This window comes from Anser brachyrhynchus (assembly GCF_964034855.1).
Source record: "Anser brachyrhynchus genome assembly, chromosome: 2".
Classification (NCBI taxonomy): domain Eukaryota; kingdom Metazoa; phylum Chordata; class Aves; order Anseriformes; family Anatidae; genus Anser; species Anser brachyrhynchus.
Genome location: NC_137695.1, coordinates 147708665 through 147852843, shown reverse-complemented (window position 1 = coordinate 147852843; position 144179 = coordinate 147708665). Strand labels below are relative to the sequence as shown.

Genomic DNA, 144179 nt, shown 5'->3' with positions numbered 1-144179 from the left:
TTTGTGAAAAAGCTGCCTAAGTTCTACCTGCAGCCATTATGAGCAAAGATGACATTTTTAGTTTATTTTTGTTAAAACACACTTCATGTTATGAAGCTGGGGGTTCACTTCCTTTCTCAGCATAATTCGTAGTTTACCTCAAGTAAAGACGCATTCATGTCTGCAAATCACAATTTCTGATATGGACAAGCAAATAATTTTCTGAAATATTTTTATTTTGAAAGACTTTTTTTGAAGTCAGTCATCAAGGAATGAGTTTATTGGCCTTTAGTTAGAGTTCAATTGCAACTAATCAGGAAAGAAAGGCTTCTTTTGTATGTTGAAGTGCTTAATGAAAGTAATAACTTTTTATCATTTTAGGTTTTCAACAAGTTGTTGAGTCTGGCCAGCACTGCTTCATCTCAGAAGTTCCAGTCACACATGTGGAGTCAGATGTTGGTTTCCACATCTGGGTTTTTGAAATCTATCTCAAATGTCTCTGGCAAAGACATCCAACCTTTAATAAAGCAGTGGGTGTATCCTTTTTATTCTTGGTTTGGATTGTTAATATGGAGAATGAATTTGTTTTTTAATTGGCACTACTAAAGGAATGTGAAGAAAGATACTTCATGTCTTTGCTTTAAACATTTAAGTACATTATTCTTTGAATTAGAAATAGATGTGAGTCACAGGTTCATAGTCCTTTTATAGTCATTTAGAGTATGCTAGCTCTTTTGGGTGTTCTTTACCAGAAGGAATTGCTGCGATTTTAAGTTTTATTTTGCAGGAAGCACAAAAACTCTGGTGGAATTCAAGGCCAAATTACACTAAAGGAATTCCAGAGGACACTGCCCATAGAAATATGCTGAAGTCTGACATGGAAAATGCTATAGTCTGGTGCATTTTTAGATGTGATTTCCAGTAAATCACCATGGAATGTGTAACCTAAAGCACGGATTGATGGTTTAAAATAAACTAGTATTTAACAGCTTGGTAGCTTGTGTTAGTGTTAGACCTTCAGGTCTAGCTCAAATAAAAATTTGAGTGTTGATGCTTCAAATTTCAGTGATATTAATCAAGAAATAGGGTTTCTTGTTTTGGATTGATGTGAGGGTAAATTTAAATTTGCTTCATTTAACAGGTTTAATTGGTAGTTTTAATTAGTGACTGCAGGTTAAAACAGTACAGGACTAAGTTTTACCCGATGGCAATGTCACAGACCTTTATGAAGGCAACCACCATGAACAGAGCCAGTCTGTCTGAGGTATCTATTTAGCCAAATGCATGTATTTGGGGAGAGGAGTTTTGTGTGACAGGAAGCCTGCTTGAAACTGGCAGCTCTCTCCTTAAATGTCAGGACATTAAAGAACAGGTTTTCTTTTCTTGCTTTTGCCATATGTCATCAGACACTTATTGGGAGCATGCCCTAGCCTAAAATACGTTTTCCTAGTGTTGTAGTTTTATTATAAATAAACTGTAGTAATGGATGTCAAAATAATAATGAATGCTGAAGCTATTCACAGAACAGTTTACCTGAAGTTATTGCCTGTGATAAAATTTGGAGTGAGATAATTATTTTTTATTGGTCACATAGTGTCGTTTCATATATATGTGAACTATTCTGTATACATCTGAACAACACGTGCAATGACTCATTTTTGAAAATCCGCAATAAAATAATTAAGTGCAGCACAGGTAGAAAACAGAAGGTCGCTATGTTTTCCTCTTAATTTGGTTTACCTGAAGTGTGTATTAAAACAAGTCATATGGAATTTACTAAAGATCTACTCAGTAACTTTCTCTGAGAGCATGTCAGGGACATTAGAATGTGGTAGGGTCCAGTGTAGTTTTTCATGATGAATTCTTTCTACCTAGATAATTTTCACTGTACTTCCTTTTTTTTTTCCTTTGTACATGAATGTACATTAAAGTACTGTTTAAAGAAAAAAAATGGAAATTCTTACGAAGGAACATGTTTTCATTTCCTGATTTTCTTGGGATAGGAGATTTTAGAGTTAAAAAAAGCATAAAGCAAGTGTAAAAAGTGAGTGAAAACCTTGAGAGTTATGTTTGTTTATAGTTGCTGCATTGTGCCGCAGAATTCCTATACTGCTTTGTAGAGATCAGAGTGGAGTGGTCAAATTTTACGGCAGCTTTGCATTTAATAGAAAACGGAATGTCTTGGAATTGGAAATAAAACAAGACTACACATCTCCTGGGACTCAGAAATATGTGGTAAGGCCAATTTTCCATATTTTACCTACGCATATAAGTGTGATGTGAGCATTAACGAGCATTATTTTTAATGCTAATAACAATCTTTTGAACTTTAAGGGTCCTCTTAAAGTGACAGTGCAAGAACTTGATGGATCATTTAACCATACATTGCAGATTGAAGAAAATAGTCTTAAGCATGATATACCTTGCCATTCTAAAAGCAGAAGGTAAGACTTAAAAATATATAAACTGCAAGCATTTTTTACTGTGGATACCTGAAAATGCATAGGGCATTGATAATAAATACATGCTTTTAAAATTTTATAACTACATCTTGTTGATCTTATTGAATAAGATTTACCTGTGATGTAAGGGGAGAAAATAGAATTTACTACGGTTTGTGAACGGCAAGAAACCTTACATTTTATATGCAGCTCTGAATAAAGATCTTAAATTTTGTATAAAGTTTTATAGAGAAGTTTGTTTGAATAGGAGAACAAGTTGAATGAAGGCTCCAGCTTCATCAGATTTTTCATAAAGGCTTTGAATGAGTTTTCTCACCAAGGGGGAAGACTAAAGAAAGGCAAGAAAAGAATCTCAAGTGAGGGTATATGAATTGAAGCATGTACATAGTTTTTGTTTTCTGTTAGAGTCCCCAGTGGTTTCTTTTCTGAATAAAACTAAGCACAGCTCAACTTTGATTTTTTAAATTTTTTTTTTCCTGAGTGAGCATTGGTTTTTGGTTTGGTAAATTACTTTAGCAAACTTTATCTTCATTTTTAAGCATACCTTAGCTAGTAGGATGATTTTTGAAATACTTACCTTTATTTTCTTTTTTTCTCTTTTTTTTTTAACAGAAATAAGAAAAAAAAGATTCCACTGATGAATGGAGAAGAGGTGGACATGGACCTTTCTGCTATGGAGTAAGTTGGCTGCAGTTTCTCGGTGTGACACTGAGCCATATTACCTTTATTTGAAGCATGTTTCTTGTTTTAAGAATTTGACAGTAGATTTGGACTTCATTATATGACTGGCAGATTTCAAGACAAAAGTCAGCATTTTTTGTTGGACCTCGATGAAGACCATTTAACTTAGCACTAAGATAAAGAAGTTCTTGAAATTTAAAAGAAGTTCTTTAATTTAAAAATAATTCTTTTAGATTACAAATGAACGTTGAAATACTTCATACTGAAAAGAATATATTAGGGTGTTAAGCTCTATGGAAGCAACCTCTTGCTCAGAGTAAATACTCATTTTACCCTCCTTGAGCTGGAGCTGGTGTTGCTCTCAGAAAGGTGTTCATAGGTGTTGGTACTTTGCTTGCTGATGAAAGTAAGTGATCTTTTCTTGAAAACTAAGTGGTGTCTCATTGTAGAAGGATAGTTTGCTTTAAAGCGTTGGAGATAACTAGTAAATTAAACCTTATCTAAAAATGCCCAGAAATAATTTTATAGAGGGGATATAGTCATTGAGCAAATCACTGTTATAATTTCTGTATTAACAGACATGAATAAATGATTTTTAGATTGTTTTTAGGAGCATTGAGCATCTAGCTCCTATTTGTGCTTGCTGTTCCCACAAATGACTCGTGCCATAATGGTGCTGTCTGAATACTAAGTATAAAACACTTCCTTGTGTAGAATACAATTGAGTATTTTCATCTTCGGGACTAAAACTTTAATCCTGCATGATGATACTTTTGCTTTTATGATTGTTTGTCCTGACAGTTCTGTGCAATTGCATGGTTACCCATGTCAGCTTTCAACACAATAGCATGTTTGTGTTTGTAAAGTATTTTCATGTCTATTGATGAAAGCCAGTACATAAAGCTTTAGTGGTTACCATGGGATTCTCTTTGATTTTTTTTTTTCTGGTAGACTGCAAGTGTAGAAGGTCATAAAGTATGCTTCTCAGCCATGACAGTTATGGTACCTGAGGAAGAAGATTTTGAGTGTACTGAGATTATACAGTAGTTTACCATGAACTCACATCTGTTGTGTAAAAACAGTGAAACTACTGCTTTCACTGACATTTAAGTGTCTTGGGCAGATTGCCCTGAAAGGTTGTAGAGTTGCCATCCTAGGAGCAGGAGCCTGGATCAGATGACTTTCAAAAGTCCCTTCTAACTTAAATTCATGTATGGTTCTTGGACTCTAAATACTTCAAACATAACTCATAACAAGTCAGAACATCTTTTTGATTTCTAGAGTCTTGAAATGCTGTAAACTATTAATGTTTCTCATGTCTGTCTTAGTGCTGATTCCCCTTTGCTCTGGATAAGAATAGACCCTGATATGTCAGTACTGAGGAAGGTAGAATTTGAACAGTCTGATTTCATGTGGCAGTATCAGCTTCGATATGAGCGAGATGTGGTTGCACAAGAAGAAGCCATTCTGGCATTGGAAAAGTTCCCCACGCCAGCATCACGGCTTGCACTCACTGATATACTAGAACAGGAACAGTGCTTCTACCGAGTGAGAATGCTGGCCTGCTTCTGCCTTGCAAAGGTGAGGTTGTGTGGATGGGAATAAGGAAAGAAATGTGCTAGACATTGTGAACATTTGAAAATGTGTCAAAACTCACCACAGTTCTTAAATTGGCTTGATATTTAGCCTCTTAAAAGGGTTTGCCAAGTATTTTTAACTTGACTGATTTGAAAGGAAAGCTGTATTATTTTAGTCTGTAAATGGAGACTGCAGAAGGCTTTCATAATTGTCAAAATTGAGATGTCAGACATGAAAACCACAAGGGATTTTTCCAGATTTCATTAAGTGGCAGAAATAAAAGACTTTTGTTCATTTTTTTCAGAGCCAAAATTCATTTTTTTTATTTTACTGGGAAGTTCCTTGGCTTCTCTGAGAAATTTGAAGTTTCAAAATTCATCTATCTGTCTAATGTGAATTCAGATTACTGCTGTATATTGTTTCAAGTTGAATAGGGGCACAAAGTAAATAGTGTTGGTCTCTAATTAAATATTCAAAAGCCAGGTCATTGCCATTAAAAGAGAAGGTATTTTTTGTTTAGACACAAAGTTAACATTAAGAATTAAACATAGAGATCCTGATAAAACAACTGGATGGAAACACAAAAGAGTAAGAAATTTTGAGAAGGCATGTTACTGACATACTTTACATAAAGGCATGTTACTGGCAGTTTGTAGAAGTTGAATTATTGGTATATAGCTTCATCTCTGCTGGCTACCTGTTAAGAGTAATTCAGTGCCTGTACAGAAATACACCCTTTGGGCATATTTTGAAAATCAAAATACAAGAAATGCTTGTGATGGTGTATTGTAATATTACGAAACACTGATACAATGCTGCCAGAGTATGTGCTAGGAGCAATACTGCCGCTACCTGACTTAAAATATGTGTATTTCATAATGAATTTATTTGGAATAGTTAAAAGTAAAGGTGGCTTCCACAGGTGAATGTTAAAAGAGCAGTTGTTAACAATGTTGAAATGTATTTTTTTTGTTCTTTGAATTCACAGGTAGTTGGGTTGTAGATAACCATAACTAGTTTTTTTTTGGTTGTATTTGTATGAAATTGTATTTAAAAAAATCTGAGATCTAGAGATAAGATGGTTGACTCAGAAAATAATTACAAATCTATGTGAAAAGTGTGTTTGTGTTATTAAATCAAGGTGAAGGGGTATGGAAGGACGTGGTTGTAGATATGTTTACCCATGCTACCTAGGAGAAAAGTGTAATATATTCTATTAATGGTTCCAACATCAGGCTGTTAGTAAGAATCACTTCCTATTAACTTTGTTTAATTTTCACAGCTTGTAAATATTCAAGATTTGTAGACTTTATTGGAAAAAGTCAAGTCCTCCATGTTTTGTTAGTGGGAGGGTTATTTTGTGTTAATTTGCACCTTCTGGCTGGATAGTGGTTATTTAGGTGAAACGTTCTTGGTGTACTTACATGGATACAGAAAAAGTGATAGTGTAATAAATTCAGTTTTAAAATTGCATTTTCTAATGTATGACTTGTAAAACAGCACTTCAGTCAAGTATTCATGTAAAATATTAAATCCTCATTAATGAATAGATGCCCGTGTGCATGTGCAAATACACACACAGACCACTGAGAAGTTCATGGCAAATGACCCTACAGAGAAATGAGAAAATAATAATGTTATGATACTAAGTCCTGGGAGCAGCCAGGCTGATTTTCAGTCTATAGGTTTGGGTCTACTGCCGTGCCGGTGATGTTCTGTAAGGTTTAAAAAACAAACAAACAAAAAAAAAAACCTTCGCCATCAGAAAAAAAATCAAAACAATGAGGAGTTTTACAGCTGTGCGTTTTAGTTATATCTTAGGTCAAATAAGTTGCTAGTTTTTATGAGATACGAATCGATAGATGCAGAAATAGAGTATACCTTTTCAAGTAAAATTAATGCAAGAGAGGTTTCCTGCCTTATGGTAAGGAGAATTTGCAAATATATTTGAGACTGTGTAAATTGTCAATAGAATAAATAGAAAACTTGGATTCTGTCAGTATTTAAAGAGGAATTTACACGAGTCGGACCACATTGTAACACCAAAAAATACTGAAAAGATGATGATTTTACTACTTTTGATTTAACTTGAAAATAACATTCTTCATCTATAGAAGTTGCAAAATGAAATATTTAAAATGATTAAAAAAAAAAAACTTGTACCCCAATTGTAATGAATTGTGGATACCTTGTAAATGCAGTAGTCTCTTGTAATGTTTTGGAGTGCATTTTGTTACACTGCTACATAAATTTCACATTTTCAGTTCTAAGTTCTTCATGGTTTTTGAGTAGCCTTTAGGATTAAACTTCGTTTGTAGGAAAACTTGTTAAGTATGTTACACAAAAACCTATACCTGCATGTATAGTTAGAAGACTTCTTTTACTGCAAAAGTCTAGTCTGACTGCGCTATTTTCTCCCTTTAACTTTGCTTTGAAGGCTGACTTAAAAGGAAAATGTCTTTCAATAATAAAGCCCACATCTTACATAAAAGAGGTGGTGAAATGAATTGCTACCCATCTTTAAGTAGCTTTTATCTTTTCTTTCTCTTACTGCATATGTAATAGTCTTTGGAATAAGGTAAACTAATTTAGAAGGAGATAATCACAGTCAATTTCATTTGTGTGAAAATGGTATTTTCCTTAGTTTGTGGAAGGTCTGTAACACTGGAACATCCAAAATTTTAGGGTGTGTTGGCCCCAGTTGTTAATAAACACTCAGACTCAGATATTCTTCTCTGCACGCTTACATTGTTCCATGCAACAAATATATAGAATCCCTAGGGTGCTGGAAAGGCAGAAAGACAGTTTTGTCCTTGCAGAACCTTGCTTCCTTACACCAAAACAGATCATAGCAATAAATTTGTCACTCTGCAGTCTTGTTGTGAATTAAGGTTATTTGAGGAATATTCTATCCTTCGTTCTGTGAAGATTAAAGCTCAGAGATAGCTGACTTGCCTTTCGCTTTAGGGGTGGTCTTTTAGTCTTAGGGTGGTTGAGACCTAGTTAAAGTCTAGGCTGAGGTTACTGGCAGGGTAAATTGGGGAAGTTGGTATTGTAAAAGCCTCTTCCATCGCTGGCTTCTGTAGAGTCAGAAAACTTGGCTTAATAAACACAGAATATTTGCCTAAAATATAAAAGAGAAAATAATTAAGAACAGAAGCTTATCACGGAAAGGTAATGAGTTGCTGACATCTTCCAAGTGAAACAATTTTATGAAAACTTACCTTTAATGTAGACAGGATGTATTGGGGATGGCAGAGGAAACTTAGCTAACGTAATACGTTGTTGAAAATAGGTACGTATTTGAAGGGCAGTATATTTTTGGCAATTACTCTTTTTTTATTATGGGAAATTTGCATTTCTTTACAGCCAACCCGAACTTACAGTGGTGATGTTAATGTGACTTGCCTTTCCTCCTAATTATATAGATTGCAAATTCCATGGTAAGTACATGGACAGGACCACCAGCCATGAAGTCACTCTTTACCCGAATGTTTTGCTGTAAGACTTGTCCAAACATTGTGAAGACCAACAACTTCATGAACTTTCAAAGCTACTTCCTGCAGAAGGTAAAATTTATTTTTCCACTGAACTTTTTAAATTAAATGTCAAAATACATAAATGTTCCTACAGATGACAACTGTAAGAATGTGAATAGCACAGTCCCATTTTACCCAGTCATTAAAAACCCCAAATAACTAGTTCTTTCTTATTTGGTATCTGTTTGTTTCATCTTTGTCAAAAAACACTTAACAAAACTCTAGCAATTTTTTTTCTGGGTAGCTGAAGTTAAATTAGCAATTCCTTCAGGAGAATGGAGTACATATAATGATTAGTTGTAAATATTCGTGAGCTCGTTCTTACATACAATTTATTGCACAATAACAAGGCTAATCATTTTTAGGTGAATTCATCAACCGTCTTCATTACTGGCATTGATTTTGTACTACAAATAAAATCTCTTAAACCTTATCTTAAATTGGTTGGCCTTTTAGTTGAAGGCACTACATAATCCTTCTTGCCCTCTCCTTTCCATTAGTTGTCAACATCATGTGTTGCTGCAGCTTGCTTTGACTTTTTTTTTTTACTGGGACCTATAGTTGTTAGTTGTACAGTGAATAACAGTTAAAATAAATGCAAGTGGTTTTCTCTCAAGGTTTACTTTATAATTATTGGATGATTGAGTTACAGATCTCGTATTTCTGATTATGGAGAAAACCTAAATTTTATTTCTCTGTCCAAAATTGCATCATCCTTTTTACCGCCATGTTCGTTCTTGGACTGACTTTTCTGTTCTTCTGCTCTTTTTATCATTGTTCATCTTTTCCCACTAAATCTTTTGCATTTCTCCCTAAGACATTTAATCCCATGTCCCAGATTTATAGTGCAAGGGTAGGATTCCTGAATCTGTGTGAGTTGAGCCTAGAGAACTGCTTAGCTCATTCTAAAAGAAACATCTAGTGAGGTTAATAGCTATCTGGCTAATAATTCTTTAGGCTCCACTGACTCTTTTGGGTGTATACCTCTTGATGGTAATGGAAGCTTAGACATCAGGTTCACATGTAAGCGCCCAAATTAGGTGGCAGTTTCAGAATGAATTCCACCATCATTTTCTTTGCTTCACTATTTTCCAATTCTTACCTTTTAGATAGTGCCTTCAATTGAGTCGTTTCTTGCATATACAGCTTTTTCTGTCTGCTATAACTAATTATCGAGTAAAAATTGCATTGGTTTTGATCTGAAGATTGTGCAGCATATTGTATCTTTTTCAAAATGCATTTAAATAAAACTTCTTAGAGATTTGGTATTGCAAAAGTAATTGTTTATTTTAAGGGTGTAGCTCTTTTTAGGGCATAACTGTCCTTTCATTAACATAAGAATGATGTTAATTTTATTACACAGACTATGCCTGTTGCCATGGCCCTTCTGAGAGATGTTCACAACCTCTGTCCTAAGGAGGTTTTAATGTTTATTTTGGATTTGATCAAGTATAATGATAACAGAAAGAATAAGGTAAAGAATGTGTTTATTTTAATCTTTTTTTGTTTAAAAAAGTCTTAAAGTTAATAAACTATGTGATGTATTATGCCACTAATGTAAATACCTAGCAAGTAGAGTTGATAAAAGCTGATATACTAAACTAAACAGTAAATGTTACAGAAGATTCTCTAGCTGACATTTGTGGTGACATTTCTTGGATGTTTCTCTTGGAGGAAGCACTGTGCTTGTTGACTTACTAAGGACCTGCCTGTCTTCATTTGCGCACATGCTTTTCTTGATATTTTTTTTTCATTCAAAAGACCTGTTTTTTGAGAGAATGTGCGTGAAGGTTAACATTTTCTGAATAAATGTAGCATGCAAAGTTAAGCACTTGTTTCTACTTTGAGAAGATTGTCTGAAAGAGCAAGGAAATAATCTTGGTTTTTATGATGTATGGGATTCTGGGTTCTGAATAACAGCTCTGGCTTACAGAACTGAATGGTCTTCATGTAGTCAAATAACAGCTGAAACTGAATGTAATGTTTCATCACTAAACTGAAGTGCCTGAGTTGGAAGTGTCATCTGAAGTTACCTTCCCAAACAGAGCACCTCTGAAGCATGGTTAAAGGACCTTTAGGATCCTGAGATGATACAAGATTCCACTTCCCTAGCTTTAGAAGAAGACCACAGCAGCTAGGATCCTAACATAATCTTACAAATTAAATACTCAAAGCTTAGTGGAACAAATCTGAGGTCTCTTAAACCTCATTTTCTACTGTGTAGAAACACTAACAAGACACTTGTTGAAGAGTACTGAAATAAGAGCATGATAGAAGGTGAAGTGGTAAAGAGATAATGTACACGCACGCCAGTAGTCACAGGACATACTGATTTGTATTAACATCTCTCTACCACTGAAGGAGAGATCCCACTTTGTTTTTCCACATGCCATTTGCAAACATGTATTTGATACCTTCTGCAGGATTTAACACTCTTTGGGTTTGTTTAGATGAAATTAACTAATATGCAACCCAGAACTTTTTTTCTGCTTTTATAGTTGTATTTCTACACTTTATGCTGTGCAGTAATCTGGTAAGACCAATAAGTGCCACAGTTAACACAAGGGAAGGGGTGAAACTGTGTGCCCAGGAAAAAGGAGCAAACGCAGAAGCAAGATTTTCCTTACTAAACAGCAGTGAGACATTAATTCACCTGAGAAGCTCTTGAAGTGGCTATCTAGATAAAACCTCTGATTTTTTTCAGAGGTGCCAAGCACCCATTAACCTTGGTAACCTTGCAACTGAATATAGAGACAGGTAGTTTAAAGCTTACACTTGGAAATAATGGCTTTTATTTTCCAAATCTCGAACATTTTCAGTACCCGATTTTTCTTTTTAGAAACCAATGTATTAATATGCTCTTATTTTAAAGTGAAGATTAATGCTTGATAGAATATCTGCTTGCTCAAACACTCTCAAATCTGTATTCAGAACAAACATGTTCAACTGTTATGCTTTTTTACAGTTTGTCATACAGTTTCTAAGATCTTTTCCTGTAACAGTGCTTCAAATTACTCATCATTAAGAACATGTATTGTTATATGGCTTGTGTTTGAATGCTGTTTTTATCTAGTTTTCAGACAACTACTACCGTGCTGAACTGATTGATGCCCTGGCCAACTCTGTAACTCCTGCAGTCAGTGTGAACAATGAAGTCCGAACACTGGATAACTTAAATCCCGATGTTCGACTTATTCTTGAGGAAATTACACGTTTCCTAAATATGGAGAAGCTTCTTCCCAGCTACAGACATACCATTACAGTCAGGTGTGATTTAATAATTGTTGTATGTACAAAAAGAGTGGACACATTAACACTACTTTTTTGTTTATAGTTCTGTAGTTACTGAGATTTTAGCTTACCTCCTTTAGTCTTACATGGCAAATTCCTTTTAATTTCCAAAAGTTGGTAGTGTGAGTTTGTCTCAAATGTTCTGTTCATGAAAGGTTCACAAAAGGTAGAGTAACAATTTCTGTAGAGTACACAACACTAATCTGAACTGTGTTTTCTGTGTAAATTAGTGAAGTTCTGCTTCAATCAAACTGAATTTGGCATAGCAGAGAATTGTTTCAGTGTTCTGCCTAATTCAGAGTTAATGAGTGCTACGTGTTAATACGATGAAAATAATTGTAACATGTTAATTAGGTTAATTTAATTCTAGAAAAATGACAAGACTACTTGATTCTGAAGGAGATAACTGTGTACTTTGTGGCTGGCATTTTGGAAGCCTAATATAAATTTCTTTTTACCGCATCTAGCTGCTTAAAAGCTATTCGGGTGCTTCAGAAGAATGGTCATGTCCCAAGCGATCCTGCTCTTTTCAAGTCATATGCAGAATATGGGCATTTTGTGGATGTCCGAATAGCGGCGTTGGAGGCTGTTGTTGACTACACAAAAGGTACTTTTGCATGTGTTTTGTCCCTTTGTAACACTTTTGATATAGTAGAAAAGTGAAATAATTACCTCGCTAATATTATATTGAAGTAGTGTCCACCAGAAGAGCTTGTGTGGTGGCAGACGTGTCGATAAGCGAAGCTGTGATTGCTATTAAGGTTTTGTCCTAGAGAATGCAAGTTTTATGAAGATGTGGTGAGCATTGTTTCTCAGTGTTCTGTAAACTGAATCAGACATCTGGAGTTTTGACATGATGAGTAGTGATAAGGGGTGCTGATGATTTCTTTAAACACCTCATGTTCAGTGATTTCGATTCAGTGAGTTCAGCCATAATTGCCACTCAAAGCTCTTGGTTTTGATTTGCCTTCTTACTAATCACTTTGTTTTGCTTTTTTTCATGCATCTTATAGCTATAAATTTTGGAAACTTAAATTATTTTAATGATTATTGGTTGATTCTGCTTTGCCATTCCTTATACACAGCCTGTGTTTGTGAGATTTCTATTTTCTTAATATTTTCCATATCTTACTTGACTGTTGCAGGTCCTTGAAAACAAATACTGGGTAGCTTTTTTAATGACCAAGTAAGTTGAAATTCAATCCTGACAGATGTTCTGTAGAGAATTGGAAACTAATGATTTGCATTTATGAAATGAATTTATTCCTAGATTAGCCTGTTCATTTACTTGAATTAGGCTATGTTCAGCAGATTTGTGACTGTTCTTGTGTTTGAAGGGTTATTACTGACCGAGTAGCTTAATTCTTTCATTCTTTCTCTGTGAGAAGCTTGGTGATTCTAGATTTCTAATTATTCCTCCTCAGATTTCATGTTTTCATTTTGAGGGTAGTAGTGTTTCTCTTGCTTTGTGCATGAGTTGTTTTAGTTTTTTATAAGGAGCTTTGCTTGTATCTTTCTGCTGTCCTTGTGTCCAAAGACATTTCAAACTAGGTAGGGAATGGGAGGTTTCAAGGCAATTTGAGTGAATGTATCTGAGAGAATTCAGACCTATCCTTACGCACTGAAGTGGTAACTTCAAGGCATCGCCCTTGGGCTCAGCCCTCTTCCTTGTCATTCGCTAGGCATTCTGGATCCATAACCCACTGCAAATGTACCGTTTGGTAACCCTGGGAGCGATACCCAGCTAGAATTCATGACTCTGCTGATACTGGGCATATCTCTTTCTGTTCTGGTGCTTACTTTGTTTTCCTCCCTTCATAGAGTGTTAGTGGAAAGATTTGGAGAATGAAAAGCTTACTCATCAGCCTGCTTCCTTTAGGATAATCTCAATAATTCATCCCACCCTTTGGAAAGACAAACTGATGGAAATAATGTTTTCTTATTAAATTCTTGACCTTTTATGGGTGTTGTTTATATTTAATGATTGACTTGGGTAAGAAAGTGCTAGTATTGCAAAGTAGTATATCACATCTTTTAAAAAGAGCTGATCAGATGAGTTGCTGTGTAAGCAAGGTAGGGTATGTTGCTCAAAATACTCAATAGATACAGGAAGGGAAAACTTGAATGGTAAAAAGTAGAAGAAAGATTACCTGAAGAAATCAGTGATTGAGCTACATATATATTATGATTGAGCTCACTGTCAGGTCTGGAAATGATGGGTTAGACTATTACTGTACCCAACTGCCTTGGCAACAATTTTTTCTCTGCCAAGGGGGTATCAGAGACAAATAGATACAGAGTCTGCTGTAAAATCAATACAGTTCACAACGCAGCCTCCCGTGTTATTTAACCATCCGTGTCACTTCTCAAATACAACCTTCCAGCACTTAACATGCTAGCTTCAGTTCCAGCTGTAAGACTGGTGGCTTATGGTGTAGGGGTAAATCTGAAAGCTCAGTGTGTTAACTACCTTCAACTAACCATATAGAAGTTAGAAGTGCTTGTCTTGCAGGGCCCTAAGTCTCTGGCTTTGGGAGAAGAAACGATTGGTCATCTGTTGCCAAGAGGTCTGATTCTCGTTGTTCCCGGTTACCTGGTTTCCAGTTCATGTTGGATGTAAAACAGCAGCTATCAAATGCCAGTTACTTGTGCCAAAGCTGGCTTTTTAACAGTTCTTGTAAAGGAAGCTGACTGATTTTGTTATTTCCATAAAAAGGAAAGTCTGTGTTTTCTGGGGCAGTGTGGAACTCCCATGTTTTTCTATCAACTCTCAGGGCAGGAATAGTGCTGCCTTTTTTTAAGTTACTTTAAAAGAAATCATTTCACCATGGAACAGAATAAGTTGTTTTCTTTGCTGTTAATAGTAGGCTTTTTTTGAGACACGGTAACCCTGTAAAATGCTTGAGGCAGCGTATAAGGACTTGAACAGTTGATCTAAACTGGCTTGAAGTGAACAGGAATTACTAACTTTTTAAAGGAAGCATTTGGCAGTTATATGACTGCTAGATGTCGTGTATACAACAAAGCAGTTGCATATTTGAGGAGATAAAAACAAACTTGTAAATAAGTATCCCGGATTACCTAATTGCATGAATGAAAACTTAAAGTCTTAGAGATGCGCTGTTGTAACTGAGAGCTGACATACAATCTCTTGTAATTTGAAAAAATGTCAAGAGGATTTTTACTTTAGAAAACAATCACTTGCTTTTATGGCTAGCAGAAGTATGAAGATCTGCACATCATTCTTCAGGCTAGTAAGGTCTATTCTGCTAAAGGTCAGGGTTAATTTGTCATTGTTCTCCAAAATGTCATGTTGCTCTACAAATCTGAAGAGACGGTTAAAAGCATTAGTAGCAAAGCTTTGGAAGTCCAGCAGGCCTGCTTTACTCTAGCAGGTAAATGGCAGGGAAGAATTACTTTATTTCAAGCACAAATAAGATTAAGAAACAAAAAAAAAAAAATTCTTTAACCACAAAAATACGGTGTTTCTTGGTTCTGTTATCCAGTACTATCAGCATAAAGGATTCATCTCCTAATTTGCTCATTCTCTAATCACAAACCATTTTAAAATCCATTTTTTTAGCAGTTAAAATTTTCAGCTTGCTTACTAGTGTTATTTAATTTGTTCACACGTGTATAACTATGCAGCAAAAACCCAGAACAATCTTATTTTTCTTCCATGCACAACAACTTCTTTATTCACTGTTTTCTCTGCCTTCTATCTCAAGCAAGGTAGCTGCCAAGAAAGGCGCTGTGCACGGAGCACACGCAGTCACTGATCCCTTGAAAGCATGTCGTAGGCAGAGCTTTTTAAAGTTTTCTCAGATTTTTAAGGCAAATCTGCAATTGTACTGGTCTGTGCAGGTACAAATTTGCTTTGGCATCATTCCGAATTGACCCACACTGTGTAGCCGTGGTCTGAATGGGGCAGGACGTGAGCTAGTGAACCCCTTTCAGAGGCAGAGGATGTCAGCCTGGTGCAGTGCCTCACCACTGTAACCAGTTCTGATGTGGCTGGATTGCAGGAAGTGCAGAGCTAATTTGCAAGCTGCCTGCAAAAACCTATGTTCAACAAAATAGACTATTTCAATTTTCAACTAATTAGATGATTTTGTCTTTGTGTCAGGTGGCATTTTCTAGAAGCATGTGCTGATAAGATTCAGAATATATTTTAATTACAAAGTATACTGACTTTAAAAAAAAAACTAAGGAAGGCTACTGAGAAGAGTACACTTACAGTTTTGTGTAAGCCCCCTGGTCTTCCTCTTTCTGTTTTATAGTTAATAGTCTGTCACTCATTCTTGTGTATAAGAACTGTCTATTCTCAATTCCCTTTGGAAAATGTAATGTAGATTCTTGAAGGGATATTTGGATGTGTTGATACCGTGTGCTTCCTAAAGTAAAGAAGGTAATTTTCTCAGTGACTTTTGTAATCCGTGCTCATGAGCAAGTTATGTGCTAATAGTCATATTGGTAGTTACTGAACAACTCAGGCATGAAGGTATTATATGCATGTTTCTGTTTTGGTGTAAAGTAAAATAATGTGAACTTCCTTATGTTTTGAATTTGCACCATAATTAATGAAATTCCTCTTCAGTTGCAGTGACTCAAGCTCTTCATGTGCTAATTGAGGAAGCTGTGTTCGTCTTGATCAACCTTTCCAGTTTGTGTATAATTATACCAGTTTTGTGTTATTTTATTCTTTGCAGTTGATAGGAGCTATGAAGAACTACAATGGCTGCTCACAATGGTTCAGAATGATCCCGTACCCTACATAAGGTTAGTGAGTAAATAAAGAGCCAGTTAGTTTTTACTAACAACTATGTAAATTCTTGGCCTGGACTTGATAGAATCAACCAAATGCTTAGTTGATTAATACTTCTACACAACCGTTTTTCTCCTTGTTGCTCCTAAGTTGAAATGCGTTGTGATTTTTTCAGCAGTTCACATCTCAAAAGTTCAAATACAGGGTTCTTATTCTGTTATTTTTTTATGTTTTTATTTTTATGTTGTGCTCCCCTGAATGTCTGAAGTTAGAGATCATTTCCTAATCACAAATGATGTATACGTGATGCTTTGCCAGCAAGGAATGTAAAGCAATTGTTAGACTGTAGATGGGGTGAAAGGATAACATATGAAAGTACAGTGTAATTTCTAGTATTGCCTGCTTCAACTTTGTTTTCACCAGTGAGTGATCGGGTATTTTGGCACATTCATTACCCACTTTTGAACGCCCAGATTTGTAAGCATTCTTTTTCTGCGGCACTTTGTTTTTATGACCACAATTACAACAGTGAGTTTCAAAGATTAATAGTATTACTTTTACTCTCTTTTTAGCTGATTTCTTAAAAAGCTCATAGTTGCAAGATTGTCTTCTTTTTTTCTTTTTCTGCTATTCTTTTTAATGAAAGTAGGTACAGTTAGAAGTCACTAAGGGAGATGTAGCTTCAGACTAGGAGGAAGATACTTCATTTGAGTCTTTTTAAAGAGGAGTTTGTTTACATTTTGGATAAAGTGTTACATGTAAGCCTCTTCTGAAAAGAAGAAGAAAAAAGAAAAGAGTCAGTTTCTTGTCCCAGATGTGTAAGACTGCAAGGGGAAAGCTTTCTATACAGAGAAAATAGTTGTAATAAGCAATGGAACACACAATTATTCTCATTCATAAAATGTTTTCAAGTCCAGGTTTAAATAAAGAAAGTGGAAAAATGTATCTGCTTTCAGCTCAATGCATAAATACTGTAAGCAAACATGGTAAGTGTGGAATTTTTATGCACCAGTGTAACTTAAGAGGTGACAGTGTTCCTTTCCAGAAGGATGTGCGCGTCACTAGTTTTGTTCCTGTCATTTTGTATCAGTCATAAACATTTTAAATAATTTTAAAATTCTTTGATGTCAGTTTGTAAGCTTATATGCCAGGCTAGCTCCTTCTTTGTAATTACAAAGTCAGCATGCAAAAAAGATTGCTGTTAAACCAAAGAGCATAGTACAGCCTACAATTTTGTATCTAACTGTTCAGAAATGATGATAATCGTTTCTAGTAATACACACTACAAATACTCGTTGTTGTTGCGCTTTACTTTTTAATCTTCAAATTATATTACTGGTGGTGAATCTGCGTCTGTACATATTGTGTATTTGAAAAGTATAGTTCTGTAAAAACATTGCAGATTGAATAGACTTTTTATTCTTAGTCTATTCATTTGTATTTAATAACAAAATTTTAATTTATTTTTTAGGCATAAGATTCTGGATATGCTGACTAAGAATCCCCCTTTTACCAAGAACATGGAGTCCCCTTTATGTAATGAAGCTTTGGTAGATCAGCTTTGGAAACTGATGAATTCAGGTTGGTTTTTATTTTTTCTATATTGTAAGGTTTCTAGGACTTGAAAATTCAGTCTCTGAAGTTCCCTTTCACATATCTGCTGAACTTGCTTAGTGATGTACTAGTGGACTCCTTGTTTTTTGTTACTTCCTTTACTCTTGTAGTGTGCTTTGATACACTTTGGCATAAAATCATTCTTTGACCCAGATGTTCACATCAAACGTTTTCCCAAATGATACTGTATGTTACCTTTTTCTTTACAGTTTGCTCTAAATTAGGCAGTCTGTCTTTGTCCTCTTTTATGCAACTCTGAGAATATGAGAGGATAACATTTGTATAGATAAACTTCTAAAAATCTCCAGTAAATTATTTTAAACCTAAGGCTTAATTTGCCTTGTATGATTAGGAAAGATCCTAATGAGAAGAGGGTTTGCATCTTTTACCATTGACCTGTTTTTCATTACTGAAGCAGTTTTATCCAGTCCTAACAAACTGCCCTTTAACATCTGGCACATTTCTGCAGATTACATGTAAACGTTTATATAGGTTTTTTAGGTCATTGAAAGCTGTCTGTTTTCTGTGTATCATTATTTTTACTGTTTGAAAGTTTGCAGCAGCACTCCAGGGGCTGAAGCTGGGAGACTACTAGTAGTTCAGTTTTGCAGGATTTGCCAAGTGTCAGGCACAGAAAATAAACAATTTTGATGTTCCCATCAGAGAGTTTGTTTTTGCTTTTTCTTGAGAGAAGAGTGTGTGCAGTGTTACTTAAAACCATTACTTCTTCTTGCAAGTAACAAATAGGGTATACATTCTTATTATGATTCATGGGGCTTTAAGGACTTAAATTTCTATGTATCAAGATGACATAATGTTTCAATTTATTTTCTGTAAGGCATAACCTTAGCATTCCAGGGTGCCCAGAAAGACATTTGTTAATGTGAGACAAGTTAGTAGCCAGGTTTAAAGCTGCATGATTCTAGAATCACGAGTTGCTTTCATTTAAAATAAGCAAGTAATAGAAAATGGACTCTGATGTATGTTTGTTTTTCTTTTGTGTTAATCTGCATTAAATTGGTAATGCTTACAATTTGCAAGGATTGCAGAGAAATTCAGCAACCAGATGTATCTGAGCTTAGCTTTTTTGCTGGAAAAGGGGAGAGGTATTGAGTGAGAATTCATCATATTTTAAAAAGCTTTAGTTTAAAACATTGAGTAAATTATTTATTAATACACTAGAATAGATTTGAAATTAATATTTGTGAATGTGTCATTCTCTGGAGAGTATTTTAGTGTTAGAGATGTCCAGATTAATACTCATACCACTTTCTCCCAGCTGTTCATGAAATTTATCAGTTACTCGTAACTGGGTAAGTGTAAGTACAGCTGAACTTACACAAAATGCAGTTTAGTCCCATGAAATCTAGTATTTACAGGGACAGATCTTAAAATTTTATTTTATTGCTGTCTTGCACAGCCCCATTAACATGGCAGTTGGCACATCTGTGTCTTGTTTACCAGATACAGCCCTATTCCTGCTGTGGAACAATATGTTCAATAAACTTGCAATCAGTCAAGAGCTGGGCTGAGTTAACATCAGAATCGCTATATTTGCAGCATTGCACCAGATGTTAGATGTCTCTCTGTTGTGAATGGTGCCAAACACGCTTTGACTATTTGTGTATGAAGATGTAAAAGCAATACAGAGTTTGCAGTGAAAAATAAAATCAGCGAAGTGGTGCTTTTTGTGCTACGTATCTCCAACTTGAATGGAAATTAAAGCATTGAGTATCCAGTGAAGTACATGACACAGTAGTCAGTAGACATCAAAAAGCCCATTTATGCGTTGCTGTTTTGTGCTGTCCATCAGGGTGGTTTCCAGAGGTTATAGATCTTAGTCATACTTAAGGCTCCTACTGAATTTCATAAAGTAAATAAGCAATTGTGACCAAATCCACTGATGTGGGAGGCCAGTTTGGTAAGAAAATGTTCTATTTTACTTGACCAATACTAAAACCTAAAGAGAAACTTAAAAAAAACAAATAAAAGTATTTCATTTTTCCTTATGTTATTATAACTCGTAGTTTTCCAGTTAGGTATTGTACAGTTTATAATTTAAAACTTTAATTTAAAGCAGGATCTAACAGCTGAGTTTGAGTAAATGAAAAGGAGGCTGGAGTAATGAGGGAAGTTGTCTTAGGCACAGCAGATATGTGCATACTTTGATGGATGTAGATTGGCTAAAACTGTCTTATTTGTGGAGTAGGGAAGATTGTGCCTCTGTATTAATAGTAATCTCTTTGGGATTTTAGGAACTTCACATGACTGGAGGTTACGATGTGGAGCGGTAGACCTCTATTTCACACTTTTTGGCCTCAGCAGACCTTCGTGTTTACCGTTACCAGAGCTCGGACTCGTTCTTAATCTGAAGGAAAAGAAGGCTGTGCTTAATCCAACGATCATCCCTGAATCAGTGGCGAATAATCAGGAACCTGTGAATAGTACTAACAATCACGGACAGTCAGTAGGATTTCAGAACACCGTAAGCACAAACCATCTGCACACATCCCATTCAGCTGGCTCGGAGGCCTTGCATTGGTTACCTATTTCATCTTGTGTCGTGTTCAAGCTTCTCATGATTTACTTAAGCTGTGTTTACACCTTGTTACTGTTTATTCCTTCCACTTGAAAAGCTGACACATACATTGCACATACCTCTTATGACTTTTTAAAACTGTTTTGCATAGAATATGGAAGCTTTTGACTTTTTTTTTCTAGTCTCATCATTTGTATTCCTTATAAAACTTTATTTTTCCTGTATTTTTTATGAGACATGAAGTGGTTCACAGAAATGTTTGATGCTGTTATGAAATTTTCTTTAATTAGACTAAGAACATTGCTTATAGGCAAGATATGTGATTTTCCCAAACAAAACCTTTTATCAGTAATTTCATTACATCTTAAAATGCATAGATGCACTTCTTTAATCAACTTTAAGAGATACGAAAGTTGGAACTTCAATGTCTTTATTGAACACTTCGATCTGACTTCTTAGTACTGTGCTCTGAAGGATTTGTAACAACTTCTGAGAAGTTGCATATTCAGTTTGATATCTTCCAGGCTTCTGAGGCTTCAGCCCTAACACGCAATCCATTGTGTAGTTAGAAAATGGATCTGACAAGCTATTCAAGTTGTACATTTCTTCAGAATAGCTGCCACTGCTGCAAGACTAAGTCTTTTTGTTAGGCAAAGTTAATTAGGAGGCAAAAAGCTCAATGTATATGGAAATAATAAGTTATTTTCTTAACAGATTGAAAAACTATTTCACTGAAACTGCTTAGGAGTATATCCTGAAAGAGAATGCGAACATGCAATTAGCATGTTTGAAACTACTCTTTCCGCCCTTCTGAACAGGATTTTTTAGTGTTACTGTTTCAATCCCATAGATAATTTCTGAATCACTTTTATTTCAGAGATATACTGAGAGTGCAAATTATCGCAGTACCTTGCAGGCTGTTTCCAGTAGGGGGAGAAAATGATGGTGGAGTCATATCCGTAGAGCTACCCTACATATTCGCAGAGCATGTAGTAAATCCTGATCTGTTACACACAGAAATCAGAATTAAATAACAGGAGACATTTTGTTGCCAGATTTTTAGGCTGCAGTTCAGTGGACATCCAAAATTACTTTAGCAGTCGGTCTATCTTAATCAAAAATATCCTCTCAACTCTTCTTTTTCCTATACTGTCCTCTCCCTTGTGCTGGTACAGTTGTTGCTACATAATGAGTTGGATCAAGGGAGGATCTGGTTGAAAAATAGTTTTTTATGAACAGATATTTCCTGCTGAATCAGTTTCCTAGTTAGTTCATCGTGCAGTTATACAAATGCTTGTGGTGGCCCAGGACAGAAACTTGAGAAAGGGAAAGAGGCTGCTTCTGTTAGCAGCAGTGTTGTCTGCAGCATTAGTATAAGCCTCGATTCACACTTCATCCTTTGTGTCTTCTCCTCAGCCTCATCTCCATTCTCCTGCCACTTACTTTGCTTAGGTGATCTTTTTCACTGTAACACACCCAAAACTCAGGGAATCGAGTTTCGTCATAGAAAAACAAACCAGAAATACAAAACAAAGGAGCTCTCTTCCATCAGCCAAAGCTTAACCCAAAGCGTTTCACAACAGCAGTGTGTTGGGTTAAATAATAAGGATTAAAAGAGGGAAATGAATATTTGAGGATAAAAAAATAATAATAACAGGTGATAGAATGCATCAGACTAACTAGATTCTGTAAAGCAGTATATTCTGAGAGCACAAACGAGCTAAAATCAGTCTAATAGACTGCTTTGATGCTGAGCGTGCTAGGGATGGTGAGAGTCACCCATTTTATAAAATTCAATTTCAGTTGCTCAGGGCAAGAGTTTGTGGGGTTGGAACACCCTGTGTGTAATAGGGGAAGAGCAGTTGCAGTTGGGCAGCATATGCTCTTTTGAGTCTATCATAAGGTTTTTATCTAGGTTTTAGTGCTTTATAATGCTTGCTGCAACGGGCACTTAATTTTCCATCCATATTTTGCATACTAGACTTGTTGGAACACCTGCCTCCTGTTATAATGACTATTTGTGTAACTTATTAGACTCTCCTGCTATTTTTATATTCCTCTGATCCTGTTTCTGTTGTTAATCTAAGCAGTAATGTACAAAACAGTTTAACTCTTTTATAAATATTGTTGTGATATCAAAAATAATACCAGGTTATAATCGCTCATTCTGACTTGTATTCAACAAAGAAAGCATTGGCTTTTAAAGCTAATTAAAAGAAGATTGAGCTAAATCCCATGCGTAGATCAGAGGCTATCACAGTTTTTCAACAGAGATTTGGAATGAGGAGAGTCTTGAGAGGCACAGATTTATAGAAAGGTTATTCAGAGGCAGCAAATGTTGTTGCACACCAACAGTACCATGATTGTGAGAAGGGACAGAAAAGATGCCAATGCTAGATATGCAGAGGGAGCAGGAATAGAAGTAAAGAGAAACCATGTTTGTAGGAGAGGTTGGCACAAATCCATGCAGGGTTTTAGAAAATACTTCTTGCCAGAACTACAGGGAAAACTTTGTTCAAATCACCCACTTACTCAGAAGTGTTTTCAGCTATCAGGTCTCTTTTAGGCTGAAACATGGCTCTTGCTATCTTCTAATTTTGATCTTTTAATGCTGCTTCAGGAGGATGATCATCTTATTAAGGAAACAGCATCCAGCATTTCTGGTCATCAGCAGGGGGTGAAGAGGAAGGCTGATATGCCACTCGGGTCTCCATTGGAGCCAGGGCAAATACTAGAGAAGAATGAAGACAGTAAAGTCAAACTCAAAATCAGAGTAAGAAATGGAAATTCAACTTGCACAATATGCAGAGTATTCGGAATGACAGCAATGGCTTCTGCTGACTTTCCTTAAAGCTGTGTTCAAACAAAAGACATGTTGTGTATGTGTGTACAGTAGTTGTTACGCTTACTTTGGCAAAATCATTTCCCATCAGATTCTTTATTGGCTGGCAAGAACTGAAGTTGACAGTTAATGTTCTTGTTCACACAGCTTCACGGTAAATTAGAAGGATAGACATTGACGCCTTTTAATTTTATTGAATTTTTATTCCTTTGCAGTGGTAGATATCACTTCCTTTCCCTCTCACCCCCAGTTTACTTCAAAAAAAAGAAAATTTTATGAAGTGATGTTCCTAAGAATTAATTATTAGCATCTGCTTATTTTTTTTTCCTGGTATCTTAGTTCTCAAACTCTCAAGAAGAGGAGGAGATCGATATGGACACGGTTCATGACAGTCAAGCCTTTATTTACCATCATTTGAATATGTTGGAGAGACCGTCAACACCAGGTATGAATAAATTTATTGGCAAATGATAATAGGAATTTTTCAACTGTTTCAGTTGTTGGTAAGAGTTAAATGTTAGCTGAATTCAAGGAAATGTGTAAAGGGTGCACAAGAACATTTCTTTAGCTTTCAGTGTATTTATAGATAATTGTGTACGTGTGTGTTTTCATGCATATCTAAGTCAGGTAAGTATGTATCAGGCTTATAACAATGAAAGGCTAAGGAATTAATAAAATAAAAAGTGAAATAGAATCTCATAAATGCTTGAGTGGAATTTATTTTGCAGTAGTTATGATTTAAAAAATAATAATTTTGAGGATTGTCTTAAAGCAAGACCAAGTAAAAAAAAATCTTATGACTTGTAGCTTAACAACAGTAGTTCAAAAGAAACTTGCAAGCCTCAGAGATACTTAGAAAGGCTCTTTAAAGCTGAAAATATGGTTTCGTTTCTGTACCTTTTTGCTATTGCTACTTCTCTTTGTCATAAAATATTGGACAAAATTACTTGCCAAAAAATGGTGTTCCTTAGAAACCTTAAGGCAGGCCTTAATAAATTAAATTAATTTAATATTTATATATTGTGTGTATAAACAATTTCACTAAACCTTCATTAATGAACTTCCACCTTCTTTTCTTACCTGTCCCAGGAAAGAAATACAGTAGTCAGTCTTGGTTTCTGAAAATCTTCTGACTGTGTTTTTAACTTTAGTTCCCAAATGTAACGGTGGAGCTAAGCTGAGGTAGTGTGACTGTGGAACAAACCTTTTGCAACATCTTGGGTACACACCAAAAATGAGGTGTTAAGATTTTCAGATTGCAGTCCCTGCAGGGTGTAAAAGCCAAGTGTTTGGCCCCAGAAGTTGGATTCAGGGTACTCTACCCTCTCGCTTGTTTTTCTGTTTTTATCCAGTGGTTGCCTAATGTCCAACACAAAAAACCTTAACAGCAGGATCTGGAACATTGGTTTCCTGGGGTCTGAGCACTAGGTCCTTAGCTATGCTGACAAGTGACCTCATCTGCTTTCCCTGTGACCTGAGTGTTCCTGGCAGTTCGTGGCCCCGTTGAAGAGGAGGGCTGGTGGTTGTTCTGCTCCGAGCATCCTGCTGAGCCTGGTGCCTAGGGTGCTGGCCAGGGATGTGGAAGCTGTAGGTTCATACTCCCATAGGGCCTGGAACTTAGATTTTACTTCCTTGGCAGATGCTCTAGCCACTAAGGTTTGTTTTTTATGAATAAAAGGTAACTGCTGTCATTGCTCAGCTAACAAATTAAGTTCATATGGGGACACAAAACACAGGGAGGTCTGGTTTCTGGATTCCAGATGGCCTTTACTTGATAAGAGCCTGTACAGCCAGCTCCACCAGGAGGGATTTTCTGTTAGGTATGGAGAATAGCAGAACACACAACTTTTTCCCTAAATCATAGCCGTCCCAGCAGAATGAAGGAGAAGGGGGTAAATGGGTTGCTCTCAAGAACTTAGGAGCCTAATTTTACAGAACCTTTACTTTTAACCTCTCAGAGCTGCTTTGAATTTTGTCCTTGGTGTTACGGACAGCCGTCACATTTTCTGTTACGGCAAAGAATGACGCATCCAGGGCATGCAAGTGGGAAGCTGATCCACTGAGGATTAGTATTTATAACTCTTACATGATATTTTGCAACAAATTTCTTTACTAGACTTACACACTCTACGGGATATAAAGTCATAAGCAAAACTTGGCCAAATACGTCACAAATAGGACTTACGGGACCCTCTGTCAGCCAGCTCTATGCTCGGGAATGCTCTGTGCTGTAATTCAGAATGGGTAAAGTCCGATCAGGAGGGGAGTAATGGCCAGTTGACTGCTGCATGTATAGATCTACGGCAGGCAGAAAAGCCACAAGTGTCACTGAAGTGCCGAACCACCTTGTCACCTCTGCCGGTTAGGCCTTCAGGACACCAGAATATACATGCTCTTTCCTAGGTATCGAATGAGACAAATGCTGTTTTTTCCACAGAATTCATTTTAAGTAATAAGCCTTTGAAAAGCATTACTTTGAAACATTTCAGATTAATTTCATTTTCTTTGGTTTGCACACTTAGAAGCAGTTCCACTTCAGATACTCCTTGCTTCTAAAATTTCACCTGTTTCTTATTCATGGCATTTTTCGTAGAAGCAGAGATATATGAATTTCAGACTGAGTAAATAAAGGCAGTTCAGTGTTTAGGAAATAGCATACTTCTGAGGAAAAAATGTCAAACAGATGGAGGAAAATAAAAGCATACATAAATAAGATACAACACTTGTCTGCGAACAGTTTTACAGGGGGATCGCAGATAGTGTTTCCTGAGGACCCTTGAATTGTTTGCAGATGTGACAGAGGATGGACGCACTTCAGTGAGCGATTGTTGTGAAACAGATCGATACAGGTTCTGAAATGCTCTCAGGCTCTCATTACTAAATCTGTGAGATCCTGTATCTGCCTCGATTCTGTGACTTTTTACTTGGAAGGCAGCGAGCCCTTAGTCCATACTTAGTTTTCCTCTCACAGCTGTGGGTTATGTCCCCACATGTCACATGAAGTGTTAGGTCATCAGCCAAGCACAGCCTGTGAACAGCAGCTGCAAGGAGGAAGTTCGTGTTGGCTCTAAACGCTGCTCTATCTGCGTATTCTGTTTTTTTTACACGCCCCGTACCCCTCTCCTCCCCAAATGATAATTTGGATTGTTCAAGTTGATATAACCCCTGTAAAGCCAGAAAAATACTATTTTCCTTTAAAAGCATTTTCTCTGTGGGCTTCTGCTCATGGATATGAAAGGTTAGGGGTTAGACATGCTGCAAGGGTGGTTAAAAAGCCTTGCACTTAAAGTCTTTCAGGATTACAGGTTTCAGTACAGTTTACAGCACCTTTGTTCATATAGAAAATGGTTTTAATCCTACTAAAGCATCCTGCCTACGATAATAGAATTGTGGACTCTGATAGTTAGAAGGGATTCAAAGTATTTTGTAAGAAGTTACTAAAACAAAACAGCATTCTTCAGGCAATTCACGATTTAAGTTGTTTTGATTATTCTCTATGTACCAGAACCATGCTAGCCACTTTTGAACCTCTAAAGCTTTGCAAGGTCATGTTTCTAAAATGAAAACAGATTCTTATTTGCTACTAAATCATCAAAAATAGTAGCAATGCTCCCTACTCTGTCTTAAGATCAAAAGAATTTCAAGATCAGGTTTCATGTATGCAGTAGGTTTAACGTCTCGTTGCAGGCTGTAAGGTGACTCATGCATTGTTGACTTCTGTGAAATTAGATTAAGATGATACAGTTCTTTATCTACTGGGTATTTCACTCATCTCACAGCATTTCACTCATCTCAAAGTGCAGTGCTACTTCCAAATGCTGTGAGTACAGTAGTAAATAGGCGATGTTGTCTTCATGCACTGGCAGCCCTTTTTCTGATTGCATTCAGCAGCAGTGTGGTTTGACAACACATCCTCAGCATTCAGAGCTCAGATCAGAAAAACCCTTTGACCATTTTATTAATTCATTCGGTGTTTTCCAGAATAATCACACTTGAAGTTCCCACTCTGTCTACCATGTAGATATGCCTGAAACTTTGAAGATGTAGGCCACAGTCATACACATTGTTTGGATTGTGGTCTTGCTGTCCGAAGCTTCAGGAAATAATGGTTTAGCTGGATTTAATTTTTCCTGGAATAATTTGAATAGAGCAAATTCTGCTGTAAAGTGTAGAGGGAAACTACTTCAGTGACTACCTACTGTTGGAAGTGTATTGTTTAAATGTACGAGCCAAGGGTGCACATCACCATGTGTCAAATAGAGTAGTTAATAGGAATTCAGTCTGAACAGTAGAAATAGTCCAATCCTCTGCAGCTCAGCTAAGTTATCCAAGTTAGCTACATGAATACCTTTACCTTAAAATTCAACCACTAGTCAGTGGCTTCCTATCAAAAAGGGGTTACATAAACGTCAGAATTACAGACAAATAAGTAAATAAACTTCACTTCTTGGATAAAAGGACAACATTGACAAACAATGACTGATTTTTTGCTTTACTTTTTAGAGAGAAAAAAAGCAGTTATAACTGTCTTGTTAGAATACCCTTTAATAACATGAACATTATCAAACACGTATATTGACTTTATTACCTAAAATATAACTGCTTCCAATCTGGTAACTTACCAGTTTTTAGGTTCTCTAGCTAACTTTGCCTCACTGAAATATCTGTGATTAATTTTGTGCTTCATAAGGAAGGGTGTTTTCAAGGGCTTTATCCTAAAACCCATGAAAGCAGCTTTAATACAAACAAGCCCTGTAAGATAAAGTGACAACATAAATGAGAATTGCATCAGTGTGTGGCTGCAGTGCGTCAGCTACATTATTTCATAAAAACAAGGTAATGTTGGAGCTGTGACTGGTCAGTTGTTTTCTTAGAAACACTCTCAAAGCCAGAAGATGGGTAAGGCTGTCAGCTAAATATTCGAGTGAACTACCTAAGAGCTGTTAGAGGCACAAAGTATTCTGAATTTACTTAGTGATAGAAATGCAGTTTTTCTCTTGAAAGTTTTCTGGAATATTAGACTAAGTATGGTAAAAATATCACCAGAGTCAAGCTATTTTTTAATGTAAGGACAAATATAGTTTTATTTTTTTTAAAGTCAAATGACGAAATTAATAAAACAATTACCAGTTACAAAAATATTTTAGTTAAATCACGACCTTGTCTTTATAATACTTAAGTGGAGTCTATCCTTTTTGTTATAGGCATAAGGAATTATCTGTCTGGTTATAAATCCAACTAAAAATTTTATGAAGTCAAATGAATCTGTAAACTGGAACTAGTTAAAAATTTTTATATTGGAGCCTATTTAATGGATCGTGTTTAGCACAAACTCAGAAAACTTTTTTTAACTAAGCCTAACCTTCTCAATCTCAAACTGTAAGTTTTACAGTATGGTCATTAAAAGAACACTCTACTAGACAGAAAGTTGGTAACTTTTTTTCAGAGATGCACAATTTGAAAATTTTGCTTCTTAAGACAAAGTGACAAAACACTTGCAGCCTAGAAGCTTGGGATATTTACACTTGGTGATTTCTGTGTGCACTTCATTGATGATTCAAGGGATGCATAAACACAACATTAAATTAAAACGCTGTGTGTCAGATGTTTCCAGGGCAATACTAAACAAGGAAAGTAGAAATGAGGAAAAAACAAAATACTTGTCAAAACAGTTTTCAAGATCTTTTCAGCATTTTTAGTCTTAGCTCTTTAGAAAAAATGCTTGCCAGAGCTGCAGTCCAACTGCTAGTCTTAGAGAGTACATGATTTTTCTCATTAGCAAGCTTTCTTTGGGTTCTGGGAGAGACTTATTAAGTGCTAGCATGCTCATGTTGATGTCACCTTCTTCCCAAAGGTGGTCGGTGTCAGGTTGTGGAACACCAGCCTGTCCTCAGCCAAAACACTGGACCCAGGGGCCTTACCCTTTGCTGTGATTTGTGAAGTTCGTTTTTTCCTCTGTGACATTTGAATAAATCAGGGTGTCAAGGGGGGGTCATTTTTAACAAGTGTCGATTTGGAAAAGTCGTATTTAAGCCAGCGGTTTTAAATAGATTGTAAATGCAAAGAAACAGAGACTGTAAGTCTGTGGTGTCCCACCCTCTTCACACAAATTCAGAAGTACAGGAGAGACCGTTTGGAAGATCTAATGAAAACTTGTTAGCATGTTAAAGTCTCAAGTTACATTTTACCAAATTGTAAAGGTTCAATGCAAAATAATACAGCTAAAAAAACTTTACACAACAATATTGTTCACTGTTTGTGCACCGATGATCCTTAAAAATAAAAATTAAAAAAAAAAAACCTTGCCCTAACATAATTGATGAACAGGATGTTGTAATTATCTGACCGCAATTTATATTCATGTCAAAAAACATCGCTTAAAGCCTGTCAAGATCTAAAACCCTTTCATTCTAAAACTAAACCATGAGATCTGTGTTTTTATCTTCTATTCTCCCTCATGGTATCTCCAGCATTTGTGTAGTTCCATGTGACAAGGTGTATACAAAGTTTATGGTCGTTCCCCCCGGGGATAGTAATCCTGTCTGGTTTGAAGCGACTACCCAGCCCAGCTAGCTGGAACACTGAGAAGCCAATAATTACATTGGAATATGCACAGCCAAAACAGGAGGAGATCCAAATGGACAGACACATGGATGTGTGTTTTCTTCCAAGAAATGCTACTAACCACTTCAGAAGTGAGCTCGTGGGCTTGCCCTCTCCTTATTGTGCCTTTCTATTATTTGAGAAACCCGGGTTCCCATCCTGCTGCCTGTGCCAGGAGGAAGTGGGCTCCCTGCAGGAAGAGGGAACGCTTTGTGCCTCCTTGCAGCGGTCTCCCCCCCGTTGATACGAGAATGGTATTAATGCCCTTTAAAGCAGCTCCTCTTCAGCTTTGCTTTCCTACGTTGGCAGGTTCCTAGCATGGGCTTTGAATAGATATTTAATTTAAAAGAAATCAAAAAAAATGAAGAAAGTGTTCTGCAAGTTTAAAGGTAGTTTCATTACAGAGTGAATTTGACAGGTACATATCTGTAAAATCTTTGTATCGAGCTTTTTACAGGTCTGTCCGTTTTACAGACAGAGTTCAGCAGTCTGCATACATCCACTCTGAGCCATCATCTGGGGCTGATGTATTTCATTCCTGATTTCAAAGCAGTCTTTAAAAGTAGGAGGATGTTTTCTGGGTAGCTGATGTTTTTCAATTAAAAAAAAAAATCAAGCACAACAGATTTTGGTCCTCATTGATCTCTGAAGAAAATGTATGTATACTTACTACTGGCTCAGGGAAAGCAGATTTCTGTAACAGTACTTTTTGTTAGTGACATTTGTACCATATTACCAATGCTGATTGCTTCCTTAAGTGTCAGTAGCCCCCAAGCCACAGTTGGATCAGATTTCCCTCCTTTCCCAAGGATCTCCCTGCCTTTTTCGATTTCCAGGTGTTCATCACCACCCCTTCAGTCCCATTGGCTTAAAGGGCTGTTGTATATGTTCCCACACTTGCTCAAGTTAATATTTTACCTAAGGGCTTTAAATACATTTTTTTTTATAACCTAGCCGAAATAAGTTATGGAACGATAATGCAGGCTGTTTCTTAGCAGAGCTGGTAGTGCAGTAAACAGCAGAAAGTTTGCACAAGTACCAGCACAACATGTCAGGAGGGTCTCTTTGCATCCTTGGTGTCCACTGGCACTTGGCACTAGAACTACTGCTACATCAGAGAGATGGGTTTAGGTTCAGGTAGGAGCTCCTTAACAGAAATATAATTAGAAGTAGTTAATTTGTGAAGCAGACTTTTTGTATCAGTACAGTATGTTTGCATTTTGCATGCTGTCTGCATTGTTGAGAACTGCTCCAGGTAGCAGTGTAAAAAAGGTTTTAGTAACTGCATTAAAGTCAGCAAGCAGAAGTTTGAATTTGTGTGCATACCTCATATCTGCCATAATACCCTTCAAAAAGTAAAGTCAGTGCAAGTTCTAACAATAAATCTTTGCGTCAATAATATGCAATTACTGCATCATTCTTATGAATGCAAAATTAAAGCTGTCTGAAAAATGTTTCCACATTAATTCTAGGTCTATAGGAAACTTGTGCCCTAGTCTGACCTCCATAACATGAGCAGAATTCTATATTGTGCCATATTCAGGTGTTGTGGAAAGCCTAAACAGATTTCTAGAAAGACACAACCTGTTTTTTGTTTTGTTTTGTTTTTTTAAGACTTCAAACAGTAGAGATTCTGCCTTGTCACATAAAAAGTCACTGATTATCCTTATGGCATAAAATGTTTCATATTTCTATTTTGAATTTTCAGTGCTGCTCACAGATGTAGATTTTTTTCCACCTCTATTCAAAAAACAAACACACAGCTGTACTGTGTAAAAACTTTCCCGTGTGTGTACTTGATTGAATCCATCCTTAATCTTTGGATAAAGCTAGAAAGACTGCATGGAAATCTTTCTCAGTGCTTGCCATAATACAGTGAGTTGGCTCTTCAGACTTCCAGGATTAAAGTATTACCACAGAAGAATCATTCTTGCTCTTAAAGTAAGATTAAAAAAAAAAAAGAGAGAGAAGCACTGGAAAAAAAATGTGTTTGCAAATATACAGGAAAAAGGCAATTATAAAGTATATAATAATTACCTATTATTGACCTGGGATATTTTCTCTGAAAACTGGGGGGGACAAAGAAAGAAAAAAAAATACTCAAGGGAAGAAAATCTACTTATGTAAAAGTTTTAAAGGAGTAGTATCCTTCAAAAGTCTGATGGTGCTTTTACACATACCTAGTAGTTAAAGCACGTACATGCAATGTGAATGATTTGATTCAAATTCTGCCTAAAGGAATTCAAGCCTTCCCACCTTCCAAGTGTTTCCCCTAATTGACTATATTATTCTTATATTATTTCCCCTTAGTTCCTACTATTGAAGCTATTGCAGTTTGTGTGAAATAATGAAATACCAAATACTCTGAAAAGAGAATGAGGAGGGGGCTCAGGAAATGAGAAGCTATGAATCAAATTTTTTCTACTCCAATTCAGTTATTGAGTTTACTTCACATATAAGTAGTTCTAGTGTATTTGTGAAATACACACTAATAGAGTTGGTGTAATTGTCATTATTGGAATAATTGTTTAAGAACAAAACTTAACAAGATGCAATTCTGAAATATCAATTTAATTCTGCTGTTCAGCATCAAAACGGTTGATATGTTCTTGCAGGGAACTTTCTGTAGTTCCTGACTAAAAGGAGTTCACACCCCAGAACTGCTCTTTAATGTATGTCAGTGTGTACTTTATGTCGTGGTTTTCGTGAGCAGTTAAATTTTAATTACTCATGGTATTGTGACCTTCTTACAGTGTTTAAAATGTAATTTCTGGAAGCCAGTATAACTTGCAGTTGCTTAGCTCTTTGCAATTCCTAATGATCTGGGATACATTTGTAGTTCTGAGGGAGGAAGGAGTTACCCCTACAGAGCTGTCAGTACTATAGGAGCATTAATGGCATGTTCAGAACCTTCTCTGAAAAAGCAGGAAACTAACAGCATCAGTATAGTAATGGATTCTGTTTGTATATTGAAATGATAAAGTAGGTCTGATCTAACAATTCAGAAAGTGCTGTAAGTTAATTATTTGTTAATCCCATTTTATCAATTTCTTTTAGGTAAAGAACAATCTTCAGGAGAGGTGAACATGCACCCTGTCTCAGCAGCTCCACTCTCTGTGTTTAGTAAGGAATCAAACTCCTCGAAACATAGTGATCACCATCACCATCACCACCACGAGCACAAGAAAAAGAAGAAGAAACACAAGCATAAGCATAAGCATAAACATAAACACGATAATAAAGAAAAAGAAAAGGATCCCTTTGCTTTCTCCAACAGTCCAGCCAGTGCACGATCAATCCGCTCCCCGTCACTTTCAGACTGATACCGATGGCTTCTCTGGAGTTCCACTTGCAATATTCTCTGAATACTTAGAAGGATGTATATAACTATAGCTTCTATCTTTTTTTATGGAAATAGGAATATGTGCATTGCCTCAGCAATTCAGAAGCTCTGCCACCACCCTCGTTTGAAGCCTTCTATTTGCATATGCAGTTGTTGAAATAATCTGATTCAAAAAATATGTTTTATGATTCTGAGTCATTTTGTGTTTCGCTGTCCTCCACACCTCCCACTCTTTTTTCCATTTTAAACAAAGAAAACAGCCCTTTATGTAAGGGCCCCATGTCCACTGGCAACCCCCTGCACATCATGCTGACCATGTGTACTGCCAGAATCAATTATGTTTTAATCCTTTGAAGAATGTTATGAGGCAGAGTATGTTTTAAACAGAAGCCAATTGCCAGACCTTTGGTGAAGTGCTGTTTCCAGACTAGTATTGTATAACCAAGCATAGACCTCCTGAGAAGACAAGGTTTTTCTGTAGTCTTCAAGTGAGTTGTTTCTTGCTTTAACCGTTGCAATATAACGCCAGAATTTTAAGAACATTACATAGAACATTTGCCTTTTTCAGATACTAAAACACTTGAAAAAAAGTCTGAGCTGCTTTTAAGCTGCAGGTATTTATTATGGACATGACCATTTGAATATAATGACATTCTGCAATTATGTTTTTGTAATTTTAGCAAAATGCTTAATGCATGTTTTGTCCTGTAATCAGGCTTTTAAAAATCCAATAAAGTTTGCAAATTATTTTGACAAAGGCAGATTTTTTTTCTTCAAGCTTGACATTGGAATATGCTTTTGAAAGATGTCTTTGTTAAAATGAAAGAAATATTTTTGAAAGCTTAAGAATTAAAAGATTAAAGTATATGTATTTCGTCCTGCTGAAGGATGTTTTCTTGGAAGCATTCTATACTTCATGGATTCACAAGATTCATGGATTCACAAGAACAACACATTATTAGGTTAACCTAGGTCTGGGACTTCAAATGATGGATACATTCAAATCTCTTCAGCTGTGTTTTATGCAGTGTGCTATTCCCACTCAGCAAATGTTTTATTTAAAAACTACAAGTTTTTAGAAGTTTTGCTAATAGAGATAAATCATCTCTGCCCCTTTTTATGTGTTTTCTTTCTTTGTTTATAGAGGCAGGGGTTTTTACTAGTTGACTGCTGTTGCCCAGCATTTGGTTCATACCGCATTTGGTTTCTACAAGATGGTCGGTTTGGGGTTAAGTATTTTCTCTAGAATTTTTCCCAAATTCCTGTGAGAGACTGGTTCTCCTTCTAGGGCAAAGGGAGAACTCGACAGGGACCCATGAAGATTTTTTTAAAGCCATATTCTGTTTCATGAAAGTTAATAAATGCTTTTATATTGTATACCTGCTGTTGAATCGTGTAGTTCTTGTAATAACAAGTTTTCTGTAGAACTGGAAGTGGACAGATGCATTTTGTTTTGCACACGCACTAATTTGTTATCCAAACACCAGATCCCGTTAGTACTGTGAGAATCATTTTGCTAATTACTTTATTCAGAGCATGTGTTAAAATATGTTCGGGCTGGATTCGGGCATGGTGAAGCTGGGCAGCATCACAGCCTTTCTCCTTGCATGGTGCGGTGGCCGTTTGCTACCCTGCGAGTAGCCCTTCACGTCTGGGGCAGCCCACCTTGGCGTCACTTGTGGCCTCTGTAGCCTGCCAAGGCTGCACGCCCCTGCGATCTGGATGAAGTAAATGCAACAGGAAGAACACCAAGCACGGGCAGAACGAGGGACTGAGCCTGTTTCGGGCAGGCTAACAATGGGCACAGTTCAGCTTACCGCCTCCCTCCGGCCAGAGAGCTGTTATGTTAGCATCGTGAATTGTGAATCGCAGGGAGAGGTTCAGGAGGCCATAGCAATAGCTCGATGGAAATATTTTTAGATGTTTTTCCCTTGGCTAAGGAGTGAGGTAACAGTGCCAAAGGTGTTTGTGGGAGACTTGGGCTAATAAGCAATGAAAGCTGGCATTGTTTGGCAGAGCGAAGGCAGATGCATTTATGTTTTAAAAATGAGGTCATGGATAATTTAGGCTGGTGTTTCTACTTTCGGAGGCATGGATTTACACTCCTATGCTGTGGGGAAATGTATTGTTTAGGGATACAGGCACAGAACTGAGACAGAGCCGCAGCAGTAATTCTCGCGTCATTTATTTGGCTGTGTGACTCGAAGTGAATTATTTCATACGGTATGGAAATGTGGTGAAGACGCAGTTACCAGAAAATCAGAGGGGAAAAAACTAAAGGGACTTTTTTCCAGTGCAGTTTATGAGGTTATGTCATGGTCCTGATTCAGCTTATCCATTGATGTGTTTGATGGGATACAAAATAGGTTTGAATTCAGGGTGTTGTGCTCGATGGACAGGAGTGCTCGCACGCTGGTAGGTACGACCAGAGGTCAGGATGGTTCGGCAGGTTGCACAGGTCACCCTGCAACAGCAAGTTAAAATGAATTCATCAGGAGAGGATATGAAATACTGAGCGATTGGATGCTATTGCAAAAAAACAAATCTCACCTGAGGATTAACAGGATTTTATATAAAACATGGCAATAATTATTCCATCAAGTGCCAAAGATTTTGAGCAGCACTTTTGAATAAATAGGTGGGCAAATTCCCCATGGAACGGAACCGACAGGTAACACTGGGTATAAGAAGAAAATAAAGGGAACCGGGTAATGGTCTAGAGAATAAAATAAGTCTGAGGAAGGAACTCTCCAGTCTAATACCTAAAAGACTGCTTTAAAAAAGAAGAAAAAAAAATGTACCTGCTGTTCTTGGTATTTCCTCTGGGAAGGAAAGGATTAGCTTTATTTGTAAGGAAAAGAATTTTTGCAGAATGATGAAGTTAAGATGGAAAATAAACACACACCTCACAGTGAAGTGAAACTCTTCTTGTAGGCTTTTAAGCCGTAAATTGGCAAGTATTTGCTGGGGATGTTTAGGGGATGCTTTGCCTTGCCACAGTGCAGGCCTTTGCATTAAGATACCTTGTCGTTACAGTCTGGATGGTTTCTTAGATCTTCCATTTTTCAGACAACAAAATTAATGTATTGACTCCTTGGATGTGATGGGGACTTACGGATGGCTTAGGAAGCAGTGGTCTTTGCCTGTCTTTACCTGCAATCTTACTGATTGCAGCTCAGCTTGGGTTTTTCTTCTATTTAAAAACTGACTGTTTCAAAGTTATAACATTATGGCAATTCCATTTAAAACTTTCATTTGGATGATGATGAACTTTTCATCCTCCACCTTCAAACCTGATAGGTTGGCTGTAACCTCTATGGTTTATCTGGGTCTGAGGTCCGATTTTCAGTTCAAGCTCCTGCTTTGTAGCTTGCTTTTCTTGAAACAAAAGCAGAAGTGCTTGACGTAGGTGGGTGGCATCTGAACACTGGAAGAATACATGACACATATAAAATAAAAATGTGCAGAAGAATTTCTTTTGATATTTCAATTTTTAACATGAACTACTTTTTGTTCATTATAAGCATAATACACAAGTGTAGGTCAAAGATGTAATATGAAAATATCTCTATGCAGTTTTTATTTAGGATATAGCTTCTTTCTTTCAATTAGGATATAGCTTCTTTGCTTGGTGTCCAAGTGTCCAAGTAAGCATTCATTTCAGCTCTGATGATTGGTCTTGTCACTCTGTCCTGATGCTGTGGAGGAAGGACAGCAGTGTACAACTTCTCTGAGCTCTTGGGTGACCCGGCACTGCCATTCCATCATTAATTGTGCCAACCCATACTGTACTCAACCTGACATCAGGGTTTGTGTCAATGGTAGCAGCATATCCTTACACTGCCTAGCTTTTTAGGATATAAAAGCTATTTCGTTTTAGTTGATTTTGTATTCATAGAGATCTGATCATTTGCGTAAATTTTACTATAAGGAAATTTAAGGCATGTCTATTTTCCGTTCCTTAAGGCAGTTTATTCACAGAAAATTAAGAACCTGATTTTTAACACAGTGTCAGTATTGCATAAGGGCCCTTAAAATATACAAGGTAAATATAAATGTTTTGAATGAGATTTAATCGCTTTATTTATAATTTATATCTATATTGACATATGTTCATAAAATAGATTTCCTCTTTTTATGATGTAAAATGTCAATAATAATATACAAGTGTTTTCGTACACATTAAGCCATAGCAGCTAATCCATAAAGTCTGTGTTATTCCATAATCATCTGATATCCTGAATACAATTTTGTTAAATGCATTTCTAAGGTTTTCTTTTATTACTGTTTTTTGTGTGTGTGGATAAATGTGCGATGTTAGTGACCTTTGCTGATGCAGATGACTTGGGATTTCATTAGGACTTTGCATTTTACTGAAATGTACTTAATCTCATAGGGTGCTTAGGAAGAAAAACAGTATTTTTGTGGTAAACATCATAAAATGGCAGCATGAAATTTAAGTGCACTTAGCTAGATTTTTTTTTTTCCCCACTTCTAAGTAGAAGTGCAGCTGTGTGGTGTAGTTGGGGCTCGCCGCTGCGGGGAGCAGGGCTTCCTCCCCCAGCTCCTGACCCCGTAATCTCACCGTGGGCTCATTGGGCTCTTCTGTGGCCTGACTCAACTCACCTACGGACAAAATAAGGCTGATTTCGGCTGGATCCGTAGCTCCTGGGGCTGAGGATGGAGAGGGGAGCGGGAGGAGCGAGCCGAACAAACCCCTCTTGGCACCGACGCTCCCGGTTTGGCTCGGCTCCTTCCTGCAGCTCCACTCGGGGGAAACAAAACGAGGCTGGATTCGAGCGCTGACATCTGCTCCTCGCTGGGACTCCGAATTCTGCTGTGAATAGGTTCGGGGGGTGTTTTGAACCAGATTCATTTCGAAAGTTTTGGAACGCTGAAGAGAAATGAGCTTGTGTGACTGGCGGTTATTTATTTTCTAGGCTGGGTTAAAAATAAAAAAGGAATGGTCTCAAGAGTCAGGGTCAAGAACAACTCCCTTCAAAAATGACTCCAAAGGGTGATTTCAGGTCAAGGCGATTTTTTTAATTATTATTTTTGTTCTGTTTTATTTTTATCCCCTGAATTGAATGGCAGAAGAGTTTTAATATATGAAATATTTCATTCTGAAAATGTCCTTTTCATTTCCTAAACGTTCCTATTTCTTATACATTTATAAAACGTATTGTGGAAAAAAAAAATTGATAAATGAAAATATATCCCCCATTTGTCCCCCAAAGAAAATATGTCCCCAAGCTTGAGGGCACCACAGAAGTGAAAGCGTGTTTCAAGACCCGATCAACTCTTCCCCTTTTCAAAAAAAACTTACTTCAGGAAAAACCCTCTTTTGGAAGTTATCTGTTCCTCACCTTTCCAGGAAAAGGAGGGACGGTGACTCACGGCTTTGAGGCAGCGTGGAGCCGTGTGAGTGAGCCTCTGTTTGGGGCTGTGCCGGGGCGGCCGTGCCAAGGCTGCCGGCCCGGCGGGACGCAGCAAGGTGCTCACCAGCTGCACTGCATCCAGAAGCACCGGGGACCTTTTTTTACCGACTACCATAAGGTGCTGCTCAGCTTCTGGTTGCTTATTTTGCTAAATCTTCAAGCTTTTAACCGCATTAAGCTTTGGCACTGTCAGCAGGTCTTTTGGTGGCTCCTCTCCCGTCCAGGAGGCTAATGGAAGCCTGCGTGGGAAGGAGGTGTTTTTAGCAGTTTGGGAAATATTTGAGTACAGCTTTTCAAATTAGTATGGCAGCCATGAAAGTTCATAACAGTGTGTTATTGTCTTGCTAGTTTTAGTCATTTAATTCCTGATTTTTCTGTACAATAAAAAAATGGACATAGGGAAGAAGGAAGGGGAGGGGTGGTGGTTATTTGTTACCACAGTGAAGTGAGGCTTGGGGAGATCAAAGCTCTCGTGTCAGTTCTGTCACTCTCCTTCCTAATGCTGTTCCTACTGTTCTGAGGTATTTTCGATTTGCCCATGGAGCTGCTGAAGGCTTCACTTGTTTCCCTCAGTTTATTTCTTTATCTTCAGTTCTTCCAATTTGTTGAGGTAGTGGTCACCTGAGAGTTGTCCAGGCTTCAGGAGGGGCAGATCACACAGACACCCACCAAAGCAGGGTTTAAGCTGCTTTGGAATAGGATGAGGTACTGAGGTTGGAGTGCCCTGTTTCAGTTTTCCATCCTCTTTTTCCAGCTACGTGGCCAGCTGGCTACTAACAGCTTATTTATCCTTCTGGAGGATCAGGCAGATATGATCCCCATCCCCTGTGGTCAATGCAAACATCCTTCTTGTCTTCTTGCATTTGGAGCAGTGTGTGTAGAAAAAGTTTCTGTCTCAAAAGCTATTATCAAAGGACACAATAATTTTAAAATGTTGGGATTCATGTATTTGTTACTGAGTACTTGACTGATTTCAAAATACTGAGCACTTTCCACTGTTTTAATAGTCAGATTTTTAAAAACATAAGTTTGTTTTTACAGCATGGAAAAACTTCCATGTGCTTAATAAAGCACTCAGTACTTACAACACAGGATAAGACGGAGGAAGAGAGAGAACAAAGCTGTTTTGTAGGTCTCTTAATTGAAGAGAGAGAAGTAATTATGTTGGAGGACTGGTAAAGGACTTCAAGAAATTGGTTGTTGACTACTGCTGTGATGTAGATGATGTGAAAACCTAAATGAAACTATGGAGAGAATAGTTGAAAACACTACTCTTATTTTTCCGTAAAAGCTCAACAATTTAGTTGGGGGAAAAAATAAAATGAGGAAAAGACACTGAAAACGTGTATAACATAACAACTTAATTTTGACCATTTTTCCTTGAGTGCTGTATTCCTTAGTGCTGAGAGTCTAGCAAGGGCTTTGTGTCCTTTGCGGAGTCGAGCAGCTTATTGTGACTGAGTGCCTCTCATCTAACTGAAGCTAACAGCTTGGACTTTCTCTTTTATTTTTCCTTTGATGGTTTATGCTATTAAAAAATAGAGAAAGCTTGTAAATATGTCTTTTACAGTTGTTTTACCAAAATTAATTATGTACTTCGAATCTGATTTACCTGTTCTATAACTGTGTATGTAACATGTACTTGTGCTGAACAGAAGTACGACCAGAAATTGACCTTAGTGCACAGAGAAGCTACATTTTTTATCAATATTTACCTCTGGTAGTGGTTTCTGAGCCAAGGCAGTGACTCCTGTCTGTCACCAGTGGGAGCAGATGCTACCAGGCCATGCCGAGCCCCTTGCAACTTCCCCACTTCCAGTGCTGGTTTTTGTCATTCATCTGCCTTCCCTCTGCTGCCATATGCCAGAGGCTCCACCCGAGGATGGCAGGAAGATTTGGTCTTTCCTGCTTGGATGATGCTGCTCCCCTCACAAGCTTCGTGAAGCCACCTCTGACACGTCCCTGTCTGCTGGGGACAAAGAGGGAAGCTGTACATCTTCAGGATTTTTTTTTTTAATCTATTCAAAGTAAGGTTTAGTTGGTATAAGACATCCATAATGCTCTTACTGTTCAAAGAAGCTCCAGGTGCTTACCTATTGCACGCTCAGTACCTAACTGGGGGTTTGACATTCATCGGAGGGAGACAGCCATCCCAGTTTTTGGGATCCCGTTATCATTCAGGCTGGGGATATTTCTTCATCTGCAGAGTCCCCCTCTGTCAAGGCAACATCCCTCTCTTCCTTCAAATTATTGCTCAAGTCCTTCACGCTTCCCTGCCCTTTCGGGAGGCATGCTAAAGTACCAGAGACACTTGAGCTCGCCCAAGCTGTAGTTGTAACTCCTGGGGCTTTTTCTCCTGCCCCTCCTTGTGCATCACGTCTCCCAGCCGATGCTGATGCATCAGGCACATCTACTGTATAGGTGAGCTGCTCAGGACATTTTGTGTGCCTGCTCATGCTGTAAAAGCACCTTGCCAGGCTGGGGAAGGGGCAAGGAGCAGAAGATGAATGATCTTGTTGCTCTTGCAAGCTGAATTCACTGCACAGACAAGGACCATCACCCACCCCGACAATTCTCCTTCTCCCCAGACCCCTCCCCTCTTCCTTCCCCACCATTTTCTTTCCCTACTGTATTTTTCTGCAGCTTCAAACACAGCCTGCTGAGGATGTAAAGGCTTTAAAGCCCATTGAGATCAGGAGCAGAACTGGGAGATGTATGTATTTTTCTGCAGAAGGTATCAGGACACACCATTAGATGGTCTTTCACGCTCTGTAGATAATTACAGAGACAGTTAAAATCAGGCACCTGTGTCACAGCAGTCTGCTAAGTAGCTGCTGGCTACTCCCACAGTTTATTGTTTTACTTTTTCAGAGGCTTTGACTTTCTCCTGTGTGTTTTTTATTGCCTGGATCAATGGTGTTCTGCCCTTGGCTGCCAGGAACGCCTCTGAAATTTTGAACTGACCAGAAAGGGTTGTTACCTGAGCAGCGACACCCTTTCAGTTCGACCGAAGCTGAAGCAGCGATTCACCTCTGCGCAGAGCCTGCTTCCAGCACCATGTTTCCAGGCAGGCCTGGCTGGGCAGCATTTTGAACCTAGAGGAAAGCGGGCAGGCTCGTTCAGGACTGAATATATAAGTAGTTTTTAAAAGGCCGGCCTTCTGTTAAACATATTAAGCATGTGGAGTTGAACCTGGTAATGCATTGTGTCCTTTGCATACAGAGACTAGATTTTTTAATTAAAATTTGTTTTGAATAATTGCAGGACTTTACATATATATGTGTGTGTATATGTAAAGTATATAGAGATTGTATATATTATATATAAATATGTAAAGCATATATATATATTTATGTATTGCATATACATAAATTGACTTTATATGACAACGATCATGTTCTTCTGAGCTAATAATGCTCATATTAAGGCTGGATTCTGAAATATAGCAAAACCTCAGTAAGGCATATGGAAATGAGAGGCCCCGTTGTGAGCTAATGACCTCTGAGAATGAACGAACATGTCAGCACCGTAAAATGAGATACACTTATTAGCTTTTTACAATGCATGCTTGTATACGATACACATCAGCGTACTGTGAAGTGGCTTGTTATGATAAGACCATAATATAGAACTTTTCTGTTGAAACGGTTCTCTCTCCCTATTTCTTGGGAAATATTTGTTCAAATAAATATGTGGGTTAGTGAGGCAACAGATAGTTATTTGTCTCTCAAGTGTGAGTAATGTAATATGAACAAGCATTAATGACCTAACTCCTTAATTCAACAGGAGATCCTTATTTTTCTTACACGCTAGCTTATTTCTTAATATTTTGGAATCATTTGCTCAGTGTGTGTTGTGTGTTCCCAAGGGAGCTGAACACAAGCTACAAGCTTTGGATAACTTTCAGTTCTGTTCGGCTTTATCATCTCTTGGACTCTATCTTGGACTTCTTCATCTCAGTGGCTGGCAACTATATCTATCTACTCCCAGAATCATCCTCTAACATCTGCCTGAAATAATGTCAAGACTTGAAATTTTTAGTGGATGTTAGAGGTAGAATTGCCCAAACTGTCCATGTGGTTTAGAAGATTTTGCCCAATTTCCAGAAGTCTTAAACATGGCGAAATCGATGCCCTGTGAACTACCAGGAGACTTACCACTTTGATCAATGGCAGAAGAAGGTCACAAAATCACTGCCTGTAGGGCAGAGGCAGCTGAAGGGAATGGGTGCTTTGGCCTCAGCCGTCCTGGAGTGAAATCTGGTGGTTTAGATTGACGCCTGATGAAGGTGAGTCAAATGTGAAATGGAAAGTTAAGCAAGCCTGGGGAGCGAGGGAACTAAATCCATGGATAAAGGACTGGAACAAGTAACTGCTGACAGAAAGTAGAAATCAAAGGATGGTCTGAGAGGGAACAGCAGCAAGGTAGAGAAGCTCAACACTGAGGGACAAGGGGTAAAAATGACTGGACAAAATCCCTTTGAGTCACAGTCCCCTACAGAATTTGGGTTATTACTGGAGATTCAGGAGACCCAATGCTCCTTGGCACCAGGTTACATAGCCATTTGCTAAAATGCTTGATGTTCCTCTCTAAGTATCAGTTACCAAGAAGATGGCAATCTGCAACCCCTGTTACCTGCCAGTCCCTTACCTGGTGTGAGCAAGGTATGTTCCAATGCTGGTGTTGAACCGTGAAAGAGGCAACATGTGTCACATCATTGACACAGAGTAGAAATTGCTCTTCTAATAATTCAATATATATATATTTTTAAGTATTCTCTTTGGAGAATATGATTAATGTTGCAAATTCAAGTAGACAAAAGACCATCTGGGCAACTTTACCCAGCCCCTTGGCATCTAAGTATGATGAGATGATCTGAAAGCAGTGTCCTGAGTGAGGCAGGAGGCTGCAGGGGGAATGCAGTCATGCTCAGCTGAATTTTGTTCTGGAGAGCTGTATCCTTTTTCCGTGTCTTCATAGACAGAATTATTATGGGATTCTGCCAGGTCATTTCAGCTATAATTTTCAGAAAAGGTTGCTTTCAACTTCTCTGTTCAGCACTCAGCTTGAGACACACAGTTCTGACTCACAGAACTGGGGAGTCTTGATGGCTCTGGCTGGAGATAACAGCAGTCTGTGCTTCATAAAGCCAGCACAGCTCGTCTCTGGTAGTGCCTGTTACAGAATGCAGTAGTATCAAATGCTGCTATGTCTTCTAAAAACTGGGATTCTTGAAGTCTTAATGAAGGATCTTGAAATTAGTGGAAATAGTTTGTTAATATTTCTGTCTCATCTGAAAATGGTGATAGTGCTGCCTTTACCTCAAAGGAGTAGAGTGACAGTATTTTGGAAACTGCTTGGACACTACTGCAAAAGTGTCTCTTGAGAAAGTCCAGAGAACAGATTTGAAGGGTGTTCCGTAAATAAAGTCAGGAATTCATATGCAGTGACCATGCTGGGTCACTTCTCTGGGTTGTTGGTGTCACTGGTGGCATCATCTAAAAGGTTAATCTGGTCTTGCAGCCCCAGGGTGCAGCTGCACAGCACACAAGCAGCAAGGCTGTGGCACCATCTCCCTTTCTCCTCAACAGCATTTAGCTTTCAAAAACCAAGCTGGCTGAAGAGGACGCTGGCTCAAAGTGTCTGATCTGGAACATCTGTGTGGCTTCTGCTGCAGCGTGGTGTTGATGTGGGAAGGCCGATGGACCAAGGGGGTGGTAAGATCTAGTAGATCTGCTTTGATGTGGACAATGTACTTCGAAACAAGGGTCTAGAGCAGCAGAACCTGTGCAGAAAGCACCTGAAGAATAAACAGGAGACGCTGGAGTCAGAGCAGCGGAGCCATCCATGTGTCTTTCCAGGGTGCAAACTCCAGCTGGAGTGAAGATCCACCCTGGCTTGAGTGACAAGGAGTGCATTCTGGGTGATGTGTTTCTATTGGGTTTCCATTGCAAAGTTTGGTAGTGGGGGGCTGCAGGGGCAGCTTCTGTGAGAAGAACCCAGCAGCTGCCCCATGTTAGATAAGGGCCGGTTTCAGCTGGCTCCAAAGGGACCTGCTGCTGGCCAGAACTGAGCCAACAAGTGATTTCTGTTTCTCACTGCTCTAGCTTGTGAGTAATAGATAATAATTTTTATTAATCTCCCTACACTGAGTCTTGTTTGTCCATGATGATAACAGTTGAGTGATCTCCCTGTCCTTATCTCAACCCTGAGCCCTTTTCATCGTATTTTCTCCCCCTTTCCCTCTGAGGAGGGGGAGTGAGAGAGCGGTTGTGGTGGAGTTCAGCTGCCCAGCTGGGTAAAACCACCACAACATTTTGCATCCAAGTGACTGTGTCGATACCTCTAAGAGCATGCTGAAGCTGGTTGTTGCAGAGATACAAACATACCAAAGCATTCAGGAGAATTCTTGGTGTCCTCTGCAGCACAGAACTGGTTGCTGCTTTGATCAGGCTCTGCAGCAAACACCCAACCAGCCAGGAGCTTCTTCCGCAGGGAAGAGAGGGCAGGGTGCTGTCCCTCAGCTGGGCTGCAAGCTCCCTTCGGCCTCGTGCTGCTTGTTGAACACCATGTGTCTCCTCCACATTTGATTGCTGTTTGTGTTTGACGAGTGACCTTGGAGCTGGGATGAAATATAATTCACATCAGTGGCTACTTGCCATCCCTTGTTGTATCTGCCTGCCTTAAGGTCGTTGCAAAACATTAGATGGACTTCTGGTGAAAATAATTGGTTTTCTCTTTGGACATCTTTCCAAATTTAGCACATCCTCTCTGAAGCTTAGCAAAGCCCTTTCTGGAGCTGCATCAAACTCCAGTGCTCGGAGTTTAGTGTTAATGCCTGTTGGAGATGATGTTGTAACAGTTTGAAGCCCCTGTCACATTTTGAGTGATGGTCTTGTTCTCTGGAAAGCTCCAAGCACCTTGGAGATGTCAAATTTTGGAATCACATGCTGACTTTAATGCAGGAATGTTCCCCATGGGCCCTGCTGTTTTATCCAGAAATCCAAACCTTTGTATACAACTGTTGCTGTTATTTCCAGCCTAGAGGACTGCCTCAAATTCCCCCTGTCCTGAGTTTGGTGTCACCAAAAACAGCTCGCATCTCTTTGCAGCTAATCAGATAGAAGGGTTGGGCATTAGGAGATCATCTGAGTCCAAAGACATTAAAGGAACCCTGGATTTATTGGCTCTGGAGCTGAAGATTTTATAAAGTGGCTTTATATATTTTATTTGTTTTACTGGAGAGACTGAATCCCTCTCTGACACAATGAGCCATCCCGTTTCTGCTTCTCTCCATTCTGTGCAGTTCATGTTCCCCAGGGATGGGAGGAGTTCCTACTATGAAATATAAACACGCAAAAAAAATCAATTTTTGGTTGTGACATGGAAAATAGCAATTAGCACTTAAACGGTGAACTTTTAAAAACCTTTATATCTATTAACCCTCTTATTCTTGTCTCACAGGTGACGAAATTGATTTGGCTTGAAAGGCCTGGGCAATCCTTCAACTGAAACACGGAATTTCTATGTGTAGTGGATAGGGCATGAGACTGGGAGCCAGAAAGCACCAGTTCACAGACTGACTCCTCAAACATTTGAGCTGAGTATGGGTTAGTTGAGGGAACCTCTTGGTTTTGTTGTGATGTGTGAACTCGGCCATCACATTGCTGTACCTCCAGTTCAAAAATATGTTAATAGAAGCAAACCCCACGTACCACTCACATCCAAGCTGCTTTGTGGTACAACACGGAGGGTAGGATTCAGTGTCAGGTGAAGGAAGGAGTTCCTTTTCTGAATGAAGAGCCCAGCTGTGCCTGACTGCTGTGCCTGTTGTTAATGTTATTTCTGATGAGGCCTGTTTACTTATTTTCACCATGACTGTCCGGAAATCCCATGGCAAGGAGCGTCAGAACATTTGCCAAATCACTACTTCACCCATCAAGCTGATTGTTTCATGTTCTTCGGTCTGGTTCACATTAAGGGCTTTCTCCATCGCTGTCATTGCTCTTTTGGGGTATATTGATTACTTGTGGCGTGTTTTATAACAAACAGGCTTTTTTGAGGGATTACTCTCCCCGCTCCTATCGCTGAGCCTGTGGTGTGTTAGTAAACATAGTACTAATCTCTTTTGCTTCAAACACAGGCTTTCTGAGGCAATTGATCAGAAGTAACCAAAAGCAAACTCCTCCTATGCTTGCTATCGTGATGCCTTTTGCAGAGCACATGCAAAGGGTACAGCCCACCAATAAAACGAAGGAGAGGTGTGGAAGCAGAGGGAGGCCCGTGCTGCTCAAGAGCCCGCCGGCCACGTGAGGAGAAAGCCTGGCAGGCCGGCACCGCTGAGCCCTGAGCTCCCATAGCCAGGGCCCAAGGCCTCTCCAGGGGCTCCCCCAGAGCTGGGAAGAGGAGGAGGTCGGGCCGATAGCGACAGGCTTGAAAGGCTGCCTCAGGTCTGCTGTCTGCTGCCCCCATAAAACACTGCCATGGTCAGAGGGGGCCTTTCACAGCCGGGATGTGGAAGCCTGGCGTGCTCCCTGGCCTGACTGAGCATTTCGGTCTTGTTTTCAGCGCGAGGTGAATGGTGAAGGCATAAGGGATTGGAGAGCGAAGGCTGTTGCTTTGCAAGAGAGAGACAACACCTTCCTGCAGCCCTGTGCAAGTCATATTCTTACTTTTGTTATCTATTTGCACCATTCCAAATTGATCCTGTTGCTTTTACCTATTGGTAAAGAATGAGCTGAATTAATAGAGGGGTGAAACTTCTGGAGAGTTTGTGCTTCAATAAGTTTTAAAAATGTTTTATTCTTGGTATGCATGAGTTGAGTTTATGCATAAGGTGGTTTTTTTGTTTTGTTTTGGTATGGTTTTATTTTTTTCTTAGTGTCTTACAGGTGACTTGAGAAGAAGACGAGATGGGATTATGCTGTCCAAACCCATTAGGATGCAGGAAGACAAGTTATCTTTTAAAATGTATTTTGTGCTTAATTTTACTTTTGAAATTCTTATCGGTACACTGAAAGATGTATGAGGACCAACAGTTCAAAGGCGAAATTCTACTTCTGTAGTAATTAAATGTATTCTGAAGGTGCTGTGAGCACTTTGTAAAAGGTAAAATGTGATTTTTTGCACTAAGGTATATGCTAAAGAGTATAAAACTGATGGAAATGACCATCAGTGGGGCAGAAAGAGAAAGCGGAAGATGGACTGGTGTTGTCAGCAGTTAATTTGGGTTAGGCTCTCCTAGTCTTTCTCTCAAGCAATGAATTTATGGCTGTTGTGTTAACAAAAGGCACAGGAGGCTGGGGCTGGAGGCATTTTCACCTTTTCAGACAAAACTGTTGGTAGGAGTATCAACACTGTACTAGGTGTAACAGACCTGGAGAAATGGAGTTACTGAACCTTAGAGATGAACCAAGAAATCTAATCTGAAATTAGGCCGTGACGGAGAGCTTTTTGCAGTTTTTCTGAGTCAGCTCAACAGCTTTTTGTTAATGAAGTCTGACATATGCTTGTTTCATATCATGATCCATAACAGCAAATTCCATATGGAAATGAGATGCTAAACTGAATGCAACTTGGCAAGTTGTGGTGGTGTCTGAGTTTTATGTGTTCTTCTGGCTACATGGGTATGTTGCAGAAGGTGTTATAGCAATTTAAACTGGAAATGCTCAAAGCCCTGATGAAAGTTTTGATATTTGAAGCATGGAGGGAGGTTCTGCTCTGGGCACATGCCAAAAAATGAGAGGGAGGAGCTGACACCACCTTACCTGGATTGGAGCTTTTGTAATTTGAGAAGAAATCAGCTGGGAGATCTGAGAGAAAAAATGCATCTCAGGAAAGTGCCTGCATTGCTTAGATCTTCTGCAGGGAGTCCTTGCCATACTGTCCTGTTCCCTGGTGTGCCTGTCATGAAAGAAGCTGAGAACTGTCAAGAAAAACAGTGCCAAGAGATGAGAAACATCATGTTATCCAGAGAGGTTGTGGAGTCTCCTTCTCTGGAGATACCCAAACCCCACCTGGATGTCATCCTGCGCAAAGTGCTCTAGGTGACCCCGCTCAGCAGGGCGGTTGGACTCAATGATCTCCAGAGGTCCCTGCCAACCTCAGCCATTCTGTGATTCTGTGATAGGGAAAAACAAGGGTGTTGAGCACTCACCTGCCCAAAGCCTCTTCCTTGACAACTCGCAAGACCATCTTGCCCATTTCGACTTCACCAGGCCCCATCCTGTGCACAAGGACTGTAAAACTGAAGCTTTGACCCCTTTTCTTCAAGGAAAAGGCCCCTTTTCTTCATATCCTGCTCCAGACTCCCAGGGGAGTGTGGATATCTCTGCTGGGCTGGTAGGTGTGCCCCCGTGGTGGCACTGCTCTGTGCTTCTGTGTGACCAGATCATTAAAACAGCCTGGAGAAATGGTTTTCAAACCCTTTGTTAATTAGAAGGTGGCTAAACAAATCAATGTGATCATTACTGTAAATTCCTTGTATAGGTCCTTGTCTCCTCTGGGATGTTTGGGAGCCCGGTTGAAAACAGATTTACAGAAGTGGCATTGTTGGTAATAAATCCAGTGAGAAGTGAAGTAAAACCTCAGGACATGCAAATAAACATCCATTTCTTGGTATTCCCATACAGTTGCTTGCTGCTGTTCATGAGCAGCATGGTGCAGCTAAGAAATCTGATCTCATTCCTTGGTTCCTGCTTGCTCTTCACCATCCTAAGTAGGGATATAGTGCCTCTGATTTGCTTCCATCGTTTAGGCCACCGTTCTGTAGTATTTCATCTCATCATACAGCTAATTAAGTATGCAAACACTTATTATAAGTTATGGCCCATCAGTGGGGAAATTCTGTCACAGATAAGTCTCCAAATTTGCTGCTGTAAATTTTGAATGGCTCATTGACGTGTGGTTAAAACACAGCAGTAAATCTCTTTGTGAGACTTGCGGTGAGGAAGGAAACACACGAGGTTTTTCATGACAGCAGCTAGAAGGGGAAGGCTCAGAGCTCCTCGCTGCTGCCAACCTGACCCCGTAGGTGTCTGAAGCAATTAACAGATTCCTGTTTTTGTAGCATGGCTGGAAACTGACAAAAAGCAACATTCGGGTCGCTTTTACCTTTATTCCCATCCCTGAGAAGTGCAAACACCAATAAAAGCTGTCAGATGTTTTCACTTGAGTTCAAGTCAAACATTGCAAAGTTTACAGTTCCCACCCCCTCCTTTTGATCTGGAGCATTACGTTATCACGCTGCTTGCATCTTTAAAAGTAGGTGCATAGCTAATGCGTACTAGCTTTGAAATATGCTTATATGCTGCTAAAAATCTTCCCAGGTGCAAAGTATGACATTTTAGTGAAGGTTTCCTGAAAGCAATGTTTTCTCATCCTTCTGTATTGTAAAATGCACGTTCTCCTTTATGTCTGCCCAGAGATACAAGGCTGGGAGATATATGGAGATGTCACTATGAGTCTCTTTCCTCATTAGGGTATGATTTCGCAGCTGATTGATCCAGTACTGCTGAAGGTGGTGGTCCTGTCATCCTCCTGCTCCACTTCTGGGATTCCCATGCATCAGCCCAGAGGCTCGCCTTAGCGATGTGAGTCAGTTGGGAAGTTGCCAGAAACCCAATCTAACTAAAATCAGGGGGAAAAAAAATGAACGTTTTGTGCCGGTTGGGAAGCCAAAGTCAGACTCCTGGGGTGAGGGAGGTCCGGTGGTGGTGCAAGGAGGAGCAGAGATACCAGCCTGGGTGCCAGCCCAGGAGCTGTTGGACTGTGCGTGAGACCCCGTTGCTGGGAACCAGAGGGGACTGAAGTCCGGGGCAGTTGAAGCACGTGGTGGTGTTGGACACCCACTGGTGCTTTGCAAAAGGAGCCTCCCTTGCACCACTGACGTCTGTGGAGGTGCGAGCTGGAGGATTTTGCGAGCTGATTTCGAAGAGAAAGCGAGCATGTTTGGGAACTACAAGTGGGAGGCTGTTCCCTGAGTGCAGTGCGGGGATGCAGCTATATGAAAGGAGGCATTAATCTGGAGCGCGGCTGCAGCACCGGCTCAGAAAAGCTGCTCGGTGCTCGCTTACATCCCTTCCATTTCATCAAAGCCTGAGCACTTCGCTGAATAAAGGCATATGGGAGCAATAAAGCAGATTTAAGGAGATGGAGTCCAGGTGGCAAAAGGGTATAATGGGAAGTGACTTATGGGAAAATGTTGCATTCAAAACTCTTCTGTTGGTTTAGGTGACCCTGTAAATCCAGGCCCTGCTTTTAGTCAATGGGACTACTCATGAGAGCTAAATTGCTTATGCTGCAGGATTGAGCCTACTGAAAGGAAGACTTTTCAAGGAGGTCCAAATAAATGTTGTAACTCCTGCTTATAGTGCTCTTGTTTTTTAGCACCAGCCCAGTTGTGAACACAGCCAACCAATTTGTCATAATTTGTGTATTTGGTTGGCATGTGTTTACAGAGGGGAGATCTGGATTTATTTTAAAGAACTACTTTGCCCCCGGTTTCCGTATTCTTACCTTAATCCCTCTCCACAAAAGAACCTCAAACAAAACCCCCCAAAGCTCCCTCCCCCCACTCGGCTGAAAACTTAAAAGCAAACCCTGCACAGTGTACCTTTCATATGCACATAGGTACCTTGCAGTGAAATGAGAAACAGCAGAAGAGCTTTGCAATAACCATGACAGAGTGGATGAGGGAAAAACAAAAAGCCTTCAGTAAAATACTGCTTTGTTAGATCTTAGTAACAGAAAAAGTCCCCCTAGAAATAAATCCTCAACATGATTCTCATATGAAAGAGAATCCTTCCACGTTGAAACCAAATGTTCAAAAGCTCTGTGCTTTGTTTTATTAATGCCCATAATTTATTCTTCTTAGAAAACACCCCTCACAGGCTGCCAGAGCACTCAGTGTGGTGTACATCATAATAAAAACAACTTAGAAGGCAAAAACGTTAGAACAAAAACAAAACTCTAAAAGCTTTAGTGAATAAAACCATGCAGGGGGGTCTGGAAAAAGGACACAGATGTTGTGAGGAATCAAAAGCAGAAGATAAATTATAAGCAGGAATATAAACCAAGCTCTGCAAACAAACTGGAGTTGTATTAGAAGTCTCAAAGAGCTATATGCACAATTCAAGTCAGAGACCTCTTGTGTAGCCCCAGAGCCTTCACTTCTCAGCAGCTCCTCTCGGCAGTGGCCAAAATTGACGAGGCCCGTGAGCTCTCATTTTTTTCCCCAGAGCTGGGTGCATTTTGGTGCAGGAGCGGCTCTCACCGTGGTTGATACCTGTTCAGTCCGGCACTCAGAAGGTCCAAATCCACACTGCAGTGGAAAATGCACGTGTGAGTTGTCCATTCACTTGAATTAACTCTTATACTCTAGCAGAAGGTGATGAGAACCAAGAAAGTTGCTGGGTTTCTTCTTTGAAAAAAAATCAACCAATGCCCCCCAATCCCCAAAATACTGTATTTTTAACACTCTCTCCAGATTATTACTTTCTTTACAGGAAGATAGAAATCCAGGGCTTTCAAACCCTTACAACCTGCTTCTGACACTGGATTTCCTGGAGCAGATAAGAGCAGCCTTGAAATTTGTGCTGTTCCCTTTGGGGACACAGGCATGTCGGATTTCTTGAACTATTTTATTAACTTGGTCCCGAGTTGCAATTTGTGAGTTACTGTTTCATTTAAGAAATTTGTACATCTTGCTCAGGACGTGGAATTTGACATGGCTTGTACATATTGTACTAGAGCAGGACCTTCAGAAGGAGGTGGAGCAGTGTCTTCTGCGTTAGCTACAGAAATGTTCAGGACATGGCCTAGGGCAAGAAAACCGGTGTGAGAAGAGAAAGGAGGCATAGAAAGCAATGTTTTAGTGATATGGAAAGCAGATAAAGGAGTCGTGGTGTCAGCCCTGAGTCAAGGAGCAGGATCTTGTCTGATGCCAGCAATACTCTGTTCTCCCCTACGGCTCTTTGCTGGCCTTATCTGGGATCTGGAGCACCCTGCATGACGGTGGGGTGATAAAGCTGTAAGCTATCTCAGCAACTTCATGCTTTCTCAGAATAAACCTTCAGCCTCGGCAGACCCTTTTCATGCTGATCAGGGAGAACTGAACTCTAGTTTACAATCCTTACAGTTTTTCACATCTCCACACCTTTTCTCCCTGCGTGCATTTACCTACAGCTCCAGTTTAAGGCCATTTTTCATCCATCCCAAGTCTTGTGGCTCAATATACCCTCAAGAAGCTGGATCCTAAGGTGGTGCAAGTTTGTAAAGCTGTTTTATTTTACAGCTGCTCATAGTCTGGTATACTGCAGCTAGCAAAGCTCGTGAGGGGAGGATTAATTTCTGACAGAGGCTCTTTAGAAGTTCTGGATCTGATGGCTTTTCAAAGTGAAGATTCGTTTTTGCATAAGCTGAGGATGCCATAATATACCTGCTAGTGGGCAAACCAGATCGGAGATAAAACATTTCATGGCAGGAAAAAATGTTGAACAGGAGAGGTGGTAAGCCTTTGGAGTTTGAGCAAAACTGCATGTGTTCTGCAGCTCTAATACTGTAAACTAAGGGTTAAAAAAATGAAAACATGCCAAAGCAAAGCCAGAGATACAAGACCACATCATCCATTCAGATTTCAGAAGGGGTAACTACAGTCATGCCTAGAAGGTAGTCAGACAAAGTATGTTTTTTCCATTAGCTCAACTCGTGCAATTATGCTTGTACAGAATTACATATTTCTGCACAGTTTTGGCCACAGAAGCCATTTCTTCATGCTCAGACCTGTTTGCAGGAGGTGAAATTGAGCTGGGACACTGGAGCTGCAGAGAAAACTCCTAATGAAGCAAAACCGCATGAGGTTGTACTTTGCAGGGGGTGGATGGTTGGATTAGGCAGTATATTAAGTAATCCCCCGGGATATTTTTCAACTGTAATTCATGCTCAATCAACAAATATGGAACAGATTAACAGTAGGAGGGGTCATATATTTCTTGTAAATCACAATCTTCTTTTATTCGTGACTATCTCCAGTACAATATTTTTGAAGCGCTGTTTTTTTCGTGGTTGATTTTAATGCTGTGCTACCCATGGCATATTTATCTGCTGGTGTGATTTTCTGAAGAATTTATGTGAAACAATACTGCTCGAATGCAGAAAATGAGGGGATTAAAAGGAGTAATGTTCATAAGATCTTCATTTCTAGCAGACTGGGACATATGTAAACACAGCTTTTAAAAATAGGATCTTAACGTTAGCTCTGGAAATCCATATATAGGTGCTCGATGTGTGGCCTGGTTTAAGCATATAGCTGCTCCCTCTGATTGCACAGGATCAAGAGATGTTCAGATTTCCAGACTTCTCATTCTCATGAGGAGAACAGCTGCTTTAAAGCTGAGCCCGTATAATCTTTTCTTCAGGTTCAGTCACACCCACAATCATCTCTGTAAATTCTGAGTCCTGCAAAGGAAAGAATAATTTCATTCTTTCAGTTAACCTTCCAGCACAGCCTGGACTGGGATACATATGAAAACATGAGACTATGCCCCTCACAAAGTCTTCTTCTCAGTGCATTTCTTGTAAAATCAAATTCCTGAATACTCATTTCTGAATCTTAATGTGTCTGGAAAACTGTAGTTTTGGTTTTCATTAGACTGGATGTTTCAAAGGTTTGGCATGATCAAGATAGGGCTTGGGTGGATTATTAATTCCTCATCCAAGACTTGCAATCCAGTGTCTCTCCAGCTGAGCTGCTGCTTCACATGGGAAGTACCTGCCTGTCACACCTGGAGACTTCCTACGTGCAGCAATAATATTCATGAGTACGTTCAGCATTGCCCTGAGCTGAGCCACTTTGTGCCTCGCTGCTGCCTAAAGCCAAGCCCAGAAAGCAGATCGAGCATCTCTAGTTGTAGCTCAATGGAGATGATGCTGAGAGGAGATTGTGTTTGACAACATGCAGTGATGGCCACAGGCTTTAAAAGGGTGGTGGTGGCACCGGACAGACCCCACCTTATGGTATCAAAGTCCAGTGAGCTCGGGCAAGGAGCAGAATGAGCCTGCAAAGCCTCTTCCCGAGGAAAATGGCCCCTCATGCCTTGCCTTACTAATGTCTGAAATAGACTTACTAACCAAACTGCCTGAACACGTTTTATTGCAAAACTAGCCCTTCAAACGCACACATATAAAAAGGATGTGCTTATGAAACCCATTAGGAACCCAATACTAAAGCCCTCCCTGTGCATTTTGGACCCCTAAGGACAGGGACCGGCCCCGGGAAGTGCTGTGTGATCTTCTGGCTGCTGCCCTGCCCAGGGCCACGCGTCCCCTGCATGAACCATTCCAGCTCCCGTTAGTTAATTCTGACCAAGCATCGTCCAAACTGAGCCCTGCTGCTCCCGGTGACAGCTAGAGATAGCAGCGTCTGTTTTGTTACACAGCCCGAGTTTGTTTATGCAGAATGAAGGAGGGTTGGCAAAGATTTATTTTAATTGAGTATGACTCAGAGAAGTAGATAGCTGTATGACCACGAATGCTGTGCTGTTAAACAGGGGTAAATATCTACTAAAATGTTGTCAGATTGCAGTTAATATATTGGGGAATGTTAAGTCACGCTAGTACCTGCTAACAGTGCTGGAAGGAGACTAAGTGGGGAAGTTTGGGATTGTCTCCAAATGTTGGCAAGACATAAATTCTGTAAATGTGCAGAAACCATTTGTTTTCTTATGTAAACTTGTCTTTATTCAGCAGAGCACTTAAAAAATGTATTGTCCCTCTGCTGTAGAACTGACGCATTCTCCTGGGGCAACAAATAACTAGAAGTGATAAGCTGAAATTAAAAAAAAAAAAATAAGATTAAAGTCAGATGGGGATGAAAGGATAAAAAAAAACGTCAGTGGCACAACAGGCTGCATGATAGCTTCTAAGGGAAACAAGGAACATCCTCATTTAAATGGAAATCAAACAAATGTTAGGGAGTACAATGCTGGGAACAGCCTGCTATGAGGTGGGGAGACCTTGTGTCAGTTTGCTAGTTTGTTTCTTCTTCTTCTTCAATACTTTGTTTGCTGCTCCCTTATGTTGTAGGATGTTCAGATATCTCGCTCCTAGACCTTGCAAAATATTCAGTGAAATAATAATAATAAAAATTTTAAAGTGCAAATGTTTGCAGTTAGAAATTATAATTCTAATTGGATTTGTAGCTAAAATTACTGGAGCTGACATACAAAGGTACTGGCATGATATTTTAATATTTCAGTATCAAGTACTTGAAATCTCTCTGCTTTGTTGGTCTCTGCATTATAGGGGACCCTTACATTGTGTCTGTTCAACAGCTGCCCTGTTTCTTTTCCAGTGCAGGACCCGCCACCCATCTAGCAGCTGCTCGAAGCACTGATGTTATCCTCCTCTCAGTGTGGGCATCTTGGAGGACCAGGGGTGAGGGCAGGGGCTTTAAGAAGCAGGGAGGATGGAGTGGGGGTCAACGGGGAGATTTCATGGAGGGTTAGGTTTAGTTTGGGGGATGCTGCGGTATTTATTTCAGGACCAGGAATCTCCTTTACCAGCATGTACAATCACACACATTCACAAGAAAGATAAATGTGGGCAACTAGAACTGTAGCTGTGCTGGCGGTGGGAGGGGGAGTCCCACTCTTGCATCCATTTGTGACTGTGAGCACCTTTTAAGCATTTTTCTCCCTTGAAATAAACCTGCAGTGCACCCTTTGGTCTGTAAGGGGCTCAAAGACACCCAGAGAAGATAACCTTCAGAGAGTGCAGTGGTTAAATGTGAGCAAGTCGCACACGGTGCTGAGCACACACAAAGATTTCTTACAGATTTATGACTTGGCCAAATCCAGTTGGAATTTGGTAGGGATGGATGAACATATTCACTTTAAAAAGGCCATTCTTCCCTGGTCCCCCAAATCCAATCTGTTGCTTCTAGGGTATATAATCCCTAGATTTGTTTATGGAAAGGACAGGGAAATGTGTTTAACGTCAGTAGAGCAGAGCATTCACCCTTTGTTTTATTCTGATAAATAGCTGGCATGTTTTGTCTTAAATTAAAAATAGATTAAAAAATACCACACACTTTCCAGAACAAAAATAGTTGATGAAAATGTTAGTTTGTCGAAGTAATAAACAGCAAAAATCAAGATCTTACAATGGAAAATGTTATCTAAACTTAAACAAGCATACTGCTATTAATCTTCCCTATAATGTAACAAAGAAGTACTCCAGGGGACCTTCCTTTGACCTGCCTCAGCTGCAGTTTTTGCTGCAGTATCCCTGTGTCAGGGTGATAAACTCCCTCGTCTCTCCTCCACCAGCCCAGCTATAGCAATATCTAGATTTCCTGTATGCTAAGTACTGCTAGCTTCTATTTTATATCCAGTAAAGTAGGAAGCATCAAAAATACTTTAAAGATCACATTTACAATATAGGAATTTTTGTATGCATATATTAAAATATTCTACAAATCCATTAAAAATCCAAAGGCTCTGTTGTTTGTGTCTGGGTGCGTACATTTAAAACTATATGTGCTCTAGCCAAGCTGGCTGAGCTTGGGAGTGGCTTGTAGGATGTCTCAGGGTTGGAAGTTAGGACTCTTTTGTTTTGTAGCTAAATATCTAAAAGCAGATAAAAATACTCCAGCTAGCTTTGAAAGTGAAGAGAATAACCCTATCAGTTACTGAACAGCACTACTAAATGATTAGAAGGAGCTCAGCACCACCTTGTTATATGCACATGACCTCTCCTGAGGCATCTGTGGCCAAAAAAACAAAAAAAAGGGGGACGGATTAAGTAAGCGCATCAGTCCGCCGCATTTGAAAGCGGATCTTCAGGACAGGGATGCTTTCCATAGAGTCATTTCAGGCAAAGGTCACATGTGTGCATATAAAATCAATCCTGAAAGCAGCGCCTTTGTCCCCAAGCTATCTCCCAATGGAGCCATTGTCCTGTCGGGGCAGCTGGCACCCTGACTTCAGCTCCCAAGCCCAAGGCGGCCGGGCAGCCTCCTGCCAGCCGGACCAGGGCCAGGGCAGCCACTGCAGGGGCCAGGGCAAAGCGGAGTTTCCACGTCAAACCTCAGCCATGGAGAGAAAAGACCCGCTGGTACTGGTACGGTAGGCGCATCTTCCCTCCTTTCCCGCCCCCCCGTGTTTTTCTGGCTTGTTGAAGTAGTCTGAAGTAAATATAATTACAAGCAAAGGCAGGCTATGAAGTAGTGTGAGTGTATTTTTGCCAAGTGTAGCTTGGATTGGGATTTGGCAAGTTGAGCGTCGGTTTGATGTACGTTTAGGGATGATGTTGGAAGTGCTCTGATTCATAATTAAAATAGAAAGCATTGTTTAATGCACAGAGAAGTAAGTCTATTTGAAAAATCATAGTAGACCTCTTAGAGCTTGTTTTACCTTATGAAGATAGCCTTCTCTCTTCATCTTTTAAATATAAACTGCCATTGGTATCTTGTTACCTTATAGCAATGTTAAAATTGGCATCCAGTACATACACAAGCAAAGCAACTTGTTTTGTTTGTATTTACCTCCTGCAATATTAATATTATGCAAACAACTACTTATGAGTTTAGCTCCCGCACCACCTGGCTTTTGATTTACATTAAAATCTTCACTGTTTGGAGCTTCACTAGTGAAATGTTGGGCTTAAAGGCAATCTGTCTCAATAGGGTTCCCATTACAGGCACCTCTGCCTAAGCCTTTTTTTTTTTTTTTTCTGAACAAAATGTATGAATTTCTTTAATCCGGGCAATAACAACTCCAAGATCTGCATTTTTTTTCCCTAACTCCCTATGCTACAGGTGTAAAGTGCTGATTAGAGGCACAAGTTAATAAGGAGTAAATAAAAGAGTGCATGCCTTGCAGTTCTTTGTATGGTTGGAATTGTGATGTTTTTGATTAGTCTGATTCTGAAGTAATAATCATTGGGACCCTCTTTTGAGTCTCTTTTGCTTCTAATTTGCTTAGATTTTAATTGTAATTGTTCTAATTACTACTGATCTCTGCATCTTCCTTTCAGCACCCATCAGTACAGAATGTGCTGGGTAGGGAGAGGTTAGTGGGGGGCAGCTGGAGCTTTGTGTACCTAAAAGAAAATAAAAGAAAGAGGCTGACTCTGCCCCTTACAGGGGCTGCCCACAATTGACCTGCTGAACTGTTTAGAGATGAGTATGGGCATTTTTAGATTAAGAAAGAGCTTCTCTTGAAACATTCTCTTGAAATGTTTTCTCTTAACAAGCTGGCCTGTATAGGATGTTAAGAAAACAAAACAATACTCTATTTTGTATTTTACAAAACCTTGCCTCGCTTCAGAGGATGTAATATGATTGAACCATGAGTTTAAAGTCATTGAGCAGACAGGTTCCCAATTATTTACAAAGGATGCTAGCTACGTTTGAATACCAGGTAGCTAAATATATGTTAGCATCATTCTTGAAAGCTGTAGCTGTTCCTAACAGTGTTCTCACATAGCAGGCTTTACCCGGGGATGCCAAATGTGATCCTTTTGACATCAGTTGAACTAGAAGCGGAGGTATCAACTAGTTCTGGGAGATCACTGAAAGGTGGTGGCATGAGACTGCTCCTGGCAGTCCTGAGGCCAGCACCAACTTGTCTGAATTTCCGTATGTGGTATTTTAAGTGTTTTTTGTCTGAATTTCCGCATATGGTATTTTAAGCGTTTATTCATGGTGCTTCACCAAATCAACAGGTTACTTATGGAAAAGGAGCCACACCTGTTATTGCTGGTACACCAGTAACACAAACTATTTTTCTTGTGCTTGTGAAGCTGGAGGCATCCTCGACCTCTTCCGCACCTCGCTGAATGGGGGCATTCGAAGCTCCCAGCGCAGACCCAGCTTGGGCTCATCACCTGGTGAAAAGGCGACCAAGGTTTGCAGGGTGTCAGACCAAATGACCTCACAGGCTTTCGTTGCCTCAAAACCCATGAAACGGTGTGTGTAAATGAGTGTGCTCCACTCATTTAGACTAATGGAGAACAGGGTAACTGTCAAAGAAATGTAAATAGATAAACACATAAAGGCCCTACTGGCATTGGAGAAATAGTTTGCTGTTGTGTACTGTTTAAATTCCATGAGAAAGATCCATGGTAAATGATCTCCTGTCCTAGCAGCCTTCATATGTTAAACTATTCATTTTGCCTCCAGAAATTAAGATATGCTTAAAAGTTACAGTTGTTGGTGCTATACATGAATAATTGGAAGAAAAGCAATTAAAACTATATAATACTAGCAGGTATGCTCAGCTCCAGTGTTGTAGTCCCATTTGAGCCAAATAGCATAGAATGGATTTTCCTTACTTGTGTGACTAGCAGAGAAATTGTCTCCAGATGCTTCCACTTCTAAATACAATTCCTGCCCAGCCACCCTCCACTTCTGTAGGAAACTTTATGCCTTCCTTCCACACTTTCTATTATGAAGTACCTCAAAAGTTTCATCTTCACACTTTCTCCTTTGTTTATCTGATTTCATACCATCAGGTGGAAAAGCTCGTGGGCTGAGGTAAGGACAGGGAGGCTATAAACCTGTTCCTGTGTGGTTTATTCCATGGTCTGCAAGGGAACAACCTGTGCCACCATGGTCCTCTCCACGGGCTGCAGGGGAATTTCTGCACCTCCACTCATTCTTTCCTGCACTGAACAACAGGGCAGTTTCTCACACATTTTTCTCTATTCTTACTGCAGTGTTTTTTTGCCCTTTCTGAAATCAGTTTTCACCGAGGCACCACCAGCTTGGCTGCTGGGCTCAGCCGTGGCCTGAGGTGTCTGCTGGAGCCAGCCAGAACCAGCTGTGTCCGGCATGGGGCCGGCCTCCCCTCATGGAGGCCCCTCCAGGCCCCGCTGCCAAAACCCCAACACAGACACCCAATACAGAAGCCTAAAATCTTGACTTTGTATCATTATGCATGCATAATGCACAGTTTTACATGTTTCTGGCCTTTTACCACCTGATCTTCGGTTTCCATGTATATTTTTGTCTATTTAAAGATTTTAACTTGGAAGTTTTCTGGTGTTGGAAGCCATCTTTGGCTTTGCTGTCCAACTCTTCTCTGGCTTTTTTTTTTTTTTTTTTGTATGTGAGAGAGTGTTCTTGGAAGCTCATCTTTGAATACAACCTTATTTTGTTTTCCCATGTCATCTGGTGTAGCAATCTGCACATTATTTGCAGAACATGGCCAGAGCTATTCCTGCCATTTTTCTGCTGAAACCCTCTCCCCCACAGCAGCTACGTGCCATCCCCATTACTACAATTTCCTTTTTTATTCTTTATTTCTTGCTGTTCGCTGTTAAACCGTACCTTCAGCTGAGGTCCTTCCTCTCATCTCTGTACCACTCAAAGAACTTGGTTTATATTAACCATATTGGATAAAAACATTTTGTTCACGCAGGCTTTTTTACCTAATGCCAAATTTCAAGCTTCTGGCTTTGTATTGGCACCCGTCAAAACACAAACAGATATAGGGACAAGGCCAGGGCATGCTTCCTACACCGCTGGGCCACGCTCCTTGCACTTGGCCAGGGCCAGCCCACGGGGAGGTGTTCCAGGACAGGTCCATGTGCTTCTGTTTATTCACAACCTAACCACCAGGTCACTTTTTATTATTATTATTTATTTTTTCAAGGGAAAACACACGTACTGCTGAGTGCGCAGGCAGGACATCTCCAAAGGCTCTTCCTAGGGAATCGCTCCATGTTTTCCAGAGAGCCTGGTGCAAACCTGGTACAGGACTTGAACACTTCCCTCTGCACTTTGCAAGCAGCATAACAAAGTGAAGGGGAGGAATACAGCCTACAGATACCCCATCCCACCCCTGCGTATTCATTGACTTGACTCGAACAGCTCAGTTTTGCAGGATTGCTCTAAACTGCTTTATTTAAGTGAGAGTCCTTGAGGCAGGACAAGATTTTGGTGAAGTAGGACGAGATTTTGGTGCCACAGCAAACACCAACACTACTGACAACTAGCAGTAAAAAGGGCAAAGAGAATAAATTGAAATTTAAGGGAGAAATTACTATCTATAGAATATTTACCCCCTTATTGCTGTGTATTTCTCCTTGGAGAAGAACATTTTCAGTTGTATTGACTGTGTGTGCCTGGTAGCACTGATGAATGTGACAGTTTGAAAATATTTTCTGGGGTATGGAGAAAGTGCCCTGATGAAAGTACAATTTATTAATAATTAAGCTTGCATCATCTGTAGGTTTTTGCTTTCCCTTCTTTCTGTACTGCAGCCAACACAGCTGAAGTGGCAGTGAAGAGGACAGGCAAACAAGAGACAAGGTTGTGCCTGGGGTGGGACAGAGGGAAGGGATCACTGCCATGAGGTCAGCTGAAATTCCCTTGGAGCTGATGGCCCCTTCATTCAGCATAAATGTAAGAAGCCCTTAAGTGCCTTTTGGATATCCAGAACAATAGGATTCCTTTCTGTGCTCAGGGAAACAGCATTTTTTGTACATTCTTTGTAAACGACATGATTGTACCAAAGAATTTCTTGATGCCACAATCTAAGTCCCCTCTTAAAGGAAACAACTTAAAGGGTCCAAATCTCATCTGGCTGCCAAGCCCAAAAGGATTTATTACTCAGGTCATTTGTGCTTGACCACATAAATTCAATGCACCTAAATAGGCTTCAATTTTTTAATGTCCCTTCACTTATATTGGACTTGTGCACTAGTGCAGAACTGAAAGAGAGCAATACAATAGAGATCAGGCATGGTTTTCTCCCCTCTGGCCCCCCAGAAGATAAAACAAGAATGAGATATTCCCTCTTTTGGAGCTCACCTCTCCTAAAATATTGTCTCTTCTTTCACCCCCAAATCCAAAATGACTTTTCCTGCTTTTCCATTGCTCTGCCCAGCCAGCCCACCTTTTCCCTGTGGACTTCAGGATATAGCTCTGATTGTAATGGGACATTGGGTGCCTGGCAGTTGTTGCTGGTGGTGTCAAGCCTGGTTCATTTGCTGAAACTTCTGCCTCCAAAAGCTTCCTATGCCTCTGCCCTGCGCCCTCTGTCCCAGCTCCTTAACACAGTCCTGGTTGCACTTCCACCTGGCCTTATAGAATGGGGCATTGAGGTTAGTTTATTTATTTATAATGCATCAGAGTAACAAGCAATGAAAGCAGAAGCTTTCCTAATTTCATTTTTTAGTCTGATACCTTCCCAAAACATGCTGAATTATCAACAGAATGAAGCAGATGTTTTAGCAGGCTCAGGTTACTTACAAGCAGGGGTATGAACATGAGGTTTTGGTCTGATACTCATTTGCCAAACAGCTGTTGTAGCTTAAGCTACTATAGGGGAACCATGTACGTGCTCCTGCTCTTGTCTCAGTGCAAAGTGAACCTGGTTTGCGTGAGGGATAGGGATGCTCCTCTTCTGACTTCAGCTGTGCCGCCTGAAGATATTGCTGCTCCCTGCTTCAACTGCCCATCCCCTATCCCTTCTCCTTTACCCAAGGTCTGTTTTTTCCTTTTTTTTTAAATATTTTTTTTTTAAAAAGGTGATTTAATCATAGGATTCTGGAGCACCAAGTAGATAAGCTGAGCAGTGAAGCTCCTGCAGTTGGTGTTGTGTGGTGCAGAGGAGATGGAGAGAGGCAGCTGCGGTGGGCAATTTATCACCCAAATGGATGATTGAGCTTATAGACTTGAGTGAGGACAGCAGGCAGAGGGAGGAGACCTTTCCTTCAGCTGGTAAAGCTGGAAAAAAAAGTTGGAAAAGGAGGTGTCTCCAGTCTCTTCCCCAGATTTGTATTTTACTTGTGTCCATTTTACATTGCATTTGAATGGACAGTGCTCTCAAAGGTGTTTGGCTGCAGCATCTTAGAGAAGGGGCAGCAACAGACAGTGAAAGGACACTAAATTAAATAGCCCCAGCTGTTCTGCAGGCTCTCTGTGAGTGCCCAGGAACATCTGTCTCTGCTTTGAAAAGCTTCAACAAATATAATTTCAAGCTGACTTCAGTGTTGTCTGTTATGGAAAAGGGATTTACTGGGGTGGGGAGGAGAAATATATGTTTTCTGTGAAGGCTGAGTGAAGCAGAGCTTCTTTTATTATACAGTAGTCAGCAATCATTAAACTGAGGAACAGATTATTTCTGAAAATCATGTATAGTTAGATGAAAAAATGAATTAGAGAAACAAAACTTAGTAAGATTATCTGCCTTAAAATACTGAAGAAATCTATTCATATTTAAGTGGCTGGTTTTGCTGTAGTCAACTTGTTTAATCCATAAAAAATGACTCTATTCTTTTCCAAAGTTTTATGCTAAATAGATGAAAAAAGAATTCACAATAACAACCAAAAAAACACTGGTAATCCTTATGCAAACCCATGCTAGAAAATTTTTGCTTTCTAGCACTTTCCTTCATGTCTTTTTCTTTTTCATATTGCACTCCTGCAGAGCTTGAAATGTATTCAGTTCCACATTATGATATGGGTTTAAAAAAAAAAATCTAGCAATGGATCTCATTGTTTTGTTGTTGAAATGTTGCTTATACTTTTCTCACCCTGAGAAAACAGGGAGTACTGTTCCAACAGGATGTTTTCCCCTTTGTGCTTACATTTGTCATCTTTGCACTCGGCCGTAATCAGGAAAAAAAGCTGGCGTGCAACTGAAGCGGTGCTGACACAGTTGAACTTCGGAAAATTTGTGATGCTTGGAAAATGGCCCATCTGTCCGAAATGACCTAAAAAGTAATATGCAATTGTTTAAAGCTTTTGTGCTTTGCCATTAAAACAGGCAGCAGCAGATGCCCGGTCAGAAAGGCGGAGAGCTGAGCGTGTGCAGCGGTAATGCTGATGCTCCCTGGCAGCACGTGGGAGGGAAGAGAAGCGCTGCTCCGTGCTGTCCCCCGGCCAAGGGATGCTGCTCGCTGACATTACCCAGGTTGGGATTCAGAAGCAGTAGCAGCTTACAGCTCCATGTATCTCACAGACACGCTGCTTCCAGGGCTGAGGATCGGAGCACTGAACTCATCCAACTGCAAAAACCTGTGAACGGGAGTTTCTTTTAACTTTGTTTTTTTTTTTAACTCATCTTGTGTTCCTAGGAGTGGTTTTTTGGAGTTAGAGGGATGGGAGTGATGGCAAGGACCAGCCAGTCTGCTAGGACTGCTGGTAGATGCTTTTATCTGGGCTATACCTGCTGGTTTCATTTCTTTTCTAAAGGAGAAGAGCAGAAAATCCAGTTATTTCCAAGTTATTCAGACACCTCACTTCTTCCAGTGGCTGGGGATAGCTTAAGCTTGTGGTATAAAGGTGTGTATTTCAACAGTTTTATCTCAAACAGTCCCCCCAGAATGAGCTTGCAGATGGATCTAAGTCTGTGACAGTGTTAGCTGTGTCCTCATTTTATACGTTTTTCTTTAAGCAGAACCTTGTTCAGCTGCTATTGTATCCTCCTGCATGAATGTTCGTGAGGCCATGCAGTGAATCAGATCAGGGTGTTTGGCCAACTTTTAATAATTATTTTTTCTTTCCTTCTCTTTTTCTTTTTTTTTTTTTTTTTATTTCTAACACCCCCCTGCCAGCAGCCGTCTCTTCTTCAGGCTGTCCTGATTTCTTCACGATTTGTTTTTAGCAGAGTTCCTGCTCTTTATAAAGGTCCTATGGCTCTTAGCAAATGAACTAGCTCTGAGCTTGAATAAGTCTTGGGTTTGTCTGAAGCAGGTTCAAACCTCAGATGGCCCGTAGCCTTTTTTGTTTTACAGCAACACTGTCACAGCCTGTCACTGGCCTGCAGCGTTGCAGTTGTGTTCACGCATCCCTTCACCATGCCAAAAAAGCTTTCATAGGTACAGACACTTACAGGTCACCGTAAGAGCAGCCAGTTCTTCAGTCTTGAAATGCCTCCTTGTGCAACTATAGAAACGAAAGAAAAATAAGTCCAAATGCCCAAGCAGGGCATGTCCCTGTTTGCTGTGGAGGGATCCTGTTTCCAGCCTGATCTCACTTTGCTTCTTCCCCAGAACAAGTACTGATGCTGGAGAGCATGGATGTCCAAAGCTCCAACTACAGGGCAAGTTGAGAAAGTTATTCATAGTGACATATCTCTTTAAACTGAAATCAAATAGGATTTTGCCATTTAGAAAATACCAGTGGTTTTTTAGATTAACGAGAAGAAAAATATCAATTAAAATACTTCTTTCTTGATCCAAGTGCCAAAAACATTTTAAAAAAAAAGAGATTTAAAACAAACCAATAGAAACTCTTGTTTGGCAAAGAAAACAACTGAAAGTAAACAGAGCAGTATTAATTATATCCACATTTTACTTGTAGGGAAGAGATTAGCACTTGGAAATTTTTTAATCATAACCAAGCTTTGAGCTTGAAAAGTGTGCCAAAATGGAGTTTGGGCTGAGGGTAAATATGATTAAGTAGGAGAGAGATGTTACGGGATTATCGTAGAAGTCCTCACAAGGAGTTTTATATACCCAGGAAGTTCAAAGCTTATATTCCACTGAAAAAAGTTCAAACATGGTAAAGGATGTTTATACAAGTTACGTAAAGAAAGTAGGAACATGATTTGAAGTCTAGAAAACCTGCTTGCTTGCGTCTTTAAAAAACTACCAGCTTTGCTCTTTTTTTGTTTCTTTTTTCCTTTTTAGCTTTAAGTCGTTGTTTCTAAAGGCCTATGGTTATCATAGAATGGAATAATTTGTATCACTTGAAAAGCTCAAATAAGTGAATAGTGATTGTGTGGCACATGTATGGTACCCAGTAAGGCCTTCAAGACATCCAGGATATTGGCTGTGATGGTGGGTGATTTTTACACCATCCAAGCCTACAGCTCTTTTCAAAAGACAGATGTGAAGCTGTTGGTGGACACCTGTGATACCAGGCCACCATCTCAACCAGCAAAAAGCAGGGATGAAAACCTGGAGATATACTTTGCCTTGCACAGGCTGCATTGAAAACACATGTGGGCTCTTTGGCTGCCTATTTCACTCACTCTTACCCTCCATAAAGAAGCAATTTTTCATCGCAGAACAGTTTTCATTCTGCTGCATGCTAGAATTTTTATATCTGATTATCTTAAGAAATGTAGTTACGAACTCCCAGTGCATTTTAGTAGAGTACTTGTGCTGCTTCGTAATAATCATTTTGTCCAGAAATTGAATTCAGAAAATGTTAGCTTCTTCGAAGATGATGAAAGTATGCGTGTTGGGGTAGTGTTAATGCTATTGCAGTTGTACGTGTGGTTCTCAGGGCGAGGTGTAACGCCCTGTGGTGGACCAGGCGGTCTGTTAGCTGCGGTACTGCTGGAAGGAGAGCCAGGCTCTCAGCACACACAGCTTTCTACAGGTCATTGAAAACTTGTCTGGTTTTCATCTAATCTAGCTGCTACAATAGAAGATGTGGTTCTGATATAAACCTTGCTTTGCGCGTGTGTAACACTTGAGGTAAATCCCTTCATGGGCATCCCGGGCAGCTTGAGGAGCTGCAGTGCTCTCACCAGGCCCACAGCCACTGAAGCTGTCACGGAGGATGTGAGGTGTGGGAGAATTTATTCCTGTATGGCATTATGCCCTCCCTCTTTCACCAGGCCACCACTGGTGTTTCAGTCCTCATCCCAGTGAGCATGTGAGAGTTTTACACGACTAAGGCAGAGCTGGGATGAGGATCCCCCCTTTGGCCAGTGATTCTTCTCCAGTCTCAGGGTAGGCAGCATGTGTAGGCTCAGTTTGGGACAGGCACCCAACCCAGCACACCTATGGTTGACGTTTGGTGGCTATCCCAGCAGGGCAACGTGAGGAGGACACGATGTGCTCTGCTGGTTGTTCTCAGTGAGGTTCTGTACAGGTTCAGGCCCTCAGCTCCCAGCCCCGTGAACCCTGCAGGGGTGCTCAGAAATGTTGATGGGCCTGTAGGTGCCTAAGGCACCTTGGGCCTCAGGGGCTGGGCTGCAGCAAGCTGCAGTTCTGAAGACTTTAATTTGTCCGTGATCCTCCCTGAGGGTCTGGCACCCCTTTATGGATCTTTCTGGCCTAGAAAGTTTTTCTCAGCCCGCTCCTTGGGTGCACTTGAGAATATGGTTTGCATACCTTTCTCCTCAGGCGGTGATGAGCAGACAGATAATCAGACAGATAATTGCAGAGGTATTCGTTAAGCTGTCAGGCACTGGCGGGTGGTGTTCTGAGGCACTTCATAAACAGGTACTTTCATGAGCACAGCCTGGGCTGCGGGTCTTCCCAGTCTTATGGGGTAGCAGCAGACTGGTGTGGCCCCTCACCCGTTGATCCTGTGCCCTCCACCGCAGAGGTCACCACCTTGGCAAAATGCAGCTTTTCTGTGTGTATAAGAAAAAAAGATCCTTGCAGAAGCTTCTGTAACCCTCACATGTCAACAGCCCAAGCAAGGGACAGTCTGACCCTTGTGTCTGCTAATATTTTATTTTCCTCTACACCCTGTTTCCCCCTTTACGTATCCGTACAAACATCTGTGTCCTCACCTACTCTTTATGATCACATTCTATGTTTTTGTTTTCCAAGCCAACTTGCCAGACATTTGAAATCTATCACTTGTGGGAGTGTGCAGTCAAGTTTCGGGCTCCTGCATCCCAGGCTGGTCTCTGCTGAGGGGCTGCTCATCACAGGCCATCACCCTCCCTCCCAAAAGTCTTGGGGTGCTTTCAGTGAGTGCCCACATCTTCCCAGGGTTGCTTCAGCAAATAAGCCTAGGGAGGCTTATTTGCTTTCACAGTACTTGTGTCTGAGGGCACTCAGCATGGATACTGCTTGAGTTTTGCAACTGAATTCCTAGTTCATCAAAAGGTTTTGTTCTGTGAAGTTGGCATTTCATCTACCTGACAAGCCTTTTTTTCTTGGCCACAACTATATGTGGAAGGTGTGTACATGGGGAGAGAGCTTTGAGACATTTTGGCAAAGTCCTTCACCTTCCTGCAGTTTATGTTGCTATCAAGGATACTGCAAACTTTCACCCTGGTCACCTTATGTGGCTGATGTGCTGCACCCAGCAATGCAATGTGGAGATAAGGAGCTAGAAAGGCTCATTTTGTTAGAGCCTACTCCATCCCCAGCCTGTGACTCAGCCAATATACTTGATTTCTCTGCATTCTCATTTCCCATTTAAAAAAATTAAGAAAATTTGATTTTATACAAGACTACAAATATTGCCCTTCTTTTATTAACTCTGGAAAAGTAGAACAGGAATTCTTGTAACTCTGTAAATGTCACAGCATGAACTTCTCATTTAAAGTGTCACCTAGTGGCTGGATGGAAGTTTTGCATTCTAAGTTAAATAATAATCGCTACCATCATACATATTTAACAGCCATAAAGGCCAATCCTTATGCACAATAATTGAGAAAGATGCATTTCATCTTCTGTTGATCTCGTTAAAATTCCTTTTTAAAGTGTTTAATTCAAGCCCTAAAACTTGTACTGAACCACTGCATGACCAAAGGGTCAGGAACACATTATTTCTACTTTATTCTTTCTTCTTCTGATGAGTAAAATGGCAATTAATTGCTAAAAAGTTAATTTCCAGTGATCCCAGCAGTGAAATTTTCCCTGAACAAAATCATTAAACCTTGTTTATGCTAATAAGTTCCTTGTGCATCTGTGGGGTGGCTTCGGGCAGAATCCTTGTTACAAAAAGATGATTGTGCATCTGAGTATGTGGTCAGTTCAGAGCTACTGGAAATTGTGTCTTACATAACACATAAGAAAAATATTAGCAGTTTCAGAGTCATTGTCGTCTATAGTTCGCAAAGGATGTTATGGAGGAGGTTAAATAATATAAGATACTTGTAGTGTAGACCAGAACACTTAAAATGAGCTCTGTTAACATGAGATCGTGCAGTTTACAAGCTCCAGAGATGTTATATGAATGAAAAAGAATGAAATGTGTATTTTAAATTCAGTAGAAGTCTATGTTGCTGTATGTTTTGGTTTTGTTTCTTGCTTCATTTTTCTGGGTGGTCATTTTAAACTTCTGTAGGAACTTTCTTTTGAAAGAACCGAGAACCTGCATGATAGGAAGATATGCAGGAGCTGTAAGGGCTCAGCATCTCTGAAATTGAGGTTGGATATATTGGCTTGGTCACTCAATATTGGTAACTAGATTTGAAAACTCAGTTGTGTTTTGCCTGGATCACTTGGTGACCTGAGGGTCCCAGGCTGGAGGAGAGCTCAGTCTGCTGATTCTCATGCTTTGCCTGTCAAACTGTGAACTTCATCAGCTGAGATATGTAACACCATTGTGTAATTTTGTGTGTGACACCTTTGGTTTCCCTTCTGCTGCTGTCATGCACTTACCTAGTGTACTTATCTAGTGCTTGTGGGTGAAGGTGTTTAATCACAGGATATACCAGATGCTAAGAGTGAATAATATTATAGGAACATCTAGTAAAAATTGTGGTCATTACTTTTCTCTAGACCTCTGTGCACAGTGTGCAGTTTTGTGTTTTTTTTTTTTTTTTCCTAGAAAAAACTGCCTTCAGCACACAATGCAACCTATACTTCAGCTGCTTATTTCATTTTCCACTGAGCTAGTGATGAAGTGAACATCAGAAGATGGGTCTTGACTTCACACCCCTGCTCTGTGCAAGGAGAGGAATACACTGTCCTGGTATAGCTAAGACTGAGGTCTTCCCAGACTAATTGCATTTCCCTGAGGCTTGCAGTGCAAAGATGCAGCTCCACAATGGAGCCACTTTGGTTAAGAAATTGCATAAAAAAGGATCAGCTCCTAGCCAAGGGTGGCAGGCAGATGAGATGTGGGTAGAAAGAGGAGCCTCTGCCCTGCAAAGCTACTTAGTAGGGAGGGACAGATATTGCAGCAGGTAAAAGGTACTTCTCAACAAAGCTCCGAATTGTATGTGCTTGATATTGCACGATGGTTTAAAGAAAATTATAACATGTTCCTTCATGCCAGTATCAACATGACAAAGCCCCAGGGGAAGCGAAAAGCCCATCCATAGGCTTACCAACCCTGACTCTGTCCCTTTAAATGTCATTGTTAGTAAATACTTTGATGAAAGGAGCTTTCATCAGACAAAAAAGCAGCGAACTACACTGGTAAATAATTTGCCTTGGCAAACAATATTTAAGCCGCCGATTTCAACCATAATTGTGTTCAGCATTATCATCTGCTTTGTAAATAGAAGTACTTATCCGAACAGCTGAGCTTTCTGCTGTCGTTGATGAAAATGGGAAAATGTGGGACAGAGGGAACGTGCCGCTTCCTTTCCTTTCTGCAAAGCTGCGGTTTCCAGCTCTTCCGATAAAACCGTGCGTTTCCATCGCTCTGTGCCTTGCAGGAGGCTAGAGCTGTAAAAATACCCCCGTGCTCCCAGCACGTCCCCAGCTTGGGGCACTCGGCTCCGCAACCCAGCCAGGAACTTGAGCAGCGACCGTGCAGCATGAGAACAGTGCCCAGGTTGCTGCCCTGTGCTCGTCCCACCGCACAGAAATGCCTGCGATGTTTTGTGCCACTCGAGGATGGCGTTGGGGCTATTTTCGTTTCACAGCCTGGGCGAGCTTTCCCCCCTCCCCTTCTTCTTCTCTGAGCCAGATGGAGACACATTTGGTTTCTCTTTTACCCATGTTACTTCTGCGAGAAGAATAAAATGAGCAGGAACAGCTATTGGCCGCAGCAACAGAAGAAAGCCCTGCTTTGCCAGAGGAAACCACATAAAAGCGTGCGTGTGTGTGTTTGGGGGGAGGGCGCAGCGAGGGATGATGCCTGGAGCTTCTTGCACTCGGAGCTGCGATTTGTGAGTGAAACATGATGAAATCACCCCCTGGACAAATCACACGAGCCTGTCAACCTCACCAGGTGGGATTACTTGTAGCTAATAGCCCGAACTCCCAGAGCAAACAGAGCTCTGTGCTCACTATAAAGCAAAAGGGACGGTACTGCACGGGCTTTTCAAGAATCCTCTAGTATGGCTAAGAAGGGCTGCTTCCACTTACACCAGGTAGGGGAGGAAAGGAGCGTGTTTGCTTTTAGAGGAGGAGTAGCCCGTCTCTCCTGAATAAGGTCCTACAAAAAGGAGCGTTTCAGCTTCAGAAAGAGATGTTTTATTCATAACCCCCTTCTGGTTTGTGCTCCTCTGAAACGGTGACTGTCAGCTGCTGCTCCAGTGATGGGAACTGCAGTGCTGGGGAGCTCGAATGTACAGGGACCGTCTCTGCCCTTTTAATCATAACGCTCGTAGCTTGGAAGTCCTGGCTTTTGCACAGTTTGATCACTCTGCTGTTTTGCTTTTGCAGGTTATATCTTTATTTGCTTTTGCCTTTGGAGTAAATGTCTGCATGGGATTTACAACAAATCGCTTTAGGAGATCTGAAGAATGGGATGAGGGCCCAGTCTCAGGTACAGTAACGGACATAAATTGTACATCGCAATACCCTTATGTTATATACGGCGGTTAGAAACCACTCCTACGCCGAAACAGTAGTTTGCTTGTTCCTTTTACCTCTAGGATATAGAGAAGAAATAACTCACTGAGCCTGAGTCAGTTGACCTTTGGGACTCACCTATAGGTCTCCTATTTACTTAAACTTTTGCTCTGTGTGCATGTGACTATGGAAAATCTAGCTTATTTTCGGATTGAGCGCCGCCAGTATCGCAGAGATCGGTCTCCATAGCTGCTTCATTGTGCTTGCAAAGTTTTGTGCTGCGTGCGGTTTCCCTCTAGAACTAACAGAAACATCCCGATTGCTTTAAGGGTGCCGGTTGCATTTTGGTAGCTATTGAAGCGGTTTCTCTAATCTTGAGTAATGCTTTCAAGAACGCGCTGGTGAGAAAAGCTTTTGGCATTTCTGCGTCTCCTGAGGTCATGCTGGTTTGTGAACAGTAGACGGCAGACATCTGACGGCGGCGAGGGCCGAGCAGGTGTTCGCGTCCCTCGCCAGCAGATGTGCTGTCAGGGGTCGGCTGTTTGCCTTTGGAGGAAAGCAAGAACATGCCACAGAAGGGACTGTTGTTCGTGTTCTGGGGCAGTGTAGGGTTTTGTGAGCTCAGGCATAGTCCGAGTGGAAAAATATATAAAATGGAATACTAGTCTTTTTTCTTAAAAAATAAAATGAATGTAGGCTTGACTTGTGTCTCTATTCCTTCCCTTGGCAGGAGAAAGGGAACCTGTGGTCATTGACTTAGAGCTGGTTAATTTAACCGAAGTGAAAAGGATGCAATACCCATCTGTAATGATAGCCTGTGAATTTTCATTGTGAACTTTTTTATGGTGTCCTGAGGTTGTTGTGTGCCTGGTAACAAATGTGTGTCCTCCCCTTCCTTGTCTTTCATGAGAATTAGTGTCTGGTCACAGCCACAGTTGGGGTTGCTGATCGCTGAGCAGAGGCATTTTAGGTAACTGAAGAGATAGTGGTGGTTGCTTTTGGTATTTATACAACAGCAAAACAAATTTGCTCGTAAATCAAATGTATTACTAATTTTATCTTCTAGTACGTAAACTCTAGAGCGGTTGGGTAATGTGTGTAGTAGTGACATGAAGGATTTGCATTTCATGTCTTCAACACCTGGCTGTCGATTGCTTTGCTTTTGATGGTGACTGTGCAGGCTTTAGGGCAGGGCTGCTTTGTACCAAAGTCCCAAAGGTCCGATACTTGGGACCCACTGCAGCTCGACATTGCCAACTCTGCTGAGCCCACCAGCACCGTTCAGTGCCACCAGGGCTGGGAACAGTAGCTGTGTGCTGTTTCCAGTAGATCACCATCCCAGGAGAATAGTAAGAAATACAGGATATCTCCCCAAAAGGCAGGAGATGTGGGTTATTTTGGGGCAGTCTATTGAAAAGGTGCATATGGCTGAGATTGAACCAGAACCTGGCATTGATGTAGTCCACTCTAAGGGGCAACAATGAGGACAAAACCCTCTGTTACTCTTTGTTTCCTTGTGCATTTGGGAAGCCTGGTTACTTTTATTGCAGTAAAAAAAAAATTGGATGTGAAAGCAAAGAATAAATTATTATTGCTACATCTGTCTGAAGAAGAAAGTAAACTGTTAGGCTAGAAAGGTGTCTTTTTAAATAAAATTAAAGCACTGTGATCAAAGAATTTTTTTAGGCATTAGGTTCGTGTAGTTGCATGACTTTCAGTTGTACTTCATCAGAAGCCTAGTGCTGTGAACTATCCAGAATGAAAGATTGCTGTATGTTCTTTTTCAACTTCACTCTGCCTTGGCTTATTTCCAAGTTTCTTAGTGTCTAGAACTAATTATTTTGTGCTGGCAAAACTCTGTCTCTTTACTAACCATTGCTGTATATTTCCAGTTTGTTACTTTTACAGGGGTATGCCATGATTGTAGGCAAACTTCAGTTTTTATCTAGTATAGAACTCCTCTACGAGTCAAACCAGTGTTTTATTTTGTTTTGTTTTCCATAGTTCATTATACATGCATGTCAAAGAAGTACCATCATGCCTAAAAAGTTCTCTTGATCTCTTTTGATAGCGTATAGATGTTTGATATTTGTATCCAACAAACAATTTTTTGACTTCAAGTCTTTAAAAAAAAGAAATTAAGAGTACCAAGGCTGCTGTTCTTCATAACTTTGCTTTTGTAAGTTACTTACTGTATGAACCTTCCAGACTTCTTGGTAAGTACTTCCAAGGAAAATGACTTTAGCAGTCTCTTGAAGCATATTCCTTAGTCATGGTAGGATGATAGCTTCAATCTTGGAAGGAGAAGCTTTGATGTTTTTCTGTTCCTTCTCACTGCATTTTTAAGCATGGCACTAAACCCAGAATTTATTGTCTTGGAACAGCTAGAATTGTTTTGTTTTCCTTAAGTGACTTTTCATTGAAATTTTATTAACTGCAATGACTTAATGGAAAAGTGAAATGCAAATTCATAATTTGAATATTACATAGCAAAACTGGTGCTTTAGATGTTTTATGCAGGTATTTAGGTGATCCACATAGGTTCCATATAGGATCCCAAATGGCATACTCTTACCAGGTAGCCTCATTCCTATAATGGCTGTGTAAACATGTCTGTATTTTGTAGCCCTACTATTGAAATACTACTGGAAGTACATAGAGTTGATAATTATTTTTTAATGATGTAATTAGATTGAATCAGAGCAAGTAGTTTGATATGGTGCATTCCCAGGTGAATATAACACATTTACAATGGAATTGTAATAACCTTCATGGATTGAATCAGGAAGGCAGTATTGCCCTATATAACTTTTTTCTCTAATATATGATGTGAGAGATAATACTTAGATGGTTACTTTGAGCCTAGTGGCAAAAAAAAAAAAAAGACATGGAAAAGGGTATGAAAAGCTCTACCTATTAAAAAAGGAGGGGAGGATCTTCATGGGGAGGCCCCTGTGCATGTTGCATGGAGGCAGGTCTGATTGCAAGAGCTGTGGAGGGATGCAGGAATTTTGAAAAGTATTTTGAAACTGTGTAAGTTTGTTCTGTACAAAGTCTTCAGTGAATTTGAAAATGCTCACCATGAATGGAGCTCCTGATGATATATTTTCCAACTCTTCTACATGCACCAGTACCCATGCCATGGCATTGTGCACGACCTGAAAATCACGGTCTGGCTGCAAAGGCAAGGTCAGTCGTGGTAAACAAAGGATTGATCTTAATATATTCAGAGATCAGGGGAGTTAAACCACATCCTCTTTTGTGTTGCTATGTGGAAGGTGTCCTGCATTGACTTAGGAGGTATAACTTGAATTTGCTAAGGAATTTGGGGTAATTTGTCACATCGCTAATAAAAAGGATGCCAGAAGATGTGGAAAAAAATAGCAAATAAGGGAGCTGGACTAAACCATTCTTATGTGAAATGGGAACCCTACTTGCAGTCATAGAAGGTGGAGCTAGAGGGGATGCTTGACCAGCTATGTAGACATTGTCTATATCCCAATACATGGGCATTTATTTCTGAAGTGCTCCTGACAGGTCTTGGTGTATAACTTGTTCTTCAAATGTCCAAGATCAGAGATTGCACAGCCTCTGTAGGCAATTTGTTCCAGTGGTTTCCTGATAAATGATTTGTACTTTACAACAGGTGGACATTCCTTGAAATACAGTTGACACTGTTATTCTGTAATCTGCACTCAGGTTTACACCTTCTTTTTCCTAAACACATGCTGCTGTGTGTTTCTTGACTTTCTGAAATGGTCTCCCTCTCATTCCTTTGAAATGAAGAGGGCAATGCCAGTGTAAGGAATATATAGTCTGTGGTTGTATGTAATCCATTTGAGTTCAAATTTGCAGCTTACTAGATCTGTGGTTATATGTTACCTAGCTTCCAAAGGGAAAGTAGCAAAAGAGGCTAAATAACAGAAATGTTCTTTAGTAACAGATTTTCAGGAGCATTTGGCACAAAGCAGCTGTCCTTAAGAATAAGGAGCAAGACTACATCTCTCTGAAAATGTGAGCATTAACATTGAAACAATTCTCATGTGATTAATTTCTAATGTAGATTTGTGGCCTGTTTATGTGACCGAAAAAAATACTGGTCTGTGTGTTGCCAGCATAGATAAGCCACCTTTAGCCCCTAGGAGCTCCCGATGGCCAAAATATTGATGGCTCTTTAAAAGCATCCTTGCAAAGTATGTACCCACAGAGTGAAACTGCACTGTGACTATGCTGGTACTTGCTTTTAGCAATGCTCACCTGACTGAAAGTCAAACAAAAGCAGAGAGACACAGTTGCCCACCATTACCTTTTCCAGAAGTCATATGAATGTGCCTTGCTACTATCACGATCCATGGCTGCAGCCATTATAGGTTTGCTCCCTCCCCATGATATTGTTGTAGGGTTGATTTACTGCCCAGTTTGCTCCTTGAAGTGTTTTATGCTGGTGCTGCTGGTGCCAGTACCACTCCAAGGGAAACGATGGATCAGTAGTGCTGGGGATGGGAAGTGGTAGGATACAAGCTATGTCACCTCCAGACTTCCTCTCCATCTTCTTTCCCAGCCATTTTTACAGTGTTGGGATAAGGTCATCATGTTTGGAAAGAGATTTTTCCTCGGTTTATGTGGAGACTGAACTTTCAGCTATGTAAAAGAGTAGGGAAAAAAATACATGAAAGAAAGATCAGAGCAACTGTTTCCCAAAAGTGTCATTGCATCAGTTCTCTTAAAATCATACAGCTAATCATGGTGAGGTTTGCCAAAACCAAAACGTGGTCTAAAAGAAAACAAACTCTAAGACAATTTCAAAGACTTAATTTTAATAGGTCTCTCAAAGAACAAATGTCATTGTGAAATATTCCTTGGAACACCTCTGCTTTTAAAGAATAACATGAATTCATCTCAGTTTATTTCATAAAATGCCATTACCCCTAGAGAGTAGCTTCCTGCTTTACGTAAGCTGCTGTGTAGGACTCTTTGATAGGAAAAATGTATAAGATACTAAGTTTTGAGAAAATAGCAGGGAAGTACACACCAGCTCTGGCAATAAGGGCCCTTACTAATTGGTTATTGAAGTCTAATGCATTATTCATGGTTTTCAGACTGGCAGTCCTCCATTTAGTTATACACATCAAATACATTGTCTTCTTTTATACTTATATACTTCTGTACTTTGTTTAATTTTATAATTTAATGCTCTGCAGAAGTCCACCAAAAAGTTGTGCTTTACTTCTCCATTAACTTATAGAGCATCTTACAGTTTTCGTTCACGCTTGACAGTGATTTGGCACCTTCGAGTAGAGCAAACCAAGTCCTGCTGACTGCATGTAGATTAATTGCAGTCCTTTACTATGCGAACTGCCCAGCCAGCCATGAAAATGTCACTTGGTTTCTGAAAACAAAGGCCTGCTTCTGAGGAATAGCTGCAGCTCCTGGAATTGGCCTTGGAGACTTCAATACATTTCTGCTAGTAATCTCTTGATTGTTACAGAGGTAAAGCCAGGTCCATTTCTTTGCAGGATATTATCACAGCATGCTGCTTCCTCATTCTTTCCCCCCCCAAAAAGAGCTGACTTTTTGGATTTTTAAACTTTTATATGTATATATATTTTTTGGCTTCTGCAGGCAACCTTTCCCCTCTCCCCGCTCCCTTCCTCTCCCTAAGCAGGCAGCTGAGGTTTCACTCATCCAAGTGGCTCGGGGCTGAGCCACCTGTCCCACCGCTGCTGGTCTGACAGATGTTGCCCTGTTTCTTGTTCCACACAGTCCTGTCAGATTCCCCCTGGATCAGTACCTCTGGCTCCTGCAAAAACAGATGCTTTGAACTTCAAGAGGCAGAGCCTCCTGGCTGCCGCTGTGACAACCTGTGCAAGAGCTACAACAGCTGCTGCTTCGACTTTGATGAGCTGTGCTTAAAGACAGGTACGATGGGTCTCCTGCCCTGCACTGGCAGGTGCTGATGATGCCTGGCTTATGCGAGCAGTTGGGACTGGCTGCTATAATACAGTGCTCCCTGCTGTAACCCGTGTCTCCTCCTTACCTTGCCTTGCCGGCTAGGCTTGGCTTAGCCCATAACGCAGCCCACGTGTCCTTACAAGGAGCAGTAGGGACATGCACCTATTGCTCCTCACTGCTGGGCTTCTGCCATGGTTTCTAGGGCAGAAAAAGACAGGGTACTATTTGTACTACCTGGAAAGGAGATCTGATACTCATTTACAAACAATAATCAGCATTCAGGCACCAGTTGTCCCTCCAGGTTACAATGAAGAGAGCCATGGTACAGACTGGAGGCTGGTCTCTCAGTGTTATCCATCCTTTTTTTCTCCCAGGTGATAACTTAATATTAGAGCAATTCACACTCTCTTGTGGATTGTGCATTGTGAAAGCACCTCTGAAACTGGGAGTGTTGAAGTGGTGCAGGTCCCTTCAGAGGTGACAGGCTGGGTTTGTTACCATTGCTCCAGACTCTGATTTCCAGATGTCAGGATGCATATAACACACTGGTAAAAACGTTTACCTTCAGTTCATTAGACCCTGGGGAAAGGAAATACACCACTTGTTCACTTTCCGTTTTTCATGACTCATAGGCAAGGGAAACTTCAAAGAGGTCCATGAGTTATGTTTTATTTCTTAATAGTGCACTTAAATTATTAGTTGTACCTATCTCCTTGAATGTTTGCTTAGTGGGCAGAGTTGACACAGGTGCCTTCTAATTCTGCTGTTAAACCTTTCCTTGCTTTATCAAGGAATTACACTTACTAACCAGCCAGAAGAGAAATCTAATGACTGAAAATATCATTGTTCATGGATGGGCAATGTTTGAGAGTTTGAGAGAACTTCCTCATTTCTGTTTATAAGGATATTGTTTGAATAGCATGGTACCAAATCTCAGTACTGTGATTCTATAATCTAATATAAAAGAAATGGTTTGGTTCCAGGCCAAGAAGTTCTGAATTTTAAGCTGATGCTGTTTTGTCCCAGTGTAAATGACTGTAGAATGTGAGGTTCTGAAGACTTTCAGCACATTGCAAGATGTTTGCTCCCAAAGAGCAGACTCTCAGTTCCTCAGTCTCCTGTCCAGAGAGTACAATATCAATTTACATGTATGGTTAGCTGCATAGCCCTTAGAACCGTGGTGTAAATTTTCTTATAATCCCACGAGCATTTATGAAGACAATTATCACATGTACAATCTGTAAATACTACATATTTATAGGAAAAAAGCCCTAAATTAAGGAGAAATGGGGAATGAAAGAAATTGCTCGTGCGTGTGTGTTTTTTTAATTTTATTTTTAACTGGGTGCATGTTAACTGAAGTGATCTTTTCAGTTTCCTATTGGCTGGGACAGGACACATGTGGGAAACCATATGCTTATATCCTCAGGCCCTATTCTAAAGCGTAGCAATGTGCTGACCTGGAGAGAACGCCATAATTTAGACAGGCCCTTATATCCTAACTTCATTTGCAAGATGAGAAGAGCAGGAGTGTTTTACAGCTGCTGCGCCATGCTTCTCCTTGAAGTGCTTCAAACTTTGCAGCTGGTGCTGAATCTCACCCGCTGAGGTATTAGAAAGTTCCTTCTGTCTCTGTGAAGAACCGACGGGAGTATAACATCAATTTGTATCCACATAGTCTCTTTTCATCTTTCTCTCATTTCCCACTGATTGAATTGGGGACTTGAACAGAATTGGGTGAAAAAGAATGAATTACTCAACAAAAAGCAGCATTCCTACTTTGTGTTCCAGGCCCTCCATTTATCTTTCAAGAGCCTTTCTTGACTTTTCCTTTCCACATCTTTTCTGGCATTCAGGTTGTACAAAGCCTGGAGTACAACACCCGAGGGTAGCAGAAGCACTTGTGTGTGGTTGGAGGAGTCCTCCTGCACCTGCAGGACACAAGGGTCCTTTTTGTTTCTGGTTGACATGCTTACTTCAGAGGTCTTGAAACCACTAAAATGGGGCTATAAATTTAACACTCTACTCATTGAGGTTGGATGTAATCACTATGGCTTGAGTGAGTGCTTTTTGTTTTGATTATAATCTCTCATTCTTGCTTACTTCGTGAATATTTTAGCTCGGGGCTGGGAATGTACAAAAGATCGCTGTGGAGAAACCAGGAATGATGACAATGCTTGTCACTGCTCTGAAGACTGCTTAAGTAGAGGAGATTGTTGTACTAACTACCAAGTCGTTTGCAAAGGTACGTCTTTGGTCATTCTGCCTCTTATCTTTCCGAATCTGATAGAAGGCAGCCCTGTGGGTAAAGAATTTTCTTCTAAAGAAGGAAACCTCTCCTTGTTTTGCTCTGATTTTGGGGAGGAGGGACGAAAAACAGGGATTTACATTTGTGATTTTTGCCTACAGGAAAGCTGTGGAGGGACTCTTTATCAAGGTGTGCAGTGATAGGACGAGGAGTAGTGGTTTTAAACTAAAAGACAATAGATTTAGATTAGATATAAGGAATAAATTCTTTACTCTGAGGGTGGTGAGGCACTGGAACAGCTTGCCCAGAGAAGTTGTGGATGCTCTATCCCTGGAGGTGTTCAAGACCAGGCTGGATGGGGCTTTGGGCAACCTGGTCTGGTGGGAGGTGTCCCTACCCATGGCAGGGGGGTTGGAATTAGATGATATTTAAGGTCCCTTCCAATTCTATGACTCTATGATTTATTTTGGACACTAGTGGAGGTGAATGCTTCTCATTTGTTGACAGTAGAAAGAGGTTGTCTTTGCCTGTAGAGATACTGGTAGAATAAGAAGAGGCAAAGGTTAGACGAGTTTAAAATACAGAAGTGTTTGGGTGCATTTGTCTGCATCACAGGGAAAGCCAGGGATATCTGATGGTTTCAGAAGGAATTTAACATTCCTAGATACGTTATCTCTGTCTCTAAAACCTCTCCTACCCCTACTACAAAAGCTCCTGCTCAAACTACTTGGGCCAACACCTGTAGGCTTTGATTCTTGTGGGACAGAGGTTGCAAGAATATGACAGCTGTAATTTTCAGATGGGTGGCATGGGCTCCAGGTGACCATATCACCTCTAGGCACACAATGTCTGCAATACAACCTGCTCTGGCTGGTGGATTGATGGGCTGAGAAGGCTTAAGTCTCACCCTGTACCCTGATGGTTTGGAGCATGTCCTGCCTTGCATACTGTGACACCCATTCTGAGCAGGTCTTCTGCTGCTTGGTAATTAGCATTGTATCTCAGCTAACTCTTTGTCTTTTCTTGGTTTACTCTAACGGTGGAGAGTTTAAGGTTTGAAATTTTTTTCTTCCACACTTTTTCGGCCAACTGCATAGCTTCAGAAACTTGTAATAGTCCAGGTCCATACACTGAAAATGGGATTTTCTTTACTTGAGTTTTGCTGTTGGGAATCCAGGTGAAATAATGCATCTTCCAGCAAGTCCCTGGAGAGTACATTCTTCCCCTTCCCAATGAGATCCAAGGCTGATATTGCTTAAATACTGGTATGGTTCTCAGTTTCTGCCTTTTTTTTTTTTTGAGCTCCCTCTTACAAGGGTCAAGACAGAGGAATTTACATGTCTCCTGCTTTAATGTACATAATCTTTGTTTAATTGGTTAATAACAAATGATCTCAATGACCCTGGCATCCTGACAGGAATAAGTGTTATGTGAGAACAGTGTTTCCTCTTTATTCGTGCTTGTGCCGATCTGAGGATAGTGTTTTTTTTCTTTTTTTCTTGGAAATCGTCCCTCCACCTCCTGTCATGGTCAATTGGAATTGCTGCAGGACACATTTCCTGCAGATCTTTTCTATGGTGCTTTTTATTTTGTTCTTTTAATTGAGCTGCAGTTCCCTTAATAGTGCCAGGTTCAGGAAGTGAAGCTCATTAGCTAATACTTTGTTTTTCAATTGACCTGTGAAAATGCAAGTCATAAGCCAGTCTATAGTCAGCATTCAGTAGTGAAAACCTTAAGAAAATAGTTGATCACATAAAGTAATTTTAACTAAGCTAGCTCTGAAAGAGCATTAGTGCTTTTTTTTAGCTGTGCCTGAGTCTCACCTGATCCATGAGCTGATCAACTCTGTAAACCAGCTGGAAACCATTTAGGGTTGTTTTTCTTCCACAGAATGTGTTTTGTTTTGTGTCTTTAGCCAGCTGAAGCAGCTCACCAAGACATCAGAGCTGGTGGGAAGGAGGGTATGAATTCTCAGCCTGAAGCAGCACTACCCTTTTTTTGTCAGATTGAAAATAATAAGTAAAACAACAACAAAACAAAACGTGACCACTGTGCCTAAAGCTTTTACCACTGTTTCCCTCAGGCAAAAGGATACTTTTAACTCCAGTCTTAAGAGGTGATTCTAGCAGTGGTAGTTTGGATATTCTTATTGAGTAGAATATAACCAGATCATTTGTTCAGCTTTGTGGAATATACCTGGTCGTTATTTGGTCATCATTAGCAAGAGCTAGACTTTATTTTTTTGAAATTTTCTCTGAAACCTGTGGCTGTGTCCACATATGCGTATATATATATTATATATATATATATACACATATATGTTTTAAATTCTGATTTTACTTTCCTGGTAGGAGAAACCCACTGGGTGGATGATGACTGTGAAGAAATAAAAACTCCTGAATGTCCAGCAGGGTAAGTGTTTTGCTTGCAACCCCAAAGCCAAGTGCAAGAAGGCCAGTGGTCCAGCACTCTGAACATCATGCTTCTGCACTGGCCCTGTAATGCCTTTGCTGAATGGTTATGAGTTGGTCGCTTTCCTGCGTTTCACCATTTGTACAATTGGGCTGATAATATTGTAGCTTGTTTGTCTTTGAGCTGTTGGATGAATAGTGTTGTGTGAGGGCCTGCACTCTTGTCATTTGATGACCTGCTGCTGGGTTTGCCTGTTTCACTTACGTGTGTAGGGAAAGTAACCAAACTGTCTTGAAGACTATGGAGATCTTTTCCTGCTTTCACCAAAATTCAGACTGAGCCACATATGAATACAGCTCAGGTCATTTTTAAAAACTGAATTTTGGATTATTAATACTGTCTTCCTTAGTGAAAGGATTTCAGAATTACAATGGGGATATACCTTGACTTAGAATAACAAGCACAGGAATAGCACTGAAAACGTGAGAAATTCTGAAACCCTTTGGCTCACTATTATGCTTAAAGGTAAGCATCTGCTTAGGTGCCATGTTGGTTTGCAGCTCAGTCTGTGCTATCAGGATAGTTTGGAGGAGATTGGAGCCTCTCCTTCCCCTGGTGATAATGGCAGCTTCTTAACCCTGCAGCAGGTGACCCAGGCGTGTCTGTCCAGGACACATCTGTGCCTGCTTGGGTTCAAATCCAAGTAGAAGTAGCAAACAGAAGTACAATAAAATAGCATGAAATACCATCATCTTTAGTATATGAGAATGTTTTCTGCCTCACGGAGCTCACACAAAATGCCACATGGACTTTTGTTTGTAAAGAAAGAAGACCAGCTGTCATAAAATGTGGTTTTTAATTACAGATTGTGTGATAGGGTGGGTACTCATGCATACTATTTTTTTTTTCTTCTTCTCCATCTCTGTCTGTAAACATTTGCCTTTTTGGGCTGTATGCTTTTGGCTGCTCAGGGAAAATGTCTTTTATGTTGGAACTCAGCCCTTTAACTAACTGTGACCACACAACCAAACTCTGGATGTTAGTAAGCATGAAGATCATCAGTTTGTGCTGATCTGTTAAGTAAGCAAAATATTATAGACACACAGCACATGTAGTAACTATACTTGAAGTTCTCTGGAGCCTCAGTGAGCAAGTGGAAATAAAAAATAATTTAGAAATGCTGACTTACGTTCATGCTGCTTCTATTCTTCAGCTTTGTTCGTCCTCCTTTGATCATCTTCTCTGTTGATGGTTTCCGTGCATCATATATGAAGAAAGGGAACAAGGTCATGCCCAATATTGAAAAATTGAGTGAGTACATCTGTTTTACTACAATACATGAAAGACAATCTTTTTGCAGTTCAGTTGTTTTCATTGTGTATTGAGCAACAAAAGTCAGCATGGTGCTGGTGGGTAGAAGGGCTGTGCTAAATGCAGGGCTCTTCTGATTCAAGGGTCTAATAAAGATTTTTTTGTTTGGTTTTTGTGTTGTCCCCCCGAAAGCAAAATGGCAGAAGTCCCATTTGGTTTAGATGATATCACCTAGTGGCTTGAAGCACCCTGACTAAAGCAGCATGCAAAAATCAAAGAGTGGAGGGAGAGCTGCTTTGGGGACTGCAGATCAGAATCGGTGGTGTTAATTTGGTTTTGTCAGCAAAGAAATGATTCTTCAGTATGTGATATGTATCATGCCCTCTTACAGGCTAGTTGGGAGGTACCCGCAAAATGTTCCACTTGAGTCACAAATGTTAAAGACATGGGTCCTGGTTTTTGTGGTGTACTGCAGGCACTGTATATTTGAGCTTCTCAGTATAGTGTGGTAGTTTGTGTGTGTGCCCATACCCTTGAAAAGCGTGGTGGTTTTTTTGTTTGCGTGTGTGTGTTTGCTGGCTCTTGTGTTTGTGTAGCCATCTGTGGAGCTGTGGCCAAAGCCTATTGTGAAACTCCAGCCTTAGTATATTTGTCACTTAAAATTAGCCTGTGATTTCTCAAATCGTTTGACTTAACAGCAAGACACTTCCAATGGCTATGGACACTGAAAGGAGGCTAGCTTAGAAAGGAAAACAGTCCATGGAAATCTAGCTGGTTCTGTAGTGCTGGCTGCACTGTTTCACTTGTTTATTGTGAAGCGCAAAGTGTGTGAGTAGATTTACCACTGTCCTGCGGGAAGACTTGCCAATGTTAAGCAGCAGAATGTTCATTTAAATTGGTTAAAATTTAACCAGTTTCTGCAGCATTTTGAGTTAAAACAAATGATTCCCTGTATTTTCTTTTTTTCATGTCTCAGAGCTTCACTTGCTAATGTTTGCATTCCCCATTGATTTTTCAGGATCTTGTGGAACACATTCTCCTTACATGAGGCCTGTCTACCCTACAAAAACCTTCCCCAACTTGTACACCCTTGCTACTGTAAGTCCCTGGGAAGGAGTTTTTCTTGATAAAATGTTGCACTTCATTGGAAATGTGGGTTGTGGGAAACAATATTTTTTTAAAATAAAACTGCTTTGCTGTCTATCCTTTTCTGCCTTCAGTTATGTTTTTTTTCTCAGTATTTTGAAGTTCTGAGATAAATTGTTTCTCACTATTATGCACAGCATTACAACTTTCCTGCTCTTTCTTATGCCTGTTTTTGCAGTTATTTGTACTGCTGTGTAATTACAGGTCATGGTTTTTCTAGGGGGGGGGGGAAAACAAACAACCCTGAAATCCTACCCAGAATACAACCAGCAGTTGTTCCTTCATCGGAGTAGCTGAAGTCAGTAGGGCTGTCTTAGCAGCCGCCTTAAAATTTACAGCTGCTGAGTGTGTCTGGATGCTGCATTGGCTCTGCAGAAAAGGAGCCATCACTTCTGTGCTCTGGTGGCACGGCTGGTGGCCAGGCTGTCCCCACCCTGGGATGCACACGCTCCTTATGACAGTGCTCCCGAAGCAGCAGCCACGTTTTTTCCCTTCTTTTTCTTCCTGCAGCCTCTGCACAAATCTTAACTCAAAAGAGATAAGGGGATGGGAGAGGGTGGAGAGAAAGGGAGAAGAACAGAAACCTCCTAAATCGCCTTTACTGATGAAGAAATTGTGATACAAAGCGTCTAGGTTATATCACAATTTTGGTGACTTGCTTTGGTTTCTTCTTAGAAATAACTCTTATCTCACAGAGGAACTGGTGGAGATAAAACATTATCAAATGCAAATGCAAAGTGTTACTCTTGCTACCAGAAAATGAATTACTGTTTCTAGAAAGGGAATTCATGAGAAATTCAAGAGGAACTGAAAGTTCAAATCAATCTTTTTTTTTTTGCTTACTTTTGATGACCTCAAACTAACTTTTAACCAGTGTGAAAATACTTTAAAGTATCCAGTAACACAAGTTTTTGTGCCTTTTTTTTTTAGCACAATTCAGTCATCTCCTGCTGTTTTTGTTGCTACAGTCAGTTTTATATGTGCTTATCTTGAAGTTAAAACCTTTTCTGGTGTGCATTTGCAAAGACACCTATTTTAAAATAATTTAGCAGTATTTGCAGATAGCTATGGGGAACTGGATCTGTGTGCATTAGGGTTTTACTAATTAATCTACTTCTGCACAAAGGGACTCTATCCTGAATCACACGGAATCGTTGGCAATTCGATGTATGACCCAGTGTTTGATGCCAGCTTCAGTCTTCGAGGGCGAGAGAAATTCAATCACAGATGGTGGGGAGGTCAACCAGTAAGTTTCAGATTCCCTCCTCCTCTCTCCTTCCTCCCTCCCCTCCCCCTGTGCTGTGGAACGTGGCCAATAATAATAATTAAAAAAATACATCTGTGAACAATTTGTACCTAATCTCCCCATGGCTGGCCCTGTGTCTATCAATTTAATGTAACATTTTGAGTTGGCTTTTGCTTTTCAGAATAATAAAGCCATTGATTATGGAGGGGTGCTTGTGTTGATAAGTATAAATTAGATGTGGCTAGGAAAAACCCTCACTTTAGGCAGTAGTTTAACACGAATTACTATATTTTCATCACCGTGGCATAATGTTTCCTTTTCATTATGGGTTTCTCAGGTTTTCGTCCTAGTAATGTTCTTGTGGCAGTTTTAGTATTAATGTTCTGTCAGAGCAGTATGGCACAACTTCATAATTATTATTTGTTAAGTCCACAAGTGAACGCTGTTGCCTGACTTGCTGCAGAGGTCACAGAAGTTTGTGAATTAATTTCTGCCTTGAACACAGCAATGGTGGCTGAATGGGGCTCTCTCTCTTAGGTTACTGTTGCAATCGGTTTTCTCCAGCTCTGAATCCTTATTTTGGGCAAGGAAATAGCCTCTTTCTAAGGTTTCAAAGAAAAGGTCCCTTTGCTTCTGCTGGGCTTTCCTCCGTTAGTAGCGCATGCTGTGGTGGCTTCCTTTAAGCTGCCACCGAAAATGGGTTTATGTTAAAATACTAAGTTTTACTTGCAAGCAGCCAGAGTGCATGAACATATCACTGCACTGATTGCTTGGAGAACCGTAGTTTAAAAACTTCCTGACCAGTTAAAACAGAAAAAGAGTGGGATAAGGGAGGTAGAAATTGGAAGGAGATTGGGAACGCCATAATGTGTCATTGATGTTTGCTCAAGTGATCAGTGTCATCTCCCTAATCACTAAGACATTAATATCCCAGGAGACTAAAGGAAGTTACTCAAATGGTTTTAGGCTTAGAAAGCATGTGTTATTTGTCTGCGTGTGGTTTTAGTCCACAACAAATGCAAGACAAGACAATTTAGAACTGCAGGCAGATGTGTGACAGGCAGCTGTCTCTGGCTGTAGCTGAGCCAGAATGAGGTATTTGTGCTCTTGTTAAATTAGTCAGCAGTAACAGAGCATGGTCGCTCCCTCGCACAGCTATGACCTGGGTTAGCTTTTAGCATGGGTTGTGTGGAGAAGAGAGGATGAGAAATGTACCTGGCTGTTATCTTCCTAGATGTGAGCAAAGAAGCAGGATCAAAACTAGGAGCAGTGAAAGGGGGGACAGGAGGTAGCCTCTTCTCCATCGTAGCTACAGCCAGTCACACACCTAATAGCAGCCACCTTTGCTTCAGTCAGACGTTGAGCTCATAGACAATAGGCTCAACACCTGCTTTACCACTTGTTAAGCATCTGCAATTTAATTGTGCATTGCAAGTTTAATTGTGTGCCTTACCTTGGCCAAATTAAAGTAGGAATTATTGGGAAACTAACTTTTGGGGACAGTGCAAATGTCTCTGTCTCTAAACTGCCATACTTTTATATTTCAATACAAGTCTATGTATATTGCATCACCTGTGGTGTTGAGTGGGGGGTAATAGGTAATTCCAACTCCCACCCATTAGAAACACCTCTGCTGTTGCAGAGAATAACAGTCACTCTGGATTGTAAACAAGGGTCATGAACAATGTCAGCTGAGAAGAGCTTGAGGAAGTTACTCAACTGTGGATGACCATACGCTGGAAAAAAAAATTCTCAGAGGATAGAGGGGAGTGTTGCATACACAAGCAAGGATGATAAAATAAAACTGCTGATCCAAAGAAGTGTTAGAATGCAAAAACACAGGAATCATGTAATGAGCTGGAAATATCCTTGGAGAATTGGAAACACATGCATAGAGGAGGACTATAACTGAATCCCCACACACTTAATATGAGGAGAACCTGTAAGTTAGGCAAACCAGATAGAGTGGCCATAGTGCCAGGGTAAGACAGGTGATCTCTTCCAGGAATGTTATGACATAAATGATCTCATCTCTGACATGGAGGAAATCCATGTTTTGCATATCTTTATTAGCAAAATGAAGTGTGAAGATAAGCTACTTAAATTCAGAGGGCATAGATTTGATGATAGAAAAAAAATCTCACATCTGTATGTAGATAAGATACAGTCCCTTTCTAAATCCTTTTTATAACTTAATCTAAGTATCACATTGATAAAGACTGCCAAAAATAGCTGGTTAGTCAAAGACAAGACAGTAAAATTAAGGGAGATGGAGGGGAATCTTTTCTGCGTATCACAAATTTTTATTCCTTTTAGGTCTTGGGTCTCAAACTAGAGTACTCAACTTCAGAGAGGCACAGAACTGGGAATTATTATCCAAAACCACTCATTTTCCCCAGGAAGGCAGAAAAAATTTCCGGGATCCCCAGCCTCATGTTATAGCTAAAACAGCCTTAAAGACAATGTCATCGGAAGTTGATCATTCCTGAAATACTTTCTTGCTCCTGGAAACTGACATATTATATGTAGCTTTGTTAAAATGTGTGGCGTGTGTTGTTGTTGCCTTTTTTTTTTAATTGTTCTTATAGTGAGTGTTTTGTTGGGAAGCAACCAAATTAACATGTGATTTCATGGGGTTTGACACATGAGTAGCTGAATGTTTCCACGCAAGGAATTACGAGAAATTAATTTTAAGAGCATTAGGAGAAGGAGGGAGAAGGTAGCTTTGGAAGTGTTTTGAGATCCTCTAACTGATGATGAGGCTTCCTGAAACCTGTCTTTCTGATTTAATACTGAACCTTGATTTACTGCACAAGCTTAAAAACACCTTGTTTTTAAGACAAAAGTGTTTGACAGGAAACAGCCGCATAACTACTCCTTGTTGTATTGCTGTGGCATCTCACAGAAATGGTGAGCATCAGGGCCCATGCTCTCAAAGGAGAAACAAACTTCACTGCTCGTATTTCATGACACTGAGACTTTTATCCAAGTAACTTCAACCATTGAAGTCAAATGCTTAAATTAAGCCCCCAGCTGCCTCTGGCTTCTTTTAGCAGTAGTTTTCCATGTCTTCATTTGATGTAGCAAGCTTAAGCTTACACTACAGACAACACTTTTCTTAATGTTCTTTCATGATCTTTTGGCTTCCCCAAGATCAGAAGATGACAGGTATAAAACCATATTTTTATGAGGACTGTAGTTCATGAGGGACAGAGAGTCCCCTTGAGAAGGCTGCCCATCTGTTACCTGAGTTTGCGTCCAAAGATCACAGAATTGTAGGGGCTGGAAGGGACCTCAAGAGATCATTGGGTCCAATCCCCATGCTAAAGCAGGTTTCCTAGAGGAGATAAGTCTATTTTCAGAAACCCACAGGCCTCTATGATTCTATCTAAGTATTTGATAGGCCTCTTGAACCAAAATATTCTGTATGGGCAGGAGACAATGCTTAGTTGTCAAGACTTAATTTGTTTGTGTCCTATTAAGAGGAAGGCATGTGGAAGTCATGACTCCACCTTTTACCTTGTTGGCAGACAAAGTGCAAATGGTGCAGGAGTGTAACATTTGGCTCCATCATGCCAAATTAATTCTGCATGCCTGCACCAATCTTGTACACGTTTGTTGGGAAACACTGTAATGACCCCTCCCCAACTCTGGCTAAGCATGGAAGGGATTTCCCATTCACGAATTGCCCTCTCAGCCACAGTGGGTGTCTGTGCAACCTCTGCTCCCAACATGAATTTCCTTCCCTGACCGGCGAGCGTGTTTGCACAATTGTCCCCGAGGGCCAGGCCTCAGAGCTGTCCCTCCCGTCGGCCCTGACCTGAGGTGTGCCGCTGCTGATTCTTTGGTGATGCAACAAGTACTGGGCAGCCTTTGCAAAGTTAGGGGCACTTGTTTATTCCTGGAAGATTAAAAGTAGGGAGGTGCTGCATTTTTTGTGCAGGTTTTCAATGGCAGTTCTTGAATTGCAGCATCTTGAATAACTTTGTTTGCATTGTTTGTGTGAACATGTGTCTAGTAATCAAAAAAAGGGAGAACCTGGTAATTACGTGTTGCATATGGCACAGCAAACTGAAATGTTGCTCAGCCTCTCTATTTTTTTGGGCTATAAATAAAGGAGAAGAATTGTAGTCTTTCAACAAGGAAGATATAAAATTTATAGCAATTTATCTTACTGGAGATGTTTGGTATACATCTAGATAATCATGTATATTACATTATGGGACATTTATCAGTTGAATCTATGGTTCCATAATTTGAGAGGTCTTTCTGTGTTGAAAAAGTTAGGTATCCTCTAACTCCTTGACATAATATGAAAACAGACTGGTTAATCTTTTTTTTTTTTTTTTAATATTGCCCTCTTCTCTGCTTGAACAATTTAATTCAGAAATATGGTCTTTGTACAGCTTGCAGTGCTATAAGGTCATATCCCACATGAAAACCTGGGGTGCGCATCAGATGTAGTCAAACTGCTGACTATAAAATTCTAATATATTAACAGTTAAAACCAAAGTATTTACATATGGCAAATAAATTACATAAGCTCACAAATGGTACTGACCTTGCAATGCTTAACATGGCAAACTTTATGATAAGTGACCTGAACAGATGTGACCAGCCACAGAGTATATATAACACATTGCATTTACATGCTCAGTACTGGAACATCTAGGATTAATTAACTTTAGGACTGTGGCTCTAACCAACAAAGAGGAAATGAAACAATAATTGCTATTCCATTCTTAATTTTGATTGTTCTGGATGGAAAAGGTTGAGAGGGCATCAGCTAAATTTTTCTTTTCTGTCCTACATAGATTGACAGCATAGGCTTCATGTTAGCCTGGGAGAAGCACAACTTGCACTCTGTCTTGAAAGTCAGTGAATTTAATTTAATGACACAGAGATGTTCTTTGGTGATGAGGTTCATTGCTAATGGTTTAGAATCATTAAGGCTGGAAAAGCCCTCCAAGATCACCTGCTCCAACCATCCCCCTACCACCAATGTCACCCACTAAACCATGTCCCCAAGCACCACGTCCAACCTTTCCTTGAACACCCCCAGGGATGGTGACTCCACCACCTCCCTGGGCAACCTGTCCCAGTGCCTGACTGCTCTTTCTGAGAAGAAATGTCTCCCCATTTCCAACCTGAACCTCCCACCTCCCCTGGCTCAACTTGAGGCCATTCCCTCTAGTCCTATCACTAGTTATCTTCAAGAAGAGGCCGACCCCCAGCTCCCCACACCTTCCTTTCAGGTAGTTGTAGAGAGCAATAAGGTTTGCCCTGCTTTTCTGCTGGAGTTAATATCCTATAGCTGAGGGTAAGAAGTAAACTTGTGTGCTCCCATCAGCTGTTCCAGCTGACAGTCTGTTGTTTAATTTTAGTTAACTAGTAAAGGGGCTGGCTACGATGGGCACTTCTGGTATAGAGGTAGGGACTGCTATCACTATGTTCACCAGTGATAACTGTCGCAGCTCTAAAACGCAGTAAAACTTTGCTTTAAAGCTTGGATAATGTGGATGGAAACTCTTCTACCTGGATGACTGCTGCTGCTTCTCTAATTGCTATGAGATGTCTCGGCAAATATTTTGTTACGGTGTAGTGGCTTTAGGTGTGATATTGAATCATACTGAGTTTTATTATTTTTAAATAAACCAAAAGCTTTTATTTATTTATTTTTTCTTGTTAAAAAATGGGAGGAAGTGTCCAGTAGTACGCATTGCAACCTTGGGTTGAACCAGGCTCTGCCTAGCAAAGTCACGATGGAGTCAATTCAGACTCACTTCTCAGATGTTGCGTCAGATACGGACTTATTTGACTTGTTGGTCTTGGACTTTAACGGATCACTGTCTTAGCTGTTGAGCTTATTTTAAGTGCAGCAGACACCTTTCCTCATCCAAATAGTTAATGCCAATGTAAATTGCTGCATTCCCGAGGTGAAATACTTGGGAGCAGGGAGGGTGCAGTTTTTCCCTGTCTAAGCCTGTCTTGGTGCCTTTGGAAGGGACAGTGCTGTTCTCCACTTACTGCTCATGTAGGAGTGCACAACTAGGGGTGATCTCTGCTCAGATTGCCTGGGAGAGATCATCAGACCCTGCAGCCTGATACAGGAGAAGCTCTTCAAGGACTGTGGCAGTATTACCACTTTTTCTGCCCTTTTGAAAGCTGGTTTAAAATATAGCAGTATTCACTCTGCAGGCTTGTCTCTCCTGCTGTCCCGAACTTGGATGAGAGTTAAGAGAAGTGTTTGCTTCTCTGTACTTCTTTGGTAAGAGCTTTGCAGAAACTTCCTAGAATCAGAGAGTCTTGCAAGAGTCCTTTGGTAAAGCCCTGTGTGTCTCCGGCCCCTTTGTGCAAGCGGGCAGTGGATGACTACTTGCATTGCTCCCTGGCCTAGATGGTGTTCATGCTGTTTTCATGTGGGACACATGAAGCATGCTGTATGCTCCACTGGAATAAAAAATAGCTACTGACTTCTTGCAGGCAAGCAGGGCATCTTGGCAATGTACACTGGACCTAATTATTCATCTGTCAAGATTACTACTGTTTTACTCACTTGGCCAGAGAAAGGGTGTCTTATGGCACATGTTTAAAATCACTGTCTAAAACAGACAGCGTTGTGGTTGATTTTAGCACACTAACAGTCAGGAGCAGCACGGGACAGCTTCAGCTGCTGAGGGTGGGACCTGGCAGGTCTCATTTAGTCAACAAGAGGCAGACAGGACCACCTGGACCTTTGCAGACCAAAGCACTAGAAAGCCAAACTAGAGTTAACAGATGGTAAATCCAAATACTGAATTCCCTGGACTTAGTTTGTTGGTACCTTCCCAAAGATATCTGCAAAATTATTTAAACTTTGCAGAACACAAACACTTTCAAAGAAAAATAAATCCACTGCAGCTCTGGAGGGACAATGGTTTTCCAAGTACAGCAAGACCAAAGAGCATAACAGCAGTGGAGCTGACACTCCTACTAAATTTATATTTGACCTCTCTTGTCTGCCATGGCAGGGTTCTCCTCTAGGAATAAATCTACGGTGCAATGGAAAACGTATTTGCTTTAAATGTTGGCTCTTTTTCACGTGGAAAGCCCAAGAACCACTAATGAATATGGAGTAGCTCCTGTCTTAGTTAGACATTGGGTTTGGGCTGAGGTTATATACCCTGTGCTGACGTAGATGACACAAACGAGCTTGTGGATGTATCCTTGCACTACCGTCACGCCTCTGACTACAACACAAGGCTTCCAGCTTGAAGGCACCCTTGCTTGTCTCTCTTCACATTCACCTGCATTTTTATGTCCCATCCTGTCAGTGCTAGTCTGTCAGCATTGAAAATAATCTTCCTGTTGTTCAACAATTCAAAACCAAATTCCAACATAATTTCAAACCCATGGTCATTCTGCTCTGGTTATTGCTGCATTTATTTATCAAACAACCATTTCTATAGAGTTACCATGGACGTATTCTTCCCTGAAAAAGAGGGTACATTACCAGAAAGTTAGAATGTAATGAAAACACGTTCTTCTGTAGCTGTGGTTTTAAATTAACTGGATTGAGTCCAGTAAGATTTGGAAGAGTAAAAGATGCAGAGATAAGTTAAGAGGGGTATGCATGGCACTGGAAAGGAACAGATGATCAATTTTCCATTAATTATGAGCATAACAATATCCGTATTTAGTTGCAATTAACTATAGCCTCAGTGCAGAAATGATCTTTCATTAGACTCCACAAATTTATTTCAATTAAGACTAATGCATGAATAATTTAGGCATGACATTTGGATAATGCATGCCCAGATGACAGTTTATAAGTGCCTGTTTGAGCAAGGTAGAGTGCCCTTGAATGTACTTTTGAAGAGTTGATTTAAAATAAATGAAAGATTTTGCAGTTATCAAGGAAGGGAACTATGATTTGGCTTAAATGGTCACAAAATGTATAAATTGTAGTATGCGTAAATAAAAACATGGGAAAACAATTTTCTAGTTGTATGTGTAATGTTGGCCTTTAAGTCTTTGCCACTTTTGAAATAGGTTTTAAAATAATTTGGTTCTTTCCTTGCAAAAGCAATTCGGTCCTGGCAGGCTACAAATGAAATGTCAGGAAGGTCCATAATTAGACATTCTCATTCCCTTGCCTTGTATAGGTATACTTAATAGAAAAAAAGAAAAAAAAAAAAAGAGAGGGTGATGAGGATAACCAGAGGTATGGTGTGGTTTTCATTAAAGAAAGATCAAACAAATGAATGCTATTCTTGCTTGAAAAAGAATAGAGGGGGATTATAGGTGAGGTTTAGATGAAAATGATGAATGTTTTATAGAAGAAGGAAGAGAAATAATTAAGGAATGGGAATAGTACTGTAACCCCTGTGAGATTGGCAGGTTTAAACCAAACAAAAGAAAAATATACTCACTAGGTGTGATTACACTGTAGAACTTGCTGCTACAAACTGTTTCATAGCCATAAAAATAGATGGGTTAAAAAAAATAAAATTGAGAAGCTCATGGAGATTGTTTCTCTCATTTCCACATTGTGTGAGCTCAAATAGTTCTTAAACTCCTGTGGAGGAAGGTGGATAGGGAAAGAGGGATCTTTATATAAAGGATCTTTATATAGACCCTGATGAGTGTTGAGCTGTGTTCTTTCCTAACAGAATCCTCCAAAACTTGAACACTAAAGGGCTCAGGTGAGATGTGGTCCGCTTCATGAAAATGAAATGGGGTGGGGCGCCTAAGAAATTTCTGTCTATGTATCTTAATTCTCTGCATGAAAAGTATCAAAGATTTAGGGATGAAACGGTCTGCAATGCAGCAGCTGATCCAACGCTACAGAATCTGCATAGGTTTGTCACTCCATGCGTTTGAATTAGGGATGGAGGCTGGAGCCTGCAATTTTTATTTCTAGGCTCAGGGTAGAAGAATGTGACTTGAAAACATTTTATTTTGATTTCAGAGAGTCATTAAAGATCTGAACATATTCTAATCCTCTTATATTTTCCTCATTAGATTTGGATTACTGCAGCCAAGCAAGGGGTGAAAGCTGGCACATTCTTCTGGTCTGTGTAAGTGCTCTCTATTTTCTGGAGATTTGTAACTAATAAATCAGAAATAATTCAATGCAAATGTTTATTAATTGTTTTCCTTCCACTAAGCATTTGGTAGCTGCCCAGTTGGAAACTGTACCTGTAAGCCTCCCTTGTTTCATTCGTGCAATGTTTCTAATAACTAAAGCTAATGCTATGGTTTGCTACTTTAAGTTTATACACTGATTTTTAGCAGTTGTTTGAACAAAAGTGTGACTGTCAGAAATTTCTTTCCTTCATTTGACTGTGGGTTATTTTGCCTTTTAGTATTGCTGGCACAGTCTTCTAGACTTCTGAGTATTTTTGGGAGACAAATTGTCCTCATGTCATTTCACATCAACAGCCTAATTGACTCACTCATTTTACAATCCAGCCTGGTCTTTGAATAAGATATCCAGTTCCCATTTCTTAAGAGACAGCCTTGGGGATCTTTGCTATTTATTCTGCTGTTTAATGGTTCTGAATTAGTTTCCCTTGTCCCAACTAAGACATATCTTCCTAACTAAAAATGAACGTTTTTATCAGTTCTGAGGAATTCGGGTGGATCAATCTTTGTATTTTATTTTAGTGACAGAATTTCAGAAGTGAAGAAAATGAGCAAACTGTCAAGATTACAAGTACTGATGGGGTTTATTATTATTTTTAATTCCATTAAGAGTAATGTTCTTTGCTACTCTAAATATCATATAACATATGGAGGGAATAATAAAATTTACCATGTACAATGCTTAGGTTTAGGCTTGCAAGACAGTTACCTGACAGAGCTTCAGTCTGGTGCTCTACAAAACGCAGAAATTCTTGCAACTCCTAAGCACTTATAACTACAGAATCATCATAAACACCTGGGCTGATGCAAGCTTGGGGATATAAAATGGTAGGGAAGGTAACAAAGGTTATATCATATGTATGTCAATAATTAGAGAGTGATTCAGCCACTTTATGTATGAATGAAATATATCCTTCTTAAAACTATATTATTTAATTTGGGACATGGAATGTTTTGAGGGAAAATTTTCAGATAAACATTTTAAGGAATATAGTAGTGTTTAAAAACATCTTAGTCTCAAATGAATTAATTGAAATAATGGATTTTTTTTTTCAATTTGTGCAACTAATAAGTTTCAAAACTGGGCAATACCTAACATTATTATTCTGCCTTATGATATTGCCTAGTTTGCATAGTTGTTTTACAACTGAAATTTTTCTGTTTCGCTGGAGACTGATGGCCACTGTTGCTGTATAAGGCATTAGAAAGTAACTTGTTTCAATACGGCTGTTGGCATCTATATTTCTCCATAAAACATGCTAACAGTAAATGATGAATTTGATTCAATATGGCGAATCTAAGATGGTTGTAAATGATTCCTGTCTTGGGATTGTGCAACCGATCTAAAAGAATCTGGACCAACAAATGCTATCGTATCATAATAATTGCATGGTCACTGATTTGCAGAGCTTTCTTAAGATGAGGTATTTTGAAATGTAACAGCTGTTTATAAGTTTAGTCATTCTCATTGCATGAATTTGGCCTTAGCAGCTAAGTTAAAAGTCTCGGGATACAAACAGTGAAATGGGATGAATCTGTTCTGCAGAGTGAGAAGTTGTAAAAGTGTGAGTCACCGTGCTGATTGCCTGATGTTTCAGATGGCTCTGGTTTGATTTGCACCATCTTAATCCTAAATTTGGTTATTATTAAGTCAATGGGAACTTTTCCAATGTCTTCAAGACTAGCATTTAGTCTTGTACTGATGTGAGCAATTTCTTGGTTTTTACTCATGCCAGCTATCCAATGGCTGCACCATTGTGCAGAAAAGCAATTCATCTGGGTTAAAGCTACCGTAATGGTGTGTATTCACTGTTATTTAGAGCGCTTAGATTTTCTGCCTTGGGTTCTGGCTTCAGGTATGTACTTTCAATCCTCCTTTCTTTTGGAGTATGTGGACATCCAGGAGGCCTGAAGTGATTGTTTGCAAAATAAGAATCAGTACCAAACAAGAAGAAAAGATACAACATACTAAAAGGAAATGACATCGTTATGATTGATTTTAATCATGTTAGAACCAGTTCTTAGCAAGGCTGTTTTGATGCTTTTTTGTATTCTATGATAACAAGGCATATATTTACATTTTGTGGTCTAGTGTCATCCCCCACGAGCGCAGAATATTAACAATACTGCAGTGGCTGACCCTTCCGGATAATGAAAGGTAATTCAACCTGTTGTTGGATAACAGCTAGCTTGTGCTCTTCTAAAAGTAGCTGGAAGAGCAAGGGGAAATTTAGCTTTGTTACACTATCATTGAGTTAAAAGGTTTGTTTCTTGTTGTTGCTGTTGCTTTTTGTTTGTTTTTATTGTTTTGAGCCCAGTTTTTAACCATCAGTGTTTTGATTCTTCACAATAAACGTATGATATGAATTTCTTTGCGATCTTGAAGCATTTAGTTACACGGATTAACTTGGACTGATTTTATCCTACTGAGTCTAATATGGTTTAACAACCTTATTATAGGCAATGGCAGTTGCAGTACTGGACCCTGAGGACTGGGAAAACTTTAAGATTTTAATTATGACTATTTTTTCATACGCAAGTTTGCACACGCTGCTGGCGGCAAAGCTCAGGCGAGCTGCTGTTGTGATCCCTCTTACAAGACTAAGAAAGAGTGTGTGTCCTCGGATGGTACCCCGGGTGCCTCCCTGCGTGTGTTCTGGGATTTAATAAAGTTGTAGAACAGCTAATTGCTTAATCATACCATGGAAACATATGACTGAGAAACAGTTGTTTTTCCATAGAGCCAACTCTCCTTGCAAGGTCGGCTTGATTTGACTTGACCTGGCAGGTCTGGGGCTTTTTGTTGTTGAAGGAAAGCTGTCCTGAACAAGGCCTTTCTTTCTTTCAGGCCTTATGTTTATGCTTTCTACTCTGAGCAACCAGATGCTGCTGGCCACAGATATGGTCCTTTCAACTCAGAGGTTAGTACAGATTTTCTTCTGTAGAAAAAGCACACGTCTTGAACGCATTTTTGGAATAATTGCTGCTGCTCAGGAGTAATATTTTTAGCAAGTTTTTTCACTCATTTCTGTAGTATGCATCCCCTCTGCCAGAGAAAGCAAAGTTATTGTTTAAGGACTTATCCTGTGAGATTCAGTTCTGAGAAGGAACGGCACATGTCTTTCGGTAGTCTGTGTCTCTGTGTGATATGAAAATGCATGTGGAAAGATCTCTATGGCAAAGATGAGCATATAATTGGGTTCAACAGCAGAATTTAACGTCCCTCCTACAATTTATCCTTCTTAAAAGTAATAGAACTATAATGCAGAAAATATTGAGGAAAAATGCAGAGAAGAGAGAAGTTTCTTGAAAGCTGACAGTTTGCAGTAGCCAAAGTAATAATTCCAGTCTGTCATGAGCTGTAAAAAGCTGCTATTTCCAGTTTCATATAGACCCTGGAGGGGTTCAGAAAGTTTTGCCAATACCACTCCCTCAGGGCTGGACTGTTGAGTTTGGAAAAAGTTTTGAAGGACCGTAAGGTATTTTAATGAAAAATGATGTGTAAAACACTACAGTAGTTTAACCCCTTGTTTGGGCTTTGGGTAGCCAACTAGGACTAATGAGTACTGCGTCCCTGCCAACATGGTCCAGGCTACAAGAACTCAGACTATGCAGTTGTCTGGGATTTGTGGGGAGGGAAAGTAAGTTCTGCACCCAAATATCTTATTGCTTCAGGTGGTTGGGGGCTGACCATCTGGCAGAGTAACCCTAGTCTCAGTGAAAACATATGCCTGTAGATCATAGTCACAAGGCTTCAGGAGATTTCATACGTGTTTTTTAAAGGGTAAACAAATGTTTGCAAACCTTTGAAAACTGAGGAATGTATCAGTTACCTACTCTTTGGAAGGCAATACAAATCTCCCTGAGCAACCATGTACCCAGCAGTTTCTTACTTCTTTGCTGTGCATCTGATAGCTTCCTCTACTGGAGAAGAGAGTAAAGAGAAGCAGCAGTAAGCCTTTTTAATATGCTTGAGTTATGTGGGCTGCTTAAACAAGTTTACAGTGATTATGGATTTGCTGTGGGTAGCACCCCTGCTGGAGCGTTTTGAGCCATGGTCCCAGAGCAGTGGGTGTGAGGAAATATTCCAAACCAGCATTGAAACGGCGTACTGGGCAGGAAGAAGAAATCCCTTTTCTGGATATCTGGTGGTTAAAATCTACCAACACCCCTGCTAAATTGACAGGCATTGATATGTTTTCATGTCATCATTTGGCTCAGAGCAGGAAAGATGTGTGAATGGGTCGAGCAAGATATGGGCAATGGGAGCTGTCTGGTCGGATGCAGTTCCAGGATACATCACTCAATGATGCTTTATAGCTCCTCTTTTTGAAGTATTACAAGTATATGTGACTTGTGACTGACAACTGCAATTTTATTTGTCTGTAGACAACCACTTCTTCTGAACAGAGTTGTGGGGCTCTTCCCATGGACTTAAAGGAGAATATGAAGAAGATGACATTGAATTTGTTTTTGAAGTTCTAGCCTTTAACAAACTAGGTTAACGCTTGTTGCTGAGTAATCTAGTTTCAGAAAAAAATGTTATAAAAGCAAAAACCCACAAAGGCTTAATTGTTTGGGGGTTCTTCTGGATCATTATCTGAAGGCTAACATCCAATTCAGCTTAGGTTCTTAAGTGTGAATTAATAGCTTGTGAAAGTTTTACAAATAAATTGATTTATGTCATTTGTGTTAAACATAAGGAGCATGAAACTGATTTTTAGCAAATTGAGAACAGACTATTTAGCATATGAGCATGTATGGGCTTGCAGTTCAAACAGTTGCCATAACTTTGTGAGTGGAAATTTAAGTAAATGAATACAGCTGTGTAAGTATACAGATGCTGAGATTTGTGAAGGGCCTGGTTTCAGGGTAGAGAAACTAGGAAGTATTTTATATTGTTTCTCTTGACACTTTGTTTTCAATTTTTAGGAGCTACGAAATTTACATAAATCAGATAGGAAGGAGTCCTCAAATGGATACTGAGAGCATGACCTCCCCATGATTTTTTTTATACAGCTGGCAGCAGTTAGACAGTTGGAGTAGTCCTGACCACTTCATTTTTCTTCATGCAAAGAAAAAAAGATCGGTCAAACAATAATGTTTGAAAAGAAGCTTGTAACAATTATCTGCTATATTTAAGGTTTTTTACTTTTGTTTTGAAGAGTGAATATTTCATGATTATCATTTCTTGCTACATTTAGTAGATTGAGGAGTAGCTTCACACCTTGAAATCCTCCAAATCCTACAAATGTCCATTAGAGTAAAGCGGGTGTTTACTAGAGCTTCTCATACCAATAATGTTCTAAATGTATTTGAGATGTATAATCTTAAAGGTCTAATGGCATCCACGGCTGAAATTCTTCAGCTTCCAGACTCCAGCTGATGGCACTTAAAGCTTCACAGAATGTGCACAACAGCCTATGTACAGAGTTAAAAGCTAGGATTAAAGGGAATTGCCATAAGCTTTATAGGCAAATTGCCAGCATTCTCGATATAAATGGAATACAGATTATGGCCAGTGTCCACTATGCTACTTTTGCATGTCCTCTAACATTATGAATTTCATTGTAAATGGAATTGGTTGTCTAGTTAGGGTGGTGTTTTTATTTATTTATTTATTTGTTGTGGGACATGAATGAACTTCTTAAGAAGTACAATAGTGGGAAATACAGTCCACTGTATTTCCAGGAGTAGTTATGGGAGTTATCAAATCAAAGCTTGCTCTTGATTTACTTCTGCAATTTTTTTTTCTTTCCCTCTGTGCTTTTGCAGTTGAACTCTGTTAGGTTGGTCCATCCGGGTCAAGAAGCAGAGCTTTGGCTGGCTAGTTACCCTTGTGATGTTACAGTTCCCCTCTGTAAGCGGGGAGGGATTTGTTTCCCTCCTCCATAACTCTGTTCTGACTCTTTTCAAGCAAGACTAAGATTTGGCTGGTTAATAAGAACTTGGCTTTTTTTTTTTTTTCCTAGCTAACTTTTGTTTTTGAAAATAAAACACTCTAGAAATATACTACCGTAAGAGCTCTAAAACAGATTGAAATCTGGCATTGCTAAGCCGTTCCTGCTGCTCCTCTAACATGCTGTCTTGAGACGGCCATTTTCAGTGTTCAGACCTGGGTTTCCTGCGCTCGCGTGTTTCTGGCATTGTGAAGCTCTGTCTGAGCCGATTCAGAGACAGTAAAACGAGAATCCTTCCTTTTCCTGCCGCTCCTCTCATCAGGACTGCACAAAGCTTGAAGCGTTTTAAAAACAGAAAACTCTGGTGCTGCTTTATTAAAATGCCTTACTGGAGAGAGACGAATGAGACTGGACTAGAATCTCCTTTCCAGCTGCTTGCCTTGGAAGCAATGAAACAGCATGGCAGATGGTAACATCCCCTTCCTTCCCTTCCCTGTTTACATTGCTCTGTAACTGAACAACTGTGAGAAGCTGCCTAAACACATAGAAGTAAAATATCATCATAAATCACCGACTCATCTCAAGCCCACTCAGCGTGCTCCATTATACACAGCATACCGTAGTAAATATCCCCTGGTAGGCATTATCTGTCACTGCCTGCAATCCTCAGCAGTGCCAAAAGCCTGTGACTCATGTAAAGTCAGTGAGAGTGGTACAGTCTAAAATTGCGAGTGAGTTGATTAATGGGATAGCAAGTTTTTCCAGTTATGTCTTAAAAGGGTTTCCCCTGCTGTAAGTCTATCCAGTTATTTATGCACAATTACCCACGTGAGATGTTGTACTGAAAGTGCTAGGAAAATTAAATTCTCAGGTTGCCCACAAAGTTGCTAATAAGGCAGGTAGCAGTGCAGCTTTCAGATGCTCTGCCACTAATAAATATGCCCTGCCTAGCTGATTTGAAGGATGCAAGCTCCATGCTGAGTCTCATCTATATAGCTTTGTCCTGCAGATCTGCAGTCCCCAAACACTGGCTAGTGGGGCTCTGGTGATTTCAGTGGGGTGCATGGCCTGGCACACAATGGTGGCACCTGCTGATACCTAGTGTCACTGATTCAGCCAAAAAGTGCGCATGGGAAACCTTGCAGAAAGCCATTTGGTCTGGACAGGCAGTAGTATTCATACCTGAACCATCAACAAAGTGAGATGTTGCATGTCAACCTGCCCTCTGCCCCAGGCAATTGCTAAATTTTATGCAATTAATTTTACTTACATTTAATTTACTTAAATTTTGTTATTATTAATGGATTAACAGTAGATCAATTAAAAAAAATACCCATAACTATTTATTTCCAAGACCAGAAGCCCCACCTATTTTCTGAAACACCATTTTCATTTGCTTTTATGCTGTATGCTCTTGTAACTGCTGTTCTGCTTTCAGTACAATTTGGTAGATTCCTCCCTAGAGAGAGACAGATACTAAATTGTTCAAATGCCCAAATTTTTGAAAAGGCCTCTATTTATGCTTCAGGATTAGCTTGCAGAGGTAGCTTTACTATCTGATGTGAGTCGAGACAGGCTTTTTTTCTGAGTCCAGACATCTCTCCCTGTCAGTACAGGAGAGTAGTTATGGCTCCCCTCTTACTACGCCTAAGAGACCTAAGAGAAAGCTTCCTCCTAAGAGGAGACAGGAAAGACCAGTTGCAGCTCCAAAGAAAAGAAGAAGGAAGGTACATAGAGTGGATCAATATTCTGCGGAAGCTCGTCGGAAGAAAGTAAGTTTACGTGTGTTCCAAAATTTTATGATGGAAGTGCTACTTTTTAGGCACTTCTCTAGCTTTACTTTTTTCAACTCAAGAATTCACTCCATGTTTGAGGTTGGGACTTTGGACAAAACTTCTATAAATGTACTGATGGACACAAAGGAGAGCAGCCAAAGCAGACCAAGTCTTCTGGAAGCTATGTTTTTCTTGTTTCAGACTGTTTGCTTTAGGGAAAGTCATCTTAAAACCTCTTTAAAATCCAGCCATCAGCTGGAGACAACGCCAGATAAATCCCTGGGAAGACACTACCAGTGTTGTCAGCCCTTGTGAGCTAGTACAAATTCTGCAATACGTGGTAGCCTCCATAACTTCCCAACACCTGAGAGCTTGGTGATTATTTGAGACTCTGTCTAGTCATCCTGACTGCGGAGACATCCTGAAAATGTGACTCATAAAATCTAAAAGGGAAAGAACTTGTAAAAGCTGTTTCAGAAATAATTATTTTAAAGGTAGTTTGTGACTTTGGAGGGTAAGTGATACTTGATTACGTGATTTCCGAATGCCAGATTGCAATAGAAGTGGTACATAAGTCTGTTTTAACGAGACAAAAGTCAAATAGGAATCACTTTGTTAGGAAAAAAAAAAAAGAGGAAAAAGGGTATTCTTCAGTATATTGTCTTTCTCCACCTTGGCACTAAGTAACCCACTGTTAGGGGTTAGAGACCACTTCAGTATTTTTTTTTTTTTTTAATTTTAGAAATTTAACTAAATAATTCTAAAACTTAAAGAACCTAGGTATTCCTCCTTTAGGCTTCAAACAGAAGCCTTGGCACACTCCACTGTATCCTAAAAAACAATACCTCTTCTCAATACCCGTTTTGTGGGGTATTTTTTAACTTGTGAAGGGGCAGACAGGGACACACAGCTTCAAGAACATTTAGCACAGATTTACCAGAGAGAACTTATAACTGCTGTGGATGATATTTCTATCACTCATTAATTTACCTTTCCAAGTTATAGCCATCTGGCATAAAATATTATAGATAACCTGTAACATTCCTGCTGATGTGAGCATAAGCAACTCTCCTACTTCCCTCCATCTCTTTCTTTTCTCTAAATGAAAAATTCATACAACCTTTTTGTCCCTAAAGAAATCTTCTTGATGAGTTGACTTTGAATTTATCAGTATTATTTTAGAAAAAAGCATCCTAGTTTTACATGATAATTGCCATCATACCTGCCATCATACCTTTCACGATAATACCAACTCTTTATTCTAGGAACATCTTAGATATTCATATATCTTGAAAGGTAAAATGCTTTTCTACGGCTTTCCGGAGTCCTGATATCAACATATTGGGTGAAGATAGGTATATGCAAGAGTTTTGTTTTTTCACCAACAACTCTCTGGAAGTTGCCTCCGAGAAAAAACATGAGCTGTAAGAACAGCACATCAACATAAAAAAATCCTTGCCTGGATATGCCACTTACTGCCAGCCTTAGGTTGCAAAGATCAGTTGAGGAACAAGTTGAGTGTTGTATAGAGTATAGAGATAACTGAACAGACATATAGAGATGTACAGAGATAACTGAACTTCAAAAGTGAAGAGAGAATGCAATGGGATGAAGAAATACTGGTGAGGGCCATTCTCTGAGCTGCTTTGAACACAGTCAAGGTAGTAAAAATGGCAGAGTGGGAAGAGGGTTTTTTGTGTTTTTCTGTGCAAGTCTTGTTTCTTTTAAGAACAGATTTTTTCAATTATATTGACTTCTTATAGTTTCAGAAATGTCTCTTCTGACTTAGACATGAAATTGGGAAAGGGGTAGCTGAACAAAATTATCATCAATCCTTGAAATCTTTGCAAGCCTCCTGACAAAAGTAAACATTGATGGGAAATCCACCTGGATTTCCAGTTTCCCTAAATTAGCTTTGGTTCTGAGTAAAAGTTGTATTTCCTTATATGATTGATGTTGTACAAATAGAGTCCCATAAAAATGTAGTTCCCAGTCACTGAAAAATCATAGAATATCCAAGTTGGAAGGGACCCAGCAAGGATTATAGAGTCCAACTACTGGGTCCCCAAAGGACCAACCAAAAAAAAAATAAATCAGACCATGTGTCTGAGAGGGTTGTCCAAATGCATCTTGAACTCTGGCAGGCTCGGTGCCGTGACCACTGCCCTGGGGAGCCTGTCCCAGTGCCCGACCACCTCTGGGTGCAGAACCTTTCCCTAACCCCCAGCCTGACCCTCCCCTGTCCCAGCTCCATGCCGTTCCCTCGGGTCCTGTCGCTGTCCCCAGAGAGCAGAGCTCAGCGCCTGCCCCTCCGCTCCCCTCGTGAGGGAGCTGCAGGCCGCCATGAGGCCTCCCCTCGGCCTGCTCTGCTCTGGGCTGAACAAACCAAGGGACCTCAGCTGTCCCTCATACATCTTCCTCTCTAGATCATTTACCATCTTTGCCTTCCTGTGGACACTCTAACAGCTTAATATCTTTCTTATACTGATGCACCCAAGACTGCACACAGTACTCAAGGTGAGGCCACACCAGTGCAGAGTTGAGCGGGACAGTCCCTTCCCTTGACTGGCTAGCAATGTCATTCTTGGTGCACCCCAGGAATTTCTCCTTAGTTGAGAGTGAGAAAATGCTGAAAGAGGCAATTTTCTTGTAGCCATTTTTTCTTTTGTTTTTCTCCCTAAACTTGAAATGTTTCATCGTTCTAACAAAACTAACTAACTTAGACTTTCATAAACTAAAATACTTCAAAATCGTACCCCTTGTTTGAACATCTTACAGTTTATAGTAACTGTTCCCCCTGTTCCTACCATGACCCTATCTCCCATGAGCTGCTTCTCTGTGTATTTATAGTGCCATGTGGGAGATGACATTTTCTGTCTCATATACTATCAGATTCATCTGACATCAATCCCTTAATGATTCAGGCAGAGAGAGAATTTCTGAACCATCTCTTTCTGGGTCATATCTTTTCTTCTCTGAAAAACCTGCCAAAATCTATTTTTTTCTGATGCAAAAGCTGTTAGCATTCTGTTTTTCACTGGGAGGATATTTTGCTCTTCATACTTGGACCAGCTAAATCAAACAGACAAGTGAGGAGGAACTCAGTGAGAAGTGTTTTCATCTCAAAAGCAGAACAAAGTCTGAGTCCTCTGCCTAAAATCTTATGTTAAAGCATCTCCCTTCTCTGTACTGTATGGTAAAAATGTCTCATTTTCTTAAAGCTAAAACCTCAATCCTGTGAGTGTGTCTTGGTGTTTACTTTTTTCTTTCTTTCTTTCTTTTTTCTTGTTTTAATGTAAAAGAAGCTTAAATGAAGAAATCACAGTACTGTATCTGTGTCTTCTGAGGCCTTCTGGCAATTGTGCCAAAACTGTCATTTGAGATTTTGGAAACTGTTGACTTTGAAGCTGAAGATTGCTCCCTCAGAGCCCCATGTGCTACTCAAGTGACTTGCATGTCGTCATCCTAGTATCAGATGTCTTTTGAAGTGAATTTCATTAAGTAATTTGGGATATGAATCCCAAGTCCAAAACTTCATTTCATGTTCATGTCCTGACTAAACCATTCACATAAAATAGCCATTTACAAGGAGTTGTTTGTCTCCAAGAAACAAACTGAACCCCAGTCTCACATATATTCCTCTAATATCTAGAAAAATCATTTTGTATTGTTTTACCAAACGTACATATGTCCATGGGAGCACTAAGATCAGCCATAAAGATCTTCTGCTGTCTTGTGACAGCATCTCAGCAGCACTTTCTCATGATGAAATCATGGTAAGGATATAAGAATGGAAATGGTACAATAACTGTAGGTGAAACAGCTCAGCCAAGGCTTTGCCTCTTGACCTGGATGTTGTCCCATCAGAGTTTTGCCAAAGGACCTTTACTTGTAGTAGAAGGGGGGAGCATTGCAATGACAATTAACGTTTTTGTTTTCATTTCTGCATATTTGTACAGATGATGGTAAATCCCCTGAGAGAGATTGACAAGACAGTAGGACAGTTAATGGATGGACTGAAACAGCTGAAACTACATCGATGTGTTAATGTCATATTTGTTGGTGATCATGGTAAAATAAAAAATGTTCTGTTTCATTATACAAATGCTTGAGCAATATAGCTGTATATATTATAGGGGTTTAAAAGAAAGTTCCGTTTAAGATATTTTTGTGCCTTTTTTTTTTTTCTAGCAGTTTAAGTACCAAAACACAGCCAGTGTTGACAGACAACTCCACTCTCCTGTTAATTGTCATTGGAGGACAATTCTCTTTCATATCAGGGATCTGAGTATTTATATCTCTAAAATTTTTAATAACCTGGCATTTCTAATATCATATCCAAGCATAGCTCTCCTTGTGTGTATTGGAAGGCCATACTGTTCCTAGAATAGTCTTTTTGCCAGTTTTTATAGAAAAAAAGAATTTGGTAGCACTGTTCTCTTTTTCATGAGGAGAGAATTAGAACTTTAGAGCAAGACATTTCCATGGCAATTAGCGGGACAAGTTATCCTACTAGGAGAAGACTGTAATATCTGTAAGGGGCTGTATCCAGCTTGGATGGAAAATGTCATCAAAATAATGAAGGAAGGAGAAAAAACAGCTAAAAGATATGTCAGGGTCAGATGGAGAGTCACCAAAAAGCAGATACATTATTGTTAGGTCTCATTCTTTGGAAATTGGAAGAAGCTTTGTAGTGAGAAGAAATAGTAAATATTAGCAAAGATAATGTTTTATTAAGGAAAATTGTGACCGTGTTTGAGATAAACCTGCTTTTGCGTAACATTTCAGCGATGCTACTAGAAGTCACAAACTAATCATAAGGAGTAAGGAGTACTGTTCTGTTTAGGACTTTGTTTATGGAAGTCTCACAAGAACATCTAAATTAGCAATAAAAGGGACTACGCCTCCTTTCTGGCTGTGGGGGGAGAGGGATAAGGACAGGAAGAATTTCCAGGGGAGGTGGTTCTGTGCTGAGAACTGACTGTGACTGGCAACACATTCCTCCCCACCACAAACAACTGTAGGAGAGAATTGTTTATCTGTGTCTGCCTTAGAACAGACCACCAACAGACAATACCTTTTGTGTGCAACTTCTCTTAAAATCCTTTGTTTAAAAAAATCAACAACCCCAAAGTAGTACACTAAACCAGAAACAGACTTTGATTTTTCCATGAGCTTAGTTTGGAGATGTGTCAGTGCACACATGGTGTATGTGGTGCTTGTTACTACAATGTTGAGTCTGGTATTTCTCTTGTGTAAGCAAGTGCTAAAAGCACCCCTAGTTTGGCTCCTACCAGTGTCTGATGTTGGAATTAGATGACTGGAAAGAACAAGAATAAGATTTGTCACCCAAAAGAAAAGAATACACGGTCTGTTTGGTGTTTCTTTCTGTGCTGTTTTGGAAAACATGTTTATTTTCAAGCTGGATTAAATTTGCATTTTCCTTCTGCAGGGATGGAAGACACTACTTGTGAAAGAACTGAATTTTTAAGCAACTATCTGACCAACGTGGAAGATATCATTTTGCTGCCAGGATCTTTAGGGCGAATTCGCCCTAGGTCTAGCAATAACCTAAAGTGTAAGTTAATTTAATTGTACTTTTTATGTCCTGAGAACTAGACTCCATCCCTTCCTTGGGATGATGTTTTCCGAAGGTTGTAAATTTGCAGTGTGTTGGCAGGACATTCAAAGGGAAGCTCACTGAGGACCGTCTTGTTCACACATCCCACAGTGTTAGAGCTGTGTCAAGTGGATGGCTGAAATGTTCTGGGTTAGAAATCACTTGTTTTGGTAAGGAGAAGGGGACATCTTGAAGCCAGTTTCAGACAGCAGCCTACATGTCTTTAGAAGTTTATGCACTTCTCCTCTGACAATAAAAATGGGACTGGAGGGAGCTTAGTACCACATGGATTGGAAATAAGAACAGTGTCTGATACCTTTTCTGAGCTGATGGAAAAAAGTGAATTGTTAATTTTGAATTCAGTACCTTCTTCATGCTTTTGGCATAGATGAAGAACAGAGCAGGTTACTAAATAGCAACAGACTGGGGATGTTGAAGAATATAAGGGGAACTGTAGAGCATGCATTCAGATCCTATAGCAATTGGAAAGCTGTCTGTTTTTTGTGCCATGCTGTTAGAAAAAAACCCTGCCTTGATGTTTGAGATTAGCTGATCTTCCATGAGAGCGTTCAGGACTCAGACAGGAGTGAAGCTTAGCTCTGTGATTTAAGGCAATGCTGATCCAGCTGCCCACCATGGCTCTTCTGAGGACCACCACCTCCAGGGCAGCAGTCCCAGGACAGGGCTCTCTCACGACCACTCTGGTTCAGTGTACTGACACAATCCTGGTTTTGTCAACAGTTTAACTACTGATCAAACAGTGAAATTCATAAACTAAACATAATTGCGTATGTTGTTGCAAAGTATGCTACAAGGGTGGTAACTTTTGGTAGAGGGGAAGATCAGATAGCTGGGACAACCAACTGACCCCTCACAGCAATTCAGATATACCTAGGCTGAGGACAGATTTCACAAAAAAATTGGCCTTTGAAGATCAAAGATTTCTAGAATAGTAGCAGAAATCATAAGAATGTGGTAAAACTTTAAGATAGCGATTTATTTATTTTACTAGTAGCTATTTTTTTCTGTGTATTTATGCTCTAAGAATAGGGGATGAGTGTATAAAGATCTGTTGAAAATAGTGTGTATTTTGATACAATTTACTAGACTACCATAAAGACTGAATTCCTGTTCTTCAGTGTGCCAAAAACTTATATTTCAGTTCCTCTAAGAAGATTTTTTGAAGATCTTTCAATCCTTGAATTCCCAAATTGCTGGGCAAAATTAGCTTTCTTTGGAGGATGAATGGCCATATGTTCCAAAAAGATCAGTTAGTCTGAGTGACCTCCAGTTCATACTTAGGTTTTCCTGCAAAACCATTTTCCTCTTTTGGCTTCTTTCCACAGCTTCCCAGCTGAATTAAATAAACTGTTTGAACATAGAAGAAAGAAGCGTATTTTTTAATTTTAGATCTGAGGTTTACCCCTGTTAATTGGCAAATCACCATCTTTTTTATTTTTTCCATTGTTCTTCCATAATATTGTGTCAAGACCTGCAGATACACCTCTGCAATGGACAAGTGTGTAACTTGTATTTTAGGATTCAGCAGAACTCATTTCAAACTCAGCAGCATCATGCCTTCAGCAACCAAAACAATAAGAGTTAAGCAAAAGATTTTTCTCTTACTAAGATATTCTCCTTGCCTGTTTTTTTTCTCTGAGGACTGAAAAAATGAGCTTTTGTCACTCTGGAAGAAGACAGAGTTAATTTGGGCTAGTTTGGAGCTTTCTGCATTTTGTATGTCCCTTTCACAGTCCAAAGATGTATTCTGTATATTTTACCATGGCTTTCACTTATTCTGTAGTAGACTATGAACTGTGTGAAATGCTAAGAGACAAAATCTACAACATATATATCTTATTGTTTTTAAGGGAGCATATTGTTGCATTCAGTTGTGCCTTCAAAATCTTTCAGGGAAAGTCTTTGAGGATGATTTTGTATTTTAAAGTAAAGTAATCATAGGACTTGAAATGATGTTTTCAGAAAATAGAATAAATGCTCAACTAAGGCCCAACTCATAAAGCAGTGAGCAACATTACCTGAGCAACCAAAATACCATTAAGTAAAGGAGAACAGGTTAAACTTAGTTTTTGTTCAGGATATCCCATCCTATGTATACAGTGTACTTTTTTAGTAAAGATCAACAAATGTTCATGAGGAATCCTTCTGTAAAAATACGTTCTTACCTTGTGATTTCTTCTGCAAATTACTTGGTTTTATATATTTGTTTTCTTTTTGTTTGTTTGTTTTTGCTTAACAGATGACCCTAAAGTGATTGTTGCCAACCTTACAGTAAGTATTTAGCACTGCTCACTTCATATCTTAATTCGAGGCATTATTCAGCATTACCTCCTCACTCTTCAGGCAGGAAAACCAACCATTAACATGAATAAAGAGTTTAAAATGGTGCCCTTCATGAGTACAGATTAATGTTTGTCATAAATTCCACTGTTTGTTGCTGAAGTCGCTTTTATAACCTTTTTGGGCAGTGCTGAGCCAGAATCTCCCTGACCGTCTTGACTCTCTGAATTGAGTCTATTTATTCGTTCCTTCAGAAATGGAAAGTAATCTTTTAGGGTAAATATTTTACTAGCACTTTGAAGATGCTGAAAAAGTTCATTTGATAGCCTTCAACCATAACCCTGCTCTTAATGGAAAAAAAAGTATTTAAAATGAAAGCTGATTTAAAAAAATAAATAAATCAAATTTACTAACCAGGCTGCTTTAAATATGTCTGCAGACTAGATGTATTTTCAGCATTCAGCTTTCCTCTAAAATTTAATCTTTGGTCCAATTAGAATAAAATTCTTCATCTATGAGTTAAGTAAGCATGACGTTTTGTTTTGCATGATGCTTTCAAAAAGACTGTCATGAGAATGAAGTTTTCCAAAATCTTTGAATGACCCCCTGTGCCCTGGTCTTACGTAAATATTGCACAGAAGGGGCTGGGCTGTGTACTCTAGATGTACACATTGTTTTCAAGACATCATCAATAATGTGCTTAACAGCTTGGTTTCTGTAGTTCAAGGTTTCGTGTGCCTCTGAGCTAACTGACAGTAGTGTTGTCTGTAACCATTTCTTTTTCAGTGCAGAAAGCCAGACCAGCACTTTAAGCCGTACTTGAAACATCACCTTCCTAAACGCTTGCACTACGCTTACAACCGACGAATTGAGGATGTCCATTTACTGGTGGATCGCAAGTGGCATGTGGCAAGGTAGACTTTGCTTTCAGCCTGATTTTTCAGCCTTTCTTTCTGAGGAAGCAAGCCACCTGGGACTGCTCTGTCTGTCAGCATCCTGCTCCTGCCACCTGGCAACAAGAGGAGTTTTGAACTCCTGGTGAGGTTCAGACATATTAGGTGTAGGGTCGCAGAACGCAAAATTGTTTTCAAGTTTGGGAAAATATGTAGTTTGATAAAAGAGAGAAACCCAGATTAGTTTATGCAAGCAACAGTGTGGTTTTTGACCAATTAGCTCACATATAGGAGCTAATAGTTGTTTTTTTTTTGTAAGGTAAAAACTTATTAAAACCAGGAAGTGGAGAATATGAGAGGAAGCGGAAGGCATTATGTGACCAGGGGAGGTCAGGGAGCAAGGGGTCGAGGGGATGAACTGGGTAACTGGAAAGAAAATAGAGACATTGGCAGAGTGGATGAAAGCCTGAGAACACGTGAAAGGGTATTACAGGACTGGCGCTGAAATGCCTGTAGCATATTGTGTTTTGAAACAAATCCACAGCAAACCACGATGCTTTAGCTCAGAGCAAGCCCTATTTTGGCCTGGTCTTCATGATATGCCTCTGAATTTACAGTTATAAAACATAGGCAATTTTTAATATTCTTAGTTAAAAACTGTTTGAGAAAAACAAGTTGGCACTTATATGTATGGAGTGAAGAGTAGAGGAACAGCCTTTATATACAAATTGCACACCCCTTTCTGTGTTAATATATATTTTTCTTACTTTCATCCTTTGACATGTGTATTACAGTATAGGAATGGCTGGGCCTTAATGCATGAAGCTGACTCAGTGGTTCTTGGAAGATGACACAGATTTTGGCTTACGGTATTCTGTTATGAGCTTTAAATTATGGTACTTTTCTTTGCCTGTATAGCTGCCAGGCAAACATACGGTGTGTTGTAAGTGCCTTTTGACATCTGTGCTTATCTTCCTGTGAATTATGCAAGGATCACTCTGCTGAAGCAGTGAATGAGAAATCCCAATTGCTTTCTTGCATAACTCCACTAGCTAGTTGGCCGTTTGCCTTGTACAGTTTCTGTGGCTAGGGTTCATGTACATTTCAAAGAAGTAGACTGTTTTAGGCCTATAACGTTTCTTTTTTTTTATATAACGTTCTATAACGTTTTTTTTTTTTTTTTTTTTTTACTGGAACTGATGTAATGGAAGTGGAGGGTCCAGGCTGATTTGCATTTATTCTTATTAATCACCCCAGACTTATTATTTTGCATATTTATTCATTAGATGTTTTGACATCTTGTTCACCAATAAACCATTTGTTAATGTAAATATAATTCATTGTATATTCACAGGCAGGAAAATGGTTTTTATTGACCCGCTTGCCATAATTCTAGTAATTTCCAAGGCCAAAATCAAACTTTGGCAGAGCATCTTTTCTATACTGATGAAGAAATTAACTTGTAGGGTAACCTGGTCCACTCCATGGATTGCATATACATGGCCTTCATAAAACTGAATGCAAAAAAGTATTTGGGAACAAGCTGATAATTATAATTCCTATGCTACAACACTTATTTTTTTTCCCACATATTTTGTAAAATAGGACTCGGCAACAGGCCGATAATTACCATTCCTACGATATAGCACTTATTTTCCTATATATTTTTCTTCATTACAATCTTTCCCTTCTTTTCCCTCCAACTTTTTTGTATTGGGTTGAAGGTGAATGGTTACAGTTTTGTATGACGTTTGCATCATTGTCATGGTCTCAAAAGTGCTCTATTGGCTTTTTGCAAACTGGGGGAACACGATCTGAAATACTTCCAGACTGTAGGAGAAGGTGTGATATGAGGAAGTTTTGCAAAAACAATTGCCTTACCAGCCATTTAATTATCAGTGAATAAGATTTGGCTCTTAGGTTTGTATAGTGGGAGCAGTGGGAGAATCCACGGGCTTGTCAGATGAACCTGCAGTACCCAGGATTGCAACACAGGAAAGATGAGCAATGCCTTGAAAACTTATCCCGCCTGTCCCCAAAGTACGTTGTCCAGTCAGCCAAAGTACCTCCACCTTTGAGAAAATTGCTAATACTTTTTCAATTTAGGAAAGCTGTGGATGTTTACAAGAAACCAACAGGAAAATGTTTCTTCCATGGAGACCATGGCTATGACAATAAGATAAACAGCATGCAGGTAAGGGCAATGCAGTAACCTTTACAGGGGGGTCATTAAGGCAGAAGAAATCTGAGTTTTTTAAAATGTAAATATTCACTGAAAAAAATCACCCTACCTTTAATGCTTTTTTCTTTTCTCTCTCTCTTTTTTAAAGACTGTTTTCATTGGTTACGGACCTACATTCAAATACAAGACCAAAGTACCTCCTTTTGAAAACATTGAACTTTACAACGTCATGTGTGGTAAGATACCTGCTTGAGGAGTTATAAGAGGAACATGCTGCTTTACCCAAGGGGGCTTATTTAGGCACCCGTGAGCTCGTGCCCTTACACCCTCCGAGAGTCCCTTCCGAAATGCTTCTCTTTTGGCCTGGGGGGGCTGAAGGCATTTCTCAGGGGCCTTGGTTTGCTCTGCTCTAGCAGCTGGTCGATAAAGGGTATTAACACAGATTTGCTGCACACAGCTCAGCAGAGATCAAATATGCACCACTACTGTGTGTGGTGTCCACACTTCGTTAGTCTAGGAAGGAGGCTTCTGCACCTGCATGTCTCATGGGGCAGCTCAAGGGGGATCACTTAGCTTTCTGTGACACCTCCTGGTATGATTGTTTCTTAAACTCTTACTGTAGACATGAAGTAGAATCTGATGCTGTATACAGACATTCAGTATAACCTTTTCTTTAATAATGATTTTCCAAGGGAGTAAGACCTCCTAGCTGAAGGTATAATTATTTTTTTCCCCAAGCATGAAATAACAAAAAGGTAGTTTTTCCTTATCTATAAAGCAGGTGACTAATAACAGTGTTCCAGGTGGTTGATGTAAGGTCACCACATTGACTGTAGGCTTGTTTTGGAAACTGCAGGAGTAGTTATATAATAAAACTCTTTTCCAGTGTCTTCATGCAAATTAACCTTCTTGTCATAAAGGCTACCATACTATTCGGGCAGGATTTACAATTTTATGATTTACACAAAAGATTAGCATTTTTATTACATTAAAAGAATTCATTAGCACATTATGGATGTAAACAGTATTGAAAAAAAATGTCTTAGCTATAAGTAGAGATACTGCTGAATACATGTTTGCAATCTAACCATCATTAATTTGCTGTGGGTATTTTCATAGATCTGCTTGGATTAAAGCCTGCTCCTAATAACGGCACCCATGGAAGTTTAAATCACCTGCTGAGAGCCAATGTTTACAAACCCACTGTGCCAGATGAAGTTGCTAAACCACTTTACCCTGTAGCTCTACCTTCTGCATCAGACTTTGATATAGGATGTACATGTGATGATAAGGTAGGTGTTTAGGATCTGCTGATACTCCCACTATTAGCCATAAATGTCTAGTAAAGTTTATAGCCATTACAGCTGTTTCAAGAGAGTTCGAGCTGCAAAAATTCCCCAGATCCTTCCTGTGAAACCTTCTGTGCCCTTTTGGAACAATTATTGCTTCTTGGAAAACAGGAAACAAGAAAGTTGTCTGTGTTTTATAGTGCTAGTTTTGTTTTGCTAGATGCCTAGTAAAACAAGATGTCAGAATGCTCCAGTGACCTTAATCTTTTTCCTTTTTTCTCTTCTTGAGAAGAACAAGTTGGATGAACTCAATAAGCGCTTTCATGTCAAGGGAACTGAAGGTAAGAGCCTGGTGCCTCAGTTAATAAAAGCTATTTTTGTTTTCTTTTGCAAGCTAGTTTGCATCACTGATACCAGAAAAACTCCTGTTTTGTTTTAGTTAACGTGTAGTAAACTAACTTTCCAAAAAACTGTCAAAAGAGCATACAGACATGGACAAAATTAAGATCACATGAAGAAGTGCGTGCTGTTTCTGCACCTGGAACTAAAGAATTCCTTGAAGTGAGATGAATTTTAGTTCTTTTTTCCATCACCATTAGGAGATTTAATGTCTGCTGTGGAAGCAGAGAAATGAAGAAAGGAGAGGGAGCATGAGGCAATGCTCCATTCAACCACAAGCAATAGATGGGATAAAAAGCATAGACCAAATCTGCACACTCTGGTTTACCAGTGTTCATCAGACTTAGGTTTCACCAGGTCATTGGTAAAGCTGCTTTGACAATCCCTGACTGGTTCTGTAATGCTTGGTTTTTAGGGTGTAGGTTATCCACTGAACTATTGGCAAACAAGTGCACAAATGCTCTGGTTCAGGGATACTCCATGCAATTTTGTCCCTCACCAGTGTTCAGGTTTCTCCTGGGAGAAAGCATCCTCTGCTCTTCTGGACACTGGCTCCTGTGCTCTTGATGATGTATGCCAGCACTGAAGTTCATTCATCTGCACTCTCAGCCATGTCAGGGCTGTGATCCAAGTTAACATGTGGCAATAACAATTTACAGCATTTTCCTTATCATAACAATCTATATTTCTTCTTGTCCAACTGAGAGAATTCTGAAACTTTGCATTTATATTGAAGTTTAGAACTGAGGTACTTCAAATCAGGCTTCTCAGATGAATAAGAATATTTAAAAAAATCCTAACAAAGCTACTTATTCAATTTTACTTCTGTGAACAGACAATGCAGCCTGTCCCTTAGTTTCTACAGGTTAAATTATTCCTTTTGTGAGTAAATTGCCTTTTTCCAGCTTTCATCTTGTTAAACTGATTTTTCCAATTAGCAATGAGTTACTCCCCACTCTAGCTATTTCTGGCATCAGAAAAAAAAATAAAATGTTGTACTCCTAGATATCTCAACATCTCTATTTTGCTTTAGGTTCAGATGCTTCTTCACTTCAGTATTATAAAAATAGTACTTTTATTTTAAGAATTAAGCATATAAATAAATTTCAGTTTCTTGTTTGCTTGTTCATAAGTTGTCTGGTAAGTGGAATTAGGTTCCCTTTACAAAAACAGCAAACAATTCTATTTCGTGCAAGTTATTTTCTTACATTTTATGACAGGCTTTAGCATATATGTTCATGGATCTTCCTGTGTTTAATTGGTAATTCCCTTCTTTTGCATTGGGAATCAAGCATATCTAGCTGTTGTTATGCACATGCAGCAGGAAGAGATTCCTTCCAGGTTCTCTTGAATAAAGGAAGTTAATCATCTTTGTCCTTAGACAACGCTTTTCCTACTTCTCTTTTTTTTTTTTTTTTTTTGTTGTGTCCTATAAAAATATCCTCTATTTGGACTCAAAGACTAATAAAACATGTCCTTTTCTTTCAGGTTAAATGCCTATCTATGAACAGTGGTTAGGCTGTTTACCTTGTTTTTATGTTTTGATTTCCAAAAGCAAGCCAAACGTGTTTGCCAAATGGTTATCAAAATCAGTGAATCATGCAGCACAGTGCAAGATTAGCCAGGAAATTTATTTTTCTTTTATCTCGTTTAATGATGTTTTTGTCTTTTTGTAAGCAAAACTTATCGGGGCATCTAGTGACATTTAACCATAACATAGCACCACAACAGAAGAAAAGCAAATCTTGCGGAGTTGGAGGTGTCTTTTTTTAGCCAGAGTTAGGAAAAGTTTTGGGTTTTTGTTTGTTTGTTTTTCTTTGATATTACTGACAGAAAATAGCACATTCCTCTTCAGAATATCATTTGTATTAATAAAGTGGAAAAAAATACTCTTTTAGTGAGTGGACACCTTTGTCTTCCTTTTGTCAGGGACTTTGTGTTTTACAGAAAACACAGGGAGGACAGAAAGTCAGGAAAAGAGAGGCAGAGAGTGATAGCATAGGGGCCGATTTAAAGAAACAAAGTGCTTTTGCCTTGTGTGATTGAGATGTGGGCATAAACATCCTTGTGGAGTGTCCTTAGTTTGGAAAAGCATCTTTTTTTTCCATGCTATGTTCCCAACAAGTTTTCAAGTGCAGAAAAGACTTGTAAACAATGTGGGTTTTGAGCCTGGAAGGGGGATCCCAACCAAAACTATTGAAGAACAACTGCTCTCTCTGTTACGGGTTTTCCTTAGCAGTTTTTCAGGGTCAGTATCCTGTTGAGGACTGTTGTAAAATCACCATGTGTTGGAAAGCCAACTGTTGTGGTCCTCAACCCTTTTTTTTTTTTCTCTTCTCCTTTACTCTCAGGGTGGTGAGGCACTGGCACAGGTTGCCCAGAGAAGCTGTGGATGCCCCATCCCTGGAGGTGTTCAAGGCCAGGCTGGATGGGGCTTTGGGCAACCTGGTCTGGTGGGAGGTGCCCCTGCCCATGGCAGGGGGGCTGGAACTGGGTGATCTTTAAGGTCCCTTTCAACCAAAACCATTATAGAATTCTATCTTCATGGTTTTGATAGATAAATTGAAATGCAAATTCTTCTGATCTATAGAGAAACATCTCCTGTACGGGCGCCCAGCAGTGCTGTACCGCACAAAGTACAATATCTTGCACCACCATGACTTCGAAAGTGGCTACAGTGAAACATTCCTGATGCCTCTCTGGACATCCTACACAATTTCTAAACAGGTCGGTGCTCTCTTTGCTCTTGCAACTTGTTTAAAATATTCTTTGGAAGTCTGTTTGTTATCTGTATTCTTGAAATTATAAAATAATCCTTCCTCAAGTAGATTTTCCCACTAGAAATTATTCCAAATACCACTGAAAATAATGTTCCTTTTCCTTTTCTGTCTTTCTATCTCCTCGTTCCTTTTATATCTTCCTTTATGACAAAAGAGTTGTAAAGCAGAATGTTTGAATATTGCTTTTCTTGATTTCATTTTCTAAGTTTTTTTTTTCTCAATGGGAATTTGTTTTCCCAACTTATTTTAATCAGCTACTTCATTTGGATTACTTCCCATGGTGATTTCTGTTACCTGAAGGGAGGAACTGCCCTCCTAATAGAGGAACAAGGCTTGGTTTTATGGCCAGGGCGCATCATTGTTCTCCACACAATGCCTTCAATCTCATCTGTAGACTATAAGAAATCATTTTCTTTTAGCTATAAGTCCTGGAGTTACCTTTCTTGTCACTTCTGCATGCGATTTTCAATGCAGGCGGAGGTATCTGGTGTCCCGGAGCACCTGGCCAGCTGCGTGAGGCCCGACCTCCGCATTTCTCCAGGAAACAGCCAGAGCTGCCTGGCCTACAGAGGTGACAAACAGCTCTCCTACGGCTTCCTCTTCCCTCCTCGTAAGTTCAAATAGCACGTCTACAGAATTTAAGCACTCAAAGGTCACTTTTATGCATCACTGTTTATTTATTTATTTATTTATTTAAACCTAGAGATTTTGTAATTTTCTGTTTTGTTAGAGAAAACCTTAGGTATGAATAAAACACCTCCAGATGTGAAGGGACTAGGGTTTTTCTGTTTGTTTTATTTTTGAGATTGTTGGGAAAGCACATAGGTAGGTGTTGGTCTGCTTTCCCTGCTTCCCGGGGTGATTCCTTCCTCCATGATGCCTTTTCCTCAAACTACCTGATTTGCACCAGTATCACACATGGGATGGATATATTATTCTTGCTGTGTGTCTTCAGGACCAAGGGCTCAGTGCCACAAGTTGCCATCATGGCTGTGGCTTCTCACCTTCATGAGGCTGGAGAGATACTCCAAACTGGTGCTCAGCTTCATGCACAAAAACAATGAAATGTTCCACTTTGGTTAATAAAAATAAAGGTGAAGGAAGAATTACAGAGTAGGAGCACAGTCTTCAAAAGTTGGCCCTTTAATGTCAGTGGACATATACTGGCTTATATGAGCTGGGAATCTAGTTAGTTTGTAATTTTGACTTCAAACAACAGAAGGATAAATATATTTAATTTATAAATCCATATTAGACTGCTGCATACTGTAAAATAAATAAATAATTAAAATCTACCATCCCACGGAAACAGTGCTAGTAGAAAAGCTGTGCGAAAGAGTGTCCTGAATTCTCCTGGTGCAGTTACATTTGTTCAGTCTCAGATAAACAGCCTTTTGGATTTAGGAAATGTTTGTGGGACACAACTTTACAGTCTCACAGTTGTGAATTTCATTGCTCTGCCTTCCTCATTCAGTGGTTAAAATATTTAAGAATGGATTACTGATGTGGAATTACTGGTGCAGGAGGCTTGCTCAGACCTAGAAGATAATCCCACAGTCCTCTATCTCCAAATTGTGTGTCTGTTTTGTGAAAGCACGCAGAGCCGTTCTGACTTCTGTTTCAGTGACAGTATTCCTTTTGATTACTCTCTGAAACCACTTTTGAAAATGTTTTTGTATTCTTTGAATTCTGACATTTCATCTCATTAGTATTTTTCTGTTTTCAGAATTAAGTTCCTCTGCAGAAGCAAAATATGATGCTTTTCTAATAACAAATATCATTCCAATGTATCCTGCCTTCAAAAGTAAGTGAAATTTCCACAGCTTTACTTCTTTTTTTTTTTTCCCAAGCTTGTAACAGTTAAAAAAAAAAAAAGTCTGCACTATGGAATGATTTGATGGGAGCAGTTTAAAACATAAATCCAGTTACCTGCAGCCAACAGATAATACATGTGGGAAGCTGTATAGTTCTACGTTTAGGCGGACCAACTACCACAAGAAATGCTTAAGGTTTAAGAAAGTTTTATTTTCTTTGGTGCTGGGCTGAGATAATAGCACAGACATGGGGATTTCTGTAGTTCAGCAATTTTGCTGAAGTGCCTAAGTAACTCAGTTTGTACAAAACCATTCAGATTTTCTTACTTGTAGCCCCAGTTAATGCAGAATGTACTCAGACAACGCATTTTCACTTCTCAATTGGGGCAGTCTGGGAGCGTACACTTAGCATGTTGTAGTTAAGGGACAAGTGGCATCTGGATCACTTTTGATTTTTCTATCCCTACCCTTAGAGGTAGACCAAGAATGTTTACTACCTTTAAAGAAAAAGGAAGAGGAAACCAATTTATGGAAAATGAGGAATGATTTAAAACCAGCTGAAATTTTCAGCCCTGCAAGGATAGAGTATTAACGTTCCTTTTGTCTGCACATCTCTTTTCTCTCTAGTGTTGCCAAGAGGTAGAAAACCATCAGGCTATTCTGGTGGCATTTTTGGCTTGGCAGGAATTGGGAAGCCTTGGAAGAATCTCAAGAGCCTGTTCTTGCGAGATTTCCAATGCAGATTTTAGGCCAGGGAGGTTTGGATAAACATCAAAGCCTATGGGAGGCTTTTTATTTTTAACCAAAGAAGAGTGCTTTTAACTGAAAAACCTCTGAGTAGGAACAAGTGGTAATGTTTGCTGGAAATCTGAGCAAAGGCACTTAACTGATTACAGAGTGCAAAATTATTGGGGATTTCCCACTCTCAAATCACTTCATAAAAATGCTTTTTATGCTAATGTTAGTCTAAGCAAATTATGTGAGATGCTAATCACAGGAGAACCTACCACCAGCAGCTCATTTTATCTAGTGGCCTCCAAAAGCAGGTGAAGGATCCCCTGAGAACAAATGCGGTAACTTATATAATTCCTGGGGAATTATGTGTTAATAATACCTGTGTGCAGGTTGCAGGACAGGGAGCTCAGACCACTCTTTATACAGAGCTTTTTCACAACAGAGGGAATATGGGGTGGCAGTTTTATTCTGTGCTGGTTTTGGTGGCAGTGCTGGCTGCAGAGTCCCTCTTCTCTGTTTTTTTTTTTTTTTGTTTTTTTTTTTTTCCCAATTCTGTGTTTCCCCTCAGCAGGGACAATAATACTGTATCTATCTTTTCTGTAGTGAGTCTGGCTTAAGCAGTTCCCACTTTGCTGGAGCTGCAGGATCATGTCCTTGGGCTGTCCCCCAATTCCACTGGCGTTGTTGTCTATGTGGCTGCAGTGGGAAACCAACCAGGGAACTGATTCAGCTGGAAAACTCAGAGAAAAAGCTTTCTTTTGGGGCTATTTTGATGGTTAGGGCTGAGGCAGTGGAGGAGCGAGCAGCTGGAGGAGTGGGACAGCCAAGTGGCTACCGCAGCTGAGGCTCCTGTTAGACCATTGCTTGTGGGTGCCTCTGCACCAGCCTGAGCAGGGAGCTCGTGTGGCACTGAATAGTCTCAGGCCAAAGCGTGCTGGATTTTCCTGAGGCCGGTGCTGCTGTCAGTTCTGGGGAACCATGGACTTAAAAGGCTTGCCTGGCAAGGCAAAGGTTAACCTTATACAAGTTTGAGATGCTTTGTTTGCACACGCTTCTGTTAGTGTTAAAATAAAAAGAAAAAAAAAAAAAGAAGGAAAACAATGATGTAACTGGAGATCCCAGTGTGTGTCCTATCTCTGTAAACATCTTACCTTGTTAAGGTTGAGAAGGTTGTGGTGGGAGAAAGTGTCACATTCTTCCCAAAAGTTGTGGTTAAAATTCCCTGCTAGGCAAGCCTCTGATTTAATGAGATGCCATAATTTGGTCATCCTAGCCTGCACCTAATTTTGAAGTTAGACTTTTTGTATCCAAGGAGAATTTAACAGAAATAATATGACCTTTGTATTTCCCTGTCATTTAAAGTGTTTGGTTTTTGCTTTTAATCACGGTGCTATTTCCTTTTCAGAACTTTAAAAAAAAAAAAAAAAAAAAAAAGACAAAGGAAATGTTTACAGGGACATCAAAAGTGTGTGAATAGCTGTTTCTACTACTGGTGAAGGAACAGCAAGCTCTCTGTGCAATGTCTAGGGCGATGCCAGCCTTAGAATGGTACTGTGCATTTCCTTTATCACTAGCTGGGGAAAAAATCAACAGAGAACAAATACATCTGAATAGGCTTTATTGACCAAAACTGAATGAAGCTGCAGTAAATCTGTAAAGCTTAGTCTTTGATTTCCCCTACCATTGTGTGATGTCATCCAATGGATTTTTATTTTAAAAAATATATGTGTTTAAAATCTTGGCATGTTTTGGCTTATCCAAATGTTAGAGGTGTGTTTCTGTTTTTTGTTCCCCCCACAGAGGTATGGAACTATTTCCAAAGGGTTTTGGTGAAGAGATACGCCACTGAACGGAACGGAGTCAATGTTATAAGTGGACCAATCTTTGACTATGACTATGATGGTCTACATGACACACCTGACAAAATCAAACAGTAAGAGTTTGCATTTAAAGTGGTTTGCAGTTTTTTCTCTTACTTATGACTTCATTTTAAACAATTCATTCTTTCCACATTGCTTGATTTTTGGGGAGGAGATGTAAATTCCTGGCTCTTTCTAAAAACGATTGCTCATTAAGACTGAGTGCCCTTGTAGGTAGGACAGGGATAAAAACAAGGAAACGGCAATTCAGCACGTTGCTCTTCACCTTGACTTTGGAATGAAGTGTTTATTCATCGTTGAGATTAAGAAGATTTATGTTCCTAATCTGTTTTCTCTAAAATTCTCTAGAACTTAAGAGTTGGCAGCTGGGTACCAGAGCATACCATAGTGTTATTGAGTTAGATACTTAAGTCTTTTGTTAATTCAGTAAAGCTTTCTCTCTATTTCCCTGAACTGAAGAAGCCTTTCAGAATTGCCATGTGGTCTTTCTGTGGCACACTATCAAAACATGAGCTAACTGAAATGCTCGTTTTCACATAGAGCTCAGGAATCACACACATGTCAACAAAGTACATGTTTCCTCACACATAGGGAAGGAAAGACCACACTGTTTGTGTAATCCTTCCAAACAGATTAGTCCTTTGTGTATAAATGTTTGCTTTACTTCCCCAGGTTTGTGGAAGGCAGTGCCATCCCTGTTCCTACTCATTACTACGCCATCATAACCAGCTGCTTAGATTTCACTCAGCCAGCTGACAAGTGTGATGGACCACTCTCCGTTCTCTCGTACATTCTTCCCCACCGGCCTGACAATGACGAGAGCTGCAATGTAAGTTCTGCTGCCTTGCTGTAGCCCAACAGTGAGTAGTCCCTGGGAAATGTGAAACCCCATTCTTGTTAGATGCTAGTGCTCACTGACGTCTTAAATGAAAGCACGGGGTAGTGACTCAGTTAAGTGTCATGTTCAACTCACTAGACAAGAGCACTCCTCCATGACAAATAGAGGTATCAGAGAAAACGTGGAACTACTACTGAACCTAAAATTGTCTGGAAGAACTGACATACAGTAGGTTGGCAGTAAACAACCTGTGGGCTTCTGTATTTTGGCAGACACTGTCAGAGTAACCTCAGAGCAGGTTGGGAAGGGCTGTGTGCGTAGATGTATTGTCCTGGCAGCCAGCCTGATGTTTTTATGGAGGTCTATTTCCATACGCAGGTACAATATAATCTGTCTACTGTGGCAGTCTGGGTGCATCAGACAGCATGATTACATCCAACCCACACAGTATTAAAACTATACACTAAAACCTGCTGAAGGTGGAGTGCCAGTGGCTCTTGCTGTTTCTAGCCCATGTCCTGATTCCAGGGAAAAGTTTGGCTTCTCTTTACCAGAGAACAGAGGTGACTAGACACCCTCCTTGTTCCTTTCCTATCATCTTTTATGATGAAAAATCTTACAGTGTAGAAATCTTGGTGAGGTACAAAGGCTTCAGTTTGGTCAGAGCTGCAGAAAGCAACACAAATGCTCTGTAGCTGATTGTGTAGCAGGAGAGCCAGTTGGGTCCCCACGGGCTCCGGCGCTCTGCAAGGACAGCAGTGCTCCCAGGCAGCTGTATTTAGACTTGTCCTTCCGCCTGAACTTGTTCTCCCATTACACAGCTGTGCGGATTCCTGCACACAGACGCCTCACTATAGGCTGCCAGGAGTCTGTTTCCTGAATGAACGCATTAATGTTATGAATTTTGTATTGGCACAAAAAGTTAAGACTCCTATTCCAGCTACAAGCAGAAATAGTCATTCCAACTCTGTACACAATTCACCTGGAACACTGTTTCTTTCTCATTCATCAAACATCGCCTGCTTTCAGGTCACTCTTTTCAAAACCACGCTTTTGGAGCAGTACCCCTCTCTCTTGAGCAGTTCTGGCTTCCTTCTGTTTAGACTCTTAGCTGCTTTGGGCAGAGATGTCTTCTACCAGAAGGCTCGTAAAGTCCTACATATATTTCATTGTGCCTTTTTTTTTTTTTTTTTCTGGATTGCCTTCATCTGAATCAAGGTCTAGTTGGTGATCTGGAAGTTACTGTCTGGCAGTTATCAGTCCTTGTATTTATGCCCATATGTGATATTTTTTCTTCCCTATATTGTGTGTCATTGTGCTTTTAAGCTGCTAGAATCTTTTTTTTTTTTTTTTATGAAATGCGTAGAATAATGGCCTTTTTTACTCTTTGATTTCCTGTATTCCAACTCAGGCTTCTTTTCTCCATGGGTCATGCTACCTATTGTATTTGTATTTACTGTTCTGGGTGCAATGGCAGCGCTTCTAAAAGGTCATTAGCAGATATTGCTCTGTGCTTGACATAGCAAAGAAGCACTCCAAAAATATTTAAATTTAGCTCTTGAGTGAAAATTTGGTTAGGCAAAATTTTGTCATTCTAATGGAGTTTCAGTCTTACTTTTGCACATGGTATTCCATCTGATTTATTCAAAGAAGTCACTGTGTAAAACCTCACGTAGTTCATGGATGAAGTGCATGGGATAATATAAGAATTTTCCCTTAACCTCTCCACAGCTTTCTCTTAAGATGTGAAGAAATATTAGCTTTCCCCTGCTCTGCTCTTGTTGCACACACTTTCTTCACATGGCCGTTGGAGAACACCACTACTCCTCTCATTAGAATTTGTTCCATCTCCAAACTATGTTTATTCATGGTGAGGTTATACCCATTTCTTCTTGTGTCAACATTTTTCTATGGCTTAAATAGCCCTTCACTGGTCTTCTTTGGGATTTACCCCTGCTGATGATTTATGACGATTCTCAAGGCATATACTCTTCTCTATTCATGGGTGACTCAGGATCTTTTTTGCTCTTCTTGTAAGAGAGAATGATCATTTCAGTAGCCTTCCTGTGTATATGTTCCAGTCTGATTTTTTTTTTTGGAACATGAATGAGATAAAGTATTCCAGCTGAGATCTCGAAATGGAAATGTTTTTCTTTCTACTTTGCACAACTCCTCTGATACTATCTAAGATTTTATTTTTCCATAGATGTATTATGATGATGGTTCACAATATCCTGTAATAAACCAGCACATCCAGAACCAATTCTTCTATCTGCTGTTTCACATGAAAAACTCCCGGGGTAACAGAAATTCTTGCCACCAATGTGGATAACCCAGTTTCACACCATACCAGGGATTCCCCCATCTGCATCCTGCAGTATGGCATTCCAGTCTTCCTCTGCATTGACAAGAGCTTCCAATTGTTTTTTAGTAGCACGCTAATGATCTTGGCACAAAAAAACCTGTATGAAAATATTAAATAAAATCTTCCAAGATCAAAGCTGGAGGAACTGCTGGAAGCTTCCTACAGGCCCCTATTTCCTTTTCAGCAGAACCTTTAAATTCCTCTTTCAATGAGCAAGTTCCTCAACCACCTGTCCACACTCTGGGCATCTTTAGCTTTCCAGCTAACAACTTGATATTCAGAGAGATGCATATCACAGCAGTTCTTTTATCTAGAATATCTGGCATCTTTTCAAATGGATTTCAGGTTAGCTTTATATTTTATTGTATGTCTCTACTTATCTCCATGTTCTTAATAGTTGTTTTTTCCTTCTAAGACCTACTGTAGTACTGAGGTGAGACTAACAAGCACAGGTGGAGAAAACTGTATCATTTTCAATGTGCACACTTCATTTGTTGTTCTACAGTAATACAATACCATGTTAGCTGATCACTGTGCTTAGAATCCTTGCTGTTGGACCTGTCATTTCATGAGCCAGTTATGAAATGCAAGAAATAAAAATTGACCAGTTTTTGACATAAAATCAGACCAGTTGACTGATCTTCTAAGCTCATGCAAATGCTGTGTTCCTGGACTTGGTTTAAAACCATTCTCACAATCCTGTGATTTATTCATATTGCATTTCTTTTGTGAACTCTTAGGACTTGTCCTCATATATGAAAGACTGACCTTTGACGCAATGGGATTTTCCTCTGAGCTCTGTCAAATGCAGGTTTCCTGTGCAGGAGGAAGGTTTGATGACAAGAGAAACGTCACAGTGATTGCATTTGACTTCGCTGAGGCCAATTTACGGACCAGCAATGTGATCGGTTTAACTGGGGATTTCCTGTGGCCACATGATGCCACACAGTGTTCCTGGAGCATGGTGTCACAGGCTGTGGAGAATGTTCCCTTCTTTCCCTTTTAATCTACATCTCTGTTTTCATGCTCCAGACATGGTTTGGGGCCTCAGATTGCTACCAGCATGTAGAGGAAAGTGGTTTTGGAGCTGAAAAGCTTCAAAATAGATGAGTGTTGACTGGGTCATGGATGTTTGCTTAAGAGCAGCTGGTTGTGACTTAACTGGTACTTCATGTTCTCTCTGTGCAAATGATCAGGCTCACCCGCCTGGCCTTTACAGAGTGACCCACAGCCTGGTCTGTGGTACATCTACTGCTTTGGGTAGGTTCTGGCATGACTGGCTTAGTCTTTATTGGCGGGAGGATTGTTTTGAAGGAGAACCTCCTCTGAGACAGTCAGAGACTTATTTCAGAAGCAAGCCCAGAAAGAAGAATTTTATCAGCAAGATTTCCAGGTACACAGGGTCCAAATGCCCCATGGTACAACCTCTCCATTTCTAGTGTGTGTCCCCAGCTGTGGTACAGACGCACCAGCCTGTGAGGCCAGAGGGGGAAAAGTCCTGTTTGCTCAGTGCTTTTCCCATGTCTGCTCGCCACCAAGCAGTCCCCAGGGTTGGCTGGGACATGTCACGAAGCTGGTTCAACTCAAACAGCCTGTAACTGCAGGGTTTTGCAGGGCTGGTTTTTCTGATTTTTTTTTTTTTTTTTTTTTTTAGTGAGCTAAATTAGGTTGTGGATGGCTCCAACACATGCTGAAGCTGGCACAAGGTGTGCAGTAGGGAGCTGGTGCGGTGGCTCCCTGCGTCTCTTGGAGCAGTTCCCTAAGGGAGATTACACCCACGCAACCCAACCCCGTCACTCTGGCAGCAATACCTTCCTGATTGTTTTTCATATTGGGAAATGATTAGTGAAAGTTTTTGTTTGTTTGTTTTTTCCTATCATGAATAACATGTATGTTTTAATAACAGGAATTTACAGCTTCCAACGTAAGCCAAAGTCCTAACTATGTAATAAATCATAAAGGTGTACTAACAGTAAGGTGGAAGGATTAAAATAGTACTGCGTTAGATGATGGTCAGATGAGAATATATTTAGGGGGAGGGTTCAAAGGTAAGCAGCCTAGAGTTTGGGCTTTGGTGATGCAGAACAACTGATCGATATGGAGCTCCTTCTGTGATATAAAAAATTATGGGGCGACTTTCTTAAAGAATACGGCTGTTCTTCTGAAACACCTGCAACACGGGAGCAGCTTTTCCCAGATTACTGTGGTCCTTGTCTCCCTCTGTCCTAAATGGTTCCCAGAATAAAACTTCATCTTTCATGTGAAGTTTCAAATGTTTTCTTTGAACTCATTTACCTGAGTTGTTCTTGAATAGGTTGCAGAGATTGTTCAAATGGACCTGATGTTTAGAAAATTTACCTTTCCTTTCAGAGTTGATTTGTGACATAGCATGTTATAAACTCTTTTTTTTTTTTTTTTTCCATTTCAGAGCATGGAGGATGAATCAAAGTGGGTTGAAGATCTTCTTAAGATGCACACTGCACGTGTGCGTGACATCGAGCAGCTCACAAGTTTGGACTTCTTCCGAAAGACCAGTCGCAGCTACACAGAAATCCTCTCCCTAAAGACATACCTGCATACGTTTGAAAGTGAAATTTAGCTTTCTAACCTTACTCAGTGCATCCTTTTATCAACTGGTGTATATTTTTATATTGTTTTTATATTTATTAATTTGAAACCAGGACATTAAAAATATTAGTATTTTAATCCTGTATCAAATCTTAAATATTAAACCCTTGTGTCATTTGTTTTGTTTCTCTAATGTTTAATATAGGTATGTCTCTTGGTTTATATAGTAGCGCTTGTAATACTGCAGCTTAAGTCCTTACTCCAAGCTTTTAAGTGGTGCTGCAGAATTTGATACGTGAATCAAGGAAATATTAATTTCCCATGCTCCTTTACCACACTTGTAGTCCTGTACTTTGTATCAAAATACTGAACATGTAAAATTACATTCATTTACTGTTGACTATGTGTCAGACATATTTAAACCCTATAGACAAATAGCATCTTAAATATAATAAAACCACACATTCAGTTTTTTTAATGTCTTTTGATTTCCTTTCACAGGGACATTCAGAGGGACTTGTTAACAGCTGAGTGCTGCCAGATCTTTCACATTCACCCTTCTCAAGAGCTTAGGTTTTCTGGTAAGAGTAATGACAGGAGCCCAGGTGCCCTGCCCCAGTAGTCAGCAGTGAGAACATAAAGCAGACATCTGCAGTAGTAATTACTGGTTAGGTTTTGCTGTAGGGGCAGAGCTGGAAGAGGAGGTAGGTTGGTGTCACAAGCTCACCAGGAGTACCCCACACTTGGGGCCACTTGGCCGTGCTCTGGGGCTGTGGGGAGGGCATGAGCTAACAATATCCATCCGCTGTTATCCATCGGGCTGTGTCACATCCCTCCTCCCCCACTGCTGGCCGGGGCTGGTTCCTGGGAATCCCTTCTCTGTAGTTCGCTGTTTTTGCTTCAAAGGAAGCTGAGATAAGTTCAATGTGGAAGGAGGTGACGTTGCCAAAAGCCCAGCAATGGGCTGTTAACTAGGAGAAGAAAGTCTGATTTTCTGTGTCTAATTCTAATGGTCAGAATGTGCAGAGTTTTCCCCTAATCTGAGACTGATTCCAAGTCCTACTGCCAACCCCCATTCCCAAAGGAACCTTCTTGGCCTGATTGCACATATGTAACTTCTGGTAATGTGTCCCCTATACAGTGCATGTGATTTACATCCATCTACTGGTCAAGCAGGCCAAGTCTTTGTTGGTTACTTCTGTGCAGATGCAGTCTCATAATCATGGCAAGCCCATAACACGTCACTGATGGCACAATCCCAAGCTAATGGAAAAGGTGCTGTTCTTTACTGATATTTTAGATAAGGCCTGATTGGGCTTGGACAGTTTTTATACAAAGCGTATGGTATGTGTATGGTTGTGTAGTTAGAAGATGTAAAAGGTAAATTATTGTTTAGAATGCTTGTTGAGGAATTTGGAAAAACAATGAAGGCTGAACCAACTGGTGACTTTATTACAAAGCCATCATTTGGGTTTGCAGAGTTATCTCTCTATCCCAAAGTGGTTTGAATCTGTTTTCTCTTTGAGGGCTGGCTGCAAATGTAGGAGGAAAGTGTGAAGGGGTGGAAAACATCTCAGTCATGTACACAAATGAGTAGTCAGGTCTCTTAAGTAAAATTAATCTGTCACAATTTTAGCAATTTATATCCTTGTTGCATCCATCTAATAGAAAGTAGTAAACCAGAATTAGTCATGTTAACACAGATGATTTATCATCACAATATTTTAGTTCTTCTGACCAGTAGGATGAAGTCTTATTATTCTAGGTGCCAAATTCTGTTTAAATTAGAAGAGCACAAAATACGAGTGCTTTAAAATCCCCCCAAAATGTTAGGATGGAAATTCTGAAAACTACGCAGAGCTTTGGGAAACATCCTATTCTTGCAACTTAAAAATTGTCTCTTGTGGTTGTCTGGTAGCACAGAAATATTTTTCTGTAAGCTTTTGGCAGGGCTTCCTGCCATGATAAACTTTACATTCTTACATCTGCTACAAAGGGTATTTCCTCTGGATTTAAAAGTCTTCAGTTAAGTCTTAACTTCTCCAACACTGACTTTAGCAATGCGATTGTTCATAAACTAAACCCAAGACCACCACTACTGTGTTGCTTTGACATTCATCAGTTGCTTTTTTTTAATTTTTCTTAGTACAGTTTCAAGGAGTAGTTCCTTTATTTTCTCTCAGAATAAGATGATATTTATATCAACAGAACATTTAAGCTCTGAAAGATATTTTCTTCATGTGTTTAGACAAATTTGCTTTTGAAATACAGTTACTGATGTTTGTTGGGGGAGATGGTTTAACTTTATCTTAGTTTCACTAAAGAATGATTAGTGTGTAGGCAAGTGTGATTTTTTTTTTTTTCTCAGTTGCTTGCTGTGAGAATAAATACTGGGAATTTCTGCTCTACTTACTTCTCTTCAGCCCTTGGCCCCATGCTGCTGTATGGTATTACTGTTTTATTTTACCATGCTGGCAGAAGTAGCTGTTCTGGGGTATGTTTGTGGTGACCTCTGTGAATTGCATGTTCTTTTTTTCTTGTTGAAAGATGTCTTATCAACAAAAAAGCTCCAGTGCAAAGCTAAAGCCTTGTAAATCCCCCTAAGCAATACAGGCTCTGTAGGAACAACAGACTTTTTAAAGCAAACTTGTAATTTCCCTTTCGTATTCATCGGGGCGAATGTTAGCTGAGGGCAGCGTGTAGGAAGGAACCCCTCTGCTTTCCGTTCATGTTTGAGCATTCTGAAAATCTGAAATAGTGTTTGCTTCTGTTGCATATTTCCTTTCTTGATATTACTTTGGTTTCTGGAAGAGGTCCGCTGAGGAGAACAAGCACTGAATTTGTCTGTCAGGCAAACACCAGTTTTGAGGGTTTGGGTAATTACTGTTTGCAATTGGTGATGTAAATGTGGGGCTTGTTTAATGAGTTAGAGGCAGTTCAGTTGAGCAATTGTCAAGGCAACAAAAGCCGTAGGTGTTCTGCACACCTAACAAAGTTCTTTTGCTCTGGGAAAAATCCTCCGGAGGTAGTTATGCAACTGGAATATCCCTGCTAAGGGAAACTGTTACTTTTTTTAACCCCTTTTTCACAATCACATACCAGAACGGAATTAAAATCAATAGTAGATAAGCACTGAAAGCAGGTCAAGTAACCTGACCAAAGGTAAGGTATGGTTAAGATGGCAAAACTGTAGGAAAGGACACTATCCTGTACTCGCAGAGCTGACATAATTACCACTGATGATTATTAATTATTATTCTGTCCTGGTCAGCTAACAGTTTGATTAGATATATACTCATTGGTTACTGCTACTTCTCTGTTCTTCATTCCCAGCCTTTAGTCCTTTTGTGGCGTTAGGTGCAGCGTTAAACCATTTCTGCACTCGCTTGGATGTTGACAGTTTTGGTAATGGAAGATCTGTTTGTACAACGTTATAAAGCACTTTCAGCTCAAGGAATGAGAAAAATGTAAAAATAAAACTATTAGGTCTGTGTCATCTTGTGAAGATTTGCCAGTATTCACAGGGATATTGTATGAGTAAAGTTAAACACCCGTGTTTAATTGGCCAGTGTCACTGTGTCCCTGGGGGCTGCTACAAAGCAAGCCTGTTCCCAGCTTCTCAGTGCTTTATGTGCAAACAGTTGGTCCACTGCAGGTAGTGAAGATTTTAACAAATGAAGGAAGGCCAGAAAAACATCAGCAGCGATAAAGAGATCTTCCTAAAGATAGGAAGTTGCCCATTTCAGGAGACAGAAGATGCAGAAGGTCCAGGAGATGCTGGCAGAAGGGAATGGGGGCTGGAGAAGATTTATTTGGAAGGTCTCCAAAGTCCCTGTTCCTTCCCCCTGCATCCAGCCTCTTCTGATAGACCAGTTCTTCATGTACAACAGATGAAATAGTTCCCTACTTTTTCTGCACAGAGCCAGAAAACAGAAAGCTTTTCAGGAAAGTTGAAGGAGTTCCCCTCTGAAGTTGTTGCTGGTTGCAGGAGCAGCACGTGAACTCTGGCAGGGTTGGGGCCTATGCAGTGAGGACAGAGTGCAAGATCTGGCCTAAAAGACACAAATTTGTAGCAGCTGAAGCTGATGTTGCAGTGATCCTTCATTTAAGTCTCACATCCACCCCAAATGTCTTTAACTTTACATTTGCATTGCAGGGCAGTTCTGCTTAGCTCAGCTGCTCTGTGGGGGAGATGGAGGAGACGCTGCTCATGGTGCTAAGCAGCATGAGAAAAGTCCTTTTTGTGACTCTAGTTTCCACGTCCCTTGCTGCAGTCCCACACAGCCGTTGCACTTGACCTGAGCCACACAGTACATTCAATGCTAATAAGAGTATTCTCTGGTCAGGACAGACCTGCCAGCAAATGATTAGTACCAAGTTAACTGTACATCTTCCAAGTGGGGCCATAGGCGTTTGAAATGTTTAAAGTTCATCCCTTGTTCAAGACAGGAGAAAAAAAAAAGACACTTTAAACATTGTGGAAAAATACCTAATCTCGTTTCTTTACACTTGTTGTGTAAATATAAGATAAGAGCACTATTCCCAAGGTTACCGCAAACAGCCCATCACTACAGAGTACAAACTAACATTTACTAAAATGTATGTTGACACAAAAAGCAGCATTGCTGCAGTCAACTGCAGTAAATGAAACCACAGCTTTCTTTTGCTTTTACAAATCAAAAGTTTGGGATGTAACCTCCTCAGACCGGCCTTCACAAATTAAGATCTCTACCCTGCTACTAGCATCTACAGAATGTGCATTGTTGTTCTGGAGCCTTACTTTGTCCCACTGTTTAATAAATGCGGTAGGGAAAGGCAGGCGGAGGTCACCCTGGTTTCATCTGCAGGTTTCACCATGGAGAGGAGATCAACAGGCAAAGAAGTCAGTAATCGTGGATTAGCACAGCTGTAACTGATTGACCCTAAAACTGGAATTTACTAGAAAAGAGGTGGGATTATTTGTTATCATAAACCCTCAATAGAAGAGGAGGAAATCCTTTGCAGGGGATGTTTTCCTGAGAAGTTTTCTGTTTCCTCTGCCGAAAGTAGGGGACTATTTCATCTGTTGTATGTGAAGAATTGATCTATGAGAAGATGCAGGGGGAACAAAGACTTTATAGATCTGCCAAATAAATCTTCTCCAGTCCCTGTTCCCTTCAGCATCTCCTGGACCTTCAAAATGTTCTGCATCTTCTGTCTCCTGAAGTGTGCAACTTCCTATCTTATCTCTTTATTTATCACTACTATTTTTTTTTCCTGGCCTTCCTGTTTTCTTCCAGTTTTGATCTGTTCACTGTCTCCAAACAGCTCTGGTATTAGCCTAGCCAGTGCAATTTCTGTGCATATGCATCTCTCTGCTGAATGGGGTTGTTGCCATCTTGTAGCTTCTAATTCTGTCAGGTCTTGCACACTCCTGCAAGAGGAAATGATGTGGATATATCTCCAGTTTCTCCTATAGTACAATTAAACCCACAGGACCAGCTTTTGCAGGTGAAAACCCTCTTCAGAGTGTTTTTGGAAGTGACTTCTGCCTGTGTATGTAGCTTTGCAAAGAGGCATTTAATGTCATTGAGGGTAGGACATCAACCAGAAGTTCTCCACACAGGCCTTGACCAACTAGTCAGTTACTAACAACTGAGAAAAGACTGATTTTCTGTGAATAATGTAAATATTTTCTCCTCTGGGAATGTGAATTTTGAGTTCAGTCCAGCTAAGTCAGAGGCTGGGAACTGTCTCAGCATTGACTTCAGTGGGAATTGTCAGACCATCTCCTCCACTCATCCACCCCTTTTCGTCTGACAAATTCCCTAGGATGGTGTGATGGCTGTAGTTTCACATGCCCTCTTCCTGATACATATTGTCATTTGTGCTTTTAGTCCTTTCTGTATTGATAGCTGGCTGTTGGGATGTGTTTTGGGGTGCGTGGGTGTGGTGTTGTGGGGAATTTCAGAGTCAACAGCAACTGCACTGTTCTCTTCTCCTCTATCATGCAACCACACGAACAGTTCTTCCTGCCCCTCTCACTTTGTCAGATGCTCCACTGCCCCTCTCACTTTATCAGATGCTCCACTGCCTTGACCACGAATGACTCCCCACGTCCAAGGATCTCCGGGTGAATTCATGGTCTGTAGTGCACTCTCTGGCTGCGCTTGAAAGATCTAGAGAAAAGGAGAGCATAAATGGGGACACGAGGAAATGGCCTCACGTTGCACCAAAAGAGGTTTAGGTTGGGTATCAGGAAGAACTTCTTCGTGGAAAGGGTGGCTAGGTGCTGGAACAGGCTGCCCTGGAAAGTGGTGGAGTCACTGTCCCTGGAAGCATATAAAAGACATGGGGTTGTGATGGTTAGCAACGTGGTTTAGTGGTGGATTTGGTAGTGTCAGGCTGATGGTTGGACGTGATTATCTTAAGAATCTTTTCCTATGTAAATGATTTTATGAAACAGGTCACAGATGGTGTTCTATCTTCTGGCATGCTGTATCTAATCTGCGTGGGCTGCAGGCTGGTCAGATGTTAGTCCTTTCCCACTTTCCCCTTTCTCTTTTCCAGAGATTGTCCACTAGCATAAAACCTTTGATTTCAAAGTTTCTCCTTAATGGTAACACCAGAAGAAATTTTTGCTGCCTTAGAGATATAAGGCCTGACATTTTTTTAGTGTTTCTTTTACGGCAATAAAGAAGTCTGTAGAAAAATAGTTCCTTTTGTTCATTTATTTTGTTGAAGAAGAAAACCATTATGTGTAGCATGCTCAGCTGGCCTAGCAGGCATCCAGTCTGAACTAAGGATGCAACTCCATGGCTTTCCTCTTCCATGCTTCATGATCTTATTTCTAGCTTTTCTCAGAAGGTTTCCATATGCATTCATGAAACCTGGGAGCCCCCCGGTGGTCAAAATCATGAGCTATTCTGGTGGTTACCCCAAATCTGATGTAGTTCTTAATCCAGTTTTAAACTTAATTCTTGGAGTAATCATTGAGAAAAGATTCATTCAGTTGAAAAAATAGAAGTCTGGATGGTTTCCTGGTTCTTTGGAGATGACCTTGTTACACCTCACTCCTCTTGGTCCTTATTTGACGCTGTCTGCATCTTTTTCCCAAGACTGGGAGATTGCCTGTTATTTTATCTTTCTTCCCTACGTGCTTCTCCACCCCCCCCCCCCCCCCCCCGTATGCTCTCCTGCATAGGACATCTAGCCAGCTTCTCATCAAAAATCTGTCTGACGATGTTCCAGTTGTGCACTGAATAATGTAGTTGACGTATATTTCATGCTTATTGTCTCATTGTCTTCCAAATTGGAAATGTATGTGATTCAGAAAGCTTTGGTGTGCTTAATTTTCATGTTGCTCTGAAGTTGGAGAAAATGTTCTGTGATTCCTTGGGGAGTTATTTTGTTGTTTTTGTCCAGTCCCCCGGGAAGAGTTTTCCTTCATGGGAAATTGCATGTTTTTAAAAAGTGTTTCATAGTACAAGATAAGCAAAAGTGTCAGCTACCTGGAGCAGGTTTACAAGGGAGGAGGAAAAGGTGAGGTGATAGTGGGGAAGGGAGAGAGGAGCAATAGCCCCTCTGATTTTCCCTTTAGCAGCTCTGATGCTGTATGTTCTTCCCTGATGTATAGCCAAAGAGGGTAACAGCTACACAGCTGGGCTGACACCCACAACATCACGGCTGTTTGTGCTCTGCATCCTAGATCCTAGGATGGTCCCATGGAGATGCTGGAGTCACTACACAGAGCGACTTGCAGAGAAAGGCCTAGAACCTCATCTCTCCCCAGTACTCTCCCTGCCCTGTAACAGTGAAAGGCAGATGGGTATTTATGAGTAAATACTTCAAGGCTTGTCATTTGTAATGTTATATTACAGCACCTACCATGAAGGTTTGAAGCTTCTAGCCTGTAGTACAGTTACAGCATTTGACGGTATTGGGGAGAATGAAAAATCTCACTCAAAATTTCAGCACCAAGTAGGACCTGAGTAGGTTTTGCAAGGCTAGCCTAGGACAGGGTGGAGTTTGGAGCTTTGTTTGTACCATAAGCGTTATCTGATAAAGAAAGAAGTATCCGAAACTCAACAGCCTTAGTCTGCACTTCTGAATTTCACCCCAAAGGGTGCACAGGTACTTCTAGAGGTAAGGCTCTTTCAGACCACTGCACTCCAACTCAACATTGAAGGCAACTGGTCTAGGAAACTGCTAGTAAGAACTGCAACAAGCTGGAGCTCCAGTGGTGTTAAGCTGTTGACTTCATTGCCCTCAACTAGAAGCTAGATCCAGAACAGTAATGATAAAAAATAAAAAATGACAAGCCTAAATGTGTTCATGATCAGATTTTATCTTCTTATCCCTTTTGTGTCAACATCATTCTTATCTTAACAAGCTCTCCTTCCTTTCTGGTATTTAAATAACCCGCCCACTCCCTACCAAAATGTGTTTTTTTAAGCTGCAAGCACACCTCTTCTGAATAAAACACGAAAATGTTGCAATTGATTCCTGGAAATGAGGCTTGTTTAATTTTTGTATTTATTTTATGGATTTGGATTTATGAGGTCACATGCCTGTATTTTATGCCCTGGGTACCTTTGCTTAATTCTAGTTTTAGTCATAGAAAAGATTATATTTCCTTTCTCTTAATTAAATGTACACCAGTAAATAAAGCTTGCACAAATAATCCTTCTCCAGCAGCCACTTAGTCCATCCCCACATAACTTAGTGCTGTTTTTTGCCTGAGGATATATTCCTGTGGGACTTTATGGAACGGCTTAACAAGTCACCACCTCCAGCAGAAGGTTAAATTTCCTGGCATTGCAGAAGTGGATTGTGTGATGTTCCTGGGCTCTGGACATGGACTCTTTCAGCTGCACTGAGTTGGGTGAAGAAATCACTGCCTCCTCTCCCTGCAAGGGTTAGTCTTTCCTCCGTGCCTGCAGAATTGCTTCCCACTAACCCACTCCAGTTGGAGTTACAGATGATTTCACTGAGCAGTTTAAAAACTGGAGAGAGACCTGTTTATGGGACTCGTTTTACTTGGAAATAGGTTATGAAGCAACACAGAAAATGCCTAGTTAGATAATCAAAAAGAGCGGTAATTAGTGATGGAGGGGCTGAGGGACTATAGATACTTTCATCTTGAACAACTGGAAATAGGAGAAATTCCTTATTCCTTCACAGCCCTTGTCTGTTTCCAACACAAAGCAGCCTGATTATTTTAAATCACCTTTACTAATGGGTCAAACTAATCCGGTTACCCATGTTGATGTGGGCTTGTTCTGTAGCACTATGAGGCAGCTGAGCCTGCAAAACAAGTCATTACTACCCAAAGGTTTTGTGGCTGTTCCACCTCATCTTCCAGTGGCCTTGTGCTGGTTCCAGTCCTCATTTTATTGAGCCTTGCTCAATCCAGATCATTAAACATGCTGAAAATTAAGTTTGCTTTAGACTAAGTGATCTTCTTGCCAGTTCAGAGGGCTGGTGTGGTGCATCTCACTGAGGAGGCTGGGGACAGACATTGTCTTCTGCAAGCTCTCAGCTCAGCCCATCTCCTGGCACTTCGTACTGGGGCTGCTCCCAAAAGCAGTAACTGGGGGCTCAACCATGGGGGCTGTCACCTGCTAACGAAGTAAACTTCTGTTGCCGTTCATGACAAGTGAAAATGAGTATGTCTGTAGAGTATATCCAGATATCAAACCATCTCCTCAGCTGCAGTGGGGCAGAGCTGAGCAGTTCCCACTTTTTCTTGCTATTCTTTCTTCGAACACTGTCCTGCTTAAGAGAGTTTCAGGTGAAAGCATGAGGACTTTTGAGAAGTCATTATCTGACAGAGTTTTAAGGTAGTTGCCCTACTACCTGTTTGCTCAAGTAGACACACTACTTGACTTCTAATGTTGCTGGCAGTTTCCATTGACTCGAGGGGGATTCACTCCTTGTTCACAAGCCCTGGAAATAGGGCTCTGGCTTTGTTGAGCTCCCTGTCCAGCAAAGCATTTCAGGAACTGTCTAGGTCCAGGTACGTGTCAGTGTTTGAAGCAGCTGCTGGGAATGCTCTGTGAGTGAAAAACATATTCCTTTTCAGAGTGCCAAGGTATTTCTGGCCTGGTAACGAGATCAGGCCGTTTGTGTGAGCTCCTCCCTTCCACAACCTTTGTGTCTGTAGCCCTATTTCAACCAATATTACTGCTGGGTGAAGGCCTGAAAAATCAGGGTTCAACAAGTGTTATAAATATGAGAGACAAGCCACCCGGAGATCTCCTTGAGGAGAGGATCGCTGCAAATTGGCATGCATAAACTGGTGGATCACTGACCTATTTGCCAGGAGATGCAAACGCTGTGGGTATGTTTTGGCTTCTACATGCTCGTGTGTCCTGTACGTACCACTGTTCTGAAGGGAAGCCACCACCCATGAGGAGAGGTGGGGCTGACGAGATGAAGTTTCAGCCAGTTCCACTGTACCAGACAGCATTCATGGAAAATCCCTATTACAGCACCTTATTCTTGCCTGCACAAATGTTCCCTGCAGTGTGTTCTTGCTGCACTTTAAACAATCCCAGGGCTGGTGTTTAACCACTCACTGGCAGTCTGTTCCTCTTCCCCACAGGGCTCCTTGTGGGATTTTTTCCTGCACTGTTATCCTCACCGTTTCACAGCTTGTTTCCAGCTGAAGAGCCTCTCGCTGCACTGTCCCAAGCCCATTTTAGTTATTTCTCTCTGTTGACTGTCTTACCTTTCAGTATTCAGCATTTTTGCAGGGCTGCAAGAACAAGAGGAATAGTTTCTGCAGTACCTCACTGCAAGCATCAGTGTATGTAGGATCTTCTTCTGCAAGCTGTGCTTAACATTTGAATGAAAAAACTCCTATTATTATGAGATTCATCTGTGCTTCCTTTGATACCCTCTATTTGCTATATGGAAAGCAGCATTTCCCTCTGAAAGGTGCTTAATATCTTCCAGTCTCTCACCCTGGCTTTATACTGAATTATCTTCAGATCCCAACTCTACGCTGTGAATTATTTTTCGTCCTCCCTGACCAGGTGGAGCACTGCCAAGCCATTGACTAACCACATTTATTGAGGGAGCAAGAGGATTAGTTTTACATTGTGTCCTATATGTGGTCAAAATTTGGGATTCTCCTGGTTACCCAATCTGCACAAATTAGTAAATTTATAGGTGTAAAACAGTTCCAAGAAGTTCCTTCCCAACCAAGAGGAATTTCAGTGTGCCAGACCTTTCTAGGAAAGATGAATGTTTCGTCCTGCACAACATATTTTATTGCTAGAATAGATGAATACGAACTGTTACAGCAAAGTAAATTGAATTACATTAAATAACAGTTACTTCTCTTTGGCCTGGCTTGTTATCCAACACCCTGGAGTCTCGAAGGCTGGCTAAGAAAAGGAGAACTGGTATTGTTGTTCCTCTGATACTGCTTATTTCCGGGGAAGTCTTCTACAACTTAGTGAGGGGTTTGGGAGGAGTGGTACAATGGGAAACACTGCCAATGGTGCACCCAAAATAATTCAATTTCTGGGAGTCCCATCTGTTCTGAGCGTGCCAGAGCCGCCGGCACAGCACCCCTGGCCATCCCAGGGTCCCAGAGCAGATGCGTGGATGAGCACAGCACATCTGCTGTCTCCTGGGACCACAGCTGGATGCAGCGCATCTCAAAGCCAGGGCTCGGAGCAGCGACCATGTCTTTGGTGTGGAAGCTGCCCAGACAAACTCCCCAGCTGGAAAAAGAAGAGGCACTGCAGGAAACATGGCCTCAGGGTAGCTCAAGTCAAATGAAAATTAAAAAGCTGTGTTTTTCTAGATAAAGTAGGATGCCAGCAAAGAAGAAAACTCTTCTCAGTGTCTCCACTCTTTTCTACCTCTTTTGTAGAGACACTTACCCCTTTGCAGCACAACTCCTGGGTGAAATACTGAGCAATTGTACCTGGGTACAGTGGATAGGTGTTACCATGAGAATGTCATGGCTTTCAAAACATGCCTGTTATTGGACTGTGGGTTTGATCAGCCACATCAAATCTACGTCAGGGTGTAATCCATCAGGATACATCAGTGTGTGCTCATATCACAGTCATATACTTAAATTGGTTTAATTTTTGAGGGCACTTGAGCATGTAAAGTGTTTTTCTACGACAGGTTTTGCTCTGGGGGAGAAGTGCATTGGGGTGTTGGAAAAAAATATTTATGAACTGCAAATCCTTTCATATCTCTTGGCTTGTCTGCCTCCCCTTCTGTAAAGCAGAGTAATCCTCTCACGTACTTTTTTTTGCTAGTGTTGTGAGGATGAGACGGTGTTACACTGCACTTTCTAAGTGTAATATGCTGTGTCCTGGTGCAGTCCCAGTGCTGATACCAGATTTGACGAACCTCCACTTAAGGGTAATTGTCGTTATCTTGGTAACAGGGGGCTTTGTGTTAAAACACGTTTGGTCTCTTACACCATGAATTACAGGATCGAACTTTTCTACGCAGTGACACCAGCTGTGACTATGATACATGTTCCCTTTGGAAAGAAATCACAGTTTCCAGTTTTCCATGTCTGTCTAACCATGTCCTTGGCACATCACTCAATCATTACTCCTAGTTCCTAACCTGTACTAAAAATAATGCAGATTGATTTTCCAGAAATGGTAACGTATGGTTGCAAACAACCTTGATCTTTATAAGAAAGTATTATGTGTGTCATCTGCAAATTACATGTATAAATTTACTTGTCCATTGCATTTCTGTATTACTTCTGCATGCTGGAATAGTAATTGTTTGCTCCATTAGCTTGAGTTTATTCCAAAATTTATGGTCTGGGGAGTTTCTTGTTTGTTATTTTCTTGTTTTTAAGTATTCTGAACTGTGGTAAATTCTTATATTCATTGTTTACAAAAAAAAAAAAAAAGCTTATAAAAGAAAACAATCCCATATCTCGAAGTTTGTCTGCAAAATAGCAGTGATTAAAAGCCGTTATATAAGGGCTTAGTATTTCACGTCCTACCAGGTAGTGAGCTTTCAGTAAGAAAACAAACAAAGCAATCTCTGTCTGCTTATGAGATATTTGGTATTATAAATTATCAAACAATGTAAAAAATACCTTTTATTTTGGTTAGATAAAATTCCTTGGCCTGAGGTTGTCCGGGAAGTTGAGAAATGTGTTTCTGGAAAGTTTTGGAGGAAGAGAGAAAAGGGAAAGTAGGTTTTGACATTTTGGCTACTATCTTAACATGAGCTGGTGACTACTCTGTACTGTTTGTGCTGGTGCTGGTTTTAGCTTACAAACTTAAAGACTTAATAAAGTATCTGATTAACTATCCTAAAAACAAACACTTAACATGCAAATTCCTTTCAAATTCAGTGCTTTTTTTTCTTTGTATTTTTATGTAGTACACACGTCAATTGGTTTCTTCCCAGTATAGATGAAATTTTAAATGTCAAGCCATTGAAGAGCTGTAAGCACTTAGCAGCACTCAAAGTAGTTCTGAAATGATCTTTAAATGTTGAATTAAAATAACTTCTTACAGTGAAATAAGGGGTAAGATACATGTGTAACACGCAGAAGGACTGCAAAAAATTAAATGTGCAGAATGCTAAGTAGTGTCCAGGTAAAAGATATCAATGTCACGCTAGTACCTCTTCACAGACCCCTTACCTTTTTTTTTACACATACAAGCACAGTCTTTTTTTTTTTTTTGACTCATTGTGTTAAATCTGTTCAAACATATCAGTAAAGATAATGTTTAAAAAGAACAAGATGAAGAGATGAAGTCAAAACATGAAAAATCAAGTAGCAGCTCTTTATTTTCTTTTATTTTTATTTTTTATTTTTATTTTTAATTTTTATTTTTCTTGGCAGGGAGGCTCAAATCAAGTTCAATATTTTCTGGGGTTAAAAGATGAAATCAGAACCAAAATCCATAAACTTTTTTTTTTAAAAAACTCTTAATAAAGCAAGTTTCCCATCTTAAATTTTCTTAAGCAATGCAAGACATAATTTAAGGTGTTCAATTTGCATTGAGCAGTGCTCCTTGAAATAGCTGCCAGAGTGAGGGATAATTGCAATAGGACTTAAATCTGGGAGCATGTCTGCAGAGTATCCAATGGGATCCCCAACCATTTTGCTCCCCCATCTCCTTGCATTTTGCAGGGAAGTGCCATTACAGTCAGATCAGCAAAGGAAGAGGGTGAGATGAGAGCACTCACAGATGAGGCTGGTCATCAAATAACCTGAGATAGAGAAAAAAAAATCCCAAGAAATGAGGGAAGCCCCTGTGGTGGTCCCTTCCAGCAGGATTGCTCCTTGAAGCAACGCAGAGGTTACAAATAAAAGCTTGGTGAACTTTCTCTATTTCTTTTCCTCGCATAGATATTTGCAGTTAATTTCAATGGGTAATTCTACCACACTTTGGGAATCCCATCTCATATACCAAAAAAAAAAAAAAAGAGGTCTTGAACCTGACTTGTTTGAAATCCTCAGCTGCCAGCTGGGATTGCCCGAGGGCATTTTGGTGACCAAGAGGCAGGACAGGAGCTACAGCTCCTCTAAATGTGGCAGAATCAGGTAGCAAAGCCCTGTTTGGCAGAAACTTGTCTGTGGTTGAATTTCTTCCTTTTCTGAATACCCCTTTGGTTGTTCATCTCTTTTATTTTTCTTTTATTTCGTTTTCTTTTTTGTTCCTGGGGAGAATGGGCCACAAAAATATTGTTTTATGGTTTCTGTTAAGCCTCGTGGAAGGGGGCAGTACTTGTTTTTGGTTTGGGGTTTTTCTTTTTCTCTTCTGAGTAACATTAAATGCCAAAGCCTGTCTGGAGAGGTGGAATCACAGCGTTGGACTAAGAGCCCTGAGTTTCTTGTCCAGGTTTGAGCCTTGGCTCCAGTCGATGTTGACTGTGAGACGAGCAGGAGATACCCAGCTCCGGGAGGTCTGTGCCTCTTCCTGAGAGCGAGCAGGTCCAGACACGGGAGGAGCTTGCAACTGCAGAGCCAGACATTACTGGAAGAGAAATTACCAGACGAAAGTTTAAAGGAAACTCAGGATTAAATTAAGAGGGTTTGTAAACAAACTCTCTCCTGTTCATGGTGTCCTTACAGACAGGTCTGTAAAGCTTGGCCCAGCCACCTCTAAGCAGCATCTCCAGTAGCTGCCAGCATCCCCTTCCCCTCTGAGCATCTCCTCCAGCTTTCTGCTCCCCCTTGGCCAAAGGAGGGACGTTCCCTCTGCTCCCTGCATCCTCCCCTCTGACACTTTTCTCCCCTTCCCAGGATTTTTGGGGAAGACGCCATCTCCCTTCCCCACAGACGACTCCGCCTGACCCAGAGCGCGGCGGCCAGGACAAGGCAAGCT

At 40.1% G+C, this 144179-nt stretch overlaps 2 protein-coding genes across 2 annotated transcripts in view; both read left to right on the top strand.

Moving 5' to 3' along the window:
- The window catches only part of TAF2 (TATA-box binding protein associated factor 2), a 56279-nt gene extending 21666 nt beyond the window's left edge, over positions 1-34613 (top strand). The window contains 15 exon segments of the mRNA XM_080581292.1: positions 361-515; positions 2100-2214; positions 2314-2423; positions 3054-3119; positions 4451-4703; positions 8129-8269; positions 9603-9713; positions 11313-11506; positions 11998-12137; positions 16240-16309; positions 17767-17876; positions 20165-20394; positions 23069-23221; positions 23630-23735; positions 32951-34613. Of these exon segments, the coding sequence (XP_080437418.1) occupies positions 361-515; positions 2100-2214; positions 2314-2423; positions 3054-3119; positions 4451-4703; positions 8129-8269; positions 9603-9713; positions 11313-11506; positions 11998-12137; positions 16240-16309; positions 17767-17876; positions 20165-20394; positions 23069-23221; positions 23630-23735; positions 32951-33216 (2220 nt within the window). The 3' untranslated portion in view covers positions 33217-34613.
- Positions 34614-57543: 22930 nt separating this feature from the next.
- Positions 57544-129329, top strand: ENPP2 (ectonucleotide pyrophosphatase/phosphodiesterase 2). Its single transcript, XM_080581293.1, is given in 29 exon segments — positions 57544-57633; positions 57635-57667; positions 57669-57695; positions 57697-57798; positions 71948-72050; positions 77840-77995; positions 80148-80273; positions 82628-82688; positions 83902-83999; positions 85018-85097; positions 86272-86391; positions 95395-95450; positions 97610-97675; positions 98366-98438; positions 103034-103189; positions 107152-107263; positions 108645-108770; positions 111073-111104; positions 111900-112027; positions 114113-114200; positions 114337-114424; positions 115308-115480; positions 115767-115818; positions 118467-118603; positions 119131-119266; positions 120383-120460; positions 123006-123138; positions 123758-123914; positions 128717-129329. Coding segments are annotated over 29 exon segments (2943 nt in total). The 5' UTR covers positions 57544-57558; the 3' UTR covers positions 128888-129329.
- Positions 129330-144179: the final 14850 nt, after the last annotated feature.